Source organism: Protomyctophum parallelum (genome assembly GCF_964188405.1).
Source record: "Protomyctophum parallelum genome assembly, chromosome: 11".
In the NCBI taxonomy this organism is placed as follows: Eukaryota; Metazoa; Chordata; class Actinopteri; order Myctophiformes; family Myctophidae; genus Protomyctophum; species Protomyctophum parallelum.
The window spans coordinates 50,515,765-50,653,920 of record NC_139707.1 but is presented as its reverse complement, the minus strand read 5'-3'; the positions used below and the strand labels follow the sequence as shown (position 1 = coordinate 50,653,920).

The following is a 138,156-nucleotide window of genomic DNA, read 5'->3' as shown; positions in this document are numbered from 1 at the left end:
TTTAAAGTTTCTCAATGCAGTATTTATAGATATTTATGAACTGTATCAGACCATCCTATTCAAACACATTAAGGAATTTTAATACTTTTTAATACCTTTTAAAAAAAATCAATAATTCAATGAATTAAATTCAACCCAGGTCCTATGCCACCAAAATGTGGAACGCCCTACCAACAGTCATTAAGACATGTGAATCCCTTGACTCCTTCAAAACCGCTCTCAAAGGGCACCTACGGACGGCTGCAATTAGAAACTGGCCTCTGTAAAATCTGAATCCCCCCCACTGTATATGTATCCTTTCCCTTTGTACCTCCTTTATGATGAATTCCTGTTCTGTTCTTTAACTATATAGAAGTGTCTATTTGTACGTCTCTAAATGTGTTGATGAATTGAACATGGTGGACCCTGTTGTAAACAAGTGTAATGCTTAATTGGGTCGTCCACTCACAGTTAACAGTCTTTGTATTGAGTTTGTGCTTGAAATGTATTGTAATTCTACAAACTGTTAATAAATATTTCAATCAATCAATGAGGAAGATATATATTTTTTTTTAAGTTTCATTCAACAGAATATAAGTAGCGCATCTGAGCTTTACTGTACGACTGTCCTGCAGCCCCCCCCTGCTGGCCGATCTGGTGAACGCAGGCTGGAAAGATCAGAGAGGAGACCCTGGTCTACAATAAATGTTTATTATTAACAAGACATAATATGTTATAGTTTACTGTCTATACATTACAAAGACATGTATATTTATAGTACATTACAAACACAGGACAACTGTACAGTAGGCCTACATTACAAAGGGACGCAATAGGCCTACATGTTGCGTTCTGAACAATAATGGAATGTTGTTTCTTTGCTTTTCCCAAACTAGATGCAAGCATGAATTTAAACTCACATGTTGTTCTGTACAGTTACAGTATACAAGCATGAATTTAAACTCACATGTTGTTCCGTACAGTTAAAGTATACAAGCATGAATTTAAACTCACAAATTGTTGTTCCGTACAGTTACAGTATACAAGCATGAATTTAAACTCACATGTTGTTCCGTACAGTTACAGTATAAAAGCATGAATTCTTAGGCCTACAATGCTTTAACCCATTCTGAGCCGGAACCCCTTCTGGTGCTAGCATTGTTATGCTTTAGCTATTGAAAAATAGCAGATATACAAGCTCATAGCACGCCACCGAGTGGCGTGCTATGAGCTTGTATATCTGCTATTTTTGAAAAATCGAAGAACGACTGACATAGACACATAGCTTTTTCAGAAAACTGTCAGGATGTAGAAAACATTTTTAGAATCTGATCTCAGGTCAAAATGGGTTAAAAAGATGCATTAACATTCCACTGGAAGTAACAGGTATTATAATTATGCTGCCACTGTAACTGTTGGAAGGAAATCTGCTCGTCTGAATATATAAATCTGTTGAAATGGTGATCATTCCTTCTCAGCATTTTTTACTGTAAACAGTAAACAATGTAAGCAGAACTTGTAACCAGTTGATTTTGACAGCAAATGTTGAGCTACATTTCCCGCTTGCTAACCCAAGCGGGAGAGCCTGGTTCAAATCCCCGGGTGTTACACGAATATTCTGCAATCTACAGGCTCATAACTTGTACGTAATTGTATATTTTCGGCGAAGACGTTCAACTGTAGGGAGACAAAAGTAGTCCACCTAGTAGAGGCCCCTGGGGTACTCCTGTCAGTGAAGTACAGTATATTAAATCATTCATAAATCAGTGCTATTGAACACCCTTTATACGTCTGTGTGTGTTTATAAATCAATCTTTTTTTAATACTTTTCAATGAAAAGTAGTAAAAAGCTATACCTCCCAACTCCATTGGACCCTCAAACTGTCAGTCAAAGCCCCTAACTCCACCTCATTCTAATCAGGCCTATCTCCACATCAATGGTCAAAAACCAACCAACTCCATTTGAGCTGTATTTGGGTAAAGTGATGATAATAAAACATCATGACATTTCATGTCATTTGAAAGCAGGGAATCATAGCTTCAAATTGACATATTGGTTGTTCAGTTTGACCCACCAGTTTTGGAGATATGGCTTATAGAGTAATGTCTTGCAGAGAAACAGGGAGTTGAGAAAACAGGCTTGAAAAGGTTCACTTCTGTGGTCTCTAACATTACACCTAGCTACATGTTTAAGCATTTATTTCATATTGACATGTCTTCTGTGGTCTCTAACATTACACCTAGCTACATTTTAAGCATTTATTTCATATTTACATGTCTTCTGTGGACTCTAACATTACACCTAGCTACATGTTTACGCATTTATTTCATATTTACATGTCGATTTCAGCTCCGATATTTATTTCAGACATGCTCTAGTATGTGAAGAGTCTGTTTGTGATATTAACTCATTTTGGATTAAAAATACAAAAAAGTTTTTCTCCTCTCCTGAACAGTTGGTCTTGCCGCTATGACTGTCTCTGTGTCAAAAAGAGTCACGTATTATAACTATAACAATAATATAATATAATAATAATAATAATATAAGAACACGTTCAAGTATCACCACCGCTGGAGAACCACAGACAGCACTAACGTAGTAACCCCCCCTTCCCCCATCCTGGCCGTGACCTTTTGACCCCGGCTGCCGCGCTACGTTACGCCCTGTGCGTAGCGTACGATCTCACTCAGGTCGTATCCCGTCGTGTGGGTGTGTGTGTGTGTGTAAAGAAAGAAAGAAAGGTAAACTATGTTTACCCAGGGTAACTGGACTAAGGAAAGGAAAGGTACTATGTTTACCCAGGGTAACTGGACTAAGGAAAGGAAAGGTACTATGTTTACCCAGGGTATCTGGACTAAGGAAAGGAAAGGTACTATGTTTACCCAGGGTAACTGGACTAAGGAAAGGAAAGGTACTATGTTTACCCAGGGTAACTGGACTAAGGAAAGGAAAGGTACTATGTTTACCCAGGGTAACTGGACTAAGGAAAGGAAAGGTACTATGTTTACCCAGGGTAACTGGACTAAGGAAAGGAAAGGTACTATGTTTACCCAGGGTAACTGGACTAAGGAAAGGAAAGGTACTATGTTTACCCAGGGTAACTGGACTAAGGAAAGGAAAGGTACTATGTTTACCCAGGGTAACTGGACTAAGGAAAGGAAAGGTACTATGTTTACCCAGGGTAACTGGACTAAGCTCAAGAACTTGTTTACAGCCAGGCCCTGCTCATAGAACATTTCATGGTAGGGGTTCAATGCCTTGCTCAAAGGGCACTTCAGCGGTGGTCATCTTAACGTGCCGGTCCGGGGATACGAACTAGCGACCTTCCGATATCAAGACCGCTCCGCAAACCGTTCGGCCACCGATGCCCCACAAGTGAAGCAGTTGTTTTCAAAACATTATTTATTCACTATTCGTGTGTGTGTGTGTGTGTGTGTGTGTGTGTGTGTGTGCGTGCGTGCTACTGTGCGTAGCGTACGATCTCGCTCAGGTCGTATCCCGTCACGGCGAACGCAGAGCCGTCGGCGTCGCAGAACTTAGCGCCGCAGATCTGAGTGTCTGTGACGCACTCGTTGTACATGTGACTGACCTGCAGGGGGAGACAACACACACACACACACACACACACACACACACACACACACACACACACACACACACACACACACACACACACACACACACACACACACACACACACCATATCATATCATATCATCATACTATCATACTATAATTCAGTCAATGTCTGAATGAATGAATGTCAGAAACACCACCGTATCTCCTCATTGCCTGCACCAATCGCTCCCACTTTTCACACAGGCATTGACCATAATAATATGGAGGTCTTAACGAAGCCATTTTTTCAATACGATTAATAATGAACTTATTAGTGAATAAAAACCCGTTTATTTGTCCGTGGTCTATCTCCGACCGAGCCACACTATTAGCACACATCTCTCCATGCCAAAATAAATCTGCACGCTCCCAGAATCCGGCTAGGCTACATCTTACCGACGCTACTGTCATATTTACTGTACAAATATAGTTTTTACATCACCACACGATCCCACGGGCAAAGTTGCTGTGACATAATCGTCACACTTCTCCACCAGCACAGAGGCCAGCCATCCACACCGTTTGCACACATCTCACCATGCACAACACCAACAGCTAGCCTGTCCACACATCAACCACTACTTTGCATTCATATTCATATTTACAGTACTACGGCCTTCACAGTGACCGGGATATTTCCAACCCCCTCAATGCACCTACCCTTTTTCACACCGCCCCCAGGCAGGCATCTGACCACACAGGGAAAACAACTCAGACGACAGACGCATACTACAGCTATTCCCAGGGCTCGACAGTGCGACTAGGTACTCGCATTTGCGACTAAAAATATCACCGTGCGAGTTGTAAAATTAGATTTGTAGCACAGGTGCTACAGGATTTGACCATTCAATCGTGATAAAGACAAGTCTCTGTCTACAGCAAGTGCACATTCTATTGTCGCGGTTCTATACCTAAATTTATATTTCTGAACGGCGGTGTCGTTCGCCAAAAAGAGCAGAGCTACAAGCTAACAACGTATCGAGGCTCAATGCGGCGTTCATTTGAAGATCTGTCCCTTTGCTCCCACCGCCCCGCCCCTCTCCTGTGTTGCTGCTCAGTTCTCTTCTCTGTCAGCACTCAGCAGCGGAGCGAACGCAGCAGGGTAGCACAGAAGACAGAAGGAGTTGCTAGGACCCCGACACGTTGAATACTAAAGTTATTTAGAAAGTTTGTAATGTTAAAACATCACTTGATATAACTTTTAACCAAACGTGGGTGAAACAGCGTGCAGCCTCGCACGTAAAGAGTGCACGTGCGCACGCACATGGAGTGGACGGATTGATTGATATACCAAAACAACCCTTGCTTAGCACCTCACTAAAAGCGTGTGCGCAGCAGCGCAATATTATGAATGACCGACCTGACTGGATATATTAGTCAGTGCCTAGCTCAGGTCCATAACCCTAAATGCAACGCTTCTGAACTGAAGCAGTCAAAGCCAAGGAGAATGTTACATTACTAATTCACCATCGAGTAGCCTCTGCACTGTCTAAATGCCACACTCACATGATAGAACAGCAAGATAAAAACGGATAGTCTGTCTGTCCATCCATTCATAAAATGAATTGACTATCTATCTATCTATCTATCTATCTATCTATCTATCTATCTATCTATCTATCTATCTATCTATCTATCTATCTATCTGCATACCAAACTAATAGTCTATCAGTATAAAAACAAATTGATTATATAGATTATATAAAAAATATGATATCCAGATGAATATCAATATTGTGATAATTTCTGAAAAGATATTGTGATATAATATTTTGTCATATTGCCTGCCCCTACCTCATATCACTTTATTAAAGAAAAATCATACCTGTGTGAAGTGAGGGGCACTCTTATCATCATACATCATGTTTTAATTTACGTCATATTTAGCAGAATCTTGACCTAATTTCGTTATCGCTTGGACACCCAGCAACATATCCATATCCACTTTTGTGCCCACCCAACTTCCCAAGACCATCTGTAAACAATTCCCCACACTGAACATAATTTGCTGTTCATATACTGTATTCAGAACGGGTAAGGACTAGTAATGAATAAATAACAACTGCTCCAGTGGAACAGAATAAACCAGGATTTGTAAAACCTGGATTTGGTATATTAAATCCTGGATTATTTAATTCAGCTTTGTGACAATATGAACGTATAGTCTTTGATTGGGTTAGTGGTGGTCACATGGTTACCTCCACACTGTTGGTCTCTGGCGAGAGAGAGAGGTGCCACACCCGGACGAACGAGTCTTCAGCGGCAGACAGAAGCTGCGCGCACATGCACGCACGCACACACACACACACACACACACACACACACACACACACACACACACACACACACACACACACACACACACACACACACACACACACACACACACACACACACACACACACACACACACACACACACACACACAGGTTATAGGTTATACATTATATGGTCCAACCAGATATAGCTGCTGCACATGCTTAACACACAGAGGGAAAAGGAGAAAAAAAAAATATATAGCACATTGTTGACATACTATTACTTGACACTACTAGACAGGATGTTTGTTTTGGGTTTTTTAAGCCACCTACTGTAGGGATAAATGAAACAACGCCTTCTCCAGATAGACAGACTGCCCAGTTATATCCCAAGGCCATAATACGTTCCACCAGAAGCTGATATTTCATAAGTTTGGATGTAAAACAAGTGTCCATTATACAAATCAAATGGGCAGCCTATTTAAAATATAGTGACAGTTTTTCTAATTCCATTGATGAACACAATATCTGGGGTATTTGGAATATCTTGTAGTGAATTGACATGCGTGTCTTCGTGATCAAACCAGTCTATTTTTACAGTGCTGTGTTTTCATACATTCTTGTTGTCCTGTCCTGTACTGACCAGTCCAGAGAAGGAGGAGGAGGAGGAGGGGGGGGGGAGGAGGAGGAGGAGGAGGAGGGGGGGGGGGAGGAGGGGGAGGAGGAGGATGAGGAGTTGGGGGAGGAGGAGGAGGAGGAGGGGGAGGGGGAGGAGGAGGAGGAGGGGGAGGGGGAGGAGGAGGGGGAGGAGGAGGAGGAGGAGGGGGAGGAGGAGGAGGAGGAGGAGGAGTTGGGGGAGGGGGGGTGTTGTAGTCTCACCAGTCCAGAGAAGGAGGGGGGGGGGGAGGAGGAGGAGGGGGAGGAGGAGGGGGAGGAGGAGGATGAGGAGTTGGGGGAGGAGGAGGAGGAGGAGGAGGAGGAGGAGGAGGAGGAGGGGGGGGGGAGGAGGAGGAGGAGGGGGAGGGGGAGGAGGAGGAGGAAGGAGGAGGAGGAGGAGGAGGAGGAGGAGGAGGAGGAGGAGGAGTTGGGGGAGGAGGAGGAGGAGGAGGGGGAGGAGGAGGAGGAAGATGAAGAGGAGGAGGAGGAGAAGGAGGAGAAGAAGGAGGAGGGGGAGGAGGAGGAGGAGGAGGAGGGGGAGGAGGAGGAGGAAGATGAAGAGGAGGAGGAGGAGGAGGAGGAGGAGGAAGATGAAGAGGAGGAGGATGAGGAGGAGGAGGAGGAGGGGGGGTGTTGTAGTCTCACCAGTCCAGAGGAGGGCGCCACGTCCAGCGAGTAGAGCCAGCGGGCGTGGGCGGTGACCTCGGCGTGCAGGACGCCCGTCAGCGCCTCGTAGAGACGGATCTGACCGCTGCCGTAGCCCGCGATGACCACGCCCTTATATAGACACACCGATGACACCGTCATACTGGGGGAGAGAGAGACATCTGGTTAACATGGAGAGAGAGAGAGAGAGAGAGAGAGAGAGAGAGAGAGAGAGAGAGAGAGAGAGAGAGAGAATAATAAATGTGCAGTAGAAATTGTCAACAAAAGAACAGATTTCTTCCCCCAAAGTAGAGGAGTAATGCAGGGAAACAATCTAAGTCCATCCCTGTTCAACATGTATATATAAATTAAATGAGGACTCATCAGCACCTGGCCTTACCCTCGGAGACAAAGAGATTAAATGTTCGCCGTTTGCAGATGATCTGGTGCTGCTGTCCGACTGTAAGGAAGGACTACAGCAGCTCCTAGATCAGCTGCAACACTTCTGTCAGACCTGGGCCCTGAAAGTCAATATGAAGAAGACAAAAGTCATGGTTTTCCAGAAACGGTCCAGATTAAAAACTCAAAGAAAAACTCCAAATAATGCATGCAGAGCGGAACTTGGCCAATTCCCTCTCCTAATTAACATCCAGAAAAGAGCATTCAAATTCCTAAAGCACCTTCTAAATAGTGACCCCACCTCCTACCATCACCAGGCCTTAAAATGCCAAGAGGAGAACATGAGTAGGAGTCCCCTCAGTCAGCTGGTCCTGAGTCTTACCCCCACCACCCCTCCCCTGACTCAAACAACCTCCACTAACCAAATTATCAAAATATCACATATTGGAGAATTGGCACTCAGAGCCTAAACTGGTGACCACCAGGTGGCACTGAAGGAGTTTTAATAACTCCAATAATGTTCTGGGAGAACAGTCCAAATGCACAGTTTTGGCAGCAAAATATGTGTGGAGTTGTCATCAACTGAGGGACAGCCAGTGGACAGAAGAGACAGGTATATCTGTCTGAGGGACAGACAGTGGACAGTAGAGACAGGTATATCTGTCTGAACAGGGTCATTAAGTTGCTGTTAAGTTTATGTTTGTTAATCTATTTCCATTGTTACTGTATTGCTTGTTGTTCATTATCGTTGGGACGTTTGACTTTTGTTTTGTTGTATGTACGCTTTGGCAATGTAAAACATATTTATCATGCCAATAAAGCCTTTTGAAATTGAAAATTGAATTGAGAGAGAGAGAGATAGAGAGAGAGAGAGAGACATCTGGTTAACATGGAGAGAGAGACCAATGTGACTAAACTCTAAATGATAGATTGTGACTCACTCGAAGCCAGGGATCTTGTTGAGCAACGTGAACTCCTCCCCAGCTCTCCACACACACACACAGCCTGAGTCGTCTGCACTGGCTAGCTCCGCTACGCACTCCTGTGGGGCACGCGCACACACACACACGCACGCACGCACGCATGCATGCACGCACGCACGCACACACACACGCATGCACGCACGCACGCACGGACATGCACGCACGTGTTGAAAAATTGTCTATATACCGGTATACACATTTAAAAAGTAGCAGAAATAGTTGTTCTACAACAAGTCACTTCCTGTTGTTGCTATTTTGCTCTTATTGAAATGAATTGAGTTATTTATTGCATCACTGAATTATTATCGACTATGAATTATCTATTTTATTGTTGAAAGTGATGGATTTAACCCTGTAAGACCCAGCGTTGCTTTTCGGTAACATTTTTATTTTAATGAATTACTATATATTTTTTCTGTTCTTTTTTCACCTAAACGTGTGATCATCAGTGATGTTCATTGCAATGCCATTGGTCATGATATTTGCATATAAATACCCCCCACAGAGGCTGAAATTCACACAAATTAAAAGTTTCTGTACATTTTTTTACCTATGACATTTGACCTTTAACCCTAATAAAAGTAAGTAAAATAATTGTAATATATGTTTTTTTGTGATCATTATAATGTCTAGAACATGTTTTATTCATTATTGTGAAAGACATCCCCCAAATGTAAAGTCATTATATTATATTATTATATAATTATTATAAATGTGCATACAATTTTCATCAAACAATTTTTTTTTTCTTTTTTTTTTTACATATTTTTCCTAGTAGTACAAAGTAGTAGTAAGGTTGAAATCTCTTTTTTGCAAGTAGAAATATATCCGGGTCTTACAGGGTCTTAAAGGCACAGATTTGATGATCGAGTGATAATTCAGTGATACAATAAATAACTCAATTCATTTCAATAAGAGCAAAATAGCAACAACAGGAAGCGGCACCACTGCCTGGTTCGGAAAAGACTGCAGAGAGTGGTGCGAACAGCGCAGCGCATCGTGGGAGGGGAGCTTTCCCCCACTCCAGGAAATACACCAGAGACGTTGTGTGGCTATAAAGGCTGAGAGCATTATCAGGGACATCCATCACCGCCTCCAGCCATAGCCTGTTCAAACCACTTCCCACGCCCATGGCCGGCAAACGCTTCATGAGCATCAAGAGCAGCACCTCCAGACTACTGAACAGTTTCTACTTGTCAACAATTAGACCGCTGAACAAGAGCTAGGACTGGTGACGCCGCACAGACTGAACTGGATTGGTCTCCTTTTAGTAGAGACTACTCTGTATATACACATAGGCTACATCACTTTATTGTCTCCACCAGGCCGAAGGCATGGGGGGAGAGTATGTTTTGCACTCCGTCTGTCCGTGTGTCCGTCCGTCCGTGTGTGTGTGTGTGTGTGTGTGTCCGTGAGCAGCTAATCTCCAGCACCGTTAACCCGGTCGATGCCAAATTTTGCACACGCACTCCCTGGATGCCAACGATGAACCTCTGCCCCAAAATTTCCAGAACGGCCTGTTATAGCGCCACCAGGAGGCCGCTTTGTGCAAAACAAGTTTTTGCACAGTACACCTACAGATTTTGTCCAAACATCGCGCAAATTGGTACACAGTCTCTCTAGAGCCATTCAACGAAACAGGTCTTTCAGATTTCTCAGACTCCATCCTGATTGGTTAAGATTGGCTTCCAAAGTTCACAGGAGTGCTCAGTTTCAAACAAAATGCTGCAAATCATGAACACATCGCGTGATTTCCGTGAAATTGTGCGATGAGCAAGGTCACTGTTTTGCCATTACAATGACGTACCTTTGTCAATAACATGCCATTTGTATAATGCATGCCATTCATCTTTATAACATTACTAAGCATTATTAATATACTGTTAGATGTTATATTATTTACTTTTGTTGCCCTTTTATCCAACCACCAGATGAAGGCAAGCTGCAATGTCCTACATTCCTATCCTTGTGGAGACCTGTGCCCAGAAGGGCACTTTTTCTAGTTTATTATGTTATATGCATACATATTGTACCATGTAGTTTAGTCATGTACTATGCACTTTATTTCTTTTAACTGCAACGATGAGCTGCTGCACAAACAAGAATTTCACCCATGTTACTGTAATGTGATGTGACAATGAAGTTTGATTCTGATTCTGAAACTATGACGTGGTTTAGTATGATTCTAAAAGTATTCATTTTATTTTATAGTTCTCGCGGTGCTCGAAGGGAAATAAAAGCACCCGCTGAGAGCGTCCGACGGACCGACTTTGTTTCCGGAGTTTGGCATGGATTGTGTTCAGTGTCGCCCCCACCTGGTCTCCAGAGCACTCTGCGGCCATGTCCGTGATGGCCTCGCGATGTTCGCCCAGGACCTCCGAAAGAGTGATGTCACTGCCTTTAGACGGGACGTCAAAGACCAGGATGACCCCCGAGCTGACCCCTACACACACACACACACACCACACACACACACACACACACACACACACACACACACACACACACACACACACACACACACACACACACACACACACACACACACACACACACACACACACACACACACAAACACAAACACTATAAGTTAGCTGGGGACAATTACTCACCTGATCAAATACATTATAGTAATTGAGTGGTAATTACTCACCCACACAGATATATTTGTCCTGCACGGCTGCTATTCCTCTGGAGAACAGAGCCTGGGCTGAAAACAATACAGTCAGTTAGCAATTTACAGGTTAGGCTTTTAGGGCCGATTCATACTCCTATTTTAGAGCCCAATAAAAGTGGGTTCTGCGCTGTAGAGCCTACAATGTGACGTCATTTGGCTCTGTAGAGCCTACAATGTGACGTTGTTTGGCTCTGTAGAGCCTACAATGTGACGTCATTTGGCTCTGTAGAGCCTACAATGTGACGTCATTTGGCTCTGTAGAGCCTACAATGTGACGTCGTTTGGCTCTGTAGAGCCTACAATGTGACGTCATTTGGCTCTGTAGAGCCTACAATGTGACGTCGTTTGGCTCTGTAGCGCCTACAATGTGACGTCATTTGGCTCTGTAGAGCCTACAATGTGACGTCGTTTGGCTCTGTAGAGCCTACAATGTGACGTCATTTGGCTCTGTAGAGCCTACAATGTGACGTTGTTTGGCTCTGTAGAGCCTACAATGTGACGTCATTTGGCTCTGTAGAGCCTACAATGTGACGTCATTTGGCTCTGTAGAGCCTACAATGTGACGTCATTTGGCTCTGTAGAGCCTACAATGTGACGTCATTTGGCTCTGTAGAGCCTACAATGTGACGTCATTTGGCTCTGTAGAGCCTACAATGTGACGTCATTTGGCTCTGTAGAGCCCTACAATGTGACGTCATTTGGCTCTGTAGAGCCTACAATGTGACGTCATTTGGCTCTGTAGAGACTACAATGTGACGTCATTTGGCTCTGTAGAGCCTACAATGTGACGTCATTTGGCTCTGTAGAGCCTACAATGTGACGTCATTTGGCTCTGTAGAGCCTACAATGTGACGTCATTTGGCTCTGTAGAGCCCTACAATGTGACGTCATTTGGCTCTGTAGAGCCTACAATGTGACGTCATTTGGCTCTGTAGAGCCTACAATGTGACGTCATTTGGCTCTGTAGAGCCTACAATGTGACGTCATTTGGCTCTGTAGAGCCTACAATGTGACGTCATTTGGCTCTGTAGAGCCCTACAATGTGACGTCATTTGGCTCTGTAGAGCCTACAATGTGACGTCATTTGGCTCTGTAGAGACTACAATGTGACGTCATTTGGCTCTGTAGAGCCCTACAATGTGACGTCATTTGGCTCTGTAGAGCCTACAATGTGACGTCATTTGGCTCTGTAGAGCCTACAATGTGACGTCATTTGGCTCTGTAGAGCCTACAATGTGACGTCATTTGGCTCTGTAGAGACTACAATGTGACGTCATTTGGCTCTGTAGAGCCTACAATGTGACGTCATTTGGCTCTGTAGAGCCCTACAATGTGACGTCATTTGGCTCTGTAGAGCCTACAATGTGACGTCATTTGGCTCTGTAGAGCCTACAATGTGACGTCATTTGGCTCTGTAGAGCCTACAATGTGACGTCATTTGGCTCTGTAGAGCCTACAATGTGACGTCATTTGGCTCTGTAGAGCCTACAATGTGACGTCATTTGACATTTGGGGGGGGGGGGTACCGTCCTAAAGTCGGTTCTTCGGTGCTACTGAAAATTTCTGACGAGCCGAAATCATTTCGGCACTACAGCGCCGAAACAGCGGTAAAATAGGAGGCATTTATCAGACGCTCTTAATCCAGAGCGATTTACAGTAAGTAAGAATACGTCACATACATAGACATAGTCATCTAAAATCATCAGCAAGTCAACCCATTTTGGGCGGGAACCCCTTTGTGTTTTAAACATTATGTTATAATTTAGCTATTGAAATATAGCAGATCTACAAGCTCATAGCGTATGAGCTTGTTGGTCTGCTATTTTTGAAAAATCGTGAAAATATTTATGTCAGAAAACTGGAGGTCAGGCCTAAATGGGTTAACAGTATAATATCTATAAAATGAAACTATGATTATACACTATATAGTGCATGGTGCTATTATTACAGAAGTTGAGCCTTTGCATTCGCCTGTAAGGTCGTCGAGGCTAAGGCAAGTGCTACGGGCTAAGATGGAGTCTGAAGAGGTGGGTTTTCAGACTACGGAGGAATATTGGAATTCAACAATAGCAGTAACAGTGTCAGTTGCCTGTAAATAACTTGTTCATCTAGGACACCACATGAATTAAATTGTTGATTACATTATTTTAACATAGATGAATAGATTAGTGTATTTTAAGGGTTAATGGGTTGTACCTGTGAGTAATGGGTAATGAGTAATGGGTAATGGGTAATGGGTTGTACCTGTGGGAGTGTCAGGACAGTCCAGAGCATGCCAGTACACCATGATAGAACCGTCCGACTCATACATCTGAAACAAAAGAAAAAAGCAAACCATTATTCCTGTTTGGGGTTCCGTTATTTTCACTTTGTTTTGGTCCCTCCTGTTTGTTTTTAGTCTGGCCAGTCGCTACGACATGGAATAGAAGATGTATATAGACCAGACAAACTATGTAAAATATAAATGCTTCCGTCATACGATCTGGAGCGACGGAAGCTCTGATAACGAGTAGAATATAAATGCTTCCGTCATACAGTCTGGAGCAACGGAAGCTCTGATCATGAGTAAAATATACATGTTTCCGTCATACAGTCTGGAGCAACGGAAGATCTGATCATGAGTAAAATATAAATGTTTCCGTCATACAGTCTGGAGCAACGGAAGCTCTGATCATGAGTAAAATATAAATGTTTCCGTCATACAGTCTGGAGCAACGGAAGATCTGATCATGAGTAAAATATAAAGCGGAAGTGGAGCCTCCTCACCAGAGTCGCGCACATTTATCCTAATATTAATTTTAACCATCTAAGCAGTAAGCACATATACTGATGAATGCTCTGATGAAGGCTGCGTAGCCGAAACGCGTCAGCGTTCCTTTTTGGTGTGTGCGCCAATAAATAAATGGAAATGTGAGTACTTTGTCCCCAGCTTGTTTAATTCTTGGATGTGCTACCTTTTTTTTTTTTTTTTTTTGAATTCCTATTCTTTGATGTACTATACTTGATCTGGGTTTTGCACTCCACTGAAAGCCATTGCTGATGCGCAACCTCTTTTTCTCATTCACATATACTGTAGCTTTGCTGCTTAGCGGAAATGGATGTTAGAAAATATATATTTTGTTATTTATTTAATTTTTTTAACGGAAATGCCAGCTTGCTTGTTTCAGGATATGTAGTCCTTGAGCAAGACACTGAACTACATGTAAACCAGAGACACGGAAATGCACGCACGCACGCACGCACACAGACACACAGACACGCACGCACACACAGTCTCTCACCTGGATGCCTTTCTGTGAGGTCAACACCAGGAGGTCGCGAGATGGCAGCACGCACCAGGACGCCTGTAAACAACCAACACACTTTATGTTTAGTTACTACTGGGGCTGTAACACCACACACTTTATGTTTACTTACAACTAGGGCCGTAACACCACACACTTTATGTTTAGTTACAACTAGGGCCGTAACACCACACACTTTATGTTTAGTTACTACTAGGGCCGTAACACCACACACTTTATGTTTAGTTACTACTAGGGCCGTAACACCACACACGTTATGTTTAGTTACTACTGGGGCCGTAACACCACACACTTTATGTTTAGTTACTACTGGGGCCGTAACACCACACACTTTATGTTTAGTTACAACTAGGGCCGTAACACCACACACTTTATGTTTAGTTACTACTAGGGCCGTAACACCACACACGTTATGTTTAGTTACTACTAGGGCCGTAACACCACACACTTTATGTTTAGTTACAACTAGGGCCGTAACACCACACACTTTATGTTTAGTTACTACTAGGGCCGTAACACCACACACGTTATGTTTAGTTACTACTAGGGCCGTAACACCACACACTTTATGTTTAGTTACTACTGGGGCCGTAACACCACACACTTTATGTTTAGTTACTACTAGGGCCGTAACACCACACACTTTATGTTTAGTTACTACTAGGGCCGTAACACCACACACGTTATGTTTAGTTACTACTAGGGCCGTAACACCACACACTTTATGTTTAGTTACTACTAGGGCCGTAACACCACACACTTTATGTTTAGTTACTACTAGGGCCGTAACACCACACACGGTTGACGATACAAATAGTTCCGAGTTTAGGAATAGAGGAATGGAAGCGCTGCAGGGATCTGTTAGTGGCTCTTAGACTGGTGCTCTTTGGTGCTACAGGTAGAACCATATAGAGCGTCGCAGTCCCGCCCCCTCGAGAGACCCGGAAAAGAAATCCCGTTCATTTTCCTCATAGACTTTTCAGAAAGTATTTATTTAAAGACGTTTTTACGCCGCGGACAAAGCCAACTCTTGTCGTGACAAATCATGACAACAAACACAATGTTTTGGACCAAACAAAGAATTAGAAAGTAGAAAAAAACGGCAGGTTACAACCCTTTTTTGTTGTTGTTTTTCTTCTTAGTCATTATTTGTTTGGTCCAAAATATTATGTTTGTTGTCATGATTTGTCACGACTTGAGTTGGCTCCGTACGACGCTTAAAAGGTCTTTAAATAAATACGTTTTGAAATGTCTATGGAGAAAATGAACGGAGAATCATTTCCTGGGCCACTCGTCGTTCTGAAAGGGGGCGGGACTGCGACGCTCTATAGACAAAAGGTATCCTTCCTCCAAGTTGTACTGCTTATAAAAGTGTGAATTGCAGACTTGAAAAGAAAAGAATCCAAGGCATTCCGTCTTTAGGTGAAAAATGTAATCGTTTATTTGATGATGAGCAAGGCAAATAAATAACAGGACCTACGCGTTCCGACCAAAAGGTCTCCGTCAGGGTCAGAGTTCAGAGTTTAGATTTGGTTAAAGTGGTTAAATGCTAAAAGCAGTAAGACGCCTGAGGGAGAGAAGCGACCTCGCCCTAAAGGGTGCACATATCCGCTTGGGTGACGGCAGACTGCTGGGCGAACGCTGGCGCTTTGGCACAGGGGGTAAGATCTGTTGAGAACTAGTTTTCGCCGGGAGCGAATAACTAATAACTGGGGCAGGCCCGTCTATAGTTTAAATGGACAGGTATCAGTAAACAGGCCCGTCTATAGTTTTAATGGACAGGTATCAGTCAACAGGCCCGTCTAGAGTTTAAATGGACAGGTATCAGTCAACAGGCCCGTCTAGAGTTTAAATGGACAGGTATCAGTCAAAAGGGAGACATCGAAGAGGAAGGACGGATAGGGAAGGATCAACATATGGAATGTCAGAACAGGTCAGCTCCATATATGGAGATCTAAGGGTTTAAGGTTCTAGGTCAGATGTATAGTTGTTAGGCCATATTGACCTCCATCCATGATGATGTCACGTGCTCTCTCACCCCGACAGTATCGACAAGGGCCCTGAGGTCGACTGATCAGTCACTAGGGCCCTGAGGTCGACTGACCAGTCACTTCTCAAGGGCCCTGAGGTCGACTGACCAGTCACTTCTCAAGATCCCTAAATCAAAGCTGAAATCCCGCCCGGGGGGGATAGGTCATTTTCTATTGTAGCACCCACCCACACTGTGGAATGAACTTCCACCTCATGTCAGAGCTTCTCAGTCCTTGTCTGTGTTTAAATCACGTCTGAAAACTCACTTGTACTCCTTGGCATTTGAACATACTGATTAAAGAGTTGCTGCTTCCACTGCATTGTGTCCTTATGCTGCCCTGTTTTATGTACTGTTGTTGCTTTTTGATATTCTAGTATTTTTTTGTGTACAGCACTTTGTTTCAACCTTGTTGTATAAAAATGTGCTTTATAAATAAAGTGGATTGGATTCACTAGTTAACCTTCAGTCGCAATAAGTAGTTGTGTCCACACCCTGGACACAGGCTCTCTGACCTGCAGTGTTGTTTTTGGCAGGAAATTTTGATTTTAGTTTTAGTCATAGTCTTTTGAATAGTTTTCATTTAGTTTTAGTCACATTTTAGTCACCTGGAATGTGTTAGTGTTAGTCTAGTTTTAGTCGACTAAATGTCATGAGATTTTAGTCGACTAAATCTACAGTTGATTTAGTCGACTAAAATGTATTTTGGTGGGCACTGATGCCGTCGTAAGGACTGTTTTTACACTTCATGCAATCAAGTGTAAAGTGACTTATACTGGATCTCTTGTCCACTAGTCCCTTCTCTAGTCTAGTTTTTATTTGTTGACGAAATTGTCAGTATATTTAGTCTTAGTTTTAGTCATCATAGCACAGTTTTCATTTAGTTTCCATTTAGTTTTATTCAGTGGAAAAGGTGGTAGTCGACGAAAATGTTTCGTCTTAGTTTCAGTCGACGAAAACAACACTGCTGACCTGCATGATTAGCGAGGTGCTGGCCGTAGCGTTGGGCTCCTTGCTCTGCAGCTGGCGGTGGGACACGTTCAGCCCGTCCCAGGAGGCCGACACCATGTTGACCAGGTTGGCGTGGACCACGGTGTAGTGCGTGAGGCCGCGCGGCGCCGCCCTCAGCACGCTGAGGTTGTTGTAGAGCGCCGAGGCGCTGCTCTTCATCTGGATGCTCTTCTCCCGGTGGTACATGGCGGTACTGCAGGGGGGAAAAGGAGACACAAAGCCAACTGGGTCCATTAGCCCAAAAGGAAGCCTGAAAACTGCAGATCTACAAGCTCCACAACGCGTCGCATTGCGACGCGTTGTGAGCTTGTAGATTTGCTGTTTTCAAAACTTATCATGATAAAGAACAAACGACAGCGTGACAAAAGTGTGGAATATTCTTTGAATTGATTGATTGATTGAAATATGTATTAACAGTTTGCAGAATTACAGTATACATTTCAAGCACAAACTCAATACAAAGAGCTGTTAACTGTGAGTGGACGACCCGATTAAGCATTACACTTGTTTACAACAGGGTCCACCTTGTTCAATTCATCAAAACATTTAGAGACGTACAAATAGACACTTCTATATTGTCAAACAACAGAACAGGAATTCATCATAAAGGAGGCAAAAAGGGAAAATAAACAAATCCTGTATGCATATTGATTGATTGAAGTATTTATTAACAGTTTACTATTTAGGCCAGTGGTTCCGGAACTTTTTCATGTCAAAGACCCCCACATTGACATTAATTATTGAAGAGATATTCCAGGGACCCCCTAAGAGAAGATCTTTACGGCTCTAGCAGTGATTCTCAACCCGTTTAATTTCAAGGACCCCCAGTTTGACATGCATTAGTCTATACGGACCCCCATTTAATGGCATTTCTATCTCTGGGACCCCCAATTTATGTTGTAAAATCAATGTTAATTTTAACTCTGAGAGTGTACCAATGGAACCAAATGGACCCTATAGAGTTACAGACCCCATAAGGGTCCATTCGGTTCCAAACTATCATTTAGCTGGGTGGGGACCCCCTGGAACTCCCTCAAGGACCCCTGGGGCTCCCCGGACCCCACTTTGGGAACCACTGATTTACAGACCTGGTGGACCCCTTAGCTGTAGTTACTCTGAGGACCCCTTGTGCCTGTGGACCCCTGAGGACCCCCTGTGGACCCCCTGTGGACCCTCAGGTCCAGACAGTACAACTGCACTAAAACACTAGCAGGGCTAAGATGAGCACCCACAACACCAGAGGGAGTGCAACGAACCATGTACAGCCCAGATTCGGCACAAACAAGGGACTAAATTATTTTCGCTCCTATGCCACCAAAATGTGGAACTGCCCTACCAACAGTCATTAAGACATGTGAATCCCTTGACTCCTTCAAAACCGCCTTCAAAGGGCACCTACGGACGGCTGCAATTCAAAACTGGCCCCTGTAAAATCTGAATCCCCCCCCCCCCCCCCCACCGCCCCCTTTTCCCCTCACTGTATATGTATCTTTTCCCTTTTTGCCTCCTTTATGATGAATTCCTGTTCTGTTCTTTGACTATATAGAAGTGTCTATTTGTATGTCTCTAAATGTTTTGATGAATTGAACATGGTGGACCCTGTTGTAAACAAGTGTAATGCTTAATTGGGTCGTCCACTCACAGTTAACAGTCTTTGTATTGATAGTTTGTGCTTGAAATGTACTGTACTTCTGCAAACTGTTAATAAATGTATCAATCAATCAATCAAAGCTAATATGCTACATGTTGCTAACTGCTAAAGTAAAAACACAACGTTTTGTTTGTCCCTATAGTACTACGTCATCTGTTCTACGTCATACAAAAACAGCCCCCCCCCCCCCCCCCCCATGCAGTTATTGGTCAAATTGTTATTATACACGTACATTCTCCGTCTTATTAAAGTCTACTGTAGTCATTAATAACGTCACAGATTAGAAAATACCGTATGTTGTGGCGTCCTCTGCAGCCATGGAGACCAGGGTTGCCACGTTGTGTGAGAGAAACAAGCAACCGGGTCCGTCCTCTGCAGCCATGGAGACCAGGGTTGCCACGTTGTGTGAGAGAAACAAGCATGTGGCGTCCTCTGCAGTCTGCAGCCATAGAGACCAGGGTTGCCACGTTGTGTGAGAGAAACAAGCAACCGGGTCCGGGGAAAAAAAAACTTAGCCCAAAGGAAACCTGACTACATCATAATAGGCTATTTGAAAACTGCAGATCTACAAGCTCACAACGTGTCGCAATGCGACGCGTTGTGAGCTTGTAGATCTGCTGTTTTCAAAACTTATCATGATAAAAACAAACGACAATGTGACAAAAGTGTGGAATATTCTTTGAAACATTTTAAGAACACAAATCTTGTGTGTAGATTGATTGATGTAAGTAGGCCTATGTATTAATTAACTACTAGTGGATAAGGGGTAAGGGCTTTGGCTCTGTGGAGATCTAAGCGTTTGAGATCAACATGGTGTAGGTTTGGTGTGTTCTAAAAACTAAGACTATTAAAAATCAAAGTTTTCTGTTAAAATTAACACTAACACAGTACTACACTGTACTACACTAAGCTTCCAGTGTGTGTGTAAACGCAAACCTTATCCTAAACGCAAACATTAAATGCCAAAAAATCACACCGGCCTGGGCCGTGGCTCAGAGGTCCATCCTGGGCCGTGGCTCAGAGGTCCATCCTGGGCCGTGGCTCAGAGGTCCAGGTCTGGGCCGTGGCTCAGAGGTCCCGTCCCCCCATATCTCTCCCCATTTCCTGTCAGCCTACCGTCTGTCCCTTTAAAAATATAAAATAAAGGCGAAAGCCACAGAAAAACATTTAAAAAAAAAAGAGATCACACCCATGTGAAGTGAGGGGCGCTCATCGTACATCATCAGCGCTGGAAGGGGGGTGCGGAGGGTGCTCCAGCACCCCCTGCTGGCGGAGAGTAGAATGTTTTGACATGTCTATCAGAGCGTGCTGAATGCAGAATGCACAGACATGTCTATCAGAGCGTGCTGAACGCAGAATGCACAGCCATGTCTATCAGAGCGTGCTGAACGCAGAATGCACAGCCATGTCTATCAGAGCGTGCTGAACGCAGAATGCACAGCCATGTCTATCAGAGCGTGCTGAACGCAGAATGCACAGACATGTCTATCAGAGCGTGCTGAACGCAGAATGCACAGCCATGTCTATCAGAGCGTGCTGAACGCAGAATGCACAGCCATGTCTATCAGAGCGTGCTGAACGCAGAATGCACAGACATGTCTATCAGAGCGTGCTGAACGCAGAATGCACAGACATGTCTATCAGAGCGTGCTGAACGCAGAATGCACAGCCATGTCTATCAGAGCGTGCTGAACGCAGAATGCACAGCCATGTCTATCAGAGCGTGCTGCACGCAGAATGCACAGCCATGTCTATCAGAGCGTGCTGAACGCAGAATGCACAGACATGTCTATCAGAGCGTGCTGAACGCAGAATGCACAGACATGTCTATCAGAGCGTGCTGAACGCAGAATGCACAGCCATGTCTATCAGAGCGTGCTGAACGCAGAATGCACAGCCATGTCTATCAGAGCGTGTTGAACGCAGAATGCACAGCCATGTCTATCAGAGCGTGCTGAACGCAGAATGCACAGCCATGTCTATCAGAGCGTGCTGAACGCAGAATGCACAGACATGTCTATCAGAGCGTGCTGAACGCAGAATGCACAGCCATGTCTATCAGAGCGTGCTGAATGCAGAATGCACAGCCAGTGAGTCTAATTGCATGGGGTCAATTTGGGGTCCTTGACATGAAAACATTTGGGAACCACTGGCCTATAGTATAGCTTATTACATGGCTTGGTTGAATGCTTGATTTTGATTGGTCAATGGCTGAATTCAGCAGGTCTGTTTGTGAGTATATATACAGGTTTAATGTTTGTTTTTAGTTCAGTGTTTGTTTTAAAAACGCCATTAGTAGCCTACTAACGCCACTAACCCTAACCCTTGACAACGAAGGGAAAATGTACGTCATCTTGTCCCTAAACACAAACATTAAACTCCACTGACAATAAAGAGAATGATTGTAATGTTTGTTTTACATCACCTATTAATCAACATGAGTTTTGATTACTTTAACATATTAGCGCCCCTCACTTCACACGGGTGTGATTAAGTTCTTACGGACCGTAAGAAATAAGTTCTTACGTAACCGTAACACAGACCGATGCCTAATCAAAGCCTCGGAGCACCAGCTGTGCCCGCTTGATTTACTGCCGTTTCCAACATGACAGCCATGACGTAAACACACACGCAATGTTCATTTACAGCTAAACAATGTTTATGTTTATTATAATTAAACATTGCTCTGAATTATTTTAATTTTTACATTTGAGCGAGAAGCTGGAGTTTAAAGTGTAACAACGCATGGTATGATAGTTACACATGGAAGTAATCTGGAAGTATAACATCTTTCATTAACCCCTTTTGTTGTTTTAAGCATTATGTTATACTTTAGCTATTGAAAAATAGCAGATCTATACAAGCTCATAGCGCGGCACCGAGTGCCACGCTATGAGCTTGTAGATCTGCTATTTTTGAAAAATCGTGAAAATGTGCCTCAAATATTTGAATATATATTATTACAGAGTGTGAACATTTTAAATCAAATCTTTGCTTCTGAGGGGTCCCTGGAACAACATATGTTCAGATGGGGGTCGGTGGCCAATTACATATAACTTTGGGGTCCTTGACATGAAATATTGAGCACACAGAAACATAAGGTTTTTCAGAAAACAAAATTAGTTAGGAAAAAGGAAAATCACACCCGTATGAAGTGAGGGGCGCTCTTATCATTCATCATACATCACTTTCCGTGTTCAACCAATCAAATCATCCGGAATGTCATTCCGGCCAATCGCAATGTTGTGTCCTCACCGTTTCCGTCTTCAATCTTTCTGCCCTCACTTTTAGCTTCAATGTTTGCGTTCTGGTCACACTCACCCTGAACAGCTGTTCAGAGGAGGGTCACACTCACCCTGAAAAGCTGTTCATAGGAGAGTCACACTCACCCTGAAAAGCTGTTCATAGGAGGGTTACACTCACCCTGAAAAGCTGTTCATAGGAGGGTTACACTCACCCTGAAAAGCTGTTCATAGGAGGGTTACACTCACCCTGAACAGCTGCTCATAGGAGGGTTACACTCACCCTGAAAAGCTGCTCATAGGAGGGTCACACTCACCCTGAAAAGCTGCTCATAGGAGGGTCACACTCACCCCGAAAAGCTGCTCATAGCAGGGTCACACTCACCCTGAAAAGCTGCTCATAGGAGGGTCACACTCACCCTGAAAAGCTGCTCATAGGAGGGTTACACTCACCCTGAAAAGCTGCTCATAGGAGGGTTACACTCACCCTGAAAAGCTGCTCATAGGAGGGACTAGCGCCCCTCAAAGAAGGGTCATAGGAGGGTCAAAGAAGGCGTTCAACAGCATGAAATGTAAATATGTTTTTAATCAACAGATATATACAAATATAACAACAAATATATAGTTATATAAGATAACAGCATTGTGACAACAGTGTTGTTTTGGACAATAATGTATCAGATGACCCTAACGGTGACCCCATATGACCCTAACGGTGACCCCAGATGACCCTAATGGTGACCCCAGATGACCCTAACGGTGACCCCAGATGACCCTAACAGTGACCCCAGATGATCCTAATGGTGACATCAGATGACCCTAATGGTGACCCCAGATGACCCTAACAGTGACTCCATGGAAACCAAAACATATTGATTATGTAAACACCCCCCCCCCCCCACCACACCTGTTCCTGATTATTACATTATGATACAAGACACTGTCTGTCTGTCCTCACAGCCTGTCTGTCTGTCCTCACAGCCTGTCTGTCTGTCCTCACAGCCCGTCTGTCTGTACTCACAGCATGTCTGTCCTCACAGCCTGTCTGTCTGTCCTCACAGCCTGTCTGTCCTCACAGCCTGTCTGTCTGTCCTCACAGCCCGTCTGTCCTCACACAGAGACACAGAGGAGTCACGGTCCAACACAAACCCAGCGTAGAGCGGTTGAGTGAACGTGCTCTGGACGGTGTACAGGTGAGTCAGAGTGTCCTCTAACACTCTGTAGAAGGACAGAGTCCCAGCGGGACGGTCCAGATACACTGCTACTCTGTTGGAGCCAGAGGGACGGATAGGAAGGATAGTCAGCTTACTATTGTGGTTGACAGAGTAAGTGTCACCACGCTGACCATCAGAACAGTACAGACACCAGGAATGTTCATTCCGTCCAAGCACACAGTCCTGACCGTCTCCTTTCCTACCGATGTCTCCGTCAGTCACTCCTATCCCAACCCCTCCACTGAACTGTACCTCACTGTAGCAGCGTTCATCTAGACTCTCTGAACTCAGAACCTGAGACACTCTATCAAACCTATCAGGATGGTCAGGATATGAATGACGCTGACCATCCTGACGGGTCACCTTCCTGTTGTTCTCAGACAGAGAGAGGTCACAGTGTGATGTGTTTGTGTCCAGAGTGAGACGCTGGAAATCTGATGAGAAAACAACACAGTACACATTAAATACATCCTTCACTGAATGATACGTGCACGGCACGCACGCACGTGCACGTATCACCGCACACGCATGCACACGTATCATCGCGTGCAAACGCACCCATGCGTGCGCACACGCACACACATGCGCGCGCGCACACACACACACACGCACGCGCGCCCACACGCACACATGCACGCACGCACACAAGCACACATGCACACACGCACGCGCACACACACATGCACACACATGCGCGTGGGCTCATTGTGCCGCGCTATGAGCTTGTAGGTCTGCTATTTTTGAAAAATCATGAAAATGTGGCGCAAATCTTTGAATATATATATTCTTTCAGAATGTGTGCGCGCACACACACACGCGTGCGCACTCTTGCGCGCACACACACACGCACACATGTGCACGCACACATGCACACATGCGCGCATGCACACACGCACACATGCGCGCGGGCTCATTGTGCCGCGCTATGAGCTTGTAGGTCTGCTATTTTTTTTAAATCATGAAAATGTGACGCAAATCTGAATATATTCTTTCAGAACGTTTTTAACTCAAATCTTTGAGAACGACTGACAGAAACATGGCTTTTTTTCTGAAAACTGTCAGGATTTAGAAGACATTTGTAGATTCTGCAAATGTCTTCTAAATCCTGACAGTTTTCAGAAAGTACCTTCTATGATGGTGGGTGTAACAGTGTGGGTGTAACACAAATGCACGCGCACACATGCACACATGCGCGCACACACACACACGCGCACATGCGCGCACACACATGCGCACACGCACGCGGGCTCATTGCGCGGCACCGAGTGCCGCGCAATGAGCTTGTAGTTCTGCTATTTTTGAAAAATCTTGAAAATGTGGCGCAAATCTTTGAATATATATATTCTTTCACACGCACACACATGCACACACACACACGCACACATGTGTGCGTGCGTGCGTGCATGCGTGCGTGCGCGCGCACACACACACACGCACACACACACACACACACACACACACACACACACACGCACACATATGCGCGCACACACAAACCACTGACATATAAACATAGGGTTTAACCCTGTGAGAACCACTGACATAGAAACATATGGTTTAACCCTGTGAGAACCACTGACATAGAAACATATGGTTTAACCCTGTGAGAACCACTGACATATAAATATATGGTTTAACCCTTTGAGAACCACTGACCTAGAAACATGTGGTTTAACCCTGTGAGAACCACTGACATAGAAACATAGGGTTTTTCAGACAGACAGACAGACAGACAGACAGACAGACAGACAGACAGACAGACAGACAGACAGACAGACTCACAGCGTTGAGGTTTAGTCCAGTGTTCTCCTCCATGATTCACACTGTAGGAAGTAGAACAACAATGAATCAAGTCAAAAGCTCTGCTCTGGGCGGGAACCCCTTTTGGTGTTTTACCCCCTCAGGCCGGGAACCCATTTTTGGGTTCTGTACAGTATGTACAGAATTCAAAAATATAAAATAATTGATGCTGCTATATACATAATTGAAGTTTATGAAGGATAGGTACCCTCACAAAAAACATGCAGTAATCCTGGTCACTAAACTGCCTCCCCCTGGCCAGCCGGGGCGCCTGATGGAGGGGAAAGGAACTGGTTGGAATAACGTGTTCCTTCCACGCGCTACGTCCAACCAGGGAAACTCCCCCTGTCAGGTGTAAAGGAGCAACTTGGACACTCAGGCATGAAGGAAGCATGAGTTCAAGTCCGTTGCTCTCCCCTTGTCCCCCATATATGGGGACTAGGTTGGTGGAGGGTGTGTAGAGCCCAGGATCACATTAGATGATTGACACAGGGGTGAAAAATGGGTTACAAAATTGTGGGATAAAAAAATATATAATAATAATAATAATTGAAGTTTTTCAGAAAACGTAGGCCTAAATGGGTTAATGTCTCACATCGGCCTGTTTTAGGCCAACCAAATATTTACTAAACACATTTTGTAATCATTCTCCCACAGACTCTGTCCAAACATCACACACATTGGTACCATAAAGGAAAGGAAAGGTACTATGTTTACCCAGGGTAACTGGACTAAGGAAAGGAAAGGTACTATGTTTACCCAGGGTAACTGGACTAAGGAAAGGAAAGGTACTATGTTTACCCAGGGTAACTGGACTAAGGAAAGGAAAGGTACCATGTTTACCCAGGGTAACTGGACTAAGGAAAGGAAAGGTGCCATGTTTACCCAGGGTAGCTGGACTAAGGAAAGGAAAGGTACTATGTTTACCCAGGGTAACTGGACTAAGGAAAGGAAAGGTACTATGTTTACCCAGGGTAACTGGACTAAGGAAAGGAAAGGTACTATGTTTACCCAGGGTAACTGGACTAAGGAAAGGAAAGGTACTATGTTTACCCAGGGTAACTGGACTAAGGAAAGGTACTGTGTTTACCCAGGGTAACTGGACTAAGGAAAGGAAAGGTACCATGTTTACCCAGGGTAACTGGACTAAGGAAAGGAAAGGTACTATGTTTACCCAGGGTAACTGGACTAAGGAAAGGAAAGGTACTATGTTTACCCAGGGTAACTGGACTAAGGAAAGGAAAGGTACCATGTTTACCCAGGATAACTGGACTAAGGAAAGGAAAGGTACTATGTTTACCCAGGGTAACTGGACTAAGCTCAAGAACTTGTTTACAGCCAGGCCCTGCTCATAGAACATTTCATGGTAGGGGTTCAATGCCTTGCTCAAGGGCACTTCAGCGGTGGTCATTTTAACGTGCCGGTCCGGGGATACGAACTAGCGACCTTCCAATATCAAGACCGCTCCGCAAACCGTTCGACTTTGTACTTTCCCCCCTAAAGGAACGCTTGGAGGCAGCTGCCACCAGTTTTATTGACTAACACTAAGACTAGACTAAGACTAGACGATTTCAGATGAGTAAAATAGGACTAAAACTAAAGCGTGTGTTATTCAAGTCTACTCACTTGACAGTCTCCAGGGCAGCAGACAGCTTCTTCAGAGCAGAGTCTCCTAAGTGGCTGAAGTTCAAGTCCAGCTGTTTCAGCTGGGAGGAGGGGTTGGAGGTCACAGCTGAAGCCAGAGAAGAACAGCCTTCCTCTGTGACTCCACAGCCTGACAACCTGCAGAGAAATACACATTTAACAAAGTGCTGTGTTGATGTTCAAGTAGAGATCCACACAGAGAGAACACACATTCTTTACCCCAGGATCTGCAGTCCACACTGTGGACTCTTCAGTAACGCAGAGAGCTGGAGCAGTTGTGATTCCTGCAGGCAGATGAAACTGAGGTCCAATTCTTTCAGATGGAGAAGATTAGAGCTGAGAGCTGAGAGCAGAACTTCAAATCCTGTCTGTGTGAAGGTACAGCCAGCAAGTCTGTAATTACACATGAAATATCTGGACTGAATATCAGAGGTTTGGAGTAAAGACCCCAAGGGATGGAAAGAGAAGGCAGGCAGGGATAACGTGAAGTAAATCATCATAATCTTAATCTTCCAACATAGGAATTGTGTGTGTGTGTGTGTGTGTGTGTGTGTGTGTGTGTGTGTGTGTGTGTGTGTGTGTGTGTGTGTGTGTGTGTGTGTGTGTGTGCGCGCGCGTGTGGGTGCGTGCGTGCCAACATGACTACATACTGTAATCACTGTACCCCATTAGTTCACATAATGATAATCCCCTAGCAGCCATGATGGATCACATATTGTAGTTACTGTACCGTAGCAATGTGATGTGATGTCCAACTAGACAACACAAACTCTGACCATATTATTATTCTAATCAGTGGGATACCATGATGTTAAATATATTAACACTCTTATTATTAAGAATCAAACTATAAATAATAAAACAGAACTAATGTAAATAATAATGTGACCTCAGTATCTCCAGATGACAGTTTGGACTCTTCAATGCAGCAGTGAGCAGGTCCATGGATGGATCCGTTATGTCATTATAACTGATGTCCAATTCTCTTAGATGTGAAGGATTAGAGCTGAGAGCTGAAGCCACAATCTCATATTGTGCCTTTTTGAGTTTACAGCCAACAAGTCTGTAAATGTAGATGATGTAAAATCAGTGATCATCAACACAGATTAGATCAAATTCATGTTCAATGAAATTAACTATAAAGTGTAATGTAAATGTACCAATGTCTAGTTGGTCAGATATTGACAGGTCATATAAGAACAGGGAACCAGAAAACATCAAAGTGAAAGACAGATAATCTGTATTAACCCATTCTGACCTGAGATCAGTTAATGTCTTCTACATCCTGCCAGTTTTCTGAAAAAGCTATGTTTCTATGTCAGTCTTCAATTAAAATAGCAGACCTACAAGCTCATAGCGCGCCACCGAGTGGCGCGCTATGAGCTTGTACATCTGCAATTTTTCAATAGCTAAAGCATAACATAATGTTTAAAACACCAAAAGGGGTTCCCGCCCAAAATGGTTTAATACTACAGTGTGTAACTTGCATTGATCTACGAATGTCATCTTATTTATTATTTTTACTTTGTTCTCTGTGCGTGTCAGTCAGTTCCAAAAATGCTGTATAAATATTGTGCACACACACACACACACACACACACACACACACACACACACACACACACACACACACACACACACACACACACTCAGACCTGATTATTATTATAGTAATTAGGTGTGATGGTAGATCGATTCTAACAGGTTTTCTATCCACATGACTACTAACCGAGCCTTTCTGCTGTTCCTCACAGCTGGGAGTAGTCTGAATGTCCCCCATCCTGGTGATGGTGTGTATTGGTGCAGGTCCAACTCCTCCAGAACCTTCTCTGACGTCAGCAGGATGAAGGCCAGAGCTGAACACTGGCTCTCAGACAGTTCTGTCTTTGATCTGTCCGCTGACTTCAGGTACTGTTGGATCTCCTGATGTACTGAGAGGTCGTTCATCTCCATCAGACAGTGAAAGATGTTGATGAATCTGTCAGGAGAGATACTCGCATCTATATTTTTCATCTCCTTCAGGTTGTTGATGACTCTCTGGATGCTCTCTGGACTGTTCTCTGTGTGACCCAGCAGGCCTCCTAACAGACTCTGGTTGGACTCCAGCGAGAGGCCATGAAGGAAGCGGACAAAGAGGTCCAGGTGGCCGTTCTTACTCTTCAGGGCTTTTTCGCTGGCTCTCTGCAGGAAGTCCTCCAGGGTAATTTCTCCATTCATACTTTGATCTTCTTCTTCTTCTTCTTCTTCTTCTTCTTCTTCTTCTTCTTCTTCTTTTTCTTCTTCCTCTCCTCCTCCTCCTCCTCCTCCCATACTCTTCAGGGATTCTTCCATGGCTCTCTGCAGGAAGACGTCTTCTCCTTCTTCTCCTCCTCCTCCCATACTCTTCAGGGATTCTTCAATGGCTCTCTGGATTAAGATTTGATCATCTTCTTCTCCTCCTCCTCCTCCTCCTCCCATCCTCCTCCTCCTCCCATACATGGATTCTTCCATGGCTCTCTGCAGGAATATGTCTTCTCCTTCTCCTCCTCCTCCTCCTTCCATGGCTCTCTGCAGGAAGTCGTACTTCAGGGAATCTTCCATGGCTCTCTGCAGGAAGACATCTTCTCCTCCTCCTCCTCCTCCTCCTCCTCCTCCTCCTCCTCCTCCTCCTCCTCCTCCTCCTCCTCCCATACTCTTCATGGATTCTTCCATGGCTCTCTGCAGGAAGACGTCTTCTTCTTCTTCTTCTTCTCCTTCTTCTTCTCCTCCTCCTCCCAGGAATGTCTTCAGTACCTTCATGTTCTTCTGTGTGAAACAGTGCATCAGGTAGACTGCAGCCAGGAACTCCTGGATGCTCAGATGAACAAAGCTGTAGATCTTTCTCTGAGATTGAACGGTCTCTTCTTTGAAGATCTCTGTGCACACTCCTGAGTACAGCGCGGCGTGGTTCACATCGAGACCACACTCTTCCAGGTCTTCTTGGTAGAACGTGACGCTGCCTTTCTTCAGATGTACAAACGCCAGCAGGCACAGCATCAGAAGAACATCCCTGTCAGTCTCATCATACTTCGTCTTCATCCTTTTTATCAGGAGCGATATGAAGAGGCTGAACATCCCGGTCAGGTTCTTGGGCAGCTGTCCAGTCTGGTCTGTCTTCACCAGGTCCTCCACAACGGTAGCGGTCATCCAACAGAAGACTGGGATGTGACACATGATGTGGATGCTCTTTGATGTCTTCACGTGTGAGATGATGGTGCTGGCCAGCTCCTCATCATCACTGAACATCTTCCTGAAGAACTCCTCCTTCTGGGGGTCTGTGAACCCTCGTATTTCTGTCACCATGTCAACGCATGCAGGAGGGATCTGATTGGCTGCTGCAGGTCTGGTGGTTATCCAGAAGAGAGCCGAGGGGAGCAGATTCCTCTTGATGAGGTTCGTCAACAGCAGGCCCACCGATGATGTCACCGTGACATCAGAGACGACGTCATTGTTGTCGAAGGCGTCAGAATCGACGTCAATGTTCTGGAATTTCAGCGGAAACCTGCTTTCATCGAGACCATCGAAGATGAAGCCAACTTTCCAGGAAGCGAGCTGCTCTGCTGTGACCTTCTCTAACGTTGGATGGAAACCATGGATCAGTGAGAGAAGACTGTGCTGCTCATGTCGGACCAAGTTCAGCTCCCGGAATGCGAAGGGAACCAGGAGATCTATATCTTGGTTCTCCAAACCTCTTGCCCAGTCCAGAGCGAACTTACGCACAGAGAATGTCTTCCCGATGCCAGCGATGCCATTGGTCAGAACTCTGCTGCTGGGTGTGTCTCTGCCAGGGAGGACGGTCTTAAAGATGGCACGGCACTTGATTAGGACGTCATAGAGGGTCTTCATGCTGGAGGCGGTCTCAAGCTGCCACACCTCATGTTGCTGATTAACCCCTTCACTCCCTCCCGCTGATAGGTGGAGGTCTGTGTAGATGTTGGAGAGGGAGGGATGTTCAGTGACATATGTCACATGTTCAAGACCGTCCAAAGTGACCTTATAGACCTTTACATACTCCGGCAGACGGACATCTGATATGAGGAGACAATTAATACATGTTAAACATTATGCTTCATTTACAACTTTACATTGAACAATCCATAGCATTAAAACAACTATGTATATATCCTCCAGAAAATCTAAATTTGTAAAAGAAAAAAAGGAGAAAATTGGCTAAAATGAACAACATTGGATCGTTTTTTTAGTCTAAATGTATGTGTTTATCATCAGTATTTGTATTTGGACAATGAGACAGGAATACAACGAGTATATTTAATCTGATGAGTCTGCTGCTATTTAAACATTTCATTCATTGAAATAAAATGTTAGTGTAAAATGTGTCCAGTCTTACTGTGTCCAGGTGTGGTTCGACTGAATGTCTTCTGTCCAGGTGTGTTTCTGAATGTCTCTCTGTGGAGATGAAGACAATAGAATATATACATATAGATGAAGACAATAGAATATATACATATAGATACATATAGATGAAGACAATAGAATATATACATATAGATACATATAGATGAAGACAATAGAATATATACATATAGATACATATAGATGAAGACAATAGAATATATACATATAGACACATATAGATGAAGACAATAGAATATATACATATACATGTATCTAACAGTTAATTTTCCAGCCGGGTAGCCGATGGCATTATCCGGTTAATTAACGGTTGTTGATGTTTTTTTTTTTGTTTTTTTTAATAGGCTACCCCAAATGTAATATTCATGTATAGGCTACATAATTAAAGTTGGTAGACGAATGGTATACATTTATTTATGCTCCTTTTTAAAAGACAAACTCAATGTTGTTAAAGCAACATTTAACAATATGAATAAATTGTTGTAGGCTTATTCATCAACATGCATGCATCTGCACGTCTACAGTACAGAGGTCCGCCGGTTCTATTCCAAAACATAAATAAGTCCAGTCCAGATCTGAGCAGCCTATAGCCTAACTATAAAGCCACTGGACGCATGAGCTAAGCCTTTTTTATTATTAAGGAAGATCAGCATGCATGACACGTGTTCTGTTTGTTGACTTTTCGCTGACGAGAAAACCCTCAAACATGGATAGCACATGGCTAACTTAGCTAACCGTGCCAGTGTGGGGAGACGGAGTACAACAGAGAACTTTGGGACATTGAGGGGGCAGAAAACAGCACCCGAGCAGCGCTGTTCATGCAGCCTTTATTAGCATAACAGTAGCTTGTATTCCATGTAGTACAAACGGTGCAATGGAATGATTTGCCCAAGGAGATAAAGACAAGTGCCTCTCTAAACACTTAAAACTTAGGTCAGGATTGAGAAGGCGTTTTTAGAATCCTGAATGGGTCTGTTGAATTGAGCAATTGTAACAGTTATCTCCTTAACACAATCCGACCAGGATTACTGCATGTTTTTGTGAGGGTACCTACCCTAGGGGACACGGGGAGAACATGTGAGGGTACCTACCCTAGGGGACATGGGGAGAACATGTGAGGGTACCTACCCTAGGGGACACGGGGAGAACATGTGAGGGTACCTAACCTAAGGTACACGGGGAGAACATGTGAGGGTACCTACCCTAGGGGACACGGGGAGAACATGTGAGGGTACCTACCCTAGGGGACACGAGGAGAAAATGTGAGGGTACCTAGCCTAGGGGACACGGGGAGAACATGTGAGGTACCTACCCTAGGGGACACGGGGAGAACATGTGAGGGTACCTACCGTAGGGGACACGGGGGGAACATGTGAGGGTACCTACCCTAGGGGACACGGGGAGAACATGTGAGGGTACCTACCCTAGGGGACACGAGGAGAACATGTGAGGGTACCTACCCTAGGGGAAACGGGGAGAACATACAAACTCCACACAGAAAGGCCCTTTCACCAATCCCGCCTCGGGTATGGGCACTGATGACGCAGAGGAGGGAACACGCCCCCAGCGCCCACAGCGGGAATCGAACCCAGGACCTTCTAGCTGTGAGGCGACAACACTACCGACTGTCCCACTGTCCCCCCTCTTGGTTTTATTTTTGATAAAGATTTTAAACTTAATTAAAAAATCAGCTCCGTCGTTAAAACACTCTTCTTCAATCATCGCCACGGTCAAATCCTACCTCCCCTAAAAACAGCTGGAGATGGTTATCCATGCTTTGATTTCATCAAGAATAGATTATTGCAACTCTTTGTATTTTGGCATCGACCAGGCGTCACTCAGGCGTTTACAGCTAGTGCAGAACACAGCTCCCCGCCTTCTCACCGGCACTATAAAATATGTTATAGTGTATATTGTATAGTGTTATAGTGTATATTGTATAGTGTTACAGTGTTATAGTGTTGTATATATTTATAGGAGGGTTGACATACTGTGAATCAGGAGGTCCAGGTTCGTTACTGAAGTCAGGAGGTTTTCCTTTAGACTTGTCACTCTTCACAGACAGAAGGCTGGGAGTTGGAGACTCTGCTCTGTGGTGGACACTTCTGGAATCATACAGACAGAAATAACAATACATAAACAACAGAGACAGTGAATAATACTAATAGAAATAATACTAAGTAAATAACAGACAGTAATTAGCATAACAGTAGCTTGTATTCCATGTAGTACAAACGGTGCAATGGAATGATTTGCCCAAGGAGATAAAGACAAGTGCCTCTCTAAACGCTTAAAACTTAGGTCAGTATTGAGAAGGCGTTTTTAGAATCCTGAATGGGTCTGTTGAATTGAGCAATTGTAACAGTTATCTCCTTAACCCATTCCGACCAGGATTACTGCATGTTTTAGTTAGGGTATCTACCCTAGGGGACACGGGGAGAACACGTGAGGATACCTACCCTAGGGGACACGGGGAGAACATGTGAGGGTACCTACCCTAGGGGACATGAGAACATGTGAGGGTACCTACCCTAGGGGACACGGGGAGAACATGTGAGGGTACCTACCTAGGGGACAAAGGGAGAACATGTGAGGATACCTACCCTAGGGGACACTGGGAGAACATGTGAGGGTACCTACCCTAGGGGACACTGGGAGAACATGTGAGGGTACCTACCCTAGGGGAAACGGGGAGAACATACAAACTCCAAACAGAAAGTCCCTTTTGCCAACCCCGCCTCGGGAATGGGCATTGATGACGCAGATGAGAGAACACGCCCCCAGCGCCCACAGCGGGAATCGAACCCAGGACCTTCTAGCTGTGAGGCGACAACACTACCGACTGTGCCACTGTCCCCCCTCTTGGTTTTATTTTTGATAAAGTTTTTAAACTTAATAAACAAATCAGTTCCGTCGTTAAAAGTCTCTTCTTCTAATCATCGCCACGGTCAAATCCTAGCTCCCCTAAAAACAGCTGGAGATGGTTATCCATGCTTTGATTTCATCAAGAATAGATTATTGCAACTCTTTGTATATTGGCATCGACCAGGCGTCACTCAGGCGTTTACAGCTAGTGCAGAACACAGCTGCCCGCCTTCTCACCGGCACTATAAAATATGTTATAGTGTAATAGTGTATATTGTATAGTGTTACAGTGTTATAGTGTTGTATATATTTATAGGAGGGTTGACATACTGTGAATCAGGAGGTCCAGGTTCATTACTGAAGTGCGGAGGATCATTTTTAGACTTGTCACTCTTCACAGACAGAAGGCTGGGAGTTGGAGACTCTGCTCTGTGGTGGACACTTCTGGAATCATACAGACAGAAATAACAATACATCAACAGAGACAGTGAATAATACTACTAGAAATAATACTAAGTAAATAACAGACAGTAATTAGCATAACAGTAGCTTGTATTCCATGTAGTACAAACGGTGCAATGGAAAGATTTGCCAAAGGAGATAAAGACAAGTGCCTCTCTAAACACTTAAAACTTAGGTCAGGATTGAAAAGGCGTTTTTAGAATCCTGAATGGGTCTGTTGAATTGAGCAATTGTAACAGTTATCTCCTTAACACATTCCGACCAGGATTACTGCATGTTTTTGTGAGGGTACCTACCCTAGGGGACACGGGGAGAACATGTGAGGGTACCTACCCTAGGGGACACAGGGAGAACATGTGAGGGTACCTACCCTAGGGGACACGGGGAGAACATGTGAGGGTACCTACCCTAGGGGACACGGGGAAAACATATGAGGGTACCTACCCTATAGGGACACGGGGAGAACATGTGAGGGTACCTACCCTAGGGGACACGGGGAGAACATGTGAGGGTACCCACTTTAGGGGACACGGGGAGAACATGCAAGGGTACCTACCCTAGGCGACACGGGGATAACATGTGAGGGTACCTACCCTAGGGGAAACGGGGAGAACTTACAAACTCCAAACAGAAAGTCCCTTTCACCAACCACGCCTCGGGTATGGGCACTGATGACGGAGAGGAGAGAACACGCCCCCAGCGCCCACAGCGGGAATTGAACCCCGGACCTTCTAGGTGTGAGGCGACAACAGTACCGACTGTGCCACTGTCCTAGCCTGGGTAAACCCACTCCCCCTGCTGGACAACATTTCATTCTGCCAGGAGGGGTGAGTCTGGCATAATCGACTGTGTGGCTGTTTAGCCGTGGGGCGGGAGAGTAGCGTTGACGGACAACCCCTTCAGCCAATCAGCGTATATCAAAACAAGAGGCGTCATCTAAACGCGTTCCGTTCCTACTTCCTCATTCCCATGTTTGTTGTTGTGAATGAGTCGAGGAGTTCACACGTCATCAACTGCTCAAATCGTTCCTGATTGGCCAACGTGCACTGTCAATCACAGAGCCCTGAGCTCGGTCGCGGATTGGCTCGTACCAAAGCTGATACAATCTTAAGGACTTTGTATTACCATTTAGCCAGACTCACCCCTCCTGGCAGAATGAAATGTTGTCCAGCAGGGGGAGTGGGTTTACCCAGGCTACCACTGTCCCCCCTCTTGGTTTTATTTTTTATACAGATTTTAAACTTAATAAACAAATCAGCTCCGTCGTCAAAACTCGTCTTCCAATCATCGCCACGGTCAAATCCTACCTCCCCTAAAAACAGCTGGAGATGGTTATCCATGCTTTGATTTCATCAAGAATAGATTATTGCAACTCTTTGTATATTGGCATCGACCAGGCGTCACTCAGGCGTTTACAGCTAGTGCAGAACACAGCTGCTCGCCTTCTCACCGGCACTATAAAATATGTTATAGTGTAATAGTGTATATTGTATAGTGTTACAGTGTTATAGTGTTGTATACATTTATAGGAGGGTTGACATACTGTGAATCAGGAGGTCCAGGTTCATTACTGAAGTGCGGAGGATCATTTTTAGACTTGTCACTCTTCACAGACAGAAGGCTGGGAGTTGGAGACTCTGCTCTGTGGTGGACACTTCTGGAATCATACAGACAGAAATAACAATACATAAACAACAGAGACAGTGAATAATAATACTAGAAATAATACTAAGTAAATAACAGACAGTAATTAGCATAACAGTAGCTCGTATTCCATGTAGTGCAATCGGTGCAATGGAATGATTTGCCCAAGGAGATAAAGACAAGTGCCTCTCTAAACACTTAAAACTTAGGTCAGGATTGAGAAGGCGTTTATAGAATCCTGAATGGGTCTGTTGAATTGAGCAATTGTAACAGTTATCTCCTTAACACATTCCGACCAGGATTACTGCATGTTTTTGTAAGGGTACCTACCCTAGGGGACACAGGGAGAACACGTGAGGATACCTACCCTAGGGGACACAGGGAGAACACGTGAGGATACCTACCCTAGGGGACACGGGGAGAACATGTGAACCTACCCTAGGGGACATGAGAACATGTGAGGGTGCTATACCCTGGGGGACACTGGGAGAACATGTGAGGGTACCTACCCTAGGGGACACAGGGAGAACATGTGAGGGTACCTACCCTAGGGGACACGGGGAGAACATGTGAGGGTACCTACCCTAGGGGACACGAGGAGAACATGTGAGGGTACCTACCCTAGGGGAAACGGGGGGAACATGTGAGGGTACCTACCCTAGGGGACACGGGGAGAACATGTGAGGGTACCTACCCTAGGAGACACGAGGAGAACATGTGAGGGTACCTACCCTAGGAGACACGGGGAGAACATGTGAGGGTACCTACCCTAGGGGACACAGGGAGAAAACGTGAGGGTACCTACCCTAGGGGACACGGGGAGAAGATACAAACTCCACACAGAAAGGCTCTTTCGCCAACCCCCCCTCGGGTATGGGCACTGATGACGCAGAGGAGAGAACACGCCCCCAGCGCCCACAGCGGGAATCGAACCCAGGACCTTCTAGCTGTGAGGCGACAACACTACCGACTGTGCCACTGTCCCCCCTCTTGGTTTTATTTTTGATAAAGATTTTAAACTTAATAAACAAATCAGCTCCGTCGTTAAAACTCTTCTTCCAATCATCGCCACGGTCAAATCATCGCCTAAAAACAGCTGGAGATGGTTATCCATGCTTTGATTTCATCAATAATAGATTATTGCAACTCTTTGTATATTGGCATCGACCAGGCGTCACTCAGGCGTTTACAGCTAGTGCAAATTCAGAACACAGCTGCCCGCCTTCTCACCGGCACTCTAAAATATGTTATAGTGTATATTGTATAGTGTTATAGTGTATATTGTATAGTGTTACAGTGTTATAGTGTTGTATATATTTATAGGAGGGTTGACATACTGTGAATCAGGAGGTCCAGGTTCATTACTGAAGTGCGGAGGATCATTTTTAGACTTGTCACTCTTCACAGACAGAAGGCTGGGAGTTGGAGACTCTGCTCTGTGGTTGACACTTCTGGAATCATACAGACAGAAATAACAATATATAAACAACAGAGACAGTGAATAATACTACTAGAAATAATACTAAATAAATAACAGACAGTAATTAGCATAACAGTAGCTTGTATTCCATGTAGTACAAACGGTGCAATGGAATGATTTGCCCAAGGAGATAAAGACAAGGGCCTCTCTAAACACTTAAAACTTAGGTCAGGATTGAGAAGGCGTTTTTAGAATCCTGAATGAGTCTGTTGAATTGAGCAATTGTAACAGTTATCTCCTTAACACATTCCGACCAGGATTACTGCATGTTTTAGTGAGGGTATCTACCCTAGGAGACACGGGGAGAACATGTGAGGGTACCTACCCTAGGGGACACGGGGAGAACACGTGAGGATACCTACCCTAGGGGACACTGGGAAAACATGTGAGGGTACCTACCCTAGGGGACACAGGGAGAACATGTGAGGGTACCTATACCCTAGGGGACACGGGGAGAACATGTGAGGGTACCTACCCTAGGGGACATGAGGAGAACATGTGAGGGTACCTACCCTAGGGGACAAGGGGAGAACATGTGAGGGTACCTACCCTAGCAGACACGAGGAGAACATGTGAGGGTACCTACCCTAGGGGACACGGGGAGAACATGTGAGGGTACCTACCCTAGGGGACACGGGGAGAACATGTGAGGGTACCTATCCTAGGGGACACAGGGAGAAAACGTGAGGGTACCTACCCTAGGGGACACGGGGAGAACACGTGAGGGTACCTACCCTAGGGGACACGGGGAGAACACGTGAGGGTACCTACCCTAGGGGACACGGGGAGAACATGTGAGGGTACCTACCTACCCTAGGGGAAACGGGGAGAACATACAAACTCCAAACAGAAAGGCCCTTTCACCAACCCCGCCTCGGGTATGGGCACTGATGACGCAGAGGAGAGAACACGCCCCCAGCGCCCACAGCGGGAATCGAACCCCGGACCTTCTAGGTGTGAGGCGACAACAGTACCGACTGTGCCACTGTCCTAGCCTGGGTAAACCCACTCCCCCTGCTGGACAACATTTCATTCTGCCAGGAGGGGTGAGTCTGGCATAATCGACTGTGTGGCTGTTTAGCCGTGGGGCGGGAGAGTAGCGTTGACGGACAACCCCTTCAGCCAATCAGCGTATATCAAAACAAGAGGCGTCATCTAAACGCGTTCCGTTCCTACTTCCTCATTCCCATGTTTGTTGTTGTGAATGAGTCGAGGAGTTCACACGTCATCAACTGCTCAAATCGTTCCTGATTGGCCAACGTGCACTGTCAATCACAGAGCCCTGAGCTCGGTCGCGGATTGGCTCGTACCAAAGCTGATACAATCTTAAGGACTTTGTATTACCATTTAGCCAGACTCACCCCTCCTGGCAGAATGAAATGTTGTCCAGCAGGGGGAGTGGGTTTACCCAGGCTACCACTGTCCCCCCTCTTGGTTTTATTTTTTATACAGATTTTAAACTTAATAAACAAATCAGCTCCGTCGTCAAAACTCGTCTTCCAATCATCGCCACGGTCAAATCCTACCTCCCCTAAAAACAGCTGGAGATGGTTATCCATGCTTTGATTTCATCAAGAATAGATTATTGCAACTCTTTGTATATTGGCATCGACCAGGCGTCACTCAGGCGTTTACAGCTAGTGCAGAACACAGCTGCTCGCCTTCTCACCGGCACTATAAAATATGTTATAGTGTAATAGTGTATATTGTATAGTGTTACAGTGTTATAGTGTTGTATACATTTATAGGAGGGTTGACATACTGTGAATCAGGAGGTCCAGGTTCATTACTGAAGTGCGGAGGATCATTTTTAGACTTGTCACTCTTCACAGACAGAAGGCTGGGAGTTGGAGACTCTGCTCTGTGGTGGACACTTCTGGAATCATACAGACAGAAATAACAATACATAAACAACAGAGACAGTGAATAATACTACTAGAAATAATACTAAGTAAATAACAGACAGTAATTAGCATAACAGTAGCTCGTATTCCATGTAGTGCAATCGGTGCAATGGAATGATTTGCCCAAGGAGATAAAGACAAGTGCCTCTCTAAACACTTAAAACTTAGGTCAGGATTGAGAAGGCGTTTATAGAATCCTGAATGGGTCTGTTGAATTGAGCAATTGTAACAGTTATCTCCTTAACACATTCCGACCAGGATTACTGCATGTTTTTGTAAGGGTACCTACCCTAGGGGACACAGGGAGAACACGTGAGGATACCTACCCTAGGGGACACGGGGAGAACACGTGAGGATACCTACCCTAGGGGACACGGGGAGAACATGTGAACCTACCCTAGGGGACATGAGAACATGTGAGGGTGCTATACCCTGGGGGACACTGGGAGAACATGTGAGGGTACCTACCCTAGGGGACACAGGGAGAACATGTGAGGGTACCTACCCTAGGGGACACGGGGAGAACATGTGAGGGTACCTACCCTAGGGGACACGAGGAGAACATGTGAGGGTACCTACCCTAGGGGACACGGGGAGAACATGTGAGGGTACCTATCCTAGGGGACACAGGGAGAAAACGTGAGGGTACCTACCCTAGGGGACACGGGGAGAACACGTGAGGGTACCTACCCTAGGGGACACGGGGAGAACACGTGAGGGTACCACTACCTACCCTAGGGGACACGGGGAGAACATGTGAGGGTACCTACCTACCCTAGGGGAAACGGGGAGAACATACAAACTCCAAACAGAAAGGCCCTTTCACCAACCCCGCCTCGGGTATGGGCACTGATGACGCAGAGGAGAGAACACGCCCCCAGCGCCCACAGCGGGAATCGAACCCAGGACCTTCTAGCTGTGAGGCGACAACACTATACCGACTGTGCCACTGTCCCCCCTCTTGGTTTCATTTTTGATAAAGATTTTAAACTTAATAAACAAATCAGCTCCGTCGTTAAAACTCTCTTCTTCCAATCATTGCCACGGTCAAATCCTACCTCCCCTAAAAACAGCTGGAGATGGTTATCCATGCTTTGATTTCATCAAGAATAGATTATTGCAACTCTTTGTATATTGGCATCGATCAGGCGTCACTCAGGCGTTTACAGCTAGTGCAGAACACAGCTGCCCGCCTTCTCACCGGCACTATAAAACGTGAACACATTACTCCATTTCTGCCCCTCCCCATTAGATCTGCTCAGATAGATGCTTTAGAAATAAAGTTTGATTTGATTTGACTTGGAGTACACAATTCAGACACCAGATGGAGTTCATGTTTCAACCTTTTGTCAGTAGAGTGGTGTCCATCTTTGAAGTCAATAAGTCCATGCATGGACGAGTCACTCTTCATGGAGACACAGCTGGGTACAGGAGACTCTGCTCTGTGATGATCAACCCTGTTACAAAGAGAGTATCAACAGGATTTTTAGACAATCATATCAGGCTTGGCAATTTCATAGTCTAGGAAGTTCTACTCAAACGTGATTATTCTTAGTTGAAAACAAACAAAAAGCTTATAAAGTTAAACCTAAACATTCAGCTGTAAACATTGACCACAGCTATTTCAGTTATATGAGTTATTTAAAATGTCAACTTTCTGCTGTTGTGAATGAGGTCCATAGTGTGTATATTGTACAGGAGCATTGACATACTGTGTGTGTGGAGGTACAGGTTCATTACTGAAGTTAGGAAAAGGTAACCGTGATGTTTATAAGTCAAATCAAATAGCAGGATTAACATACTCTGTATGTGGAGACTCTGGTCTGTGGATGTGATGTTTGTCAGCTCCCTCCTCCTCTCTCTCCTCACACTGACTCATCTCTGGTCTTCAGGAAACCTGTCAAGATTACAGGCACGCACGCACGCACACATGCACACACACACACACACACACACACACACACACACACACACACACACACACACACACACACACACACACACACACACACACACACACACACACACACACACACACACACACACACACACACACACACACACACAGGTATCTACCTTTTAACTACCTCCACTACCTTTTAGGTAACTGCTATTGTAACTCTTTACGTCTGCAATTCAACAACTCTGTTACAATCAGTGAGATTGAAATATGCTTCAAAGGATTATAATGTTTATTAGCATCCAGTCATCTACTGTCACTCTGACCTCAGTAAAATAGTATTATAATGTTTATTAGCATCCAGTCATCTACTGTCACTCTGTCCTCAGTAAAATAGTATTATAATGTTTATTAACATCCAGTCATCTACTGTCACTCTGTCCTCAGTAAAATAGTATTAGGCTATAATGTTTATTAGCATCCAGTCATCTACTGTCACTGTCCTCAGTAAAATAGTATTATAATGTTTATTAACATCCAGTCATCTACTGTCACTCTGTCCTCAGTAAAATAGTATTATAATGTTTATTAGCATCCAGTCATCTACTGTCACTCTGACCTCAGTAAAATAGTATTATAATGTTTATTAGCATCCAGTCATCTACTGTCACTGTCCTCAGTAAAATAGTATTATAATGTTTATTAGCATCCAGCTCACAATGTGTCACAACATGAAGAAATATCAGATCTACATGCTCACAATGCGTCACGGCATGAATAAATATCAGATCTACAAGCTCACAATGCGTCACGGCATGAATAAATATCAGATCTACAAGCTCACAATGCATCACAACATGAAGATATATCAGATCTACAAGCTCACAAGAAGTCACAACATGAACAAATATCAGATCTACAAGCTACAATCCACAATGCATCACAATGGCACACGTTCCCCCCAGAATAATATAGGCTCTCTGGGATTCAAGTGGTTAACATTCTTAACCGTGTTACGGTGAAATTGGTGACCTGCTGAAATACGTGACCATCTTGTGGACTTCATGGCCTGAATACCGCTAGGTTGAACTCTGATAATAAACAAACCACAGTGATTTACATTCAGACACTGATGTCATGTGATGTCTACATGATTGTCACATATTTCAGCAGGTCACCAATTCCACCGTAACACCTCCATGCTGGAGTGAGTGAGTGGCAGAGATTATATCATCAACTGCGGAAGTTATGCAGGAATGCCAACTGAGTGGCAAAAAACTACTATATATATACTACTATACTAAACCCTATATGTTTCTATGTCAGTGTTTCTCACAGGCTTAAACCCTATGTTTCTATGTCAGTGGTTTTCACTAGGGTTAAACCCTATGTTTCTCTATGCCATTCGTTCTCAAACATTTTCATGTCAAGGACCACCAAAAATATATGTAATTGGCCGCCGATCCCCATCTGAAAAAATGTTTTGTTCCAGTGACCACCCAGAGGCAAAGCTTTGAGTTAAAAACGTTCGCTCTGAAAGAATATATTCAAAGATTTGCGCCACATTCTCATGATTTTAAAAAGATTGCAGACCTACAAGTTAATGCTTAAAACACCAAGAGGGAATCCCGACTCCGAAATGGGTTAACACCAGACGAGAGAGATTATTGCTATAGTGTATAGTTTAAAATCACTTACCCTGCAATAATCTTTATGCTTTGATCCGACGTGGCAAAAAACAAAATGTCGTCCAGACGCCTCAGTTGACGGTGAATCAACACACTTACAGTTCTGTCATACTGGAGTCTGGAGGTGGTGTTGTTGCAACAAGAACCTATGCATGATGACACCATGTGATACATTGACCTGCAACCAACACACACACACACACACACACACACACACACACACACACACAGTCAGTGTGCAGGTCAATGTTTAACTAAGGTGTGACACCATGTGATACATTTACCTGCAACCAGCACACTCACACACTCACACACACACACACACACACTCTCTCACACACACACACACACACACACACACACACACACACACACACACACACACACACACACACACACACACACACACACACACACACACACACACACACACACACACACACACACACACACACACATTTAACATCTTTATTTGTATTCACATTTTACAAGAAATTTCTTGAACACAAACAATATAGTGGATGCGCAAACTTGAGAAAACTCTACAACAAGTGCTTCAGGTACAGGTCACGGGTACAGAAAGCATCGCCTTCTCCATATATGGCGACGACTGCCAATTATTGCAAACATTGAACAAAATTTTGCCGGTGCCTGATCAGCTCTCGGCTTATTGGGCATGCCTGCAATCTGCAGGCCCCTCACCACTGATTTGTGGACATTACAGAGGCTTCCAAATATGAACACAAGTATTTTACATCTGTAGCCAAGCTGTATAATAGCATCCTTAAGACGCTGGTACTTAAGCACCTTGGTAAGGAATGCCTCTTCCAGACTGTGGTCAAATGTACATGATGCCACTTCCAAAATGGTCACTTCTCTACTGTCCTCATCAACAACAACAATATCTGGTGTATTAGCTGTGACATCTGAGAAGGCATCATTTTCATTATTGTGCATGAACATGGCAGTTGAAACACGTGAGTGCTTATACATTTTGGCAGATGCGAAACACGGATACAAAACACAGATGGGAAACACGGATACAAAACACAGATGCGAAACACGGATACAAAACACAGATGCGAAACACGGATACAAAACACAGATGCGAAACACGGATACAAAACACAGATGTGAAACACAAATTCACTCACGTGAGTTACAAATCTGTAATATGTACTGTGACACTTTTGAGACTGTTCTGCCTCCATAAATGGGTGCTATCTCCCCTGATGCTATGAAACTGTCAGACATGGGAGACCCCCCCCTTACTGAACAAACTCTATAGTACAGAATTAAGCCTCACATTTTTACCACACAAAAAAAGTCTTGTTTTAACCCCTTTTATTAGACCTGAGAAAATATTCAACAAATGCCTTCTAAACCCTGAAATTTTTCTGAAAAACCTTTGTTTCTATGTCAGCGGTGCTCAACCTTTTTCACGTCAAGGACTCCCAGAATTATCGGTATTTGGCTGCGGACCCCCATCTGAAAATATGTTGTTCCAGCGATATAGCAGACCTACAAGCTCATTATAGCGTGGCACTCGGTGCCACGCTATATGAGCTTGTAGGTCTGCTATTTTTGAATAGCTAAATTATAACATAATAATGCTTAAAACACCAAAAAGGGGTTCCCGCCCCAGAATGGGTTACTGTAAACACATTATCTTTATTTTAAAATAAAAATAGCATTACATAACATAATATATATCAGCATCATCATACTATAATTCAGTCAATGTCTGTCTGTCTGTGTGTCTGTCAGTCTGTCTGTGTGTCAGAAACACCGCCGTAGCTCCTCACCGCCTGCACCAATCACTCCCACTTTTCACACAGGCATTGACCACAATAATATGGAGGTCTTAACGAAGCAGTGAATTAAAAATGCGAAAACGCACCCAGGGAGCAGTACCCCCCGCGGCCACAAGGGGAGGGGAGGGGGGGCAAATATCTCACAACGGGTAAGGGCTAGTATATATATATATTCAGCCGTCCTCGTCGTTGCCGGGTCAACAGAGAGCACACAGCTCGTCCAGGACGCTCCAACACTGGGGACAGTACAGAGCCGGGCAGCCCACGGTGTGACAGCTCAGCGCCGCCCTGGTCCCGGCACACCGCTGCCTCTCCCCACAGCCGTAGCACCACTCCAGCCGCCAGCCGCCCAGCCTCTCCAGGACACGCAGCACCCCGGGGCACAGGGGCGTCCGCGGCCCGCGGCCCGCCACGCGCCGCCGCAGGCGGGCGGCATAGGCCCTCCGCCGGTGCACGTGGAGGTTGTAGAGGAACAGCACGCGGGTCTTCTCTCTCTTGGGGAAGAAGGCGGCGGCGATGACCCTCCGCAGGCGGTTGCTGTAAGCCTGCGCCAGCCACATGAGCGCCAGCAGCGCGAGAGGAAGCGTGCTCCGCGCGTACTCCGCCGGCGTCAGGCCGACGGGACGAGGGAGGCACCGGACGTTGCTGGTCTCCACGTCCATGCGGTGGGAGCTGTTGAAGGCTCCCACGGTGTTCTTCAGCAGGCGGGCCATCATGGAGTCGTTGTGCACCTCGATGTGGATGTCCTGCACGCTGGTCAGGTTGAACTCGGTGAAGGTGTTCCTCTCGATGATGCCCAACGTGTGGTAGAGCGCCCGGTCCGCTCCCAGGAGAACGCCCACCACCACGCCTATGACCAACACCTGCAGGAGACCTCCCATGATCAGTTTGAGCTCGATGGCGTGGACGGAGACACTATTGGGCACGATGAACTGTCCCCTCTCGGCGTTCCTCAGAGGCAACAGGTAGCTCCGGCCGGCTTTCTTCCTACGCGCGTCTATCCGTCTGAAGTACGTGGTGACATACACGTTGTCAAACTGAACGTCCCGGTTGTACCGCCTGGCGTAGAGAAAGGCCGAGAGGTAGACGGTGATGAAGGTGAGGGACGTGAGGACCTGGAGGACCTGAAAGAGACCGTCTGTCACCGTCTGGATCTCCTGGAAGTCTCTCCTCAGACCGTCTGTGAAGTTCTCCTCTAGGATGTCCCCGACCACCTCCTCCTCCCCGATGCCCACCTCCGCGTGAAACTCGGCAGCCAGCTGTTCGATAGACCGGTTCAGTTTGTCGTACGTGTTTCCGAAGTTCCCCTCCACCGGGATCTGCTCCCTGCACCACGGGATCATGACCCTCATGACGTCACAGAGGAAGTCGAACTTCATGGACACGCACAGGACGTCGTTGATGACGGGGACCAGGATGGCGTCCATGCAGTCGGCGTGTTTGACCTTGAACCAGTCCCGACAGCGCTTGATTCCCATGCCCACCACGTTGTCACATTGCATCATGGTATTGGCGGCGAACTTGTCTTGCGTGCTGACCGGCGCCGCCGCCGACTGACTCGCTCTGAGAGGGTCATAACCGTGCTGAGCCATGAGCTCATCCGTGAGGTTCTTAAAGGTCCGGGTCACCTCCTCGACGTTCCGTTGGAACGCACCGCTGCTGTCCACGATGTCCTGGAGCACCAGCCGGAACGGCCTCATCACCGCCTTCCACATGATCTTAGTGTGGTTGATCTGCAGGTCGATGTTACAGCCCAGGGTCAGCGACACCGCCTGCATGTTGCGCTGGATGTTGGAGACGGGCCCGCCGGCGAGGCCCGAGAAGAGCAGGAGCATCACGTACGCCCGGCCCTGAGAGCCCAGCATGCAGGGCGCGGTCAGGAGGAGCGAGCAGCAGAAGTGGGAGGAGAGCGCTCCGCCCGTGGCACACGCGGCGACAAACAGACACGCCGCCGTGGCGCGCTGGCGGAGGCTCAGCGGAAGGTTGTGGCTGAAGCCGTGTAGGAAGCCAAAGCCACACACGGCGCCGAACAGAGCTCCGGCCAGGCAGCGGACCGCGGGGAACTCCTGTGGCCGGCCGAACAGGAAACGGTGGAAAGTCCCGGGTAGTCGTTTCAGAGACATCCGCTCCAGGGTGGTGTGTGGAGCTTTGGGTGGTCTTCGCCTCCGCCCTGCCATGTCGAGTGGCTCTGCCATCATAAATACATCTTTCAAAGCATCTCTTTGTCTCTTATCATCTCCACTCTATATTTCTGTATATCGACCGGAGCTCTTGGCCTGACGTCACACACAAACCACAAACCGTTGCTATGCACGCCTACCTACACTGAACGGTGCAGGCGCTCTTGCAGTTCAAACAGTAGAGGCCCAACTCTGACAGAACTTAGCAGTTTATAGAGGCCCATCTTAATTAAATTAATATCAGTTCATAGAGGCCCATCTCTTACAAAAGATCAATCAGAAATGATTATGATATCAGCAGTAAGACGCCCAGAGGGCGAGACGCCGCCCCAAATGGCAAAGTCGCGCTGAAACAACAGGTTAGGGAATGCCCATATATGGACCTTTTTTATTTACGTTTTTTTGGGCCGGGTATAGGGCGTACAATGTGGCCTTGAGCCGGCCCAGGTAGGGCCCAGTTAGGGCCCAGGTAGGGCCCAGTCGTTCCCTGCTGTCATCGCTATATGGACACAGGCATCAGTAAGCAGGACCGGAAAGTCTGGCCTGATATTGTGAAATCCATTATCTCGAACCGTGGTCGAAAAATGATGATGGATGTGATGGACCAAGAACCATATGTGGAGCATGGTCATGGTCATGGTCATGGTCACGAGGCGTGACGGACTGACGGCCATATATGGATGCATGACGGACGGACTGGTTTTGCAGGTATTCATAGAAAAGCTGCATTATATAAGTATTTAGGTATTTTGTCCGATCTGTTGGTAGTATGTACAGTATGTTAGCACCAGTGAGACGTCTTGAGTGTACATGGTGTGGTGAGGTCAGATCGACATAATTATGGAATGTCCGGACAGGACAGATCCATATATGGAGATCTAAGGGTGGTAGCGGGGACATTCTCTTGAGTTTACAGGGTTTCATGTGGGCTGGGCATACATTTTCGGGCCTGTTGAGGACTCTAGTTTTTTTTACTTCGGGCCTTGACAGTCTAGAGTTTTAATGGACAGGTATATCAGTCAAAAGGGAGACATCGAAGAGGAAGGATGGATGGGGAAGAATTAACATATGGATATATGTCAGAACAGGTTCTGACATATATCCATATATGTTGATCTAAGGTTTTGAGGTCAGATGTGGAGTTGCTGGCCAATATGGATGACATCAGGGATCTCCATATAGATGTCATAGTGATGTCACTAGACCTGGGCACCATATATGGGGTCTTTCCCATGTATGGGGAGTTTGAGTGATACGCTGACTAATGGGAATTTCACGTTTTCATAGTAAACAATATTACTTTGGTATCCCTGCTCTTCTAATGAGACATGTATATCCAATAGACAGCCTTCGGGAATGAAGCAATAGCCATGCAGCACACAAGAAATGTCCTTTTCACATGGACATTATTTACCTCTGATGGGACGCATTTCGGCCTGTTGGGTCTTCCTTCCTCAGCCTCGGGAACGCGAGCAACGCCGAGGACATTTCTTGTATGCTGGCTGTTCCTTCATTCCCATGTGCAGCCTTGCACCTAGACCATAGGTCACCCATTAGACCATAGGTCACCTATTAGACCATAGGTCAATAGGTACAGACCCATAGGTCACCCATTAGACCAGTCATCTCATTTGGAGTGTTACAGGCTCTTGCAGTTTCTCTTTCTCTTAGACACAACCTTTGGTCTGGTATCAGGATGTCGGCGCTTCAACTATTGAATACATAAAAATGGTGTAGCTCATCTTCCTGACGTTACTTGCGCTTCTTGCCGCCCTTAGCAGCATTCTCGGCGATGGCCTTCTTGGAGCCCTTGGGCGCCGACTTGGGTCGTTCTGGCATTCTTTCTTTTGACTTGAATGCACCATGACTCGAGGCAGGTGAAAAAGGAGGCTGTAACCGACCGCCATTTGAAAGTGAGAGAGTGTTTATGTTTGAGTCTACATCCATAGCAGAGTTTCTGACAAAACTGGACCTCCTTCTCCTTCTCCACCGAGATGAGACGGAACCATTCCTTCTCTTGTTGCAGATAGCACCAGGCTCAGGATAATTGTATTTTGCAATATTTTTGTTTTTGGCCAAACTTCGTGGTGAACATTTGCACGAGTCTCGGATCTTAAGATATGTCCCAGTGGCCAAAGCAACTTCGGTAAACTCGGGAGTATCCTCAAAACGAACAATGCCAGCTGCAAAATTACGCCGGTGGGGCACTGCCGTTATCTTCTTCACAGATATGACAGCGTCTTGAGTAGGGAGATGGTGGCTCGCATTGCTATCTTCAACTTTAAATTGACCAGAGCTCTGAGGAATATCTTCTTTCCCTCTGAGTGGATCAGGGCTCCTGGGGCCATCTTCATGGACTGTTGACGGACCAGGGCTCTGCGGGATGTCTTCTTCAACTTTGACTAGCGGAGCAGTTGAGGTAGCGGGTGGTATACCCTGGGCTAAAGGAGGTGGTGAACTGAAGACGGGTGAGCCCAGAGGCAGTGGAGGCTGGAACTGAAAGTTACAACTAGGAGTGTCTATTTTGGAATCTACATAAACGTCTGAGCCTCTGTCGGGACAGGTCCTTATTTTCTTTCTTTGGTGACATGAGACGGAATCATGCCTCCTTCTCTTGTTGCAGATGGAACCAGGCTCACGGTTAGCAAATCCCTCCCCTACTTTATCCCAGTACCTCTGGTTGCTCCGGGGGAAATGTGTGCCGCTTTGATTGAAGTCCTTTCGTCTTTCACTGATCATGGCCAAATCCTTTGGCTTGGGGCAGTGTTGCAGATGATGACCACAGAGTCCACAGTTGAAGCAAGAAGGGTTAGGCCTTTTGTCTTTAATTTCTTTCTCTTGTGCATCGGTACCAATGACTTGGGTGAAGATCTGCTTATATGTTGGAACTTCCCACTCGTCATTCAGCTGGGGGGTTTCGTTCAGGGAAGGCTGTCGCGATGTATCAATACTGAAAGTTGTAAAATAGGAGACACTTCCGTCCATTGGCTTCAAACAACTGGAGGAATTTGGCTTCTGAGGTTCCTCCATGACAGAAGATGAGTTCTGAGGTTCCTCCATGACAGGAGATGAGTTCTGAGGTTCCTCCATGACAGAAGTTGAGTTCTGAGGTTCCTCCATGACCGGAGCTGAGTTCTGAGGTCTCATTTGCAAAGACCTGTTTTGGTTCCTCCCAGTACGGTACTTCTGAACCACACTACGGATGCAATCCACAATGATCTGACGACACTGCTTTGCTGTGGTACTGTTTGCATAAAGTATTTCCATAAGTGGCTCAAGATTGTCAACTATGACTCTCTCTGCTGTCTCTTTCCGTCTTTGTGTCTTTGTGTCTCTCCGTCTCGTTCTACCTCTGTATACGACGTCTTTCTGGGCCATTATGTGTCTCCGCCGTCTCTCTTTGTCCCCGTCTGTCTCTCTGTCCCTGTCTGTCCCTCTGTCCCTGTCTGTCTCTCTGAGGCTCTTTCCACCTCTGTCTCTGCGTGTCATTCCGTTCCTTCTCTGTCCTTTTTCACTTGTAATCTTGTAATTCTTATTCTTTCTCCTTCTCTGTTCCATCTTTCCCAACGCCTGAGAGCTCATACAGCGCAACACGTAAAGGCTTTTATAGTTTGGTCAGAGCTCTGACAGGGTCTGATGTCATCTTACAATCATATAGGTTAAAATGGGCTTGCGGGAGGACTGTAGTGCACGCATCGCCAGAACCGTCCGACCGACCCACTTCAAAGTCGCTGCGCATGCTGCCAACCACCAGGTGTTGGGACTCACGGCATTGAGTCGGACTTTTATGCCATTGTCCAGAACCGCCGTACTGTATCGATGCCCCATTTATGGGCATATTCATATTCAGCAGATTCAGAACCACAGACCCGACCGGGATGTCCATATATGGTCATGAATGCGTATATATTGGACCGACCGACTTCAATCACGGGCACGTGCATTGGCAAGGACTCTCTGCGTGCTCCTCGTTGAGTCGTTGGGATAGGTGGTTGTCCAGAACCGCAGAACCGACCCATGTTCCCATCCAGTTTTCCAGAACCATCCAGAATCCATCCATCCATCTTCAACCGCTTATCCGTAGTCCGGTCGGGGGGGCAACAGCACCACCAGAGTGTTCCAGAGTTCACTCTCCAGAGCAACATTAGTGACTTCCTCCTGGGGGATCCCGAGACGTTCCGGGGTCTCCTCCCAGTGGGACGTGCCTCGAGGACCTCCCTATAGGGAGACGTTTGTCCCCACACGTCTCAAGATTTGCCATTGATAATGAAAGGGGAATTCAGGTCAAATGTCCACAAAGATCTTGTCCCAACACGTCTCAATATTTGCCATTGACAATGGACGGAGAAATGACATCAGAATTCCGCTAAATAATAAATTAAACATCAAAACATGTCTCTGTGACAAAATCTGCATTCAAAGATGTTCCTAGAAGCTTTGTCATTGGTCGATTTGCCTACAAAAGCATTAGCGTGCTCGCTTTATAGCGAGCACACTGTTATCGACAGATTTCACTTTTTCCTCTTTCTTCGTCTTCCTACTACTTCAACATACTTTATGCTAGAAATGATAGTTCAGATTTCAACATGTTCAGCTCTTTGCAGTTATTTGTGCTTGTATTTTCTTTTTACATATTTTTTACTTTTTTAACGTAGGCCTAATCATTTTTCAGTTGACTTTTTTGTGCTCTTATTACTCTGTCATACTTTCACTTTGAAACTCCATTAAAACTGTATAATGTTCATCTATCTTTACATTTTTATTGGTGAAAAATATGTTTTGAAAAAGTTTTTTTTTTAAGACATTTAACTTTATTTATAATTCTTTCCTCCCATAGACAATGAATGGGATTTGATCCCAAATCCACCTCACTTTAGCAGCCTCATTGCTCTGGCATACTTTGTCGTAGAAACGTGATTTAAACTTTAGCAAGCTCACACGACTTTGGGCTTTTCCCCCTGGCCAGGGGGAGGCAGTTTAGTGACCAGGATTACTGCATGTTTTTTGTGAGGGTACGTACCCTAGGGGACACGCGGAGAACATGTGAGGGTACCTACCCTAGGGGACACGCGGAGAACATTACAAACTCCACACAGAAAGGCCCTTTCGCCAACCCCGCCTCGGGTATATGGGCACTGATGACGCCGAGGAGAGAACACGCGCCGCCAGTGCCCACAGCGTTCCCAGCGGGAATCGAACCCAGGACCTTCTAGCTGTAGCTGTGAGGCAACAGCGCTACCGACTGCGCCACCGTGCTCACTCCACTGGCTCCCCATCTCATTCCGGACTGAATACAAGATTTCCCTGCTAACCCACCAGTGCATCCACGGCAACGCCCCCCCCTACCTCAAGGAACTTGTCACCCTTCAATCCTCAACCCGCTCCCTCCGCTCCTCAAACACCAACCTCCTCAAACCCACAAAGACCAACCTACGCACCATGGGTGACCGGGCTTTCTGCTCGGTCGCCCCCGAACTGTGGAACGCTCTCCCCGCCCACCTGAGAGCCCCACAGTCGGTAGACACTTTTAAGAGAGGACTCAAAACTTTCCTTTTTACCAAAGCATTTTTATAGCCTTGCCCGTAAGTTTTAATGTTACTGTTCTTTTAGATGTTGGTATGTTGTTTCTTTTGCTTTTATTCACTCTGTAGCACTTTGAGATTCTTGCGAATATAAAGTGCGTTATAAATAAAATCCATTATTATTATTATTACATGAGAACCTTGAGAAATCATTCATTCACTGCAGAGACAGAAAGAGACACGAGCCAGCCGTTTGTGGTCACATGAGTACGTTGTTATTAACATCCAGAGTTGGTTGATAATGCCACACACTCACATCATATAGCATGGGCAACAGGAGAGAAGAGCAGTGGCACTGGTGCTGACAGTATGTAGGCTACTGTATATACAGTATGTACTGTATTTACAGTATGTACAAGCATGGAGAAATGGCTTGATTTCAGGGGCGTGGGGGGGGGGGGCAGGAAGCAGAGGAGAGAAAACAGCGAGGACATTAGTTTCTCGATTATTGACAATTTTTACGCTTGTGGCACTCGGTCATCATCGTGGTCATCAACCTGTTAACGTTTCAGTAAAACATGGATGGGGTCAAAGGTCAAAGCTGTGCATGGGCAAAGGTTGCAATAGAGCACCGAAAGGTCTGACGTCAGTATCGGTAGAGGGTGCAAAGTCCACGGGTGCATGCACTTTGTATTTGCATTGCAATCCCCATAGGGGGGATTTTAGATCGCCTCATATAAGAACTGTGTTTGAGACATAAACATGTCACCCCGGCCGCTTCACTCATATGGAAAAGAAGAAAGACTGAGAGAAAACGCTAATGTTACTGCTACTGAATTAGTTACATTTCCGCTAGAAACAGACTGTATCAAATTATGAGTGACTGACTGTCACAAACGATAGAGACACCTCCCTGACAATATAACGATACAGAGACACCTCCCTGACAATATAACGATACAGAGACACCTCCCTGACAATAACGCCGAGACAGCTTGTTTATTTGTGGACCACAAGGTATGATAACAATCTATAACGAACCCTTTTACCAGCTGTATAAAACAGCTCAGTCAGAACCTAAGGCCACATTTTATACCTTGGTGTGACCAAACTCGATAGATATGCCCGGAAAGCCACCACAAAATGTGTTTGGGGGGGGGGGTTTGGGGTTCCCTTTCTCCTGCTGTCCAAAAAAGAATATTAACATATTTTGTCGAGAATGCTCATCTTTGACGTCAGTCCCTTGGGGAAATTACAATTAGTTTGTTGAATGCATCATAGCATAGACATATAAAACGGGACCAAAATTAGGCAAAAAATCTTTTTTTTTTTTTTTTCGCTTTTTTTAACCAATAAGTGCTTTAAGGCATATATATGAGCATTTTATCCCTTACAGAAAAATAAGCAACACATTGAAATAAGTGAATTAGCTTAATGGGGTACAAGAGAGCAGAGAATGCCCAGTACATTCATATAAAACATAAAGCCCCCCAAAAGCTTTACTTTCACTCCATAAATAATACCCCGTCTGTCTGTCTGTCTATTCACATTTCACATGCACGCCTCAGCTATACACAATACAGTTAGTCAGTAAATAAATACAACTCGCCATGGCATATGAATTTACAGGTTAATAGATACAAGCTAATGTACAGCTACAGGTGTTTAGCATTTTCTGCTGGAATCCGTCCTCTTCTGAAGCTGTACACTGTTCTCAGATGAGGAGCGGGTAAAGCGTGATTCATACCAACATGGAGCACAGAGCCGGTGCCGCATTTTTGCCAGAAATATCTGATCTATAAGTTAACAAAGCATCGCGACAACAAGAGTATGAATCAGGCTTAATAAGGGACATGGGGTTTGAGGATCGGGGGTAAATATGGACAGTGGCAAAATACGGAAAGGAAAAGTCAGTAAGATTATACATGCGCTAAGCTAAGGTCCTCCCCAACACTTCTACTCTCACCTGAGGCAATACCTTCATCTGGCATCAATAACCTAATCAATACCTTCATCTGGCATCAATAACCTAATCAATACCTTCATCTGGCATCAATAACCTAATCAATACCTTCATCTGGCATCAATAACCACAAAGAAACCCACGGGATGGACAAAATGTCATGATGCTTTTTGGACAATTCTTGAAAAGTATAAAATAGTGCTTTAAGTGATTAAAACCGGGGGAAAAACACTTGTGCCGTATCAGGACATTACAATATATTTATATATCTAGTGTCATAACAACACATATTTCTGTGTGGCTGTAGAAACAGGCCAACGGTGATGAGACGCACGAGAAAGGCAAAGCAAGTTCAAACGTTTTTGTTTTTCTGGGTTATTTTCACCTGGATGGACTGCAGTCCATTTTAAACAAAGCCTAGAATGGTGTTTTTTTTCCTACTCTGTTAATTAATAATAATAATACTAAAGTGTTGAAAGACAACGGGAGGGGGAGTGGCCCAGCCAGTTGCTGAACTATACTGTAGTAGACAGAAAAATGCCGCCATCTTATAATGAGCATCAGTGAGGATCCAATTATACTAAGATAGGTGAAGTGATCCTTTAACTACCTGAAGACGTTGAACCTCGGTAGAGGTCTGGGTCGTGTAGTTACGTCGCCAACTCCAAATAATTGCCAAAATGACGTCCCGTTTGTTTGTTAAGTATATTAAAAAGAAACATGCCGTACCAGGTTTGTAATCTTATAACTCGACAGAACCGGTTTTGTTTTCGTTTTTGCTAAATGAGTGACTTTGAGACCAGCTATTTCACCAGCCGAGTCAATGAGGATATAATTATTGTTGATATTCCAATATATTGGAATATCACTTTCTAAATCAACTGAGCAACAATTGAAGATATCTCTACCTGCCTATCTTGCCTATATAACCTCTACCAAAGTGTCATTTTGTTTCGAGCGTTGCATTCAAAGTGTGGCAGGGCTACCGTAGATGGATAGTGTGGACTGTGTTTGTACTGTTTGTACTGTATGTTAGTGGGGAACACAGAACAGTGCATCTGGACATCGTAGGTACAATGTGCCTATTCTCCATACGCAGACCATCTTACCATATGAGTTCATGGCAAGGTGCTACCTAGGTGCAACTTCCCATAGACAGCCCAGTCATCCAATCAGAAGAGTCCTATCTGATTGTATTAAACATCGTCAAACGCACCAACATTTTGCAGCTGAACGGAAAGCTTGAATTATTCTCTTTCTAAAAAAATCCTCAAAGTGTTTGTTTCAAGAAAATCCACTGTAGACATGTTATGTTACTTTGTGTCCTTGTTGCAGGTGATTCTTTTTCCAAGTGCTGGAGTTTGGAAGCGCTCGTTAGATATCACTCGACTGCCCTCATGCGTGCGTACCACCTGTTTTGAATTAGCACATAAACGCAAGAGGCAGCGGGACGAATTGCTTTACTGAAAACGAGTGCTTCCAAACTCTGACGGAAACATGGCCGGCCGCGGTCTGTGGCTATAGCCTCATTCTATTAAAACTTAAAGATGTATACGTATGGAGGATATCGGTACGGGCCGGTTTATCGTCTTGTCTTTTGGTTTTTCGGGATTGCACAGTAACTATGCATGCATTCCGCACCGGACGGATGGATGGATGGATGTATGTACCGTTGGGAGTAGATATTTATACGTTGGTGTTTTGTGCCTGCATGCTTTTCCTCGCATGAGTCTGTACTGTACACCATCCACTTTTACAACAATGCCTCGTTCTTCGTCGTTTTTGTCCAAATCCTCCTCTTCAAACTCCATTTAAAGCGACCATCGTCTCCGTCAGGCTCAGAGGTTCTCGAAGTGTGGCCCACAATCAAAAGATCGATAGTTTCATAGATTGACAGAGTGGACCCTTCCAGGTTCATAACTCTGACAGTGTGCACGTGGAGGAACCCAATGGATTCGGTTTCCACGTGCACACTCACAGAGTCACGAGGGGTCCGTGTGGCAGGGGGGGGGGGGGGGGGGGGGGGTCCGTGTGGCCTCTAGAGCATACAAACCCGGGCGGGGGTCCTTTGAAAACGTTTGAGGACCACTGCAAAAGGAACTCCCTCGTTCTATAGAGTCTTCGTCTGTCTTCCCTTGGTCTTCCGGGCCTCTCTCTCTCTCTGTCTCTCTCTCGGGGAAGGGCTTTGTCTCTCAACGCTGGCCCGGCTCCGTGCAGGGCTCGCTGCCGTCGTGGTCCGAGCCCGCGAGGGTGACGTAGATGATGGGCACGAGGCCCCTGAGGGCCCCCTGAGGGCCCCCGAGGGCCCCCAGGGAGCACAGCAGCCAGTCGGGGCCCGCCTTGCCCAGGACGCGCAGCACGTCCCCCTTCTGGAAGCTCAGCTGGCCGGGCTCGGTGGCCGTGTGGTGGCACAGCGCGCGCACCTCGCTGGAGACGACAGGGAAGTCACAGCATTTAACTGACCTGAGATCAGATTCTATGAATGTCTTCTACGTCCCGACAGTTTTCTGCAAAAAGCTATGTTTCTATGTCAGTCGTTCTTCGATTTAAAAAAAATAGCAGACCTACAAGCTCTTAGCGCGCCACTCGGTGGCGCGCTATGAGCTTGTAGATCTGATATTTTTTCAATAGCTAAAGCATAACGTAATGCTAACACCAAAACGGGTTCCCACCCAAAATGGGTTAATTGAAACTTAAATCTGATTATGAAAAATAATCGATAATGTACTAAAAACGATCGATTTGGACACGGTGCCGTCACAGGGGATACATTTGAAAACATTTCGCTATTCTTTTGCTTGACGTTGTGTTGCGCGAAAAAAGTATAACATCATGCTTTAGTCCCACTGAGCAATAGACGGCTATTAGACGTGCGTCTAGAAATGCGATAAAAAAACGGCAATATATAGACGTCTATATATAGACGTTTAAACAACCGCTAATCATCGTCTCATCTAAGAATAGACGTCTAAAAAAAACGTTCATTTTTAGACGTTTTTTATCGTCAAAAAAACGTCTAAAAAAACGTTCATTTTTAGACGTTATTTATCGTCAAAAAAAACGTCTAAAAAAACGTTCATTTTTAGACGTTTTTTATCGTCTAAAAAACGTCTAAACAAACTTTCATTTTTAGACGTTTTTTATCGTCTAAAAAACGTCAAAAAAAACGTTCATTTTTAGACGTTTTTTATCGTCTAAAAAACATCTAAAAAGATGTTAATTTTTAGCTGTTTTTTATCGCAATTTTAGACGGCCCTTTAGACGAATATTAGACGTGATATAGAGGGTATGCGTGTGACATCATCATCAAACCCGGAAGTTATGCAGGAACGCCCACTGAGAGGCAAAAAACTACTTTCTGGCCTCGACAGCCCAGACATCCACACAGAAAAGTCCTGTCTGATTGCATTAAACAACATTAAACAACGTTAAACTCACTTTGCCTGTTGCTTTGCCACTCGATGTGCCACTCACTTTAACCCATTCTGACCTGAGATCAGATTCATACGAGGTTTCCGCCGGACACACACTGGTCTGATGAACCCATTCTGACCTGAGATCAGATTCTAAAAAATGTCAGTCGTTCTTCGATTTTTCAAAAATAGCAGACCTACAAGCTCGTATCGCGCCACTCGGTGGCGCGATATGAGCTTGTAGATATGCTATTTTTAAATAGCTAAAGCATAACATGATGCCAACACCAAAATGGGTGCCCCGTCAGAATGGGTTAAAGGACAACTTTAGTTTTTTTCAACCAAGGTTCATGTTTTAGGTTGTTATTAGAGAAAGTAAAAGATGAGTGTAAACCTTTCTTCATTTGCTGCTTTCTTTCGTTTTAGGGATTTTAGCTGTTTTTGACAGGGGGGCGGGGGCATTCGAGCATGGGGCTAAATATGTATTTTTGTACAAGATTTTACAGCGATTTATTGTTTTATTATTTACTCTACTCCTACTAAACCCCAAGAAATTACATTTGACCACCAAAGATCACGAGATCTACTGAATGTGTCAAACTGACATATTGAGCCTATAACACAGTGTTGCTTCCCCCCAATAGGCTACCTTCACATTCAGTAGATCCTGTGAATTTCTGTGGCCAGATGTAATTTCCTGGGGTCTAGTAGGACTATAGTAAATAATAAAAAAATAAATCGCCATAATATTTTGTAAAGAAATACATATTTAGCCCCATGCTCGAATGCCCCCGCCCCCCTGTCAAAACCCGCTAAAATCCCTAAAACGAAAGAAAGCAGCAAATGAAGAAAAATTAACACACATCTTTTACTTTCTCTAATAACAACTTAAAACATGAACCTTGGTTGAAAAAACCTAAAGTTGTCCTTTAAGCATGCGCATACCCTCTATTAGACAAAGAAATTGCTCAGTGGGAGTGTTTAATCAAATCCACAGATGCAGCCCTTCTCACCATGGAGACTTTTTGGTCGGAGTGGTTTGTACGGCCGGTGGAGGTGGCGTTTGGGTTGTCGGAGGCAGAGGTGAAGACTTCCTCCCAGGAGGTGTGGTTCGGGTTTGGGTCGGAGGAGGAGGACCGGGTGGGGGTCCAGCCTTCCTCCCCGCTCCCACGCTCAGACCCAGAAGGCCCAGGACGGAGCTGTCCAGGCCCAGCCAACCGGACGGCGGTCTGCATGTCGTTTCCGACCGGAGCAAAAGAAAACAAGAAAATGATCACACGGTTGATATTTGTCTAGATCTACAAGCTCATAGCGCGCGCCACCGAGTGGCGTGCTATGAGCTTGTAGGTCTGCTATTTTTGAAATATCGTGAGAATGAGTGCACAAATCTTTGAATGTATATTCTTTCAGAAGACTTTTTTTTTTTAAATGTTGACGTCAGGCCTAAATGGGTTAAAGTGCATTTTGATGCCAATACACTCAAGTACATTTTGAACCCCCAACTTTAATATGCAGTATTGTGTGTGGAGTTTGCATGTTCTCCCCGTGTAGGTACCCTCACAAAAACATGCAGTAATCCTGGTCTCTAAACTGCCTCCCCCTGGCCAGCCGGGGCGCCTGATGGAGGGGAAAGGAACTGGTCTGTATACTGCCTCCCCCTGGCCAGCCGGGGCGCCTGATGGAGGGGAAAGGAACTGGTTGGAATAACGTGTTCCTTCCACGCGCTACGTCCAACCAGGGAAACTTCCCCCCTGTCAGGTGTAAAGGAGCAACTTGGACACTCAGACATGAAGGAAGCATGAGTTCAAGTCTGTTGCTCTCCCCAGGTTGGCGGAGGGTGTGTAGAGCCCAGGATCACATTAGATGATTGACACAGGGGTGAAAAATGGGTTACAAAATCGTGGGATAAAAAAAAAATATATATATATATGCAGTATTGATACTTTTATTTTTACCTCATGAGATTCTCCAAAAAAAATGTGGGATCTGGACCTCACCTGCTCCTGGGAGGTTTGGCCCTCTGTACGACAGCTCCCTCCGTCCTGGATGGAGAGCCCATGGTGGTGGTGGACCCAAACAGCCTGCCCCAGCGCATGCTCTGGGCCTGGGCAGGGCCCGGAGCAGGGCCGGGGGGGAGGAGCGGCGCTGCCTGGCCCTGGCCCGGGGCAGGGCGGTGGGGGGGGAGCGGCGCTGCCCGGGCCTCCAGAGCCCCCGGAGGAGGAGCCCCCCTTCTCTCCCCGTCCTGCGTCGTCGTGAGCACCGACTCCGGCGGGCTGCCCATCCACGAGGGCTTCCCCCCACCCCCCCCGGGCGCCGCCGCCACTCTGTGCTCCTCCCCTTCGTGGCCGGACTCCGCCCCTTCCACCACGCCCTCCCTGGTGGGCGGGAGCTGGCGCGGTCGCCTCTCGGACGACTTCCTCCTCTTCTCGCTCCGGGCGAACTTGGAGCCCTCGGCGGACTGGTCGATGTACACCTGGAGAGGCACGGCACGTTGATTTGTGTTTTATGTCAATGTAAAACATTGTAAAGAACACATTATGAAAGTTGGATTCAGTCAAAACGAACAACAACTAGAAGTGCACTCTGTCGAGTGCATACTTGCTTGTTGCACACTAGTAGGCCATAAATGGCCAACTAGTGCGCAAGCAGAGCGCGCAAGTACTTTTGACCTGCACTTTTGATGCGTATGCACTGTCCCAGCAAATTGTGCCTGATACATATCGTCATTACGTCACCATCGAAAACCAATTACACTCATTGGCATTGGGTCCTTTAATCCACATATTTCTTAGGTCATCATTGAGAGCTAGTTATACATATACACACCATGTAATCTGGTCGCAGCAAATCAGGCACAATTTGCTGTTTTATTTGCATACGCGTCAAAAGTGGCGGGTCGGCTGGGACGCTGCATACGAGTCCGAGCATAACCAGTAAGACGCCCTGAGGGCGAGGTCGCGTGCCCGCATTCGCCAGGGTGATGGCAGAATGCTGGGCGAGCACTGGCGCTTTGGCATGGGGGGGGTCAGATCAACATAATGGAATGACTGGCCATATATGGAGCGTCTCTTGAGTGTACAGGGTTTGATGAGGTCAGATCAACATAATTATGGAATGTCATAACAGGAAGGACGGGTGGGGCGGGATCAACATTATAAAATGTCACACAACAGGTCAGCTCCATATATGGAGATCTAAGGGTTTGAGGTTAGATGTAGAGTTGCTAGCCGGCTCCATATTATGCAGATCAGTGCATGATTCAAATAGTTATGATTCTAGGGACTGAGAGCAGACCAGAGAGGTCTGGTTTGGTCGTGATATTGCACAAAGAGATTTTGGCTTCACAAACCAATGCTTTATCAAGTATTTTCCCATGCAGGGATATGACATACACATGACATGCACAGACACTCTCTTGACATAATGTGACCGGGGACAGTAGTTTGATATACAAGGGGGCCATGGTCATTTTTCAGTTCTTTACATATTATGAAACTGCACACTGTAACCTTTCATCATTTATGATGTATTGCTCATTGAAATTGGGGGGGAAATGAAGAAGATATGACCATTTGAAACTTGTTGAACCAGAAATCCCAAATTAGAGCATTCCCCCTTCAAAGATTTCAGCAGTGATCTGTGACTTTAGGGGGCGCTGTTTTCCCCTTCATTCCTCCATTAGTCAACCAGCAGTGTTGCCATGTCTGCTTATTATAATCAGTTGGCCTTGTTTCTAAAGAAAAACAATGCATAGGCCTACTGTACCAATACGTCTACACGATTAGAGAATGTTGTTATCTTGATCGTTTGCCTGTTATCTCTTCTTTTTTTTTAAATAGGCTACTGTATTTATTTGGCATTTTGTAGTATGAAAAAAGCAGCAGCGTCGGGGAATCACCTGAGAGGACTGCATGAGCTGGTACCACCAGCCAGCCTGTCGTTCCTTCCTCTGTCGGCCCTCCTCCTCCTCCTCCTTCTCCAGGGACCTGCTGTCCTTCCTTTGCAGACCCTCCTCCTCCTCCAGGGACCTGCTGTCCTTCCTTTGCAGACCCTCCTCCTCCTCCTCCTGGGACCTGCTGTCCTTCTCTGCGTCCTGGCTCTCTCCTCCCACACCTCAGGAGAAATCAACCACAGCGTTTAATTAATATGTCACTCTCGTAGGTATTTGGCACGGTGTTGTGGCATGTTCCGCCAGACTGTGCGTAGCAACAGCAATATGACATACAGTACGTCTAGATTGTAATAGAGAGGAAAATACTGGATTGTAATGAAAACAGGTACAGGTAAGACAATCTAATCGAGAGGTTATCAAACATTTTTATGTCAAGGACCTCTCCTTCCATAGATCACTGAAGCCTACCTTTAGTTCTCTGTCCTCCCTCTCCTCCCATAGATCACTGAAGCCTACCTTTAGTCCTATGTCCTCTCGCCTCCCTCTCCACCACAGCCTGAGTGTCCTCCATGCTGTCCACGACTGGCCTGTCGCTCCTCAGCGCCCCCTGTAGGCCCACGGCCTCTTGTCGTCTGCATCCCACACCTTCCGTCCTGCAATTAGAAGGGTATTAAGAGTCAACAAAAACGACCTGAATTAAGCTAAACAGTGTTTAGTTGCCCAGGCGGTGGCGTAACCGTCTGGGCACCCGACTGGTAATCCAGTCGCAGTGTGCCGCGGGTTCGACTCCCGAGCCCGACACGGCCTTTACTGCATGTCTTCCCCCCCCCCCCATCTCTCTCCCGTTTCCTGTCAGCCTACAAAAAGGCTGTCCGTTCAAAAAAACCAATAAAAGGCGTAAAAACTGTTTAGTTAACTGAAATAAACAAGGCTTTACAAGACAAACGATAACTAACTGAAACTGTATCGAGTTCTGACAAAAACTAAACTAAAACTAAATGTGAAAAGTTTAGTTTAGTTTTTGTCTTTTGAAAAATGTATCTCGGTACATAATAATTTAGGTTGTTATATCATTATTCCGGTTGTTTTTAGGATTGATTTAAAAATTCTTTGACTTGTGTATAAAGCTCTCAATGGTCTCGCACGTTCCTACCTACATGACTGCCTGCCTAAATATGTCCCAAACCGCTGAACGAAATTAACTATAACCCCCTATAAGACTAAACCACACCCATCAGGGGTGTGGCTTCCATAGGTACCTAAGAACCTTTAGAAACCTTTAGAAACCTCTAGGTGTCAGGCCGGTAGTAAGGAAGGGAACAACACTGTATATAAAATAAAATAAAACTAAACACTAACCTCGCCGCCCTGCAGGGCCATGTTCCGTCTCGTCTGAGCCCCGCCCTGTCCCCGCTCCCCCTCCTCCTCCTCCCCCCTTCGTCGGCCGACTCCGCCTCCTCCTCCTCCTCCTCCCTTGCCCCTTCCCCCCCCGTGGCGGCGGTGCTCCACCCTCCTCTCATCAGCTGGAAGGTGGAGCGCGCCGAGCGGTCGGTGGTGGCGTTGGAGGCCCGGGCTCCTCCTCCTCCTCCCTGGAGCCCCGCCGCCACCGCGGAGCCCCCCCCCAGCATCAGGAGCTCCCTGCGGCGGAGCTGCACCGCGCGGCCCTCCTGGAGGAGGCGGGGCTGGAACAGCAGGTCCAGGTGGAACGGCAGCAGAGACAGAGGCTGCAGGAGCAGCAGCAGCTCCTCCAGCAGGGGGCGACAGGACGCCGCCGTCTGGGACATGGGCAGGAAGCCCCACGCGTTGTAGTGGGCCGAGACCACGTCTGGAGGGACAGACAGACAGGAGGACAGGGTTAGTGAGACCATGTCTGGAGGGACAGACAGGAGGACAGGGTTAGTGAGGCTAAAAGGGTTTCTTCCGCGGATCCGGGTTCTTGGAAACGCCCCCCAGCCACTGTGTTAGTTTTACTGAGGTTAGGTTTAGGTATAGTTTACTGAGGTTAGGTTTAGGTATAGTTTACTGAGGTTAGGTTTAGGTATAGTTTTACTGAGGTTAAGGTTAGGTTTAGGTATAGTTTTACTGAGGTTAGGTTTAGGTATAGTTTTACTGAGGTTAGGTTTAGGTATAGTTTACTGAGGTTAGGTTTAGGTATAGTTTTACTGAGGTTAGGTTTAGGTATAGTTTTACTGAGGTTAGGTTAGGTAGTTTTACTGAGGTTAGGTTTAGGTATAGTTTTACTGAGGTTAGGTTTAGGTATAGTTTTACTGAGGTTAGGTTTAGGTATAGTTTTACTGAGGTTAGGTTTAGGTATAGTTTTACTGAGGTTAGGTTAGGTATAGTTTTACTGAGGTTAGGTTTAGGTATAGTTTTACTGAGGTTAGGTTTAGGTATAGTTTTACTGAGGTTAGGTTTAGGTATAGTTTTACTGAGGTTAGGTTTAGGTATAGTTTTACTAAGGTTAGGTTTAGGTATAGTTTTACTGAGGTTAGGTTTAGGTATAGTTTTACTGAGGTTAGGTTTAGGTATAGTTTTACTGAGGTTAGGTTTAGGTATAGTTTTACTGAGGTTAAGGTTAGGTATAGTTTTACTGAGGTTAGGTTTAGGTATAGTTTTACTGAGGTTAAGGTTAGGTTTAGGTATAGTTTACTGAGGTTAGGTTTAGGTATAGTTTTACTGAGGTTAGGTTTAGGTATAGTTTTACTGAGGTTAGGTTTAGGTATAGTTTACTGAGGTTAGGTTTAGGTATAGTTTTACTGAGGTTAGGTTTAGGTATAGTTTTACTGAGGTTAGGTTAGGTATAGTTTTACTGAGGTTAGGTTTAGGTATAGTTTTACTGAGGTTAGGTTTAGGTATAGTTTTACTGAGGTTAGGTTTAGGTATAGTTTTACTGAGGTTAGGTTTAGGTATAGTTTTACTGAGGTTAGGTTTAGGTATAGTTTTACTAAGGTTAGGTTTAGGTATAGTTTTACTGAGGTTAGGTTTAGGTATAGTTTTACTGAGGTTAGGTTTAGGTATAGCTTTACTGAGGTTAGGTTTAGGTATAGTTTTACTGAGGTTAAGGTTAGGTATAGTTTTACTGAGGTTAGGTTTAGGTATAGTTTTACTGAGGTTAAGGTTAGGTTTAGGTATAGTTTACTGAGGTTAGGTTTAGGTATAGTTTTACTGAGGTTAGGTTTAGGTATAGTTTTACTGAGGTTAAGGTTAGGTTTAGGTATAGTTTTACTGAGGTTAGGTTTAGGTATAGTTTTACTGAGGTTAAGGTTAGGTTTAGGTATAGTTTTACTGAGGTTAGGTTTAGGTATAGTTTTACTGATGTTAGGTTTAGGTATAGTTTTACTGAGGTTAAGTTTAGGTTTAGGTATAGTTTTACTGAGGTTAGGTTTAGGTATAGTTTTACTGAGGTTAAGGTTAGGTTTAGGTATACTTTTACTGAGGTTAGGTTTAGGTATAGTTTTACTGAGGTTAGGTTTAGGTATAGTTTTACTGAGGTTAGGTTAGGTATAGTTTTACTGAGGTTAGGTTTAGGTATAGTTTTACTGAGGTTAGGTTTAGGTATAGTTTTACTGAGGTTAAATGATCCATTTCCGGAGCCCGACTGTCGTAGCCGTCGTTGCTTAAAGTCGCTAGAGTCTGAGAGGCAGGGACTATAATCCCGTAAAACGGCACTTTTAGACTAAAATAGCTGGGCTCAACCCCAGCACTCTTTAGCTTAGTGGAGATGCAGGCCCAACCCCAGCTCTCTTTATCTTAGTGGAGATGCAGGCTCAACCCCAGCTCTCTTTATCTTAGTGGAGATGCAGGCTCAACCCCAGCTATCTTTATCTTAGTGGAGATGCAGGTGCAACGACGTGGATTTCTAAAAACAAATTTGTTCAGCGCAAAATACTGTGTTCACGTTCAGGAGACTTCGGTTCAGTAAGCAGTAACCCTTATTATTACCTTCATGCGTGTTTATTATTACTAGCCCTTACCCGTTGATATTCCCCCCCCCCCCCCCCTTGTGGCCGTGAGGGGTACTGCGCCCGGGTGCGTTTGTAATTGACTAATAAATTAATTAATAATCATTAATGTGTCAAATCGAAAAAAGGGCTTCGTTACGCCCTCCATATTCATATGGTCAATGCCTGTGTGAAAATTGGGAGTGATTGTGCAGGCAGTAAGGAGCTATGGCAGTGTTTCTGACACACAGACAGACAGACACACAGGCAGACAGACATTGTTAGAATTATAGTATGATGATGATGATGATATGATTATTACCTTCATGCGTGTAGAGATTATTATTATTATTATTATTATTATTATTACCTTCATGCGTGTAGAGATGACCGAACCAGAACTCCAGAGATCTCAGGCTGGAAAGACAGGAGAGACAGACAGCTGTATGTTAGACCCATCATCCATGGCAATGTGTGTTATAGTCTCTCTCTCTCTCTCTCTCTCTCTCTCTCTCAATTCAATTCAATAGGCTTTATTGGCATGACGTTTTACAAGTGTTGCCAAAGCACAATCACAGATATGACAAACAACAACATAACAACATAATATCAATGACATGAAAAAATAAATAAAAATAATATAAAATAAAGCAGGTGGTGCAGAAAATAAAACATGGCATACTGTATGTGTGTCCTACTGGTTGTCCCTTTTCTTGTGACAGGAATTGACATATTTTGCAGCCAAAACTGCACTCGTACGTTTACATTGCCAAAACAGAAGTGGAACCAGACAATCAAAATAGAAACAATGTAATTCCTATAAATAGGAATTAAATGAAGGTGTAAACAGAGCTGTGTTATAATTAGCACTTTGGGTGATGCTATCTTGTGAAACTATAACAAAGATTGTGCATTTTCTGTCAGAGATATACTCTCTCTCTCTCTCTCACACGCACGCACACACACACACACACACACGCACGCACACACACACACACACGCACACGCACACGCACACACACACACACACACACACACACACACACACACACACACACACACACACACACACACACACACACACACACACACACTCATCAGTAGGCACAATTATATGTAATGCCTCCAAAAGGCTTCAAAACCTTTTATTTATTTTTTATATTCATAATAATAATAATCATCCATTTGAGTCATTATGCCAATTCCCTGATTTTCCCCACACACACACTGCTGCCCCCTGCTGGCCCGTCCTAGGTATGGTCTTGTAACCACTGTCCAGAAAAGACAACATAAACACCGACAATGAGGAGTTTCACCGTCCATTTAGTTTTAGTCACATTTTAGTCACCTGGAATGTTTTAGTGTTAAGTCTAGTTTTAGTCACATTTTAGTCACCTGGAATGTTTTAGTGTTAAGTCTAGTTTTAGTCACATTTTAGTCACCTGGAATGTCTTAGTGTTAAGTCTAGTTTTAGTCACATTTTAGTCACCTGGAATGTCTTAGTGTTAAGTCTAGTTTTAGTCACATTTTAGTCACCTGGAATGTTTTAGTGTTAAGTCTAGTTTTAGTCGAGTAAAGGTCTATACAGTTGATTGAGTTGATTTAATGGCTGATTATACGCTTGCTGAAAATAGCCGATCTACAAGCTCACAACGCGTTGCGACACGTTGTGAGCTTGTAGATGTGCTATTTAACAAAACAATTGCGAATGAAGTTTGGCTTTTTTTTACCGAAACAGATCCTGCTTTCCTTGGCCTACCAGAAAGAGACTAATTGAAGCACTTTTCATCTCTGCTTTGGACTACGGGGACATTATATACAGAAACACATCAGCTAGCTACCACACTTAAAATCTTGGACCCAGTTTATCATTCTGCCCTCAGATTTATAACAGGCTACAGCTATAACACTCATCATTGCATACTGTATAATAAGGTTGGTTGGCCCTCCCTTGCGACAAGGAGAGACCAACACTGGTTTTTAGATATATAAAGCTCTAATTGGGAACTTACCTTCTTATTTAAATTCTCTTTTAAAATGGAAAACCATTTCTTATCATACACGCTCTCAAGAATATTTGATGCTTGAAACCATACATGCCTCCACTACATCTGGAAAGTCTGCTCTCCAGTGCGCTGCCCCACACACTGGGAACACCTTACAGACCTTCTCTATATCGCTTTCAACTTGACATATCAACGCTGGTAAATATCAACTGTACCTGTTTTAATTGAATTGAGCACTATGCAATGTTCCCTTATTATTATTATTATTATTATTATTATTATTACCAGTAATATTTTACTCTATTTATCTATGTTTTGTTTTCTTGTTTTAGGTTATGTTTTGTTCCCCTGTACATTGTTGATGTGTTGTGATCTCGGCACCACTGAAAAAGAGCCCTCAGTGTGTTCTCCGAGAACTAAATAAAGGTTGAAATGAAATGAAAGTGTGAGGACAGAATCTGATCTGAAACAAAGAGGCGTGGCCGAGGCGAGGACTGACTTGAGCAGGCCGAAGATGAAGGCGTTGAGTCTCATGGAGTGGCTGGTGAGCTCCTTGTACTGGATCACCTTGGAGAACAGGCCGTGGAGGACACGCGTGGAGGGACCTGGTGGAGAGACACAGAGAGATGATATAACAGAACACGTTCTGGACAGACCTGGTGGAGAGACACAGAGAGAGAGAGATGATATAACAGGACCTGGTGGAGAGACACAGAGAGATGATATAACAGATTCTACCACAGGTCGTTTCGAGGAAGCAATCTGATTGGTTGAAACAGCCTTCTATAGCCGTGGGTTAAACCAGCACCGTTCACCACCTAATCAAAACAAATAATTCAGCCGCTCTGTTCTCCCAGAGCGCTAGCAAACTCGGTGGCTAGGCTATAGCTAGTTTCTTGGGGACATTTGTGGTCGTATAGTGACTACATCCGTCATTAAAAATATATATTCTTTCAGCGATTTTCTTTGTTTTAAGGGTGGTAACTGTGGTAGAATTGCAATATTACACGAGAGGGTGTGGTTTTTAACGTGATTATTGCCACTTCAGTGATGCTTGCGGAACTCGACTTCGTCTCGTTCCTGACCGCATCCCTCCCGTGGCAATAATCACGTTAACCCACACCGTCTCGTGTAATATTGCTTAAGTGGAATCATGACCTTCTCCATCTCCACCAGAGACCTCTAATAGAAAATAGGCAGAGAGAGAGCATGGTGACCAGACGTCCTGGTCTGTCATGACAACATACTGTAGAATGTCCCGGTTTGCAACATTCACAAATCACTACCAAATTGTCCAACATCCTGATCATGCTGTCAGGAGATGAAGGAAGAACCACACCCTCCGCCAACCTAGTCCCCATATATGGGGGACAAGGGGTGACCAACCTAGTCCCCATATATGGGGGACAAGGGGAGAGCAACGGACTTGAACTCATGCTTCCTTCATGCCTGAGTGTCCAAGTTGCTCCTTTACACCTGACAGGGGGGAGTTTCCCTGGTCACCTAGCTGTCTGTCTGTCTGTCTGTCTGTCTCCACCACTCACCCAGCTGTCTGTCTGTCTCCACCACTCACCCAGCTGTCTGTCTATCTCCACCACTCACCCAGCTGTCTGTGTGTCTCCACCACTCACCCAGCTGTCTGTCTGTCTGTCTGTCTGTCTCCACCACTCACCTAGCTGTCTGTGTGTCTGTCTGTCTGTCTGTCTGTCTGACTGTCTGTCTGACTGTCTGTCTGTCTGTCTGTCTATCTATCTCCACCACTCACCCAGCTGTCTGTGTGTCTCCACCACTCACCTAACTGTCTGTCTGTCTGTCTGTGTGTCTCCACCACTCACCTGTCTGTCTGTCTGTGTGTCTCCACCACTCACCCAGCTGTCTGTCTGTCTTTGTGTCTCCACCACTCACATAACTGTCTGTTGTCTGTCTGTCTGTCTGTCTCCACCACTCACCCAGCTGTCTGTCTGTCTTTGTGTCTCCACCACTCACATAACTGTCTGTTGTCTGTCTGTCTGTCTGTCTCCACCACTCACCCAGCTGTCTGTGTGTCTCCACCACTCACCCAGCTGTCTGTCTGTCTGTCTGTCTGTCTGTGTGTCTCCACCACTCACCCAGCTGTCTGTCTGTCTGTCTGTCTGTCTCCACCACTCACCCAGCTGTCTGTCTGTCTCCACCACTCACCCAGCTGTCTGTCTGTCTCCACCACTCACCCAGCTGTCTGTGTGTCTCCACCACTCACCCAGCTGTCTGTCTGTCTGTCTGTCTGTCTGTCTGTCTGTCTGTGTGTCTCCACCACTCACCCAACTGTCTGTCTGTGTGTCTCCACCACTCACCCAGCGTGGTAGCGGCCTCCGCTACGCTCCAGGGCTGGCAGCGTCTCTGTCCGATGATGAGGTCCAGGACGAAGGCCTTCAGGCCGTCCTGCAGCACGGCCTCCAGGGCGGGGCACAGGTACTTCAGGACCAGGTGGCCCACGTTGGGACTCACCCAGCTGTTCCCCAGCTTAGCCTGGAGGGGGGGGAGGGGGGAGAGGGGGAGGGGGAGGAGGGGGGAGAGAGAGTGGTGGAAAAAGTAAAAGTGTCAATAGTGCACTATAGAGCTACTCTGTGTCTATACTATACTGCACTATAGAACTACTCTGTGACTATACTATACTGCACTATAGAACTACTCTGTGTCTATACTATACTGCACTATAGAACTACTCTGTGACTATACTATACTGCACTATAGAACTACTCTGTGTCTATACTATACTGCACTATAGAACTACTCTGTGTCTATACTATACTGCACTATAGAACTACTCTGTGTCTATACTATACTGCACTATAGAACTATTCTGTGTCTATACTATACTGCACTATAGAACTACTCTGTGACTATACTATACTGCACTATAGAACTACTCTATGTCTATACTATACTGCACTATAGAACTACTCTGTGTCTATACTATACTGCACTATAGAACTACTCTGTGTCTATACTATACTGCACTATAGAACTACTCTGTGACTATACTATACTGCACTATAGAACTACTCTGTGACTATACTATACTGCACTATAGAACTACTCTGTGTCTATACTATACTGCACTATAGAACTACTCTGTGTCTATACTATACTGCACTATAGAACTACTCTGTGACTATACTATACTGCACTATAGAACTACTCTGTGTCTATACTATACTGCACTATAGAACTACTCTGTGACTATACTATACTGCACTATAGAACTACTCTGTGTCTATACTATACTGCACTATATAACTACTCTGTGTCTATACTATACTGCACTATAGAACTACTCTGTGACTATACTATACTGCACTATAGAACTACTCTGTGTCTATACTATACTGGACTATCGAACTACTCTGCGACAAGGAAAAGTCAGACATTCTAAATGTACTTGAGTAAAAGTACAAATGTATTGGCTTAAAAATGTACTTGAAGTACTAAAAGTAAAAGCACTCAGTTTTAAAATGTGTAAAATCTTTTGAAATGATATACAACTGGGTTGTGGTGGTTAATGTACAGTCATACATACATACTGTAATGTACCTTCACCTCATATATATATATATAATAGACTTGATCACCCCGGCTGGGTCACCTGAGTGAGGGGTATGATGTTGGAAGACCCGAAACCCCGTTGACCTCAGGATACGTCACTGAGGATACGTCCCAGGTGATGACCTCAGGATACATCACTGAGGATACGTCCCAGGTGATGACCTCAGGATACGTCACTGAGGATACGTCCCAGGTGATGACCTCAGGATACATCACTGAGGATACGTCCCAGGTGATGACCTCAGGATACGTCACTGAGGATACGTCCCAGGTGATGACCTCAGGATACGTCACTGAGGATACGTCCCAGGTGATGACCTCAGGATACATCACTGAGGATACGTCTCAGGTGAAACCCCGTTGACCTCAGGATACGTCACTGAGGATACGTCCCAGGTGATGACCTCAGGATACATCACTGAGGATACGTCTCAGGTGAAACCCCGTTGACCTCAGGATACGTCACTGAGGATACGTCCCAGGTGATGACCTCAGGATACGTCACTGAGGATACGTCTCAGGTGAAACCCCGTTGACCTCAGGATACATCACTGAGGATACGTCCCAGGTGATGACCTCAGGATACGTCACTGAGGATACGTCCCAGGTGATGACCTCAGGATACGTCACTGAGGATACGTCCCAGGTGATGACCTCAGGATACATCACTGAGGATACGTCCCAGGTGATGACCTCAGGATACATCACTGAGGATACGTCCCAGGTGATGACCTCAGGATACATCACTGAGGATACGTCCCAGGTGAAACCCCGTTGACCTCAGGATACATCACTGAGGATACGTCCCAGGTGCATCCATGCCATGTATTCTTTAGTTATAGTTATTCTATTCATAGTGACTCATAGGAATAGACTATATGTGACAACCAGGAATAGTCTGGTGACCACCGGAGAGACGGGTGACAGCCTGGAATGTAGACGGCACCCGGGTGAGCAGTATGGGTTAGCGTCCCAGCCTGTGTCCTCCATGAGGAGGTGAGCAGTGTGGGTTAGCGCCCCAGCCTGTGTCCTCCATGAGGAGGTGAGCAGTGTGGGTTAGCGCCCCAGCCTGTGTCCTCCGTGAGGAGGTGAGCAGTGTGGGTTAGCGCCCCAGCCTGTGTCCTCCGTGAGGAGGAAGCCCAACAACCCTCGGTGAGGCCTTTGGGAGGGCCATGCAAGCAGCAAGTGGAGCCGCAGCACCATTTCCCTGCGGAACCATTGCCCACCACTCCTGAATGAAGTGTCTGGTGCTGGGACTCTGGTGCAACGCACAGGTCCTCGCTCTACTCCTGGTGAGAGCAGGAGTGGACCTGGTGAGACGTAGGAGGGGCCCGGACAGGAGTCAACCCAACCCACAGAGCCTAGTCCTTCCGTGCGCCAGAAGCGTACCTCCCAGCCCTGGCAGAGTAGTTCTGGAGTAGTTCCAACGGATTGTGTGGCCCTGGTTTTTCCCTAATGGGACTGATGGAGGGTATAGCTACTGGGACGTAATTCGGGACTTGATCACTCCCGGCTGGGTCGCCTGAGTGAGGGGTATGATGATGTTTGGTAGACCCGAAACCCCGTTGACCTCAGGATACATCACTGAGGATACGTCCCAGGTGATGACCTCAGGATACATCACTGAGGATACGTCCCAGGTGATGACCTCAGGATACATCACTGAGGATACGTCCCAGGTGATGACCTCAGGATACATCACTGAGGATACGTCCCAGGTGCATGATGTATTTTTTTAGTAATACATACTGTACATATACTGTATATAAAATACATATATATTATACATCATACCTTCACGTCTGGGTCTCGACTCGTCCCGAAGTGAGCTACGATCAGATCCACAGCGGTGTTCACAGCCTTCACCAACCCTGGGGGGGGGGGGGGGGGGGGGGGACAGAAGGGGTCAATTTGCATTCTTAAAACAGTTTAAATGCAAGAGTTACAATTTACAATTTAGGCATTTAGCAGAAGCTCTTAATCCAGAGCGACTTACATTAAGCAAGAACAAAAAAGCATCATACATCACATAAAATCACATGAAAAGCATTTATCATGAAACATGCGTAAGCTATAAGAACGTAACAGTGGAATATCTATACAATGAAACTATACATATATACTACTATGCTATATGTACTATGGCGTGCTATGACTACATACAATGCAATTATAGTGCTGTCTACATAACATGCTATAAGTCTGTATCAAATGCTATCTAAGTCTACAGAAATGCTATCTAAGGGCGTGGGGTAAGTGCTATGGGCCATGATGGAGTCTGAAAAGGTGGGTTTTCAGACTACGGCGGAAGATTGGGAGTGATGCTGCAGTTCTGACTGCGACGGGAAGTGCATTCCACAGTTTTGGAGGCAGAAGTAGTTTGGGACGTTCTTAGTGTGTGCGCGCGCCGCACGGTCTCACCTCTCTTCTGGGCCAGGTCCACAGAGATGTGTGTGTGCGTGCGCGTGTGTGCGTGCGTGCGCGCGGAGCCAGAGGAGGCGTCCGGGGAGAGGCAGAACTCCTCCGGCGGCCTCTCGGCCAATGAGAAGTAGTCTGGGACCTCCTGGTCACTGTAGCTCCTCTCACGCCCTGCAGGGGGAGACAGAGAGGAGGTTGTCAGGAGAACTCTAATCCATACAGTATGCTGTCAGTAGAACTGTCCTGCCCCTCTAAATGTCTGTGCACGCCCCTGTCCTGCCCCCTCTAAATGTCTGTGCACGCCCCTGTCCTGCCCCTCTAAATGTCTGTGCACGCCCCTGTCCTGCCCCCTCTAAATGTCTGTGCACGCCCCTGTCCTGCCCCTCTAAATGTCTGTGCACGCCCCTGTCCCTCTAAATGTCTGTGCACGCCCCTGTCCTGCCCCTCTAAATGACTGTGCACGCCCCTGTCCTGCCCCTCTGAATGTCTGTGCACGCCCCTGTCCTGTCCCCTCTAAATGTCTGTGCACGCCCCTGTCCTGCCCCTCTAAATGTCTGTGCACGCCCCTGTCCTGCCCCTCTGAATGTCTGTGCACGCCCCTGTCCTGCCCCTCTAAATGTCTGTGCACGCCCCTGTCCTGCCCCTCTGAATGTCTGTGCACGCCCCTGTCCTGCCCCTCTAAATGTCTGTGTACGCCCCTGTCCTGCTCCTCTAAATGTCTGTGCACGCCACTGTCCTGCTCCTCTGAATGTCTGTGCACGCCACTGTCCTGCTCCTCTAAATGTCTGTGTACGCCCCTGTCCTGCCCCTCTGAATGTCTGTGCACGCCCCTGTCCTGCCCCTCTGAATGTCTGTGCACGCCCCTGTCCTGCCCCCTCTAAATGTCTGTGCACGCCCCTGTCCTGCCCCTCTAAATGTCTGTGCACGCCCCTGTCCCTCTAAATGTCTGTGCACGCCCCTGTCCTGCCCCTCTAAATGTCTGTGCACGCCCCTGTCCTGCCCCCTCTAAATGTCTGTGCACGCCCCTGTCCTGCCCCTCTAAATGTCTGTGCACGCCCCTGTCCCTCTAAATGTCTGTGCACGCCCCTGTCCTGCCCCTCTGAATGTCTGTGCACGCCCCTGTCCTGTCCCCTCTAAATGTCTGTGCACGCCCCTGTCCCTCTAAATGTCTGTGCACGCCCCTGTCCTGCCCCTCTAAATGACTGTGCACGCCCCTGTCCTGCCCCTCTGAATGTCTGTGCACGCCCCTGTCCTGTCCCCTCTAAATGTCTGTGCACGCCCCTGTCCTGCCCCTCTGAATGTCTGTGCACGCCCCTGTCCTGCCCCTCTAAATGTCTGTGTACGCCCCTGTCCTGCTCCTCTAAATGTCTGTGCACGCCACTGTCCTGCTCCTCTGAATGTCTGTGTACGCCACTGTCCTGCTCCTCTAAATGTCTGTGCACGCCACTGTCCTGCTCCTCTAAATGTCTGTGCACGCCACTGTCCTGCTCCTCTAAATGTCTGTGTACGCCCCTGTCCTGCCCCTCTGAATGTCTGTGAGTAGTTAGAAGGAGGAGGAGGAGGAGGAGGAGGAGGAGGAGGAGGAGGAGGAGGAGGAAGAGGAAGAGGAGGGGGAGGAGGAGGAAGAGGAAGAGGAGGGGGAGGAGGAGGAGGAGGAGGAGGAGGAGGAGGAGGAGGAGGAGGGGGAGGAGGAGGGGGAGGAGGAGGAGGAGGAGAGGGAGGGGCAGTAGTTAGAAGGGTCACCGTTGGTCCGTCTAGGCGGCGCCCCGAGGCTGAAGCAGGACGACGAGGAAGCCGAGGCGGAGGACGGGAAGTCGAAGACGTTTCGCCTGGCTGAGCGCTGAGCCCCCCCTCCTCCTCCCCCACCCCCACCACCACCGCTCAGGGGTGGGGGTGGGGGGGGCTCCAGGCTCATGGGGGGGCCCAGACCCTCGGAGACCCTCTCCAGGCCCAGAGGGTTCCGACGACGGTAGTCCCTCCATTTCAGAGCCTGCGGTGACAGGTGGTGGTGGTGGTGGTGGGCTTTGTTTTTTTATGGGAGGGTGGATGGATGGAGGGGTGGGTGGAGAAGGAGGTATGATGAGAGAGAGAGAGAGAGAGAGAGAGAGAGAGAGAGAGAGAGAGAGAGAGAGAGAGAGAGAGAGAGAGAGAGAGGGGAATGGAAAATGGGGGAGCAGAGATGATAGTATTTCATGCGAGATGAAAAGATGTAAAGCAAAGGAAGGAAGGTTAGAAAGAGAAGGACAGGTCTGTGATATAAAGCACCAGGGACTTCTCCGTCACCACAGAACTAATATATAACAGTCAAATTCAGAGATTCCACGAGATTTGTTAAAGGACAACTTTAGTTTTTTTCAACCAAGGTTCATGTTTTAGGTTGTTAGGTTGAGAAAGTAAAAGATGAGTGTTCATTTTTTTTTCATTTGCTGCTTTCTTTCGTTTTAGGGATTTTAGCTCTTTTTGACAGATCTTTTGTGGCCAGATGTAATTTCCTGGGGTTTAATAGGACTATAGTAAATAATAATAAAAAGAAAATCACCATACAATTCTGTAAAATAATACATATTTAGCCCCATGTTCGAATGCCCCCGCCCCCCTGTCAAAAACAGCTAAAATCCCTAAAAAACGAAAGAAAGCAGAAAATGAAAGAAATTTACATTAAAGGAGAATTCCATGCTAGAAGGCTTTCTTACCTTTCTTTGTAGTTGTTACGTCCCCGCCAAAGAGGTCCAGGTGTTATTTTGTGCAAAAGCTCCTTATTGGCTATTTCCCTTACCATAAGCCCTAAATGAATTGCATTGAATTGAATGGGAATTGAATGGGGCTATGGGGTGTTGTGCTAATTTGCTTATTTCCATCGCTCAAAATTATATTTTCTTTGTATATATCCTCTCTTCATAATGTAAATAATATCCCAAGCGGCACAGTTTACTACTTATTTCGATGGGAATAAGCGAATTAGCATAACACCCCATAGCCCCATTCAATTCCCATTCAATGCAATGCAATTCATTGAGCGCTTATGGTAGGGGAAATAGCCAATAAGGAGCTTTTGCACAAAAAAACACCTGGACCTCTTTGGTGGGAGTAGTATGGTAGGACACGTATATAGAAACCGGAAGTCAGATTTCGACATTTCTGGATCAGGACACTCCCTAGGGACATTATGGTTACCATTTCCTGTGACATCATAGTATTGATTTTGCTGATTGGAGTTTCCGTTATCTAATGATCTCATCATATTGATCGTGTTTGGGTGGACTTTGCCAGTTTGGCAATCAGTGGTCATTAATTCAAACTATTTCGCAATTACAGTGGTACTGTGTACATGCCAGTGAAACTAATTTTAAACCGACCTCTGTGACAGTTGGTTCTGCGAAGACTGTGTGTCTGTGTGTGAGTATTGATTCTGTATGGTTGGATCTAAACGAGCTGATCGTATTGATTTCACCTCTGGTGGTTGACTCTCTCTCTCTCTCTGAACTAAAAGACTTACAGCTTAGATTATTTCCAATATGCTTATAAAAAGTCGGGGAGGAACTGATGATGCAACTGTCAGCCTGCTTAACCCCTTGGCAAACTATCTCTAACTCCCCATCTTACTAGGCAAGATTTTTATTGATTTTACGTTTCCTTTCAACAGTATGCAGATAGACACCGTTCTGCAGAGACTCAATGGCATATGGGTACCTCATCCTTTCTACCAGTGATCCTTATCTTTATGACTCAGTCGGTATGGTGATATTGATTTTATGGGTGTGTGGGACCATGCATACTATGTGTGGGCATATTGCACCCCCCCCTTCTTCTGAGCAGGCTATGGGATAGCGGTATTGATTCTATGTGGACCCTGTCACGGCTGTGTATCATTGTTAAAAATTGTGTTCACCCCTAAACGTGTGACAGGCTGTGATATAACAAGCACCTATGGGGTGTTTAAGGTAAAGCATTTAGGCAGAATATAGGAGGGTTATAGATGATGTATGTTTAAAAAGTATAATTGATATGATATTGGATTTTTATTTTAAACCATTGGATTTAGTTAAGTAGAGTTCAATACACATCTTTGGACGTGACTAGGTTCTTTATCAGTATTATATAATATTACATTTTATTTAGAGTATAAGGCTAGTCATTAGCCAATGGTATATTGGGAAGAGACACCAGCAATTAGGCTGTATCTACAATGAGATACTTCGTAAAAAAAAAACTATCAAGATAGCAAATGACCCCGTCTCATCCACCCTGCACCGACTTCCAGCTACTTCCCTCTGGTAGACGGTACAAACTAGGCATGCCATGGTATGAGATTTTACAGTACGGTACGATGCCGATATTGATAATCTATACCTCGGTATTCCAAGGTATTTATATTTATAAAAATAAAATAAAAAGATTGCCCCCCTGACCTATGTCTAGTGACTACCTCCACATCCTTATAAGCCCTTCTTTGTTCCCCAACATGTAGGCCTACACATATATATATATATATATATATATATATATATATATCATAATATATGCCATGATTATGAATTGATTACCCTGGACCGAATGGAAACAAGACAGCAAGGACTTTTATCACTGATCCCTTTGGATATGTTGTTGACTGTATCCTATACTGATTACACTTCTGCCAATAATGTATTCAGTCAGTGAATCAATAGCTATTCCCCAGTCCCCATTGTATTTCACTGTACTATGGCTCCCCCTAATGGCCGTTTTGTACCCAGTATGGTGGAGCAGAGGTGATGCAATCTGCGCATGATCACAACTGTCAATGTGTGCCTCCGTGTTGACAGTCCACACTTAGTTACTACATATGGAAATATGGAATATACATTTGGATCTGGGTGTTTTTCAGCAACACTAACTCAAAGGTAGGAAGCAACTTTTCAATCTACTGCATCTGTGGGGTGAAAATATTTGTGTTAAGTGTTGTTGATGTTGTTGTAACTGTTTGTTTTTTACTGTTTGGTAAAGTTTTGCATGGTTTAGGTTGTCTTAAGGTTTTGTTTTAATGTATGACTTGGATTATTTTGGTACGTGGTGGCGTATTTTGGGACAGTTGCATGGTTCATGATGTCTTAATGTTTTGTTTTAATGCATGACATGGGTTATTTTTGGTATGTGATGTGGTGTTTTGTGACATTTGCACGGTTCATGATGTCTTATTGTCTTGGTTTAATGTATGACTTGGGTTATTTTTGATATGTGGTGTGGTGTTTTGTGACATTTGCACGGTTCATGATGTCTTATGGTTTTGTTTTAATGTATGACATGGGTTATTTTTGGTATGTGGTGTGGTGTTTTGTGACAGTTGCATGGTTCAGGCAACTTCAGGGTGTCTTAATGTTTTGTTTTAATGCATGACATGGGTTATTTTTGGTACGTGGTGTGGTGTTTTGTGACATTTGCATGGTTTACGGTGTCTTCATGTTTTGTTTTAATGTATGACATGGGTTATTTTTGGTACGTGGTGTGGTGTTTTGTGACATTTGCACGGTTCATGATGTCTTAATGTTTTGGTTTAATGTATGACTTGGGGTATTTTTGGTGAGTGGTGATGTATTTTGTGACATTTGCACGGGTCATGATGTCTTAATGTTTTGGTTTAATGTATGACTTGGGTTATTTTTGGTATGTGGTGTGGTGTTTTGTGACATTTGCATGGTTCATGATGTCGTAATGTTTTGGTTTAATGTATGACTTGGGTTATTTTTGGTAAGTGGTGGTGTATTTTGTGACATTTGCATGGTTCAGGTTGTCTTAAGGTTTTATTTTAATGTATGACGTGGGTTATTTTTGGTATGTGGTGTGGTGTTTTGTGACAGTTGCATGGTTCATGATGTCTTAATGTTTTGGTTTAATGTATGACTGGGGTTATTTTTGGTAGGTGATGGTGTATTTTGTGACATTTGCATGGTTCAGGGTGTCTTAATGTTTTGTTTTAATGCATGACATGGGTTATTTTTGGTACGTGATGTGGTGTTTTGTGACATTTGCATGGTTCACGGTGTCTTAAGGTTTTGTTTTAATGTATGACTTGGGGTATTTTTGGTATCTGGCGATGGGTTTTGTGTGGTTCACGTTGTCTTAATGATTTGTTTAAGGTATGAGTTGTATTATTTTGGTAAGTGATTGTATGTTTTGTGGCATTTGCATGGTTCAGGTTGGCTTAATGGTTTATTTTAATGTATGACTTGGATTATTTTTGGTACATGGGGGTGTATTTTGTGGCGTTTGCATGGTGCATGGTTCAGGCATGCCCGGGCATGTCTGTGGCCGTTTGAGTTGTGAGGTTGGGGTTAATACTGAGTAATGTACGGTTAGTTCATACTAGTAGGGTACATGTTTAAAGTAATCATGTATATCATATTGGCGTAACTAAATTTGAAATGAGTTGACTGGACTATGTATTTTTAGATGAACACACTATGTTGTTCACCTACAATTATAGGGATCGATGACTAGAGTAGATTGACGGCATTTTACAATAGCTACTATTAGGTATTATTGACATTTAAAGTTAGATAGACTATAGTCTATACTACATGGTGGTATAGGTATCCATGGATTTCCAGGGAATTCAACCCGAATCTGTAGACGTGGTCTGTACACAAAACACAATGTTTTGTGTTGACAATAACCACGAGGCAATAACAGCCATCATACTAGTAAATATTATGTATACTAGTTAAATTATCTAAACTCTGTGATTTGGCATAGACATTTTTCACGACACATAGGAAGAGTCTAAACTACATGCATAATAATAAAATATGGTTGAATGTTTCAAATACTGGATAGTTAGAATGGGTCATGCATATTTTTAATACAAGCACCTTAACATCAGCATGTCTGATGGTGCAGTGTGTAAATGTAACAGGTTATCTACATGGTGTATACTAAAGCATGTAATACTGATGTACCGATGTTTTTCCAAGAGTTCAGATCGTATAGTTTAGAAAATTGTGTAAGTCTATACTATACGAGGTCATTAGATCATGGTCAGCACCAAATATCATACCAAAAGTCTGTATCTTATGTTTATCAGGTTTTATTTTGATCAGAAAATAGACAATTATGCAGATGAACATACACTGTAGCACAACATGGAGCAAAATGTACAAGACAATGAATTCACCAGGACATCAAATATACTCAGTCATCAACTATTTCTAATGTATATATATATATATATATATATATATATATATATATATATATAGATATATATACAACGATGCAATCAGGTCAATCATAGTGGCAATAGTTATGTCCTTGATTATTATTTTTGGATCATATCAGGGTAAATCCTTCCAGTAATGCAAATAAGATGTACATAGCCTATGGATTCTTGACATTGGCAGTGGTCCTACCTCAATACCGCTAGTTCTCAATACCTTAATAACCCTCGGTATAAAATCATCAGTCCACAACTTGTTCATTAAATCTTTAAAATGATTGTAGAAGTAATATCGGGGCGTAATATTCAAACATGTGTGCTCGGTTTGACTAGAATGGTCTATGCGGCAGCCGTTGCAATCATCCTTCATCTGTTCGGTTATAGCGTTTGCGAGTAGTTGACCAACATGTATTTTCAGAATATCTGTAAGATTTGTAGGGTTTGTCCCAGCAAACTCATCCAAAGTCAGTGGCCAATTCAGGGGGTATGGCGGCGAAAGCAATGGTGTGTCGGAGGCTGGAGGGTCATGGGGAGCAGTTGAATTTGGGGGTGATAGGTCTACCGTCTCAAAATACTCTATGTCCCCCGCACCATAGCCCCAAAATGCCCTCTCAAAATGTTCATCGTTCTTCGGATCATAGTCGCAAAATGCCCGGGCATCATCATATTTATCGCTGTCCGTATCTGCAGTACTGATGTTATGCCACCACGGGGGGGTGTATACATGGTCCATTGCGGGTCCATCCACCATGAGAGGTCCCTTCATTCGAGTTTGATTCTCCCAATGAAGAAGTAGAATCCTCCATGGTGCGTGAATGGCGCAATATACCGGCAATAATGAGTTAGCATTTTACCTATAATGTAGGAGGGGGTGGGCTGGTAGCTGCAATTGTTGGTCCACCGGTTTCTAGATCAGAGTGGGGCGTGGGTGCATCGTTTTCTAGGGCGGTGTACGAATTATGATTTACAGGACGGTTATCCATTGAGAATAATGTAGCGCCAGCTGGCTTTGGGGGATCACCGAGCGAGAAGCTACTATGTCTGGGATTACCGAACGAGAACCCCGTAGGTCTGGAATGGCTTGTCTGGTAATCCACAAGCCTCAGTTTCTTTTCATTGAAGTAGTCCAATGATCGTGAATCCACACGTTTGACGCCTCTAAGGTAGCCTTCCAGTAGGTCCAAAGATTGATTCTCTATAGTTGTGAAGAAATCCAACGCTTCACACATCACATGCTTTAGAATCCCTAAATCATCCACACCAACGGCTAGTTGGATTGGAAAGCATTTCTCTTTCTCCATGATACTCTTAGGTCTTTCAACTGGGGTACCGCATTGAGATTTGTATCTTAGTAGCAACCATAAGTTTGACCTAGAACAGTCAACGATGAAGGCCTCAGTGTCACCACGTGAGGGTATTTCAGAGCTCGCCCGTACAAATCGACATGGCTTGATATAGCCAGGGTTTATCTTTGTATCCAATTGCAAGTACTTACAGAACTCAAGAATAGGAGGGACCAATCGCTCAAATTCAGATGCATAGATGCGTATGTAAGGCAACCGGTCTTCAAAGATACTGTTGCCTGTTTCCAATGTATAGAGTTCAATACATCAACACAATACAAACGACAGACGAATTTTCCGGCCGTCGGATAAGGTCCAAACTTTCCTATTCTCATCTTGGTAGCAAGTAGAGTACATGTCGTCTTTCTTTCTTCGCGGGCAGCTAGTGTCTCTATTGTAGGATTACTCAGTTATGTAGGGTTATTCTCCGTATTTAAGAACATCCCCGGAGAGGTGGAGCCTAAAGAATAACTGCCATACTAATCATGGCCGACCTTTGAGGTCAAACAGGGTTTTTTATACAGTACCGGATACGTTACACCCCCAACAAAAGAAGGAAGGATCATCACCAATGCATAATCCTGATTAGTTACAATAGTCGCAAAGTTTAGTATACTACCACCGTAAGAACCTAACTAGAATCTAACACCGGTAATAGTGTAAATATATATATATATATATATATATATATATATGAAATAAAAACAACAATGAAAATATGTTGATTTTTTTTTTGTTTTTATTACTGAGAAACATAGCATGTATTTACACCACTATGTTACACATTACATTTAATAGACATGTTCAGTTCATTCCCATTCGATTTGGGATTTCAACCAGGTAGAGTTGGGTTTCAACCATCTAGTTTTTAGGTGAAGCAGACGCTGAGATCGTCGACATGCCTTGGGTGCAGACAGAGGGGAGGGTACGTCCTCATCACCAGAGTCTGCAGGGGATGGTGGTGGATTGGAGTAGTTCTCTGGTTCAGAGTTCGGTGCTCGGGAGGACGGGGTTGTAAGGGAGAGGTGTACAAATTCCGCATTTTCGGACAGTCCAGGAGTTTTCTTGCTCGTAGTCATGTCCAATGGTTCGATGCTAGCAAAATATTCCTCATCCGTATCGATTATTAACCCGTCCGACTCGAAGTCCTGCTCATCAATTCTCGACATATGGTTACTTAGCAGCTCCGCGGCCATGATCTCGTCCTCTGCCCTCTCTTTGTATAATTCAAAATCACGGGTATAGACAAATCTACCCCGTGTTGAATTATATTCCTCTAGTCTGAGAGGGGTAATATACGGGCTATATGACTGGTACTCCACAGGTTCAATGGGGTTACGTGGTTTACCCATAGCCTCCATGACTAATACTGAGGAGATAGTTGATGACAAATGGTGTTTCCTGAGAAATTATCTCCTATAGCCTTATCCTCTGGTGTGAATAAGCCTTATCCTCTGGTGTGAATAAGCCTAACTCTCTTTGCTCTATACATACATCTAGATCTGAGCCCTCCCTTTTAATTAGTTTGTTCCTTAGCTATACACCCCACCCCTCTCAGTGATTATTCACGGTAGTGTCTACAATACATTTACACTGATACATTTCAACTAGGCTATTAACTTATGTTGTCGTCAGCAGTTTTAAACCAGTATCTAAAAAATAATGCATGTTTCTACATGTACATGTATCAATTTTTGTTAATTATTAGCCATACGATTTTGAATAATATTGATCAATATACTTTATAATTTAAGCTTGGAGAGTCCACGGCATAGGCTATATAGAGTAGATGCAAAGATGTAGATAATATCCTTATTGCCGGTATATTGCGCCATTCACGCACCATGGAGGATTCTACTTCTTCATTGGGAGAATCAAACTCGAATGAAGGGACCTCTCATGGTGGATGGACCCGCAATGGACCATGTATACACCCCCCCGTGGTGGCATAACATCAGTACTGCAGATACGGACAGCGATAAATATGATGATGCCCGGGCATTTTGCGACTATGATCCGAAGAACGATGAACATTTTGAGAGGGCATTTTGGGGCTATGGTGCGGGGGACATAGAGTATTTTGAGACGGTAGACCTATCACCCCCAAATTCAACTGCTCCCCATGACCCTCCAGCCTCCGACACACCATTGCTTTCGCCGCCATACCCCCTGAATTGGCCACTGACTTTGGATGAGTTTGCTGGGACAAACCCTACAAATCTTACAGATATTCTGAAAATACATGTTGGTCAACTACTCGCAAACGCTATAACCGAACAGATGAAGGATGATTGCAACGGCTGCCGCATAGACCATTCTAGTCAAACCGAGCACACATGTTTGAATATTACGCCCCGATATTACTTCTACAATCATTTTAAAGATTTAATGAACAAGTTGTGGACTGATGATTTTATACCGAGGGTTATTAAGGTATTGAGAACTAGCGGTATTGAGGTAGGACCACTGCCAATGTCAAGAATCCATAGGCTATGTACATCTTATTTGCATTACTGGAAGGATTTACCCTGATATGATCCAAAAATAATAATCAAGGACATAACTATTGCCACTATGATTGACCTGATTGCATCGTTGTATATATATCTATATATATATATATATTATATATATATATATATATATATATATATACATTAGAAATAGTTGATGACTGAGTATATTTGATGTCCTGGTGAATTCATTGTCTTGTACATTTTGCTCCATGTTGTGCTACAGTGTATGTTCATCTGCATAATTGTCTATTTTCTGATCAAAATAAAACCTGATAAACATAAGATACAGACTTTTGGTATGATATTTGGTGCTGACCATGATCTAATGACCTCGTATAGTATAGACTTACACAATTTTCTAAACTATACGATCTGAACTCTTGGAAAAACATCGGTACATCAGTATTACATGCTTTAGTATACACCATGTAGATAACCTGTTACATTTACACACTGCACCATCAGACATGCTGATGTTAAGGTGCCTGTATTAAAAACATGCATGACCCATTCTAACTATCCAGTATTTGAAACATTCAACCATATTTTATTATTATGCATGTAGTTTAGACTCTTCCTATGTGTCGTGAAAAATGTCTATGCCAAATCACAGAGTTTAGATAATTTAACTAGTATACATAATATTTACTAGTATGATGGCTGTTATTGCCTCGTGGTTATTGTCAACACAAAACATTGTGTTTTGTGTACAGACCACGTCTACAGATTCGGGTTGAATTCCCTGGAAATCCATGGATACCTATACCACCATGTAGTATAGACTATAGTCTATCTAACTTTAAATGTCAATAATACCTAATAGTAGCTATTGTAAAATGCCGTCAATCTACTCTAGTCATCGATCCCTATAATTGTAGGTGAACAACATAGTGTGTTCATCTAAAAATACATAGTCCAGTCAACTCATTTCAAATTTAGTTACGCCAATATGATATACATGATTACTTTAAACATGTACCCTACTAGTATGAACTAACCGTACATTACTCAGTATTAACCCCAACCTCACAACTCAAACGGCCACAGACATGCCCGGGCATGCCTGAACCATGCACCATGCAAACGCCACAAAATACACCACCATGTACCAAAAATAATCCAAGTCATACATTAAAATAAACCATTAAGCCAACCTGAACCATGCAAATGCCACAAAACATACAATCACTTACCAAAATAATACAACTCATACCTTAAACAAATCATTAAGACAACGTGAACCACACAAAACCCATCGCCAGATACCAAAAATACCCCAAGTCATACATTAAAACAAAACCTTAAGACACCGTGAACCATGCAAATGTCACAAAACACCACATCACGTACCAAAAATAACCCATGTCATGCATTAAAACAAAACATTAAGACACCCTGAACCATGCAAATGTCACAAAATACACCATCACCTACCAAAAATAACCCCAGTCATACATTAAACCAAAACATTAAGACATCATGAACCATGCAACTGTCACAAAACACCACACCACATACCAAAAATAACCCACGTCATACATTAAAATAAAACCTTAAGACAACCTGAACCATGCAAATGTCACAAAATACACCACCACTTACCAAAAATAACCCAAGTCATACATTAAACCAAAACATTACGACATCATGAACCATGCAAATGTCACAAAACACCACACCACATACCAAAAATAACCCAAGTCATACATTAAACCAAAACATTAAGACATCATGACCCGTGCAAATGTCACAAAATACATCACCACTCACCAAAAATACCCCAAGTCATACATTAAACCAAAACATTAAGACATCATGAACCGTGCAAATGTCACAAAACACCACACCACGTACCAAAAATAACCCATGTCATACATTAAAACAAAACATGAAGACACCGTAAACCATGCAAATGTCACAAAACACCACACCACGTACCAAAAATAACCCATGTCATGCATTAAAACAAAACATTAAGACACCCTGAAGTTGCCTGAACCATGCAACTGTCACAAAACACCACACCACATACCAAAAATAACCCATGTCATACATTAAAACAAAACCATAAGACATCATGAACCGTGCAAATGTCACAAAACACCACACCACATATCAAAAATAACCCAAGTCATACATTAAACCAAGACAATAAGACATCATGAACCGTGCAAATGTCACAAAACACCACATCACATACCAAAAATAACCCATGTCATGCATTAAAACAAAACATTAAGACATCATGAACCATGCAACTGTCCCAAAATACGCCACCACGTACCAAAATAATCCAAGTCATACATTAAAACAAAACCTTAAGACAACCTAAACCATGCAAAACTTTACCAAACAGTAAAAAACAAACAGTTACAACAACATCAACAACACTTAACACAAATATTTTCACCCCACAGATGCAGTAGATTGAAAAGTTGCTTCCTACCTTTGAGTTAGTGTTGCTGAAAAACACCCAGATCCAAATGTATATTCCATATTTCCATATGTAGTAACTAAGTGTGGACTGTCAACACGGAGGCACACATTGACAGTTGTGATCATGCGCAGATTGCATCACCTCTGCTCCACCATACTGGGTACAAAACGGCCATTAGGGGGAGCCATAGTACAGTGAAATACAATGGGGACTGGGGAATAGCTATTGATTCACTGACTGAATACATTATTGGCAGAAGTGTAATCAGTATAGGATACAGTCAACAACATATCCAAAGGGATCAGTGATAAAAGTCCTTGCTGTCTTGTTTCCATTCGGTCCAGGGTAATCAATTCATAATCATGGCATATATTATGATATATATATATATATATATATATATGTGTAGGCCTACATGTTGGGGAACAAAGAAGGGCTTATAAGGATGTGGAGGTAGTCACTAGACATAGGTCAGGGGGGCAATCTTTTTATTTTATTTTTATAAATATAAATACCTTGGAATACCGAGGTATAGATTATCAATATCGGCATCGTACCGTACTGTAAAATCTCATACCATGGCATGCCTAGTTTGTACCGTCTACCAGAGGGAAGTAGCTGGAAGTCGGTGCAGGGTGGATGAGACGGGGTCATTTGCTATCTTGATAGTTTTTTTTTTACGAAGTATCTCATTGTAGATACAGCCTAATTGCTGGTGTCTCTTCCCAATATACCATTGGCTAATGACTAGCCTTATACTCTAAATAAAATGTAATATTATATAATACTGATAAAGAACCTAGTCACGTCCAAAGATGTGTATTGAACTCTACTTAACTAAATCCAATGGTTTAAAATAAAAATCCAATATCATATCAATTATACTTTTTAAACATACATCATCTATAACCCTCCTATATTCTGCCTAAATGCTTTACCTTAAACACCCCATAGGTGCTTGTTATATCACAGCCTGTCACACGTTTAGGGGTGAACACAATTTTTAACAATGATACACAGCCGTGACAGGGTCCACATAGAATCAATACCGCTATCCCATAGCCTGCTCAGAAGAAGGGGGGGGTGCAATATGCCCACACATAGTATGCATGGTCCCACACACCCATAAAATCAATATCACCATACCGACTGAGTCATAAAGATAAGGATCACTGGTAGAAAGGATGAGGTACCCATATGCCATTGAGTCTCTGCAGAACGGTGTCTATCTGCATACTGTTGAAAGGAAACGTAAAATCAATAAAAATCTTGCCTAGTAAGATGGGGAGTTAGAGATAGTTTGCCAAGGGGTTAAGCAGGCTGACAGTTGCATCATCAGTTCCTCCCCGACTTTTTATAAGCATATTGGAAATAATCTAAGCTGTAAGTCTTTTAGTTCAGAGAGAGAGAGAGAGTCAACCACCAGAGGTGAAATCAATACGATCAGCTCGTTTAGATCCAACCATACAGAATCAATACTCACACACAGACACACAGTCTTCGCAGAACCAACTGTCACAGAGGTCGGTTTAAAATTAGTTTCACTGGCATGTACACAGTACCACTGTAATTGCGAAATAGTTTGAATTAATGACCACTGATTGCCAAACTGGCAAAGTCCACCCAAACACGATCAATATGATGAGATCATTAGATAACGGAAACTCCAATCAGCAAAATCAATACTATGATGTCACAGGAAATGGTAACCATAATGTCCCTAGGGAGTGTCCTGATCCAGAAATGTCGAAATCTGACTTCCGGTTTCTATATACGTGTCCTACCATACTACTGGTGGGATCATAAAAACTACAAAGACGGGTAAGAAAGGTAAGAAATCCTTCTAGCATGGAATTCTCCTTTAACCTTTTAGTTTCTCTAATAACAACCTAAAACATGAACCTTGGTTGAAAAAACTAAAGTTGTCCTTTAACTTAACCCATTCTGACCTGAGATCAGATTCTTTGATTTTTTTCCAAAAAGATAGCAGACCTACAAGCTACCTATGAGCTTTGTAGATCTGCTATTTTTCCAATAGCTAAAGCGTAGCATAATGCTAACACCAAAAAAGGGGGTAAAACAACAAGCCTCGTGTATACCATAGTGTGTCCTGACGGTGTCCGGCGGCTCCCCCCCTGGGTGCTGCTGGCAGCAGTGGCCCCCGGGCACGGGCACGGGCACGGGCATGGGCACGGGCACGGGCATGGGCAGCATGGGGGGCACCGGGCCCCTCTTCACACCCACAGGCAGCAGCGCTGGCACTAAACGGGGCATTGGAAAGGTTTTACGTTACATTGATTTCCATTTCTTTTTCGTTTTTTCTTTTAGGTTTTTTTTAAGACCTCAATTTACATCCCAAACAAGCTGAACATGAAGTGCCACAATTTTTGGTATTCTATGAGGTGACAGTACTTCATTAGACACCCTGGAGTCTACTGTATGTGTCTTTGAGGTGACAGTACTTCATTAGACACCCTGGAGTCTACTGTATGTGTCTATGAGGTGACAGTACTTCATTAGACACTCTGGAGTCTACTGTATGTGTCTATGAGGTGACAGTACTTCATTAGACACCCTGGAGTCTACTGTATGTGTCAATGAGGTGACAGTACTTCATTAGACACCCTGGAGTCTACTGTATGTGTCTTTGAGGTGACAGTACTTCATTAGACACCCTGGAGTCTACTGTATGTGTCTATGAGGTGACAGTACTTCATTAGACACCCTGGAGTCTACTGTATGTGTCTATGAGGTGACAGTACTTCATTAGACACCCTGGAGTCTACTGTATGTGTCTATGAGGTGACAGTACTTCATTAGACACCCTGGAGTCTACTGTATGTGTCTATAAGGTGACAGTACTTCATTAGACACCCTGGAGTCTACTGTATGTGTCTTTGAGGTGACAGTACTTCATTAGACACCCTGGAGTCTACTGTATGTGTCTTATGAGGTGATAGTACTTCATTAGACACCCTGGAGTCTACTGTATGTGTCTATGAGGTGACAGTACTTCATTAGACACCCTGGAGTCGTTTTCATGTGTCTATGAGGTGACAGTACTTCATTAGACACCCTGGAGTCGTTTTCATGTGTCTATGAGGTGACAGTACTTCATTAGACACCCTGGAGTCTATTGTATGTGTCTATGAGGTGACAGTACTTCATTAGACACACTGGAGTCTACTGTATGTGTCTATGAGGTGACAGTACTTCATTAGACACCCTGGAGTCTACTGTATGTGTCTTTGAGGTGACAGTACTTCATTAGACACCCTGGAGTCTACTGTATGTGTCTTATGAGGTGACAGTACTTCATTAGACACCCTGGAGTCTACTGTATGTGTCTATGAGGGGACAGTACTTCATTAGACACCCTGGAGTCTACTGTATGGGTCTATGAGGGGACAGTACTTCATTAGACACCCTGGAGTCTATTGTATGTGTCTATGAGGGGACAGTACTTCATTAGACACCCTGGAGTCTATTGTATGTGTCTATGAGGTGACAGTACTTCATTAGACACCCTGGAGTCTACTGTATGTGTCTTTGAGGTGACAGTACTTCATTAGACACCCTGGAGTCTACTGTATGTGTCTATGAGGTGACAGTACTTCATTAGACACCCTGGAGTCTACTGTATGTGTCTATGAGGTGACAGTACTTCATTAGACACCCTGGAGTCTACTGTATGTGTCTATGAGGTGACAGTACTTCATTAGACACCCTGGAGTCTACTGTATGTGTCTATAAGGTGACAGTACTTCATTAGACACCCTGGAGTCTACTGTATGTGTCTTTGAGGTGACAGTACTTCATTAGACACCCTGGAGTCTACTGTATGTGTCTTATGAGGTGATAGTACTTCATTAGACACCCTGGAGTCTACTGTATGTGTCTATGAGGTGACAGTACTTCATTAGACACCCTGGAGTCGTTTTCATGTGTCTATGAGGTGACAGTACTTCATTAGACACCCTGGAGTCGTTTTCATGTGTCTATGAGGTGACAGTACTTCATTAGACACCCTGGAGTCTATTGTATGTGTCTATGAGGTGACAGTACTTCATTAGACACACTGGAGTCTACTGTATGTGTCTATGAGGTGACAGTACTTCATTAGACACCCTGGAGTCTACTGTATGTGTCTTTGAGGTGACAGTACTTCATTAGACACCCTGGAGTCTACTGTATGTGTCTTATGAGGTGACAGTACTTCATTAGACACCCTGGAGTCTACTGTATGTGTCTATGAGGGGACAGTACTTCATTAGACACCCTGGAGTCTGCTGTATGGGTCTATGAGGGGACAGTACTTCATTAGACACCCTGGAGTCGTTTTCATGTGTCTATGAGGTGACAGTACTTCATTAGACACCCTGGAGTCTACTGTATGTGTCTTTGAGGTGACAGTACTTCATTAGACACCCTGGAGTCTACTGTATGTGTCTTATGAGGTGACAGTACTTCATTAGACACCCTGGAGTCTACTGCATGTGTCTATGAGGTGACAGTACTTCATTAGACACCCTGGTGTCTACTGTATGTGTCTATGAGGTGACACTACTTCATTAGACACCCTGGAGTCTACTGTATGTGTCTATGAGGTGACAGTACTTCATTAGACACCCTGGAGTCTACTGTATGTGTCTTTGAGGTGACAGTACTTCATTAGACACCCTGGAGTCTACTGTATGTGTCTATGAGGTGACAGTACTTCATTAGACACCCTGGAGTCTACTGTATGTGTCTATGAGGTGACAGTACTTCATTAGACACCCTGGAGTCTACTGTATGTGTCTATGAGGTGACAGTACTTCATTAGACACCCTGGAGTCTATTGTATGTGTCTATGAGGTGACAGTACTTCATTAGACACCCTGGAGTCTACTGTATGTGTCTATGAGGTTACAGTACTTCATTAGACACCCTGGAGTCGTTTTCATGTGTCTATGAGGTGACAGTACTTCATTAGACACCCTGGAGTCTACTGTATGTGTCTATGAGGTGACAGTACTTCATTAGACACCCTGGAGTCTACTGTATGTGTCTATGAGGTGACAGTACTTCATTAGACACACTGGAGTCTACTGTATGTGTCTATGAGGTGACAGTACTTCATTAGACACCCTGGAGTCGTTTTCATGTGTCTATGAGGTGACAGTACTTCATTAGGCACTCTGGAGTCTACTGTATGTGTCTATGAGGTGACAGTACTTCATTAGACACCCTGGAGTCTACTGTATGTGTCTATGAGGTGACAGTACTTCATTAGACACCCTGGAGTCTACTGTATGTGTCTATGAGGTGATAGTACTTCATTAGACACCGTGGAGTCGTTTTCATGTGTCTATGAGGTGACTACTTCATTAGACACCCTGGAGTCTACTGTATGTGTCTATGAGGTGATAGTACTTCATTAGACACCCTGGAGTCTACTGTATGTGTCTATGAGGTGACAGTACTTCATTAGACACCCTGGAGTCTACTGTATGTGTCTTATGAGGTGACAGTACTTCATTAGACACCCTGGAGTCTACTGTATGTGTCTATGAGGTGACAGTACTTCATTAGACACCCTGGAGTCTACTGTATGTGTCTATGAGGTGACAGTACTTCATTAGACACACTGGAGTCTACTGTATGTGTCTATGAGGTGACAGTACTTCATTAGACACACTGGAGTCTACTGTATGTGTCTATGAGGTGACAGTACTTCATTAGACACCCTGGAGTCTACTGTATGTGTCTATGAGGTGACAGTACTTCATTAGACACCCTGGAGTCTACTGTATGTGTCTATGAGGTGATAGTACTTCATTAGACACCGTGGAGTCGTTTTCATGTGTCTATGAGGTGACAGTACTTCATTAGACACCCTGGAGTCTACTGTATGTGTCTATGAGGTGAGAGTACTTCATTAGACACCCTGGAGTATACTGTATGTGTCTATGAGGTGAAAGTACTTCATTAGACACCCTGGAGTCGTTTTCATGTGTCTATGAGGTGACAGTACTTCATTAGACACCCTGGAGTCTACTGTATGTGTCTATGAGGTTACAGTACTTCATTAGACACCCTGGAGTCGTTTTCATGTGTCTATGAGGTGACAGTACTTCATTAGACACCCTGGAGTCTACTGTATGTGTCTATGAGGTGACAGTACTTCATTAGACACTCTGGAGTCTACTGTATGTGTCTATGAGGTGACAGTACTTCATTAGACACCCTGGAGTCACTGTATGTGTCTATGAGGTGACAGTACTTCATTAGACACCCTGGAGTCTACTGTATGTGTCTATGAGGTTACAGTACTTCATTTGACACCCTGGAGTCTACTGTATGTGTCTATGAGGTGACAGTACTTCATTAGACACCCTGGAGTCTACTGTATGTGTCTATGAGGTGACAGTACTTCATTAGACATCCTGGAGTCGTTTTCATGTGTCTATGAGGTGACAGTACTTCATTAGACACCCTGGAGTCTACTGTATGTGTCTATGAGGTGACAGTACTTCATTAGACACCCTGGAGTCTACTGTATGTGTCTATGAGGTGACAGTACTTCATTAGACACCCTGGAGTCTACTGTATGTGTCTATGAGGTGACACTACTTCATTAGACACCCTGGAGTCTACTGTATGTGTCTATGAGGTGACAGTACTTCATCAGACACCCTGGGGTCGTTTTTATGTGCAATGGTGTATTAACTTTGTATTTAGGGTTTCTTCCTGGAGGCTGAACCCTTGACAGTCAATGAAGTAAACAGTAATATAGTGACATCACACTAGCCCCTCCCCTAACCCCTCCCACTTTATAATACAACTACAGCTGTGGGTGCGGCTTCAGTTCCAAGGCAAACCAGGCATACTTAATGAACTGGTGGGCGTGTCCACATAAAAACATGATTTTAACAAATACTTTTTGGAAAAAGGTTATTACTTATATTGTAATAATACCTGATGATCATGTTTTAGGATGGAAAAAATGGTGGCACTCCATCTTTAACAAATACTGTACACTTTTTTGAAAAACTTCTTCCTCCTTATATAACAGTAAGACCTGATGATAATCATGTTTTAGGCACACCATCTTTAACTCACTCAGTGGCACAGGACGCCTTATGACGCCTCCCCCTTATCATTGGGGGGGGGGGGGGGGAATAATACTTTTCTATGTTGGCCTGTGCTGAACTATTGCTACTGAAATTTAGCTATGAATGAGTTAACCCATTTTGGTGTTAGCATTACGCTATGCTTTAGCTGTCGAAAGATCGAAGAGCGAACTGACATAGAAGACATTTTTTTTTAATCTGATCTCAGGTCAGAATGGTAAACTGTCAGGATGTAGAAGACATTTTTAGAATCTGATCTCAGGTCAGAATGGTAAACTGTCCAGGATGTAGAAGACATTTTTAGAATCTGATCTCAGGTCAGAATGGTAAACTGTCCAGGATGTAGAAGACATTTTTAGAATCTGATCTCAGGTCAGAACGGGTTAAGATATCGGCCAGAATGTCTCGTCGCTACGTCCCTTAGAAATAATAAGTTATAGGCCTACCGAGTGGCGGCGGGGGGGGTGAAGGCGCCGGGGGCGTGGCTGCCGGCGGGATCGGGGGGGTGTGGAGGAGGAGGCGGGGCACGAGGCCGCCGGCCCCCACGGGACAGGACAGGCTGCGCGGCGGGGGGCCCCCCCGCTGCAGGGAGGGGCTGGGGGTGCATGTGGAGCAGCTTCCAGAGCTGCTGGCGCAGGGCGGCGCCCCCTGGAGACGGACGGGGGAATAACTCCCCAGAGGCGAGGGTCGCAGGGAGCCGGGCCCCGGGGGGCCCACGGACCCGGGGCCCGCCGGGGCTGAAAACGGAAGAGTTATTATCGTCACCGACGGACTACTGAGATTCATCTCGTTTGTTGTGTCTTTGGAACTGGAACATGTGTGACCAAATTTGACTGAGAGAGAGACTGCCATTGGAGTTTTTTTGAATTTTCGTTTTTTTTCATGTCATGTGAAAGCAGGGAATCATAGCTTCAAATTGACAAATTTCAAATTGACCCACCAGTTTTGGAGATATGGCTTATAGAGTAATGTCTTGAAGAGAAACAGCGAGTTGAGAAAACAGGCTTGAAAGGTTCACTTCTGTGGTCTCTAACATTACACCTATAGCTAAATGTTGAAGCATTTATTTCATATTTACATGTCTTCTGTGGTCTCTAACATTACACCTAGCTACATGTTTAAGCATTTATTTCATATTTACATGTCTTCTGTGGTCTCTAACATTACACCTAGCTACATGTTTAAGCATTTATTTCATATTTACATGTCTTCTGTGGACTCTAACATTACACTATAGTTACATGTTTAAGCATTTATTTCATATTTACATGTCTTCTGTGGTCTCTAACATTACACCTAGCTACATGTTTAAGCATTTATTTCATATTTACATGTCTTCTGTGGACTCTAACATTATAGCTACATGTTTAAGCATTTATTTCATATTTACATGTCTTCTGTGGTCTCTAACATTACACCTAGCTACATTTTAAGCATTTATTTCATATTTACATGTCTTCTGTGGACTCTAACATTACACCTAGCTACATGTTTAAGCATTTATTTCATATTTACATGTCTTCTGTGGTCTCTAACATTACACCTAGCTACATGTTTAAGCATTTATTTCATATTTACATGTCTTCTGTGGACTCTAACATTACACCTATAGCTACATGTTTAAGCATTTATTTCAAATATTTACATGTCTTCTGTGGTCTCTAACATTACACCTAGCTACATGTTTAAGCATTTATTTAATATATTTACATGTCTTCTGTGGTCTCTAACATTACACCTATAGCTACATGTTTAAGCATTTATTTCATATTTACATGTCTTCTGTGGTCTCTAACATTACACCTAGCTACATGTTTAAGCATTTATTTCATATTTGCATGTCTTCTGTGGTCTCTAACATTACACCTATAGCTACATGTATATGCATTACTTCATATTTACATGTCGATTTCAGCTTTGACACTTATTTCAGACATGCTCTAGTATGTGAAGAGTCTGCCTGTGCTATTAACTCATTTTGGGGAAAAAAAAAAAAAAGTGTTTCTCCTCTGGTGAAAAGCTGGAATGTGCGCGATGGCAGTCTCTCAGTCAAATCTGGTCACATATGAATAATGTCTGCATTAGCTTTAGTAGAAGAGGGAATTTTGATAAAACAAGAAAGTGTCCATCATAAACATAAATGGCCATATATATGACGAATTACATAAATATGTCAAACAAATGATTCATATACTTTCAAAACATTTCAAAGCTAGTGGAAATAGTACAATCTACATCCCTTATTTCAAGCTCACAACACATCACATTATAGCTTGTGGCTCAGCTATTTTCACTATATTTCAACAGGAGAACTCATACAGATGAATGGTTATTTGTCAAATTATAAATATGAAAAAAAACAATTGTGATTATCTCGGCCCCACCCCTCTCCAATTGTTTAAAGCCTATTGTCTTTAGTTTCCAAGATGGCCGCCGCACAAGGAGGGGGGTGGGGCGGAGGTGAGCGGGTGGGGTCGACATTATGACCTAAAGGCCTATTCATAGTCTGGATTTCCGGTGGTGAGGTGACCACCGCTCCGGTGGTGAGGTGACCACCGCTCCGGTGGTGAGGTGACCACCCCTTCGGTGGTGAGGTGACCACCGGAGCTGAAATAACGTTGAGCGGTGGTGGTGAGTAAAAACAGAGAGAAGGGCTGGAGCGGTGGCGGTGGTTTGCTCTTCACCGCGGCTCAGTGACGTCATGTTGTAGTTCGGTGGTCACCTCAGTGACGTCATGTTGTAGTTCGGTGGCCACCCCACCACCGAAAATCCAGACTATGTACGAGCCATTACTGGGCTGCGTTCACACATTCAAGACACCTGTCTTGTGTCCCACTTGTGTCTGGGTTTAATGACCGCTCCAATGCATTCCAAATGGGGAAAGGGGGGGGGGGGGGGGGGTTAGAACACATCCATCAAAGCTGTGTTCAGTCACAAGTCAGGTGTCAGACACAAGTCAGGTGTCTTGAACGCAGCCCAGTGAGGGGCATATGTCAACTCCGCCCACTCACCTCCGCCCCACCCCATCCTGGTGCTGCGGCGGCCATCTTGGATCCTAAAACACAATATAAACAATGGGAGAGGGGGCGGGGCCAGGAGATTCCGTGATAAAGTGTGGCGGGCCCATAGTATCCCATACCTGCCGCGGTGGAGCCATGCTGCCGCTGGAATGTGTCCTCCCCGACACCGGGACCCCCAGAGCCTCCCGATGTGGTCCTGGGCTGCATCCCTGAGCCTGGGGGGACGGCAACATTAGTTATAGAAATTTATAGAAAAATATGTTCATATTATTGGTTTAAAAAAGTACAATAAAATAAAGCAAATACATTTGAACACCAAAAGGGGTTCCCGCCCCCAAAATGGGATAATGCGACACAGACACGTCCTTGGGTCTAAATAAATGCAGGCGTACCTGTGGCTTTGGCCTCTTTTCCACTAGCAAGGTGGAACCAGAACTTTCCAGAACCTGAACCAATTTGTTTAGTTCTGGGTTTGTTTCCACAGCGCACAGCGCGGTACCAGGTTCTCAGAACCTTTTTTCGGTCCTGCTTTTGAGGTAGTACTAACACTGAGTTCTGGGAACCTATGGGCGGGGCCAGCAGCGCTGCTGCTCTCGATTGGTCGAGCTGAGGTGACAGCACTCTGAGCACTGAGGAGACCGGAGCGAGGAGAAGCGCACACAACACAACAGCGCACATTTTAAACTCCTAAGTGCGACACAGCGACAGCGGACACACAGAAAAAGAACCTGGAAAAGCACACAGAAACACTATGGCCACGAGAGAGGGAGAGACAGAGCTTGTGTGTGCGTGAGGGAGAGAGAGAGAGAAAGCCATAAAGCTGTCGCGACGAGTTGTTTGCTTGCAGTTGTTGTTCTACACTACAGCTAACAGCTAGGCTAACTGCAGATAGGGGTGTGTGCGTGTGTGCGTGTATGTGTTTGCGTGCGTGTGCTCGCGCGCGAGAGCGCCATGTGATCTATTCTAAATTGCCAGAACAGAATTTTCTTTATTTTTCAGGGCAAGGCATTAGGCACATCATTACTAGAAATGTGCTGTACACAATACTACACATTGGAAGAATTAAATTCAACTAGCACAACGGTTAAATGATTTGTATTTGCACATTTCTTGATATTGACATTACAACTGGACTGGATGTTATGGCACAATTTGCTCAATCTGCTCAAGAGGCACTATAATTGCAACCCGCACAATGTTAAATGCTATATTCAAAAGGTGGGTTATCATTTATCATCATATGAGCTATAGCCTATATGAGATATATTTTTCTCTTGCAGTTTAAGCAAAATATTGTAGACAGGTAAAGGTTGGAGAACAACTGGTCTAATGCATTTAAAACGGGTGTTTTACTGTTTTCCCACTCCCCACATGGAAAGGAAATCCATATCGGCAAATATAGCCTATATATAATGTATGCTGCATATATCCATGTTCATATAAACTACAGTATGTGCATATACAGTATATGTATTATGTATAGGAAATATATGTGACAGCTGTGGCATGTGGCTGCCACAGCTGTGGCACATGTGGCATATAAAAATATGTTCATATTATTGGTTTACAATCTACAAGCTCTTAACAGGTTCTTGAAAGTTCTGGGTTCTGGTTATATGGAAACAGAAGGGGGAGGAGGGGGGCGTACCTGTGGCTTTGGGCGGGGGGGCTTGGAGGAGGGGGGCGTACCTGTGGCTTTGGGCTGGGGGGGCTTGGAGGGGGGGAACTGGTGGTGGAAGGTGAAAGGTTGGATGGGCAGGGTGGTGGGTCGCTGGTCCTTACTGTAGCGGACCACCGCGTGACCACACTCTGACCAGCTGGACAGACCACCTGGGGAGAGAGAGAGAGAGACAGGGAGAGAGAGAGAGAGAGAGAGAGAGAGAGAGAGAGAGAGAGAGAGAGAGAGAGAGAGAGAGAGAGAGAGAGAGAGAGAGAGAGAGAGAGAGAGAGACACACAGAGAGACAGAGAGAGACAGAGAGACAGACAGAGAGAGAGACAGAGACAGACAGAGACAGAGACAGAGACAGAGACAGAGACAGAGACAGAGACAGAGTCAGAGAGAGAGAGAGAGAGAGAGAGAGAGAGAGAGAGAGAGGGAGAAGGAGCGAGAGAGAGAGAGAGATAAATAGACAGACAGACAGAGTATTAGGAAAACCGTTTTGCATTAATTCTAAACTCCACTTCTTGTTTTGTGAACGTCACTGTGAACAGAACAACATTGTGAGGATATATATAAACATGTGAGTGCTAAGTCGCTAACACAGCCAGAAGCAGCCGAGTCATGCCTGAGAAAGCCCTTATCACACACACACACACACACACACACACACACACACACACACACACACACACACACACACACACACACACACAGCGTCAGCCGTGCTGGAGACAAACAGTAGAACCATACTTTTTTTTCTGCGGCCCTTCCTTCAAACCTGTGTGTTGTGTGTGTGTGTGTGTGTGTGTGTGTGTGTGTGGTGTGTGTGTGAGTGAGTGAATATGTGTTGTGTGTGTGTGCGAGAGAGAGAGTGCGTGTCTGTTTGTTTACAGCATGCCTTGGCACACGTACCTCGGTGTAGGCGCTGTGTGCGTGTGTGTTTGAGTGACAGCAGGAGTGTGTGTGTGTGTGTGTGTGTGACCTCGGGACACATTGCTCAAGCTTGCTCTTCTCACATATCTCTCCAGTGCACTGACATGACTCTGCCACACGGGGGCAGCGTTGAGCTGCTATGGCAGACTCAACACGCCCAACTCAGCTTTACATCAGCAAAGGAAAAACACTAGCTCTCTCTCTCTCTCTCTCTCTCTCTCGCCCTTTGTCTAAGACTAATGTCTTCTCGGGAGACATTTATTAACCCATTCTGACCTGAGATCAGATTCTAAAAATGTCTTCTACATCCTGACAGTTTTCATTCTGACGCGAGATCAGATTCTAAAAATGTCTTCTACATCCTGACAGTTTTCTGAAAAAGCTATGTTTCTATGTCATCGATTTTTCAAAAATAGCAGACCTACAAGCTCGTAGCTTGTAGGTCTGCTATTTTTCAATAGCTAAAGCACGACATAATTCTAACACCAAAATGGGATAAAGAACATTGAACCTTGAACCTACACTATCCTGTACAATTCTCGTGAAATTATGGGATATTTGACCGTATGTACATATATGTGACCACATTTGACTGAGGGACTGGCATTGGATTTTTCAATCCGATTTTTTTTCCTTCATGTCATATGAAAGCAGGGAATTATAGCTTCAAATTGACATATTGGTTGTTCAGTTTGACCCAGCAGTTTTGGTGATATGGCTTATAGAGTAATGTCTTGCAGAGAAACAGCGAGTTGAGAAAACAGGCTTGAAAAGGTTCACTTCTTTGGATTCTAATATTACACCTAGCTACATGTTTAAGCATTTATTTCATATTCACATATGTCTTCTGTGGACTCTAACATTACACCTAGCTACATGTCTAAGCATTTATTTCATATTTACATGTCTTCTGTGGTCTCTAACATTACACCTAGCTACATGTTTAAGCATTTATTTCATATTTACATGTCTTCTGTGGACTCTAACATTACACCTAGCTACATGTTTAAGCATTTATTTCATATTTACATGTCTTCTGTGGTCTCTAACATTACACCTAGCTACATGTTTAAGCATTTATTTCATATTTACATATTCTGTGGACTCTAACATTACACCTAGCTACATGTTTAAGCTTTGTTTTCATATATACATGTTTCTTCTGTGGTCTCTAACATTACACCTAGCTACATGTTTAAGCATTTATTTCATATATACAGAATGTCTTCTGTGGTCTCTAACATTACACCTAGCTACATGTTTAAGCATTTATTTCATATTTACATGTCTTCTGTGGTCTCTAACATTACACCTATAGCTACATGTTTAAGCATTTATTTCATATATTTACAGCATGTCTTCTGTGGTCTACTCTCTAACATTACACCTAGCTACATGTTTAAGCATTTATTTCATATTTACATGTCTTCTGTGGTCTCTAACATTACACCTATAGCTACATGTTTAAGCATTTATTTCATATTTACATTTCAGTTCTGATATTTATTTCAGACATGCTCTAGTGTGTGAAGAGTCTGCCTGTGATATTAACTCATTTTGGAAGGAAAGAAAAAAGTTTTCCTCCCATTCAAAGATTTGCCTCATTTTGAGACTGGAAAATGTATACAAAGATCACAGCATTCCATCTTTAACATTGAGCGACTGCAGTTGCTTCCAGTGGTGAAATGTCCCCTTGGTCTTCGTTTCTATGTCTCTCAGCCTTTTCTCTGTGCTTACATCCATCCTCTCTCTCTCTCTCTCTCTCTCTCTCTCTCTCTCTCTCTCTCTCTCTCCTCTCCTATTTCATGGCGGTATTGATTAGCTAGCTAAGGGTTTGGCTCATGGCGTCGCGTCACATAACGTTAGCATCATTAGCTGAAGGGCTTTAGAGCAGTGGTACTCAAGGTGTGGTCCGGGGACCCCCTTGGGGGGTCTTCATTGGGGATCCCAGGGGGTCAGCCAGCAAAATTGGTAAAACAATATAGCTACTGTTTTCCAGCCTGACACTGACTTATTTTCATTTAGTGTTTTACTTCATTATTCATGAATCGTCAGAACGTAGTTATTTTAATGGGCGTGGCTATAGGGATTCAGGGGGCTGGAGCCAGGCGAACAATTTTCAACAAATCTCGAACAGATGTGGAATAACTAGTGACACACAATGTCATTTACAGTATAAACATTGCTCTCAAAAATGTTTTTGAAAACATTTTGAGCAAGAAATAGACAAAGCAGTAAAACCCCCGAAAATGGATTCTATTTGATCAACTCACTTCCTTCAGGGAGTTTAATCAGACCAGTGTGTGTCCAGTGGAAACCTCGTATGAATCTGATCTCAGGTCAGAATGGGTTAAGCACCTCGGCTTCACCTCGGTGGTTAAACTCCCTGTCGGTGAATTATCTCCCGACAACGGCCACCTATAGCCAGATATTATCCCTGACATATATAGCTCATAGCTTGTGGATCGTGTCACGCCGATGAGCTGGTAGATCTGCTATTTCTCAGAGCGTATAGCAACCAAACATAAAATCCTTCTTCTTTCCAGAAGGGTGGAAGGGGAAGTACAGACACCGAATGAGTCACAACACTGATTTCATTGTGAACAGCTGGGACATTCCAATCGTCCCGGAGGGTTGTCCCTCTGGGAGGTTTGAGGACATTCCAATCGTCCCTCATTTGACTGTCGGCTACACACAGTGTGTTTTCTCTCAGTCAGTTGATTCTTCATATCCATATGAGTGAAACGGCCGGCGTGACATGTTTATTTTCCAAACACAGTTCTATTTTGTGTCAAATCAGTCCTTGCGACGGCATCAGGCACATTTTTAGTCGACTAAATCAACTGTAGATTTTTTTTGTCGACAAAAACCTTATGACATTTAGTCGAATAGAACTAGACTAGCACTAAAACAGTCCGGGTGACTAAAATGTGACGAAAATATAGCCCATAATTATGACTCAAAGTGAAATCAAAATGAGCTGTTCAAATCTAACGCCGGTACCTTCGGTCCTGGCCCGCTCCTCTAAATCAACTAAACTCTAAATCAGGGGTGGGCAACTGGCGACCCGGGGGCCACATGCGGCCCCCACCTTCACTTAATGTGGCCCTCAGGTTAATGGTCAGAATACTGATATAATATTGGTTTCAGCTGTTTACAATTCCACAACATGCAAAACATGACCCGCTTTAATTACTTCAGTCTAAATTAGTAGCTCAATGCTCAACACAAGTATAATTAAAGGCATTTGAAATGTCATAAAAATGTAAATTTTCAGGATTCAAATTAAAATATAGCACTGCGACGCGTTTTGAGCTTGTAGATCTGCTATTTTTGCTACGACAGCAATGTGGCTCTATGGAGTGAGTGTGGAAATATAGTGGCTCCTCTCCATCGTCAAAGTTGCTCTAAATCTAACGCCGGTACCTTCGGTCCTGGCCCGCTCCTCTCGGGCCTGGGCGGTCCTCAGCGTGTGTCGCTCCGCGCTGCCCTGGCTGTAGCAGCGGGTGAACGGTACCGGGGACAGCCCGCCCGGGGCCATGTCGTCCGCCTGGACGCCCCCCCGCTCCGGGACGGGCGAGAAGTCGCCCGAGGAGTGGGAGGACGGTATGGAGGAGGAGAACGGATCACTGCCGCCCGACGCCTTTTAGAAAAACAACAACAACAGGGCAACGGGTCACTTTTTAGATCCTTTTAGAACAACACAACAACAGGGCAATGGGTCACTTTTTAGATTATTTTTAGAAAAACAACAACAGGGCAACGGGTCACTTTTTAGATTATTTTTAGAAAAACAACAACAGGGCAACGGGTCACTTTTTAGATCCTTTTAGAAAAACAACAACAACAACAGGGCAACGGGTCACTTTTTAGATCCTTTTTAGAACAACAACAACAACGACAGGGCAACGGGTCACTTTTTAGATCCTTTTAGAAAAACAACAACAACAGGGCAATGGGTCACTTTTTAGATCCTTTTAGAAAAACAACAACAGGGCAATGGCCTGGGTCACTTTTTAGATCCTTTTAGAACAACAACAACAGGGCAACGGGTCACTTTTTAGATCCTTTTAGAAAAAACAACAACAACAGGGCAACGGGTCACTTTTTAGATCCTTTTAGAACAACAACAACAGGGCAACGGGTCACTTTTTAGATCCTTTTAGAAAAACAACAACAACAGGGCAACGGGACACTTTTTAGATCCTTTTAGAAAAACAACAACAACAGGGCAACGGGTCACTTTTTAGATCCTTTTAGAAAAACAACAACAACAGGGCAACGGGTCACTTTTTAGATCCTTTTAGAACAACAACAACAACAGGGCAACGGGTCACTTTTTAGATCCTTTTAGAAAAACAACAACAACAGGGCAACGGGTCACTTTTTAGATCCTTTTAGAAAAACAACAACAACAGGGCAACGGGTCACTTTTTAGATCCTTTTAGAACAACAACAACAACAACAGGGCAACGGGTCACTTTTTAGATCCTTTTAGAAAAACAACAACAACAGGGCAACGGGTCACTTTTTAGATCCTTTTAGAAAAACAACAACAGGGCAACGGGTCACTTTTTAGATCCATTTAGAAAAACAACAACAGGGCAACGGGTCACTTTTTACATCCTTTTAGAACAACAACAACAACAGGGCAACGGGTCACTTTTTAGATCCTTTTAGAACAACAACAACAGGGCAACGGGTCACTTCTTTTTGCCACTCAATAGGCGTTCCTGCATCATAACTTCCGGTTTTATTACAATAGTAAAATGAATGTATTAGGGTTGGAAATATCAATTGCGAGAGCAAATGGAGCAAAAAGGCAGTCTATTGAAGCACTTACAGAGGCTGTAGAAAAGGTCAAAGCACAACTATAATGCCATATTTTACATGTATGTATGTATTTGGTTAAAATGGGTAGGGTTTAAAAAAAGGCAAGAGTTTGCTCTGGTGCACTGGCCTAAAAGTGGGTCCTTAAAAACTGCTAAAACTTCTGAAATGTATGTACCGGTATGTGTGTATGTATTTTAAAAGGGGAGGCTTTTTTGTAAAAATCCCTGCCCGCAATACCTTCATATATTTAAAATTAGTCCAAAATAGGTGAAGGGCAAATTGCCTATTCACTGGGGACTATGCAAGGCAGAGGCGTCCACCCCCCTGAGTCCAAGTTACATACATGTATGCATGCATGCATGCATGCAGGGTTGGGAGGGTTACTTTTAAAAAGGAATCCCCTACAGTTACAAGTTACTTGCTAAAAAATGTAGTCAGTAACGTAATCCCGATTACTCCATTTAAAAAGTAACTACAAGTTACTTTCAGTTACTTTTGGATTACTTTTAAGTAAAACTCAATTTAATTAGATAATACAAGTTTTACCATTGATAGACAAGAATGTTGAGCCTATGAAATTAAGATAAGGACAACTGAAATATGGTTAAGGTCATTTAATTGTTAAGAATTTGACCTCTGAACAGTTACATTACTGTAGAGTCATTGTGTCAACTAATAACAGATCATAAGAAAAATGCATCTTGACCTACAGAACCATTTTGATTGTTTGACAACAACCAACAACTTTGACAACCAACAACTTTGACAACCAACAACTCCATCCATGTGTGGTTAAAGTGGCAAATAAAAACTATTTTTGACATTCCTGGCTGACACTCATTTAGATAGACATGGCATGAGTTTAAAACATTGACTAGACAGCTAGTAAAGACTCATTTATATAGTCTACAAAGAACTCAGCCCTATACAATTATATTTATACCCCGTAGGCTACTCTTTAAATAAAAAGCCTCATTGTATTTGACCTAAAAGAGAAGACTGCGCTACCCACTATTTATCCCCAATCCAATATATCATATATGCTCTCCTATCTAGTATCTCTGCAGTGTTGCCTGGTCTGATTATTATAAGCCACATTCGGCTTATTTTTCTGAAGTTGCTTGTAAATAATGGTAGAACGGTTGTGAGCTTGTAGATCGTCTATTTTCAAATAGCCAACATAATATAAATATGCACATTGTTTAATGGACGATATATATAGCTTTGAAGTGCTCATGTGGCCTTTTATAGTCGCTTCTTTTGGGCTTGTTTTCATAGACCTGGTTGCTTATTTCTCTCAAATTGGCAACACCGCCCTGACGCAGCATGAGCAGCCTCCACTGTGAGGATTTTTTGTAAAAATCCCTGCCCGCAATACCTTCATATATTTAAAATGAGTCCAAAATAGGTGAAGGGCAAATTGCCTATTCACTGGGGACTATGCAAGGCAGAGGTGTCCACCCCCCTGAGTCCAAGTTACATACATGTATGCATGCATGCATGCAGGGTTGGGAGGGTTACTTTTAAAAAGGAATCCCCTACAGTTACAAGTTACTTGCTAAAAAATTTTGTCAGTAACGTAATCCCGATTACTCCATTTAAAAAGTAACTACAAGTTACTTTCAGTTACTTTTGGATTACTTTTAAGTAAAACTCAATTTAATTAGATAATACACACTGTGAGGATTTTACACAGAGTCAGAGAGGTGCGCGCTGCGCTCGACTCCAATCCATTCCGTTTGGTGTTATAATAATTTATAACTTGTTTATAAAATTAATGAGGGGAAGGGGAGAATGTAATCCTCATGTAACCCCCGTTACAACACCCCCGTTACTGTAATCCAGATTACACATTTTAAAATGTACTCTAAAACGTTACAGTTACGTTTTTTTTTTACTCTGACTTCCCAACCCTGCATGCATGCATGCATGCATGCATGCATGTATGTATGCATGCATGCATGCATGCATGCATGTATGTATGTATGTATGCATGTATGTATGTATGTATGTATGTATGTATGTATGTATGTATGTATGTATGTATGTATGTATTTGGTTAAAATGGGTAGGGTTTAAAAAAAGAGTTTGCTCTGGTGCACTGGCCTAAAAGTGGGTCCTCAAAAACTGCTAAAACTTCTGAAATGTATGTATGTAGGTATGTATGTGTGTATGTATTTTAAAAGGGGAGGCTTTTTTGTAAAAATCCCTGCCCGCAATACCTTCATATATTTAAAATGAGTCCAAAATAGGGTTACCAGTGAAGGGCAAACTGCCTATTCACTGGGGACTATGCAAGGCAGAGGCGTCCACCCCCCTGAGTCCAAGTTTAAGCTAGGTCTATGTATGTATGTATGTATGTATGTATGTATTTGGTTAAAATGGGTAGGGTTTAAAAAAAGGCAAGAGCTTGCTCTGGTGCACTGGCCTAAAAGTGGGTCCTTAAAAACTGCTAGGTATGTATGTATGTATGTATGTATGTATGTATGTCTACTTTTCAATCTTATTTATAAGTCTACCAGCCAAGATGCCTATATATTGTAAAATGACAAACTAACTGATGAAATCAGAAGTATCAGAAGCTGTCTCTAGCTCTAGTAGCCCTGTACCTTCAGAGGTGGCGACCCGCCGGCCCCTCCATTCCTCCTCTTGCTCCGGGCGATCTCGGCGAAGGAGGTGACCCGGGGCGGGGGGGCGGGGTCAGCGGCCGGGGTCGCCGCGTCCTCCCCCCCCTCGCCGAGGCGCACGGGGCAGCTGAGCATGCGCTCCAGCGAGCCCGGGCGAGGCGCCGCGTCCAGGCTGCGGTCGTAGCTGCGGGAACGGGGCGGCCCCGAGGAGGAGGAGGAGGCTCCGCCCCCGATGACGGCCCGGCCAACCACGGGGGGGGAGACGTTGACGTACACCTGGCCCTCCATGACGCGGCTCTCCTTCTCCTGCTTCTCCTCGTCTTCCTCTTCGTCTCCGTCTCTCTGAAGGGACGGAATGATGTCACCGTTACTGCATGATGTCACCGTTACTGCATGATGTCACCGTTATGGTACGCACCGGTCACTAGCCTTCTGAGGTGTTTAATGTGTGTTCTATTGCCCTACCCACCTGTCACTAGCCTTCTGAGGTGTTTAATGTATATGTTCTATTGCCCTACGCACCGTTCACTAGCCTTCTGAGGTGTTTAATGTATGTTCTATTGCCCTACCCACCTGTCACTAGCCTTCTGAGGTGTTTAATGTATGTTCTATTGCCCTACCCACCGGTCACTAGCCTTCTGAGGTGTTTAATGTGTGTTCTATTGCCCTACGCACCGGTCACTAGCCTTCTGAGGTGTTTAATGTATGTTCTATTGCCCTACCCACCGGTCACTAGCCTTCTGAGGTGTTTAATGTATGTTCTATTGCCCTACCCACCGGTCACTAGCCTTCTGAGGTGTTTAGTGTATGTTCTATTGCCCTACCCACCGGTCACTAGCCTTCTGAGGTGTTTAATGTATATGTTCTATTGCCCTACCCACCGGTCACTAGTCTTCTGAGGTGTTTAATGTATGTTCTATTGCCCTACGCACCGGTCACTAGCCTTCTGAGGTGTTTAATGTATGTTCTATTGCCCTACCCACCGGTCACTAGCCTTCTGAGGTGTTTAATGTATGTTCTATTGCCCTACGCACCGTTCACTAGCCTTCTGAGGTGTTTAACCCATTTTGGGCGGGAACCCCTTTTGGTGTTAGCATCACGTTATGCTTTAGCTATTTAAAAAGAGCAGATCTACAAGCTCATACGAGCTTGTAGGTCTGCTATTTTAGAAAAATTGAAGAACGACTGACGTAGAAACACAGCTTTTTCAGAAAACTGTCATTTCTGAAACAAGGTCAGAATTAATGAACTTGCCTTGGCCGTTCCTCCCTCCCCCTCCCCCTCCTCCTCCTCCTCCTCCTCCTCCTCCTCCTCCTCCTCCTCCTCCTCCTCCTCCTCCTCCTCCCCGGCCTGGTCTCCGGGCCAACGTCGGAACAGGTAGTATTCGCTGGGCTGGGTGGCGGTGGCGGTGGGGGGGGTGGGCGTGGTGGGGGCGTGGTGGGGGCCGGGGGGCCCCTCCCCCTCGGAGCAGCTGGTGGCCCCCGAGGAGGAGCCCCCCCCTCCACCTCCCCCCCCCCCGGGGCTGGGGGACGACTGCGTGGACGAGAGGTCGCAGGTCACCAGCTTGTAGTAGTTCTGCGTGGAGGCCACCACCAGCCGCGCGCGGCTCTGCAGACACTCCCCTCCCCCTCCCCCTCCCCCGGAGGAGGGGGAGGGGGAGGAGCCTGAGTGGGCGCGGTAGGCGGCGTTGTGGTTGCAGTTGGCGTCCAGCTGGTCCAGCAGAAGCAGCGCCCCCTGGTGGTGGTGGAGGTGCTCGGCCGAGCAGGAGCAGGTGGTGGTGGACGAGGTGGAGGCGAGCGTCTCGCTGTGGCGAGGAAAGGACGGCTGGGTCAACGGAGGGGAGCTGTGGAGGTCCAGGTAGAAGGCCTCTCCCGGCGGGGCGGGGCCCCCCGGGGGGTAGAAGGCCTCTCCGGGCGGGGCGGGGCCCCTCTCCGGGGTCTCGGAGGAGGAGTAGCCGTTGAGGTTGGCGGTGGCCGTGATGGTGGAAGCCCCCTCGGCGGACCCCCCTGGGAGCGTCTCAGGGGCTTCCGTCGCGCTGCCGTTGTTCATCTTGTTGTAGATGGCGCTGAAGTTGACCAGCACGCCGTCCGAGCTGTTGCAGGACGAGTCACTGCCGTCGTAGGCTCCGCCCCCCCCGCGCTGCTGCTGTTGCTGCTGCTGCTGCTGCTCGGCGAAGAAGGGCTCGTCGTCGTCGGGCAGGAAGTGCCGGTCGTCGGGCAGGAAGTGCTGCGTGTGGGCGGTGGCGAGGCCGCCGCAGCTGGAGCAGCAGCGCGGGACGACGCCGGCCGACGCCACGGACGACCCCCCCGACGAGGACGAGCCCGCTTTGCTGCTCCGCCCACACCTAGGGAGGGGAAGTTAAAAGGTTTTATGACATTCATTTTCATTTATTTTTCTTTTTTCTTTTAGGTTTTATGACCTCAATTACACCCAAAAAACCTGAACTTTGAACATTCAGTGGATTTTCTGTGGTCTGAAGTTTTCTTTGGGTTTTTTTGGGCCTTTTGAGCTACAATGAAAACAGGCAACACAGTGAAACAGTGACATCTGCTGGCAAATCCCATTGACATATATGGGATTTGCAGTAAGTGATGTCACTTACTGCTGACAAATCAGAGCACCCCAGATCACAGAAAATCTACTGAATGTTAAAAGTTCATGTTTTTTGGGTGCAATTGAGATTAGAAAACCTAAAAAAAATAAGAACAATTCCAAAACCTTTTTTTTAATGTCACAATCCCTTTAAAGGAGCATTCAGTGATTTGGAAAAAAAAAAACCCCGGTCCGCCCCGGTAACAAGATGTGCACATGCACGCACTACAGTGGGAGGGACACACACACACACACACACACACGCGACAGGCCAACAGCACACACACCAAGGAGGAAGGCCCCTGATTGGATGAAGGCTGCTGGGCCACCTAAGCCAAAAACGAAACCTAAGGTTTTTTGACCCCCACAGGGGTTAACTGGGGACAGGGAGGAACTCCTTATATGTGACCGAATTTGATCGAGAGACTGCCATTGGATTTTTTTCACTTTTATTTTTATCATGTCATGTGAAAGCAGGGAATCATAGCTTCAAATTGACATATTGGTTGTTCAGTTTGACCCACCGGTTTTGGAGATGTGGCTTATAGAGTAATGTCTTGCAGGAGTATAGTGGAAAAAAGACCAAGCAGAGAAAATGGGCTTCAAAGCTTTAGTTTAGTGATCTGTGACTTTAGGGGGCGCTGTTTTCCCTTCATTCCCCCATTAGTCAACCAGCAGTGTTGCCATGTCTGCTTATTAAAATTAGTTGGAAAAATAATGCATAGGCCTACTGTACCAATTTTATAATAATGTATAACCTTAATAAAAATGTATTTGATACAAATAAAGTGTAGTTGATTATTTGGGCTTGTTTTTAAAGTGTAGTTGATTTTTTTTTAAATAGGCTACTGTATTTATTTGGCATTTTGTAGTATGAAAAAAAGGGAAAATAACCGTGGCAGATAAATGTAGGCATATGTAAATGATCCAAATGAGTACAAATAAAAGAGCAATATTAGCCTGTTATTATTATTATTTGTCTGCAGAACCCCCATCTGAAAATAATGTATGCCAGGTACAGTCTGTACATCGCGTGGGGTCACATATGGTCAGCACACTCTAGAGTATAGGGAGGACTATCACAAAAAAAATAAGTGATATTTGAATTAAGTGAAATCACTGAATATACCTTTAAAGTCTTAGTCTTCTAAATCCTGAACGTTTTCTGAAAAACCTATGTTTCTGTCAGTGGTGTTCAACCACACCCCGCCTCGGTGGTTAAACGTATAGATATTATCCCTTACTTAATAACTATACCACGTGTCATACTATTAGTGTTATATGCATATATTTGCTCACCTCATGAGGTGATCTTCGTCCTGCTCGTCCTCCTCGGCCCAGTCCTGCTCGCCACAGTCCATGGACATGTTGGAGCCGCTGCTCCCGTGGCGCCGCTGCCCCCCCCCCTCCCCCCCCCAGGAGGTCCAGGCCCAGCTCCAGGTCCAGGTCCAGGTCGGAGGAGGAGGAGGCCATCAGGGCCCTGAGGGACCGCTCCCCGCCCAGCTGGTGCAGACGGAACGGCGCCGCGGTCACGGCCGAGGACCCGTCGCTCTCCTCCTCGCCGTGGAGGTGGAAGGAGGAGTCCTCGAAGTACCCGTCCTCCTACAATTTACAATTTACAATTTAGGCATTTAGCAGACGCTCTTAATCCAGAGCGACTTACATTAAGCAAGGACAAAAAAAGCATGGGAATACATCACATGAAGGCATTTATCATGAAACATGCGTAAGCTAATATCTATATAATGAAACTATACATACACTATACATATAAACTATACATACTATACTATGCTATACATATGTACTATGACGTGCTATGACTACATACAATGCAATTATAGTGCTGTCTACATAACATGCTATAAGTCTGCATCAAATGCTATCTAAGTCTACAGAAATGCTATCTAAGGGCGTGGGGTAAGTGCTACGGGCCATGATGGAGTCTGAAAAGGTGGGTTTTCAGACTACGGCGGAAGACTGGGAGTGATGCTGCAGTTCTGACTGCGATGGGAAGTGCATGCCACAGTTTTGGAGCCAGAAGGGAGAAGAGTTTGGGACGTGTGGAGCGTTGTTGTCCCGGCGTTTTTAGTGAGGGCACTTCCAGCTTCCCTGCGTTGGCTGATCCGAGTGCACAACGCGAGGGTTTGTAGGGTTCAATCATACTCGGAAGATATGGGGGAGCCATACCTCCTCCTCCTCCTCCTCGTCCAACTCCTCCTCCTCCTCCTCCTCTTCGTCGGCGTTGAGGAGGAAGGGGTTGCGCCGCAGCGGGTTCCTCATGCCGCCGCCCAGGAGGCGTGTCTTGTTGGCGGCGCGGGGCAGCGTGTGGTGGTGGTGCGCTGCCCCTCCCCCTCCCCCGGGCGCCGCCGCCGCCCCCGCCGCCATCATCATCATCATCATCAGCTGCTGCTCCTCCTCTGAGTGGCTGGAGGCGAAGGAGGAGGAGTCATCGCTCGCCGTGCTGCCCCCACCGCCGCCGCCGCGGGCGTTTCTCCTGGACGACCCGCTGGCGGTCTGGATCAGAACCGGAAAGAACGAATGTTTTAAAGGTGTAGTGAAACGTAAATGGAGAACAACATGAAAATGGTGTTTCAACCAGGGGGGCAGTCAGCCAGATATTTCGTGAAGCCTCATTTGAAATCGGTAGTTCATATAATGGCCTGTTGTGGCGCTGGACTGGACCCAAAAAGCCCCATAGCTCCATAGAGGCCCATGTATTTTGGCCCAACTTCACCTAGACTGTATTACCTTAATAAACATGGTCATGAATACTTTCTTCTTCCAGTCACTAGTTTAAAGTCTAATTTCTAATGTCATAATATTCTTTTTGGAAAATTATGGTCCCATTAATTAAAATAATGACCATAAAGTCGCGTATGTTCTGAGGGGCGTGGCTACCGTTACAGTCTATGATCGGGATCCCCCACCCACTCAAGAGTCTACTCCTCCCACTCGAGTCAAAATAAAAACCAACGGAGAAGAAGGGGGGAAGTCCCGCCTCGTTGTCTGGGCAGCCAATGGCCAGCTGGACCCAAACGGAGCCAGCCAATGGCCAGCTGGTACCAAACGGATCTAGAAAGATGGCGACTTACAGTGCAGGAATAACAGGCTTCATTTTACGTCCATGTTAAACCCGGGGAACGCTTTGTCCATATTTTTTACAGTCTATGGTTTCAACATGAAACACCGGTCTGAAGTTTCTGAACCAATCAGAGTGTCGCATCCCTTCAGGCGATGGGACAGTAGCTAGGGACGGTAGCTATGCTATGCGCAACAGCGTGGTGTGTGTTTGTTTATAAATCATATGGTCGGCCAGCACAACCAGTTTACTGTTATGTGGCTTATTTCTACCCTATAATGTTTTCAGATACATATTTTAGCGTGATGATTAAGTTGAAACCGAGTAATACACTGTCTGGATGTTATCTTGAATGGGAATAAAAACTGAGGATTTCTTCAATCAGTAGCAGCTGTGTTGGACGATTGCGCAGTAATGGGGAATTAAACACCCGTTTAATTCCCCATTACTGCTTCATTTTTATTGGCTTTTATCGATGTGTATCTCTACACGCCATCACGCAGCACGTTTTCGTTTTAATGAATAAATAATACAATCGTTTTTATGGACCTTTGATATAAAAACACAGAAATGAGAATTTTCCCATTTTTTTGGCATCCATTGTTAGGTATGCCCATATGATGACCACGGATATGGTCTAAAAGTGTGAAAAACGTCTTTTTCATTTCACTACACCTTTAACCCATTCTGACCTGAGATCAGATTCATACGAGGTTTCCACTGGACACACACTGGTCTGATTAACCCATTCTGACCTGAGATCAGATTCTAAAAAATGTCAGTCGTTCTTCGATTTTTCAAAAATAGCAGACCTACAAGCTCGTAGCGCGCCACTCGGTGGCGCGCTATAAGCTTGTAGATCTGCTATTTTTCAACAGCTAAAGCATGACATGATGCTAACACCAAAATGGGTTCCCGGTCAGAATGGGTTAATTAGTATTATAGAACTGGCCCTCTGGTATATATTGCACAGACCACCATAATACTACAAGTCCCACAATGCACTGCGAGTGCATTGTCACGTATATCGAGGGCCCGCGAGCGCAAGCATGCGTCTTCTCTTCACTATTGATCAGCAGTGAAAGTATATCAACTTGTGGTCAACTTTCAGCTACCCCTCTCCCCAAAAATGGCCTGTGTGTTGAAACACAGTCCGGCCCTCGAATTGTACCAATTTCTTTATTTTGGCCCACTGTGTATTTGAGTTTGACATCCCTGCATTAGAGGTTTACAGGTGTAAAAAAGTGGGGCTTTTTTTCGTGCAAGCTCCAGAGATTAAAATAGGGTGCATTTTGCATCCCAAAACGCAATAAAGGCACGCAATAAAACAACGACCTCTGCATCCACGGGATGCACTACTGTACTACTGTAAAAAATAATACACATAAAAAAAAATATATTTTTGCTAGCTTTAGTCATAACAATAATTTCTTCTTCTGTTTTCTACATGAATATAACCACATTAAAACCATATACAATTAAATGGGAGTTAAATGCTGCAATATGTAAACATGGCAAAATATGACTGCTAACGTGGTTGAAGTGGGACTCATAAAATGTCCCCGGGACTCTCTAAAAGACCATCCCTGCATCCTGGGACTCATCTCTAAAAGACCATCCCTGCATCCAGGGACTCATCTCTAAAAGACCATCCCTGCATCCTGGGACTCATCTCTAAAAGACCATCCCTGCATCCTGGGACTCATCTCTAAAAGACCATCCCTGCATCCTGGGACTCATTTCTAAAAGACCACCCCGGCATCCTGGGACTCATCTCTAAAAGTCCATTGGACTTTTTTGAATTTTAGTTTTTTCCATGTCATGTGAAAGCAGGGAATCATAGCTTCAAAATGACATATTGGTTGTTCAGTTTGACCCACCAGTTTTGGAGATATGGCTTATAGAGTAATGTCTTGCAGAGAAACAGCGAGTTGAGAAAACAGGCTTGAAAGGTTCACTGCTGTGGACTAACATTACACCTATAGCTACATGTTTAAGCATTTATTTCATATTTACATGTCTTCTGTGGTCTCTAACATTACACCTAGCTACATGTGTAAGCATTTATTTGTCTTCTGTGGACTCTTAACCCTTGGCCTACAATTCACGGAAAAAACGGAATTAATCGAAAAATCTAAACCTCCCGTTAACGGAAAAAACGGAATGACAATCAATATCAGTTATCACGGGGTCAAAAGAGCAAAAATTAATATTTTTTCGCTAATATCACTAATGTTGGATGTAATTTACCCAAAAACGGCCGAAATCCGCGTGATCGTGCGCTATCGTGCACGCGCGCCGTCTCCATGTGCGTCGCTGTAAAAAATGTGATATTTTGCGATCTTTTGGGGTTGATTTGAGGTTAATTTGACTTAGTTATGAAAAATATAGCATTAGCTTAGCAATCCGGACCAGCCAAGCTATTGACTAGGGTCAAAATACTACAGGATGTTGTTGATCGTTCAACCGGAAGTGACTTAGGAAGATCCGTCTATTTTAGCCAAAATCAGCATGATGGTGCTTTCCCGCCATCTGGTGGCGAATCGAGAGAATACATTTGCAATGAATGAAGAAAAAAAAACATCTCTTCAATCCACCAGATCTTTCTTGTATGTTAAAAAGATGAATTAAAAATATGCCAATTTGTTACCCAAACAAAAAAATTGGGACTGGCATTCCAAGGGTTAACATTACACCTAGCTACATGTTTAAGCATTTATTTAATATTTACTAGGGCTGTCAAATGATTAAAAAATTTAATCAGATTAATCACAGCTTCAAAATTAATTGAATCATGATTAATCACCATTCGAACTATGTCCAAAATATGCCATGTTTTCCTGTTTATTGTTGTGGAAATGGAAATATAAATGACAGAAAGCGGATATACATTCGTTTTTGAATGTTTTTTGTTTTCTAATGCATTTAGTATAGACATGATGTGATGTGAGCATTTGTAGGCCTAGCCTACACTTTGAGTTAAATCAACACTGGCTTTTGGCCATGTAGACTGCGGTCCCCCAGGAGGAAGTCACTAATGTTGCTCTGGAGAGGGAAGTCTGGAACACTCTGGTGGAGCTGTTGCCCCCGCGACCCGACTAGGGATAGGATAGGGATGGATGGATGGATGGAGACTGGGGTCCCAGTCCAGAGATGAAAATCATAATAAAATGGCCTAGGCTACTTTCTATCAATTTAATTTGGGGGTCCTTGAAATTAAAATAGCTGAGAAGCAATGGGTTAAACTGTAGACTATAGTTAATTGAAATTCACAAAATACAATAATGGCACATAAGCATTTTTGGAAACAGGGCTTGGTTTAGAAAAGCCTATATTTTGCGCTAAAGTAATTATTGAATAACATAAATGTAGGTTTTAAGGCTAGAATGGCATTGTAGTGGACTGTAGTGAGAGGCGAGATTGTCTCTCCTTCATTGCGGGACTACAGGACTAGTCTGGAGATAGTTAGTCGTGAATCAGCTTCAGTCAGTGTTTTGGTTCGTACGTGGAGTGGTGCATTATCTCCGCTGTGCACAGCAGCACGGGGAACTGTATATCCATGGTAGTTTTCAGTTGCTTTCCATGTGCGACACAAAAGTACCATGTGTTTGTTTTGGTAATAGCCTACTGCAGGCGCAGCCATGCTGATTCACGTAATCGCGTAGGACAAAACGAAACCAGCCGGACAAACATTAATGGCATTTTCAAAATGTCCACAAGTTGCGACGGACCCGAGTGATTCTTGCAGCGCGCTGATAGCTAACACTAGTAGTGTGTGTGTGTGTGTGTGTGTGTGTGTGTGTGTGTGTGTGTGTGTGCAGTGTAGCCTAATGGGGCTTTGCTAGGCAGACAAAGTAACGCAACAGAGTTACAGAATCAAACCACTTTGCAACCAAACTACAATACACAAGCTATCTCTCTGGTGTTGTTCAATCATGACTGTGTGCTACACAGTGACAGATTTGTTATGCTCTGGACGTTCCTGAGCCGCGCGCACGGGCGCATGTTAGGGGGAACACTAACATGCGCTAATTGCGTTAAATATTTTAACGCAATGAATTAACGCAATTGATTAATGCCATTAACGCGTTATTTTTGACAGCCTGTCTTCTGTGGTCTCTAACATTACACCTAGCTACATGTTTAAGCATTTATTTCATATTTACATGTCTTCTGTGGTCTCTAACATTACACCTAACTACATGTTTAAGCATTTATTTCATATTTACATGTCAAATTCTTCTCTGACACTTATTTCAGACATGCTCTAATATGTGAAGAGTCTGCCTGTGCTATTAACTCATTTTGGGGAAAAAAAGAAAAAAAAGGTTTTTCTCCTCTGGTGAAAAGCTGGAATGTGCGCGATGGCAGTCTCTCAGTCAAATCTGGTCGCATAATATGCGACCAGATTTGACTGAGAGACTGCCATTATGTTCTCTTCATTGTCAATATGGCATTTCATGTTTGTGTTGCCACGAAGTTACGTCATATTTGAGTAGCAGGAATGTGAAGGAGACCAGCGCCTCCCTCTGCAGCACGTCCATCTATAGAACCTAAGGTATACTGTACTCCATACTGTACTCCAGGGTTCCCCAACTAAGTTTCCTCAAGGGCCATATTTTGACTAGCGTACCAGGCTGGGGGCCGAGTCTGCACGCGCGAGGTCGAGGTCTTGCCCTGAAAATAAATGTTCAGGGCAAGACCCCATTTGAAAAGGATGCCCAGTTTGACATGCATAGGCTACTGACCCCCATTTAATGCCATTTATATCTCGGACCCTTAAAAAAAAATAATAATAATAACATTCTTTTTTTTTTTTTCTTTTTTTTTATTCTTTCATGGGCCACAAGGTGGCGCCCTTTGGGCCGCAAATGGCCCGCGGGCCGCCTATTGGGGAACCCTGCTGTACTCCATACTGTACCGTACACATACCTGTATGAGGCTGCTGAAGACCAGCGCCTCCCTCTGCAGGGCGTCCCTCTCGGGCAGCGAGGTGGTCCGACTCAGGCCCAGGAGGGTCTCCGGCGGGCTGAAGGAGTGGCCCCGCCCCCTCTTCATGGACGCCGGCCCCCACCCCCCGCCCTGCCTGCCCCCCGCCGGCCCCCACCCCCCGCCCGCCACCTGGCAGTGCACCAGCGGGATGTGGTGCACGATCAGGGTCTCCCCGGACAGCTTGGGGCCGTCCATTCTCCGCCGCACGGCTTTGGTGTTTGTGTGTGTGTGTTTGGGAAGGAGGGGTTTTTAAAGGGCACTGGACAGGTGGTTTTGGCTGGTTGGTTGGTTGGTCGGTTGTCTTCAGATGCTTCCCACCAGGCCCAGGGCTGGTCGGTTGTCTTCAGATGCTTCCCACCAGGCCCAGGGCTGGTCGGTTGTCTTCAGATGCTTCCCACCAGGCCCAGGGTTGGTCGGTTGTCTTCAGATGCTTCCCACCGGGCCCAGGGCTGCGACGCCGCCCGGGATTTGGAAGGAGAGGTCGGGGAAGTCCACGGCGTGGTCCGAGTGATACATCTTGAAGAGAGAGACAGAGAGAGACAGAGACGTAAGTTACTAAAGTACAACCCAATCTCTCTACACAGCCAGCAGCTCCTCAAAAAAAACACTCATGAGAACCGTCACTGTCAGGTGGAAAGAAGATGGTCCGGGTATCGGACGGCCCGGGTATCGGAGACCGACGGCCCGGGTATCGGAGACCGACGGCCCGGGTATCGGAGACCGACGGCCCGGGTATCGGAGACCGACGGCCCGGGTATCGGAGACCGACGGCCCGGGTATCGGAGACCAACGGCCCGGGTATCGGAGGAGACCGACGGCCCGGGTATCGGATACCGACGGCCCGGGTATCGGAGACCGACGGCCCGGGTATCGGATACCGACGGCCCGGGTATCGGAGACCGACGGCCCGGGTATCGGAGACCGACAGCCCGGGTATGGGAGTCATTGGGAGGCTTTCGGCTTCCAGCGCCCCTCAAAGCTGGGCGTAGAAGGGAGGGGCCAGCGCCCCTCAAAGCTGGGCGTAGAGGGGAGGGGCCAGCGCCCCTCAAAGCTGGGCGTAGAAGGGAGGGGCCAGCGCCCCTCAAAGCTGGGCGTAGAGGGGAGGGGCCAGCGCCCCTCAAAGCTGGGCGTAGAGGGGAGGGGCCAGCGCCCCTCAAAGCTGGGCGTAGAGGGGAGGGGCCAGCGCCCCTCAAAGCTGGGCGTAGAGGGGAGGGGCCAGCGCCCCTCAAAGCTGGGCGTAGAGGGGAGGGGCCAGCGCCCCTCAAAGCTGGGCGTAGAGGGGAGGGGCCAGCGCCCCTCAAAGCTGGGCGTAGAGGGGAGGGGCCAGCGCCCCTCAAAGCTGGGCGTAGAGGGGAGGGGCCAGCGCCCCTCAAAGCTGGGCGTAAAGGAAGGACAGAACAAGCTCACAACTCTTTTGAAAATTCTTGACAATTTGCACCTATTAATAAATGACCAATGCCTAAAAACAGCGATGGCAGAGTGACAGTGTAAAGGCAGACAGAGAGAGAGAGAGAGAGAGAGAGAGAGAGAGAGAGAGAGAGAGAGAGAGAGAGAGAGAGAGAGAGAGAGAGAGAGAGCCACTGAAGGAAACGTTATCCGTCCATTGAATCATAACAAGTCAAGTAGGAATTAATGGCGTGGAAGCAGTGTTGTTTTTGGCAGCAAATTTCTATTTTAGTTTAGTCATAGTCTTTGGACTGAAACTTCATTTAGTTTTTGTCACATTTTAGTTCAAATTTTTTTCGACTAAATCTACAGTTGATTTAGTCGACTAAAATGTATTTTGGTGGGTCTTGATGCCGTCGTAATGAGTGTTTTTACACATGCTGAAAATAGCCGATCTACAAGATCACAACGATCTTGTAGATCATTTTACACTTGGTTGCATGCTGAAATTTGCATGCTGCTATTTTCAGCATGCAACCAAGTGTAAAATGACTTATACTGGATCTCTTGTCCACTAGTCCCCTTCCTGACATTTTAGTCTAGTTTTTATTTGTCGACGAAATTGTCAGCATATTTAGTCTTATAGATTTAGTCGCCGTAGCTTAGTTTTCATTTAGTTTCCTTTTTTGTTTTTTGTCAGTGAAAAAAAGGTAGTCGACGGACATTTTTCGTCTGAGTTTTAGTCGACGAAAACAACACTCAGTCTCAGACAAAACAATGACTGGATATAAATGGAACTCCAGCGAGCGCTCGATGCTGCATGAGTCAGCACCGAAGGAACGCAAGCCCAGCCATTACAGTCTGTAAATTACAGTAGCACTATACTGTAATTACTACTTACACTAGTTCCATGGACTTTTTCCTCCGTTATAGTTTTAGACACAATAGGTAGACTTATGAGGGTTCCGTCATGTGTGTACGCAGTGATTACGGACGACAGGTGTGCGCCTCGAGTCTAACAGAGATTAGATGACTGACTAACCAGAACGGTTTAGCATAATCATCTCACCTGAGCCTCGACACGTCTTCAGTCTGAAGTCTGATCTCACTATAGGACCATTCATCCAAATTATAAGGGGAGGGGTTTATGCCGATTACGATTTTGGAGCGTCTTAGACCACCGATTACCGATGTTTCGTGTGCGCGTGTGTGTGTGCGTGCGTGCGTGCGTGCGTGCGTGCGTTCGTGCGTGCGTGTTGACGTCAGATCTTTTCCTCTAGGCAGAGACGAGGGAAGAGTCACAGAAGAACTCACGGCTGCTCCATAATCCATGGCGCAGCAAAGTGACGGACGAAACGCTTCCAAATATTCAGAATCAAGACGCGTAGTCACGTACTGTATATTGAAAGCGTACTGTATATTGAAAGTGAAACGTATATATTCATGACAACACTAATCGTGACTGATTCACAGAGTAGAGATGAGTAAACACAACACGGTCGATGACGTTTTATTCTATGAAGAAGAGGAACTAGCCAGGTGCTCGACGGAGACAGCAAAACGTGGTCTTCATCAGGGCCTGTTTGCCCACAATATACCGCTAATCAACTTACAAATGACATACACATAGAGGCAGTTCCTTGCTTTAATCCACCCGGCACTGGTACAACTAGCTCTCAATGATGACGTAATAAAGATGTGGATTAAAGGACCCAATGCTAGAGTGTAATTGGTTTTCGGTGGTGACTTAATGACGATATGTTTTAGTGTCGGGAGGATTAAAGGTAATGCTCCTGTGTATACATGTATGTAATCTGGCACCACTGCCGTATCAGGCACAAGTAGTCATTACGTTACATGCATAAAGTAGGTAGGTGGCAAATAGTTAAACCTAATAATTCAACATTTCAAACGTTCCTTCACAGAGAAACTGACATTTGACAGTTTGTAGCGGTCGAAAGTACTTGCGCGCTCTGCTTGCGCACTAGTGGGCCATTTATGGCCTACTAGTGTGCAACAAGCAAGTATGCACTCGACAGAGTTCATACATACAGTTCTAGTTCATTCCTACGTTCATGGCAATACTTGTTAGATCACCATTTCTAACCTGTGATATATTTCTTTAAACCAGACTCTAGTTTGCAACTGCAACTTTTTCCCCGTCCGTGCTGAATCTCTTCGCCAAAAAAAAAAGAAATAGCCGATCTACACGGCAATCTATACCAACGCGTCACACTTGTGATTTTGTTAGATCTGCAATTGTTTTGGCTAATTATGTACAGTCGAGGATAACAGCTGGGGTTCAAGTGGTTAATAGATTTCTATTTAAATTAGGGCTGTCAAAGTTAACGCACTATTAACTATTTAAAGGAGAATTCCATGCTAGAATGCTTTCTTATCTTTCTTACCTTTCTTTGTAGTCGTTATGTCCCCACCAAAGAGGTCCTGGGGCCTGTTTCACGAAACTTGGATTAACTAATCCAGGATTTAGGCCAAAGCCAGGCTTTTTAAATCCTGATCTTTACAGCCTGGTTTATTCTGTTCCACTAAAGCCAAGCGAGGCTCAGAATTGGTGGATTTGGCGAGCCGGGATCAGCAAGCCAGGCTTAATAGACAGTCTGGCTTTTTGTCTCTAGGCCCCTTATGTGGATCACAGATTTACTGATCCTTCTTCTTCATGGGGTATTAACCCTTGGAATGCCAGGACAAATTTTTTTTGTTTGGGTAACAAATTGGCATATTTTTAATTCATCGTTTTAACATACAAGAAAGATCTGGTGGATTGAAGAGATGGGTTTTTTTGTTCATTCATAGCAAATCTATTCTCTCGATTCGCCACCAGATGGCGGGAAAGCATCATTATGCTGATTTTGGCTAAAATAGACGGATCTTCCTAAGTCACTTCCGGTTGAACGATCAACAACATCCTGTTGTAGTTTGACCCTAGTCAATAGTTTGGCTGGTCCGGATTGCTAAGCTAATGCTATATTTTTCATAACTAAGTCAAATTAACCTCAAATCAACCCCAAAAGATCGCAAAATATCACACTTTTTACAGCGACGCACATAGAGACGGCGCGCGTGCACGATAGCGCACGATCACGCGGATTTCGGCCGTTTTTTGGTAGATTACATCCAACATTATGATATTAGCGAAAAAATATTAATTTTTGCTCTTTTGACCCCGCGATAACTGATATTGATTGTCATTCCGTTCTTTCCGTTAACGGGAGGTTTAGATTTTTCGATTAATTCCGTTTTTTCCGTGAATTGTAGGCCAAGGGTTAAGGCAGTTTGCATCCTTAATAGTTGCATTACAGCCCCCTTCTGTATATCTCATTATCTTTACTAATCTATTCAAGACTTACTGATACAAGGACTTAAGCTTCTAAAATAAATACTGCTGCTGTAATTAAAGAGAGAACATACTCTCAATAGTGGATAGACTGAATGATTAACTACCCCAAAAATATAGTTTACATTTTACCACTACTATTAACTTGAAACAGAATTCTTAATATTGTAAGCATAATGATATTGTCACATTGTGATATTTGGCCATAACTCCCTCCTCTGAGGGAGCTACCTTTGGAGAAGGGGGTTGTGGTCCAGACAGGGCCGGGTCATGGTTCATGTAGCATGCCAAAGTTTGTGCTATTGCCATTGAGAATGCATTGGGCGTTTAAGTTAAATAACTCAGAAACTACAAAACATTTCAAAGTAAAAAGCATGTGTCTCCACAGTAAGCGGAATTTTACAAAGTGTGAATGGAGTTTCTAGGTGAAAGTGATTTTTTTAAGTGCCACTATCTGCCTATAAATGTCTCAAATTTGAAAGCACTATATTTCTAAAACTATGAAACATTTCAAAGATTCCTTTTCAGGCACACATGTCCACCGTAGGATGAACCTAAATAGGTTTGAATGGGGTTTCTAGGTGTAAGTATGTAGGACTAGTAGTGGGTGAAACGTTACAATGGTAATATGTTGTAAAACAATGAGTAATGGTAATATTTAGTGGTTTTCACTTTCTCAAACAACCCAACTTATAGAATTATGTAAGTAAACAAAGGGTCTGCTCTCTGCTGGTTATTGTGGAATTGTTAGATTACTAATAATCATAGGCTATAGTATAATTATTATATCTCAAAGGTCAATTTGAGGTTTTGAGTATAGAGGGTTACATGTCTACATGTCTACATGTTTTCTGTGGTCTCTAACATTACACCTAGCTACATGTTTAAGCATTTATTTCATATTTGCATGTCTTCTGTGGTCTCTAACATTACACCTAGCTACATGTTTAAGCATTTATTTCATATTTACATGTCTTCTGTGGTCTCTAACATTACACCTAGCTACATGTTTAAGCATTTATTTCATATTTGCATGTCTTCTGTGGTCTCTAACATTACACCTAGCTACATGTTTAAGCATTTATTTCATATTTACATGTCTTCTGTGGTCTCTAACATTACACCTAGCTACATGTTTAAGCATTTATTTCATATTTACATGTCTTCTGTGGTCTCTAACATTACACCTAGCTACATGTTTAAGCATTTATTTCATATTTACATGTCTTCTGTGGTCTCTAACATTACACCTAGCTACATGTTTAAGCATTTATTTCATATTTACATGTCTTCTGTGGACTCTAACATTACACCTATAGCTACATGTTTAAGCATTTATTTCATATTTACATGTCTTCTGTGGTCTCTAACATTACACCTATAGCTACATGTTTAAGCATTTATTTCATATTTGCATGTCTTCTGTGGACTCTAACATTACACCTAACTACATGTTTAAGCATTTATTTCATATTTACATGTCTTCTGTGGTCTCTAACATTACACCTAGCTACATGTTTAAGCATTTATTTCATATTTGCATGTCTTCTGTGGACTCTAACATTACACCTAGCTACATGTTTAAGCATTTATTTCATATTTACATGTCTTCTGTGGACTCTAACATTACACCTATAGCTACATGTTTAAGCATTTATTTCATATTTACATGTCTTCTGTGGTCTCTAACATTACACCTAGCTACATGTTTAAGCATTTATTTCATATTTACATGTCTTATGTGGTCTCTAACATTACACCTAGCTACATGTTTAAGCATTTATTTCATATTTACATGTCTTCTGTGGACTCTAACATTACACCTATAGCTACATGTTTAAGCATTTATTTCATATTTACATGTCTGTCTTCTGTGGTCTCTAACATTACACCTAGCTACATGTTTAAGCATTTATTTCATATTTGCATGTCTTCTGTGGACTCTAACATTACACCTAGCTACATGTTTAAGCATTTATTTCATATTTACATGTCTTCTGTGGTCTCTAACATTACACCTAGCTACATGTTTAAGCATTTATTTCATATTTACATGTCTTCTGTGGACTCTAACATTACACCTAGCTACATGTTTAAGCATTTATTTCATATTTGCATGTCTTCTGTGGTCTCTAACATTACACCTAGCTACATGTTTAAGCATTTATTTCATATTTACATGTCTTCTGTGGTCTCTAACATTACACCTAGCTACATGTTTAAGCATTTATTTCATATTTGCATGTCTTCTGTGGTCTCTAACATTACACCTAGCTACATGTTTAAGCATTTATTTCATATTTACATGTCTTCTGTGGACTCTAACATTACACCTATAGCTACATGTTTAAGCATTTATTTCATATTTACATGTCTTCTGTGGTCTCTAACATTACACCTATAGCTACATGTTTAAGCATTTATTTCATATTTACATGTCTTCTGTGGTCTCTAACATTACACATAGCTAAATGTTTAAGCATTTATTTAATATTTACATGTCTTCTGTGGTCTCTAACATTACACCTATAGCTACATGTTTAAGCATTTATTTCATATTTACATGTCTGTCTTCTGTGGACTCTAACATTACACCTAGCTACATGTTTAAGCATTTATTTCATATTTACATGTCTTCTGTGGACTCTAACATTACACCTATAGCTACATGTTTAAGCATTTATTTCATATTTACATGTCTTCTGTGGACTCTAACATTACACCTAGCTACATGTTTAAGCATTTATTTCATATTTACATGTCTTCTGTGGTCTCTAACATTACACCTATAGCTACATGTTTAAGCATTTATTTCATATTTACATGTCTTCTGTGGTCTCTAACATTACACATAGCTAAATGTTTAAGCATTTATTTAATATTTACATGTATTCTGTGGTCTCTAACATTACACCTAGCTACATGTTTAAGCATTTATTTCATATTTACATGTCTTCTGTGGACTCTAACATTACACCTAGCTACATGTTTAAGCATTTATTTCATATGTACATGTCTTCTGTAAATAATAATAATAATAATAGGCCCTGTAGGGCAGAGGTTCCCTAACTTTATCATGTCAAGGACCCCCACCTTGACACTAATTAACCCGCGGACCCCCATTAGAAAATATATGCCAGTGTTATATCAGTGTTAATTTAACTCTGACAGTGTTCAAAATGGACCCAAATCGGGTACATTTGCAAGCTCGCTATGAGCTTGTAGGTCTGTAGGTCTATATTGTCTTCGGTCTCAACAACAGTAACAAAACAACAAACAGTAACAAAACAACAACAGTAACAAAACAACAACAGTAACAAAACAACAACAGTAACAAAACAACAACAACACAACATCAACAGTAAAGCATCCTATAGTGAAGCGTGTTGATCTCACATGACCTTATACATAACGTTATGAATATGAGGATGATGATGATGATGTCATGTCTGTCTCTGTCATCCAGAACAAACTGCCCCGTCATCACGAACCCATTGGCACTGTCCCCTGCTCGCTCTTCTCTCTCATATTGCTCGCAGTGTGTGTGTGCGTGTGCGTGTGCGTGTGTGTGTGTGTGTGTGTGTGTGTGCGCGTGCGCGTGCGTGCTAAAGACCATGGGGTGACAAAGACTTCACTGTGTCAGATCAGACTAGTTCAATGACATCTTTTAAATGTTTTTTTTTCCTTCTTCTTTTTCATCATTATTATTATTTTAGTAATTTGCTTTTTACTGTTTTTCATATTGTGTTCATTTTCTATGCTTTAAAGCACTTTGTGTAACGTTTGTCTAAAAAAGAATGGATAATAAATACATAAATGAATTGTGTGCGTGCGTGTATGCGTGCGCGACTGCGCGTGCATGCATGCATGCATGCGTGCGTGCGTGCGTGCGTGTGTGTCTGGCCAGTTTCCGTGGCGCCTCTGAGACAATAGACATGGTCATCACTCTCTGATCCAAAGAGACAAGCTTCCTAGTTCCTAGTTCCTAGCTTCCTATAGTTCCTACAGAATGACACAGGTTTTCTGTCAGTTTCACCACTTTAATAATAGCAAGAATAGCAGATCTACAAGCTGAGCATTCCTAGCTATTTGGGGGTCCTCGACAGACATGGAAAGATCTGTGAACTCCTGATGCTACTGTCTGCAGCGTGCGCGCACACGCACCCACACACACACACCATAATGGCTGTGTGTCTTCTCATCATGGCAGTAGAACGTGGGAGGGAGTTACTGTCTCCTCTATGCCCAGCAGGGAGGAGACAGGGCTGTCACGGCCCTGGCATCTTAGTTAATTAGCATTAATTGGCATGATATAAATCACAATTTAGATTCATGGTTTATCCCATTCTGACCTGAGATCAGATTCTAAAAATGTCTTGTACATCCTGACAGTTTTCTGAAAAAGCTATGTGTTTCTGTGTCAGTCGTTCTTCGATAAATAAATAAAATAGCAGACCTACAAGCCACTCGGTGTCCTAACTCTTCTGTTAGATGGCTCTGGGTTTCCGCCCCCTCAATGTCCTAACTCTTCTATTAGATGGCTCTGGGTTTCCGCCCCCATCAATGTCCTAACTCTTCTATTAGATGGCTCTGGGTTTCTGCCCCCTCAATGTCCTAACTCTCCTATATTAGATGGCTCTGGGTTTCTGCCCCCTCAATGTCCTAACTCTTCTATTATATGGCTCTGGGTTTCTGCCCCCTCAATGTCCTAACTCTTCTATTAGATGGCTCTGGGTTTCTGACCCCTCAATGTCCTAACTCTTCTATTAGATGGCTCTGGGTTTCTGCCCCCTCAATGTCCTAACTCTTCTATTAGATGGCTCTGGGTTTCTGCCCCCTCAATGTCCTAACTCTTCTATTAGATGGCTCTGGGTTTCTGCCCCCTCAATGTCCTAACTCTTCTATTAGATGGCTCTGGGTTTCTGACCCCTCAATGTCCTAACTCTTCTATTAGATGGCTCTGGGTTTCTGCCCCCTCAATGTCCTAACTCTTCTATTAGATGGCTCTGGGTTTCTGCCCCCTCAATGTCCTAACTCTTCTATTAGATGGCTCTGGGTTTCTGCCCCCTCAATGTCCTAACTCTTCTATTAGATGGCTCTGGGTTTCCGCCCCCTCAATGTCCTAACTCTTCTATTAGATGGCTCTGGGTTTCTGCCCCCTCAATGTCCTAACTCTTCTATTAGATGGCTCTGGGTTTCTGCCCCCTCAATGTCCTAACTCTTCTATTAGATGGCTCTGGGTTTCTGCCCCCTCAATGTCCTAACTCTCCTATTAGATGGCTCTGGGTTTCTGACCCCTCAATGTCCTAACTCTTCTATTAGATGGCTCTGGGTTTCTGCCCCCTCAATGTCCTAACTCTCCTATATTAGATGGCTCTGGGTTTCTGACCCCTCAATGTCCTAACTCTTCTATTAGATGGCTCTGGGTTTCTGCCCCCTCAATGTCCTAACTCTTCTATTAGATGGCTCTGGGTTTCTGTCCCCTCAATGTCCTAACTCTTCTATTAGATGGCTCTGGGTTTCTGTCCCCTCAATGTCCTAACTCTTCTATTAGATGGCTCTGGGTTTCTGCCCCCTCAATGTCCTAACTCTTCTATTAGATGGCTCTGGGTTTCTGCCCCCTCAATGTCCTAACTCTCCTATATTAGATGGCTCTGGGTTTCTGCCCCCTCAATGTCCTAACTCTTCTATTAGATGGCTCTGGGTTTCTGCCCCCTCAATGTCCTAACTCTTCTATTAGATGGCTCTGGGTTTCTGACCCCTCAATGTCCTAACTCTTCTATTAGATGGCTCTGGGTTTCTGCCCCCTCAATGTCCTAACTCTTCTATTAGATGGCTCTGGGTTTCTGCCCCCTCAATGTCCTAACTCTCCTATAGTAGATGGCTCTGGGTTTCTGCCCCCTCAATGTCCTAACTCTTCTATTAGATGGCTCTGGGTTTCTGACCCCTCAATGTCCTAACTCTTCTATTAGATGGCTCTGGGTTTCTGCCCCCTCAATGTCCTAACTCTTCTATTAGATGGCTCTGGGTTTCTGCCCCCTCAATGTCCTAACTCTTCTATTAGATGGCTCTGGGTTTCTGCCCCCTCAATGTCCTAACTCTTCTATTAGATGGCTCTGGGTTTCTGCCCCCTCAATGTCCTAACTCTTCTATTAGATGGCTCTGGGTTTCTGTCCCCTCAATGTCCTAACTCTTCTATTAGATGGCTCTGGGTTTCTGTCCCCTCAATGTCCTAACTCTTCTATTAGATGGCTCTGGGTTTCTGCCCCCTCAATGTCCTAACTCTTCTATTAGATGGCTCTGGGTTTCTGCCCCCTCAATGTCCTAACTCTCCTATATTAGATGGCTCTGGGTTTCTGCCCCCTCAATGTCCTAACTCTTCTATTAGATGGCTCTGGGTTTCTGCCCCCTCAATGTCCTAACTCTTCTATTAGATGGCTCTGGGTTTCTGACCCCTCAATGTCCTAACTCTTCTATTAGATGGCTCTGGGTTTCTGCCCCCTCAATGTCCTAACTCTTCTATTAGATGGCTCTGGGTTTCTGCCCCCTCAATGTCCTAACTCTCCTATAGTAGATGGCTCTGGGTTTCTGCCCCCTCAATGTCCTAACTCTTCTATTAGATGGCTCTGGGTTTCTGACCCCTCAATGTCCTAACTCTTCTATTAGATGGCTCTGGGTTTCTGCCCCCTCAATGTCCTAACTCTTCTATTAGATGGCTCTGGGTTTCTGCCCCCTCAATGTCCTAACTCTTCTATTAGATGGCTCTGGGTTTCTGCCCCCTCAATGTCCTAACTCTTCTATTAGATGGCTCTGGGTTTCTGACCCCTCAATGTCCTAACTCTTCTATTAGATGGCTCTGGGTTTCTGCCCCCTCAATGTCCTAACTCTTCTATTAGATGGCTCTGGGTTTCTGTCCCCTCAATGTCCTAACTCTTCTATTAGATGGCTCTGGGTTTCTGACCCCTCAATGTCCTAACTCTTCTATTAGATGGCTCTGGGTTTCTGCCCCCTCAATGTCCTAACTCTCCTATATTAGATGGCTCTGGGTTTCTGCCCCCTCAATGTCCTAACTCTTCTATTAGATGGCTCTGGGTTTCTGCCCCCTCAATGTCCTAACTCTTCTATTAGATGGCTCTGGGTTTCTGCCCCCTCAATGTCCTAACTCTTCTATTAGATGGCTCTAGGCTAGGTATTCCCGACCATATACACTGCAGTGGTGACGGCACCACTATTGCACTATTGTTACGCAATCGTCTTACAAGCTACTTACATTAGACTCTGATAAAGGAAGGCAGGAGGAAAGGAGAGGATTAGAGGTCAGCGCTGGTCTGGGCCCGGCGTGTGAGTGTGTGTGTGTGTGTGTGTGTGTGTGTGTGTGTGTGTGTGTTCATGTAATGAAGACACATTGTTATTGCAGCTTCATTCATTATATTAACCACTTAGGACCCATTTTATACTTTGTGGAAGCAACAGGATGTGACCTCGGCCTCCTCTGAAAGCACATTAACCCATTCTGACCTGAGATCAGATTCTAAAAATGTCTCCTACCTCCTGACTGTTTCTATGTCAGTCGTTCTTCGATTTTTCAAAAATAGCAGACCTACAAGCTCGCAGAGAGCTTGTAGATCTGCTATTTTTCAATAGCTAAAGCATAACATAATGCTAACATCAAAAGGGGTTCCCGCCCCAAAAGGAGTTTCACCAACTGGAAGTGAACTCAGCCTCCTCTGAAAGCATATTATTAAATCAAATCCCAGCTCTCCCCCCTTGCGTTTAGTCCTGTGTGAGGATATTGGTTTATTTATTGTCCTTCCACTACATAACAATTATACATTTATCTTAATGTGTTTTTAATCATTTTTTATTTGATTATTTTTGTTTGTTAAAACCGTGTGTTACTCTTACTCTAATCTTATTTTGCCATGTTGTTGATGGTCACGGTTGAGTGTAAAGACCATGTTGTTGATGGTCATGGTTGAGTGTAAAGACCATGTTGTTGATGGTGATGGTTGAATGGAAAGACCATGTTGTTGATGGTCATGGTTGAGTGGAAAGACCATGTTGTTGATGGTCATGGTTGAATGGAAAGACCATGTTGTTGCTGGTCACGGTTGAGTGGAAAGACCATGTTGTTGCTGGTCATGGTTGAATGGAAAGACCATGTTATTGCTGGTCATGGTTGAATGGAAAGACCATGTTGTTGCTGGTCATGGTTGAATGGAAAGACCATGTTGTTGCTGGTCATGGTTGAATGGAAAGACCATGTTGTTGCTGGTGATGGTTGAGTGGAAAGACCATGTTGTTGCTGGTCATGGTTGAATGGAAAGACGAGTGTAAAGACCATGTTGTTGCTGGTCATGGTTGAATGGAAAGACGAGTGGAAAGACCATGTTGTTGCTGGTCATGGTTGAATGGAAAGACGAGTGGAAAGACCATGTTGTTGCTGGTCATGGTTGAGTGGAAAGCACACACTGGGTCGACTGACGGCTGTTGTTTTCTACTACAGTGAATGGTAGAGAGAGACTGATGTTAGTCTGCCTCAAACGTTACTCTTTTACCTGCTTTTTACTAACACTAACTTTACAAAGATGCCCTAAACTGTAGTGGAAGACCTGCCTGTTTACACCGCAGATATGTCGCCTCCGCCTACAGTAAACACGTCCGCTGTGACCATGAGACCCGTTTCTGAACATGTTTGTAGAGCCCTGTGGGACCGGTTTTTAGTTACTCTTGTGTTTTTGGTACAAGAGAGACTTTAAGAGAGGTTTAAGTCAAGCACTTTGATGTTGTTTGTAGTTGGCTCTAGGTGACACACTAGTAACACCACACATGTTCAAAGTTCAAACTACAGACGAAAGACAAATATTTCCATGGGTAATAATGTGATGCTTTGAGAGCTTGTAGATCTGCTATTTTCAAGTGATCATGTGTTGGCTCCAGAATAGGGTGTGCATTATATGTCCTTTTGTAAACCTTCCCCTTTTCGAACTATAGAACAGCAGTCTGTCTCCTCTGGTCTCTCCTAGTCTGTCTCCTCTGGTCTCTCCTAGTCTGTCTCCTCTGGTCTCTCCTAGTCTGTCTCCTCTGGTCTCTGGTCTCTCCCAGTCTGTCTAGTCTGGTCTCTCCTAGTCTGTCTCCTCTGGTCTCTCCCAGTCTGTCTAGTCTGGTCTCTCCTAGTCTGTCTCCTCTGGTCTCTCCCAGTCTGTCTAGTCTGGTCTCTCCCAGTCTGTCTAGTCTGGTCTCTGGTCTCTCCCAGTCTGTCTAGTCTGGTCTCTCCTAGTCTGTCTCCTCTGGTCTCTCCTAGTCTGTCTAGTCTGGTCTCTCCCAGTCTGTCTAGTCTGGTCTCTCCCAGTCTGTCTAGTCTGGCCTCTTCTAGTCCTGAATTACATCAGGTTAAATCCAGCCTGATGGCTCATCATAACATCACGGCCTATTTATGTTGCCAAACTGTCATGGGGTGGAATCGTTGACACAATGTCTGCTTCAGTCAGGAACTATAACCACACTCACTGGACAGTCATGATAATAAATATGTTCTACATTGCCATTGTACAGTACAGTACAGTACAGTACAGGCTCACCATAGGCTATACAAAGCCGTATGCTCTGTGTCAATTCAACTCTGTACTCAAAGCATAGCAAACACATCCATACTGTAACTCTGAGAGCGACAAACGTTATGACTTGGTTCGGTCGGGGTTTAGAAACGTATGCATCGTCACATTCATTGATAATAAACCATATGCTGTATATTAATGGCAAAGCAAAGTTCTTTGTTTACAGGGAAGTGGACTATAAGCCAAGGACTTGTTTACAGCCAGGCCCTGCTCATGGTAAGGGGTTCAATGCCTTGCTCAAGGGCACTTCAGCGGTGGTCATTTTAACGTGCCGGTGCCGGGGATTCGAACTGGCGGTATACCTTCCGGTATATATCAAGACCGCTCCGCAAACCGTTGGCCCACCGCTGCCCCGACTGGCATTTCTATCTCTGGGACCCCCAATTTATATCGTAAAAGCATATGTTAATTTAACCCATTCTGACCTGAGATCAGATTCATACGAGGTTTCCACTGGACACACACTGGTCTGATTATCCCATTCTGACCTGAGATCAGATTCTAGAATTGTCAGTCGTTCTTCGATTTTTTCAAAAATAGCAGACCTACAAGCTCGTATCGTGCCACTCGGTGGCGCGCTATGAGCTTGTAGATCTGCTATTTTTAAATAGCTAAAGCACAACATGATGCTAACACCAAAATGGGTTCCCGTTCAGAATGGGTTAACTCTGAGAGCGTACAAATGGAACCAAATGGACCCGCATTTGTACACTGACACAGAGTTACAGATCGGACCCATTAAGGGTCCATTTGGTTCCTAACTACAGTATCCTTTAGCTGGGGACCCCCTGGAGGTCCCCGAACCCCACTTTGGGAACCCCACTGCTGTATTATTATTATAGCAGCCCTTCCCAGCCATGGGATGCAGAGGAACTATGCAGCAGTCTGCCTGCCTCCTCAGTGCACACTAGAACAGGCTGTGCACACACACACACACACAGGCCTGACACCATAATAACGTTACTGTAGCAGCAGCAGCAGTAACACTCCTCTGTGTCATACTGTATGTATGATGACCTGACAGCACGTCCTGCTGTGTTAAGACTATTCATAAATCATATTCATATTAATCCACCAAAGCATCCACACAACAAATGAACAATAACAGACGTGTGCGCGTTGTTGTGACTGTCACTGTCCTATAGCCTACCATTGATTCCACCCACAGGCCAAACGTTTATATTACTGTCCCGCTACATATATTATTATTAGGTTAGAATGTATATTATTGATGTATCTGTCACCCACCCGCGGGTCCGTCTATAACAACAACAACACTGGCATCTCAGATGGATTGTGTCGATGACAACAACAGCTAGGCTACATCGTTAAAATGTACAATAATAATAATAATAATGATAATTGCCCGTGATGATGACTGTGTGTTTGATTAATACGACTTAACGTCTTAAAGCCGTTACAATGTAACGGCTTTGGTAACGGTTTCATTGAACGCACCGTTTTCTTCCAGCGGATCGACGGCCCTGTGAGGACCGATGATCTGTTTATATGTTATGAATGCATCTATATATGAAAACATCAACAGCCTCTACTGTACACGTACCTACCTCCACAGCTCGTCCGTAGCGTTTGTTATTGCCGGTCCAAAATGCTCTGTTGTGGTGAATACAGACGGTAATGTCGTCTGGAGATTAACATGGTGGTTCTCTTCTCTCTCTGACTGCCAGGACACACACACACACACACACACACACACACACACACACACACACACACACACACACACACACACACACACACAACGCTACAGGCCAGGGAGGGGTGGGGCCACAGGGCCTACGTCACTACTTGCCCCCCCTTTTTCCCCTCACTGTATTATGTTTCTTTTCCCTTTTTACCTCCTTTATGATGAATTCCTGTTCTGTTCTTTAACTACATAGAAGTGTCTATTTGTATGTCTCTAAATGCTTTGATGAATTGAACAATGTGGACCCTGTTGTAAACAAGTGTAATGCTTAATTGGGTCGTCCACTCACAGTTAACAGTCTTTGTATTGAGTTTGTGCTTAAAATGTACTGTAATTCTATACAAACTGTTAATAAATATTTCAATCAATCAATCAAAATGATGAGATCCATAAAAGTCATTATTTAAATATTTACTTTGATGTCTTGCTTTCCAGGCATTTAATTTATTGTCTTCTTGACTATTGGAATGGTGTGGTGGTCATTTTGTTATTAGTATTATTTATTTATTTTCTATTTTGGTTTTTGGGTACGGGGGATTGTCTGTGTCATTTGAATTTTTAAACAATAAAGTGGTGTTTGAAGTCTTAAAAAAAAAGAAAAGGAAAAAAGATATCCGACCTACTGTACTGTACTGCTTTCCTGAGAGAAATATGACAAATTATGACAAGGAGTTTTTGCAACCACTCCCAACATCCCTGGCTGTGTCCCTATGTATGTTTAGGGTACCAACAGGGGGCGCTGTTGCACCACTCAGTTCAGACAGGTCAAACATGTACAGTTCTTGTCAAGGACCCCCAAATGTAACTAATGTTGCTGGCGACCCCCTGGCTGGAACCCTGGCCTTCTGAGGACCCCCTATAGACGCCTCTGAGACCCACCAGATCTCTAGGAAGGCATTATCCTATTTTAGATTCCTGAATTATATGATACGAGAGTTTCAAATAATCTCACAATGTAGGCCTAATGTTGATATACTGCTTGCACAATTAGGCCATGAATATTAGGTGACACAACATAGCATTTTAAAGAGTAACTTACGGTTACAATTAGTGTGCTGCCTTTTGAATGGCAGTTTGGGTAAAATTCATAGTTTAAAAATGTTTAAGTTTAAGTTAAAAATGTGAAGTGCATTGTAACAGTTCTTACTGTTTGCACTGCCATCTAGTGGTGGAGGTAACAGGTATGAAAGCAAGAGTAAGTGAAACTAAACTCATGCACATGGTCTGCTGAGAATTCATCTTGTATACGCTTTTGCTTTTGTACATTTTAGTTGTAGTTAATCGATGGGATGTGTAGATTTCATGATGAACGATGTTTGCAACTTTCTTGTGTATAAGCTAGGTTAATTGTTTGTTTGGTAATAGTGTAAGCACATGTGCTGCATTTCATGTTAGCTTACTGCAGCAGTGGCTGTAGTGCTTTCTGTGTTTCAACTTTGTGTTCCTACTAGTTCAATGCAAATAGCCTACAAGGCCTACTATTACTCACACACATTTATTTGCCTGTGTGTTAATTCCTTTGTTGTTCTTATTTACATGTGTGCTAATTCATTGTTATGTTTATTTCTGTACTGTTTCAGTTTTACAAAATTACCTGTGGAGACTTCAGTAAACTCAAGAAAAGTCAAGCCTTGTGTATCTTTATTGGAGGATTTCAGAAGGTGTTAACTAGCTGTCTAGCTGCACATAGGCACGTGTCAATTAGATAGATATAATGTATGCATTCAGCAGACCCTTTTATCCAGAGTGCAAAATCATCGAATCATAGTAGCGGTAAATGACTATATAGGCCTACCCTTAACCCATTCTGAACGGTAACCCCTTTTGGTGTTTTAAGCTTGTCTGTCTGTCTGTCTGTCTGTCTGTCTGTCTGTCTGTCTGTCTCTGTCTGTCTGTCTCCCTCTCTGTCTGTCTTTCTCTGTCTCTCTGTCTCTCAATTTTCAATTAAATTCAACAGGCTTTATTGGCATGACATTTTACAAGTGTTGCCAAAGCACAATCACAGATATGACAAACAACAACATAATATCAATGAAATGAAAAAAAATAATACTTGTGACAGGAATTGACATTTTTTGCAGCCCAAACTGCACATTCTTTCTGTTCCCCCAGAAGGAGTGGTAATTTCTCCCTTTCTGTCATTCTGGGAAATTTGTTTAAAATGTTGGGAAAAACTAATATTTGTGTAGTTTTTACATTGTGTTAAGAAGTGTAACGCTGTCTCTATAGCTCCGTCATCACAGTGTGTAGTTTTTACATTGTGTTAAGAAGTGTAACTCTGTCTCTATAGCTCCGTCATCACAGTGTGTAGTTTTTACATAGTGTTAAGAAGTGTAACGCTGTCTCTATAGCTCCGTCATCACAGTGTGTAGTTTTTACATTGTGTTAAGAAGTGTAACTCTGTCTCTATAGCTCCGTCATCACAGTGTGTAGTTTTTACATTGTGTTAAGAAGTGTAACTCTGACTGTCTCTATAGCTCCGTCATCACAGTGTGTAGTTTTTACATTGTGTTAAGAAGTGTAACTCTGTCTCTATAGCTCCATCATTATTTTACAATGGCTGGGGGGGGGGGGGGGGGGCGGAGGGCCATTGTAAAATATCCGGTGTGGGAGCCATTAGAAGAGAGGCATTATTTTACCATCAATATAATATAATGACTTACCATCAATCCAAGAACGGCAAAAATGGTCAGCTGAAAGGAGAAGTTTTGCCCCCGGTGACATTGTGGTGGTGGTAGATTCCACTGCACCACGAGGCGCCTGGTTACTGGGGAGAATATTGGAGACCATTCCTGATTCAAAAGGTCTCGTACGGACAGTTCGACTCAAGACCAAAAGCAACATCTTGGAGAGACCGATAACAAAAATATGTCTGCTCCAAGAGACTGAAAACTAAAGAGACTGATGTTCAAAGAAGATTGAATAAATGTACTTTATTTCTTTTGAAATTGTGAAAAAAATAATAAAAAGAATAACAATATGACTCCTTATATGGTTATTAATTGTTACCCTTGAAACAATTAGGGGCTGGTGTGTAGGAGCCATTAGAAGAGAGGCATTATTTGTATTATTATTATTACCAGTATTATCTTTGACCACCTGGTGGCGGGCTTGAGAAACACAGCTGCTAGAAGGTGACCACTTATAAGGTGACACAGGGGCACTAGGAAGGAACTAGACACAGGGAACCATAATTAGCTTCTAGACACTCACTGGCAGACAGTTGATCACAGCCTGACAGAAGTGGGTATGGGTAAGGGAAGGAGCAGTGCTCCACCTTGTGGTACCAACTGGCATTGGCTGTGCATCGAAAACTGCTGAAAACTTAAACTGTGCTCACAGTAAGACGCACAGAGAGACAGATGTCATTGAATTGAGCATTATCTATACACAACAAAGTGTGAATATCTAGCTAGAAAGCAAGTCTTCTCACTTTGTAGATATAGCATAGTAGCCTAGGGCAAGACATCTGAATGGTGTGAATTCAAGGTCTTAGTATAAGACAAGACACACCAGAGACAACCGTTCTCAATGTGTGAAGGTCTTAGTTTAAGACAAGACACACCAGAGA

The 138,156-nt window shown here is 44.4% G+C and overlaps 4 protein-coding genes across 5 annotated transcripts; all 4 read right to left on the bottom strand.

Moving 5' to 3' along the window:
- Nucleotides 1-3,401: 3,401 nt before the first annotated feature.
- Nucleotides 3,402-17,757, bottom strand: wdr54 (WD repeat domain 54). 2 transcript variants are annotated; one of them, XM_083776308.1, is made up of 9 exons: nucleotides 17,524-17,757; nucleotides 14,499-14,561; nucleotides 13,462-13,528; nucleotides 11,194-11,250; nucleotides 10,856-10,983; nucleotides 8,499-8,599; nucleotides 7,159-7,321; nucleotides 5,797-5,871; nucleotides 3,402-3,569 (listed from the first exon to the last, which is right to left on the bottom strand). In XM_083776308.1, exons 1-9 carry the CDS (start codon nucleotides 17,746-17,748, stop codon nucleotides 3,441-3,443), a joined length of 1,008 nt encoding a protein of 335 aa, XP_083632434.1. In that variant the 5' UTR covers nucleotides 17,749-17,757; the 3' UTR covers nucleotides 3,402-3,440. The 2 variants fall into 2 exon arrangements, with proteins under 2 accessions (XP_083632434.1, XP_083632435.1); XM_083776309.1 differs by having other exon boundaries at nucleotides 8,499-8,596.
- A 5,383-nt stretch (nucleotides 17,758-23,140) lies between these two features.
- Nucleotides 23,141-41,327, bottom strand: LOC310867071 (NACHT, LRR and PYD domains-containing protein 3-like). The gene is made up of 14 exons (XM_083776865.1): nucleotides 41,204-41,327; nucleotides 39,719-39,832; nucleotides 37,822-37,927; nucleotides 36,376-36,488; nucleotides 34,701-34,814; nucleotides 33,497-33,610; nucleotides 31,480-31,538; nucleotides 29,856-31,159; nucleotides 28,843-29,306; nucleotides 28,003-28,176; nucleotides 27,333-27,506; nucleotides 27,096-27,251; nucleotides 25,452-25,492; nucleotides 23,141-24,103 (listed from the first exon to the last, which is right to left on the bottom strand). The coding sequence occupies exons 1-14, from the start codon at nucleotides 41,269-41,271 to the stop codon at nucleotides 23,511-23,513; spliced, it is 3,594 nt and encodes a 1,197-aa protein (XP_083632991.1). The 5' UTR covers nucleotides 41,272-41,327; the 3' UTR covers nucleotides 23,141-23,510.
- A 4,132-nt stretch (nucleotides 41,328-45,459) lies between these two features.
- On the bottom strand, nucleotides 45,460-47,439 carry dcst1 (DC-STAMP domain containing 1; the record flags this gene model as incomplete). Its single annotated transcript, XM_083776864.1, has 1 exon — nucleotides 45,460-47,439. One exon carries the CDS (start codon nucleotides 47,437-47,439, stop codon nucleotides 45,460-45,462), a length of 1,980 nt encoding a protein of 659 aa, XP_083632990.1.
- A 6,022-nt stretch (nucleotides 47,440-53,461) lies between these two features.
- Nucleotides 53,462-134,585, bottom strand: rusc2 (RUN and SH3 domain containing 2). Its single transcript, XM_083776863.1, is given in 26 exon segments — nucleotides 53,462-57,354; nucleotides 59,354-59,569; nucleotides 60,338-60,813; nucleotides 62,239-62,453; nucleotides 62,749-62,885; nucleotides 63,592-64,057; nucleotides 66,544-66,590; nucleotides 68,679-68,784; nucleotides 70,510-70,684; nucleotides 73,556-73,632; nucleotides 74,183-74,350; nucleotides 75,923-76,042; nucleotides 76,109-76,201; nucleotides 89,764-89,925; nucleotides 95,226-95,516; nucleotides 97,919-98,014; nucleotides 99,489-99,629; nucleotides 103,820-104,036; nucleotides 107,836-108,191; nucleotides 109,104-109,119; nucleotides 109,204-110,197; nucleotides 111,745-111,905; nucleotides 111,907-112,047; nucleotides 112,636-112,962; nucleotides 118,460-119,035; nucleotides 134,446-134,585. Coding segments are annotated over 25 exon segments (5,688 nt in total). The 5' UTR covers nucleotides 118,715-119,035; nucleotides 134,446-134,585; the 3' UTR covers nucleotides 53,462-57,119.
- Between the last annotated feature and the right edge of the window lie 3,571 nt (nucleotides 134,586-138,156).

Bases quoted from the DNA above. Each gene is read 5' to 3' on its own strand.
- wdr54 (XM_083776308.1), bottom strand. From the start codon at position 17,748: ATGTACCACCGGGAGAAGAGCATCCAGATGAAGAGCAGCGCCTCGGCG. The intron at 14,562-17,523 runs GTCAGCAGTGTT...GGTTGTTTACAG, and splicing joins GCACCTCGCTAATCATGCAG to GCGTCCTGGTGCGTGCTGCC. The intron at 8,600-10,855 runs GTGGGGGCGACA...CGTGCCCCACAG, and splicing joins CAGAGTGCTCTGGAGACCAG to GAGTGCGTAGCGGAGCTAGC.
- LOC310867071 (XM_083776865.1), bottom strand. From the start codon at position 41,271: ATGAAGAGTGACTCGTCCATGCATGGACTTATTGACTTCAAAGATGGA. The intron at 27,252-27,332 runs GTAAAGAATGTG...ATTTCTCTGCAG, and splicing joins TGTGGACTGCAGATCCTGGG to GTTGTCAGGCTGTGGAGTCA. The intron at 25,493-27,095 runs GTGAGTAGACTT...TACTTCCTACAG, and splicing joins GCTGCCCTGGAGACTGTCAA to TGTGAATCATGGAGGAGAAC.